A 144,179-nucleotide genomic window follows, 5' to 3' on the forward strand; every position below is an offset into this window, starting at 1 on the left:
TTATACATCATACTGGACAATCATCATTCTCATACAGAACAACCTCTAGATATTATTGGTGAATAATTGTAGTTAATGGGTTCTCATGTAATGATTCCCAATACCAATGGAACAACATATAATTTGAATCACTCAAGTAATGAATCTCAATTTAAGAACAGTATAATATAATTACATTCTACCATAAATACACATTAAGAATGCTTTGCCTTGTAGATTTCAGCACCCATGTATTCGATGGATTTTTGGGAATAAAGGGAAATTGGAAAGCCAATGATCTCCTACAGTTATGTATGGCCTTGTCTAGTACCTATGGCCTCTAGTAAGTAGAAATCCACCCAAAAATGCTTAAGAACACTCCAGGTAAGGAGAGAGAAATTCTTAATAGTCGTACATAAACCAAATTAGCAACTCCTTTAGGAAATGCAATAGCTCCAGAACCGTGGCAATTGATCTCTAACTCAACAAGAAAGTGGATTATGAGTAACTTAGAGCTGATGCGTTTCGTAGAGCATCAATCAATCAAGAGTTTTTGAATGATGCTAATAGAAATTCAATGGAGAGTTATTTATTTCAGCCATGAGCACAAAGACATGGAGCACATATAATATAACTAAGGAGTATGAATGATGATAACTCATACACCATAAGTTTATTATATCCTAGGAACATAAATTAGATGAGAGCCTAGCACATTGCCTTCATTGTCAAAAGAGAGATGTCCATGTGCAAATTAACCCTCAATCCACGTGAGACTATTGTAGCATAGTTGCTATGGGAAAATGAAGGAATTCATCATGGCAGTTAAACACGAACTTGAGCTAGTTTCAATGTTGTCCAATTAGGACTATTGCATCTTTTCACATGCAAAGATTGCAGGACATTTCAACATTACAAAGGGAACAATCCATGCATAGTCACTCTTTGTTTAGTTAAGTCAAAGCTCATGGAGAATGATATCCAGGCGTTTTAGCCTATATTTGACCTCTTTTGGCTAGCAACCAAGAAAGTGAAAAAGCTCGAAGTTTGTAATCCAACGGGAGAAGAAAAATTGAGGATAAAAAGAAGTCTACAACACTTGAAGAAACCGAAATCTATGACTAAGCTGAATCTCAATCTAAAGCTATCTATTTGTAGTAGGATCTAAATATCTGTGGTAAAGAGTCAAGAGTTTGCTGTAGTAGCCAAAGATCAGTAACAAAAGGCAAAGAGTCTGTAATTGGAAGTCATTGTATTATAATAAGGGACTAAACCTACAATAGGACAAAAATTCAGAAGCTGCTTCTGACTTTGACTAGGCAGAGACTCAACTATTGACCTTGATGTAAAGAGGAGGGCTGACTTGGAGTGACCCTTTGGTCTTGTGTTGGATACCTCATTTTGAATAAATTCAATAAGAGGAGGATTGTTGGGTTTTCCCCTATTGAGAGGTTTTGCCCTTCCTTGAAAGCCCAAATCTTTGTGTCTCGTACTTCTTTGTGTTCTTGGAAGAACAATTTGTGTAATTACTTGATGAAACAGAAATATTAACTAACAAAGAAAAGAATACTTATATAGGAGTTTACTTCCAACTATCAAGGAATACAACGAGGACATAAAATTTGTAAATCTTAAACTTGGCTAGGCCACTGCACCTCCAAAAACCTGACTCATTAAGCCATAAACTAGAAACCTTCTGTGGAACTCCAAAAACAAATGAATTAGAATGAATTATCAACCAAAATCAAGGGCCTTAACACTTTACATTTGACAATTTATTGCAATATGAATATTGAGGTCACAAATATTCATTTATATTGCACTGTTGTAAGAAAGGATGATCATATTTTATATATTTTGTCTAGTAAGGCCTACACTTTGTCATTGCCAGCTCTAACCAAGGTTTCATGTTCCCATTATAATGAACAACAGCTGCATTGTCAATCTCTCAATGGTCCACACTAGGATTATATCCTAAACCCAGCACATGCCAAGACTTGTGCAAAGGATGGGTCAAGTGAAAAAACATTCAATCCAGGGGGTAGTGTTCCAAGCTTCCACAACACTCTATCATCATTCTGACATACAATAAAATAAAAACTTAGAAATCGAACAAAGAAAAACCCATTAAGTTTTCTAGCCAATTACTTCAGATTTACTTCAAATACTTTAAAGTAAGCATCACAGGAATTAACATAAATAAACCACACTACACACTTACCGTGTTCTGTCGCCTGTGATATATTCCAGTTATATCTTGTTTCTCCCATTCTTTGAGATCAAATACATTCATCCCATATGCCCAACCACAAGCATTAGGATCAATGTGCCTGGCTATGTGCGGATTGGAAAAATTAAGGTATTTGTCAAACCAGTGAAAGCTTTCTCTTCAAGTTTCCACTGAACCATTAACCTTTCCATGAAGATCTACTGACCACAAGGGTGTCAAATCTTTCTGCACCACAATATCATCATCCAAGAAAAGGACCTTGTCCATTTTGGGATAAACTTGTGGAAGATAGAAACGAAGATGATTTAGCATGGATAAATATTTTGGATTTATATATTTCAAATTGGAGGAATGTACTGAGAGTGCAGTCGAGTGATCTGCTTTGAAATAATACTCTTTCATAGCTGCGAATTCAAGTTGGCGACGCACAGGGCAATAGGAGGAATTGAGCCATTTAAAATCATCTACATTTTCTACATGTATCGCAGCTTTCCCTGGGGGATTAAGTAAAAACCACATTTTCATGGCCCCAAAATTTAACTTGTCTATGATGAGATGAAATACATGTTTCTCAGATTCCTACAAACACATGAAAATCACCTACAATGAGATCCAAATATTAAATGTAAAATGCAGCAAAACTGTTGGACTTCCAAACTTTAGAGTAATTTAAATTAGTAACACTTCCCCTTAGCATTCATGACAGTTGAATTCACAACCAAAGATGCAACCAATACATTGTCAGAAAATAATGCATAGTGATAAAGAGTTGGATCCTCCAGCTTGTCCTTTTTAGGAAATTTCGCTTTTCAAGGGCAAGCAAGTAATAATCCATGGTCAATCACATGGACAGATAGTGCAGGCCCTTGGGAACAGTCTTTGCTGCCAGCTGACTTAAAAATGTACTTTTCTTTTTCAAGGTCCTTGCTGATCTGCAGACTGAAGCATCACTCACAACTTCTTTGTTACTATCCCACAGTCATAAAATTGTTCTCTAGCCTTGGATAGGACATGACCCATAGCCTTGATCTTCTCAGGTGCACTGAAACATTCATATCAATTATCGGCCATGAAAAAGAGAATGAAACGTAGAATGTTTGACACACAGACTACAACTTTAAAAGAAACAAAGGATATGAGCACCAAATGCAAATGGAAGCACTTACTACTCTTGATTTAGAAGCAGCCAATGCAAAAACTATTACCTTTGAGGTAGATCAGAATCTCCATTAGCCTGACCCAATGTACGTTGACATTCTTTAATACGAAGCATCAATTCATGGTATAAATCAAGATTATTCCTAGCCTAGGAACTGCTTGAATACACCCTAGCCATGATCAATTGGTCTCACATCAATCTAACAGTGGAGTCAAAATTCTCGTTCTCATTCTCTCGCCTCCAAATGTTGTATTTTCCCAGGAAAGCAGAATCTACCTCCTTGGAATGTTTGATTATTTCATTTTCAAGCTCAACTCATTTTTCTTCATCCTGTTGAATCAACTCTGTTGACCTTTTCTCCCTCCTCTTTTGTCTCAATTGTTGTAAGCATTAAACTACTATAAATTAAAGCATTCTATGCTAAAATATAAGAAATTTAAAATTTTTCTATTGGAGAAGTAACATTCAAAAAGGATTTTGGAAAATAATATAACAATTCCCTTTTCCATGAGAACAAAAAGTAGCGATCTAGTGCAGCAAATAATTTTACCCTCCGTGAAACTTTTGTTGGACTTTCTTCAAGCTGCAAATGGTCTGCATTACAACAACCATTGTCCTGGGAGTTTGACTAGACATTACCTTACAGTAGGTTACCAACATCATAGATTAGTTAACCAGGGAAAATCAAAACTTACCATCAAGAGCATTCTCTTTGAAGTCTCGATGTTCACTTTGTATGTCATCCTCTTGAAACCTCATAACAAGTTCTTCGTCATTGGAAGTTTTTCTCTGCACCTCGTCATTCATTTTAAACCCCTCAGGATTTTCCTTGCCTTCTTCATTGAAGATCACAACCTCTTGTTGCGAATTTAGCTTTTCTGAGCTATCTCCAAAAGTCGTTTGCCTCTGCTTGATGTACACTGTTAGAAATAGAGAAGCACCCCTGCCGATGTCAGTTTTCACTTCCTGTTTAATACGACCCTACTCAACTACATAGATCATCGTCACATAGGTTTCCTTACATGTTCAATAGAGAAAATAACCAAAATCTTCACCAATCGTACCTCAGAGTTAGTAATATCCCTTTGGTTTACTTCAGAGGGCTTTTCTCATACCCATGAGGAAGATGAGTCATTCCATCCAAAAATATTTAAGTTTACGGTTCCCGAGTCCTCTGTGATAGCTGTTATGACATCAATCACTTACCCAGTAAATAAAATTTATTTTCAATTCTGTGCTCAATAGGGGAGAAATGAAATTTAAGATATCCAAATGCAACAGGTTTCTTATACTTGCCTTCTTTGGGAAGAGAGACTCAATGCTCTTTGTTAAATTCTGCTTTCTCCATTCATCTACTTGTTCCTATGAACCCCACAGATAAACAGATAAGAGTGATTTTTAAAATATGATAGAGCTCCAGTATCCTCAATAACTCCTCTCTATTTCAATCCACTCAGGTCGATTAAATTTTAGTTTAGGGACATTATTTATTTTCTGGGATTAGACTAACGTAAGTGCAAGTGCATTGTCCAGATCCTGAAAAAGAACAAAATTGCCATAGAAAAATAGAATTGGTTTTCAAGACATGGAAAGAGAATACCATTCTAACAGATCCATCTCCTAAGAAGTTGTCCCCTGGTATTTTAAATGATAAAAAATGCATAAAAGGTCAGGTAGAAAGACTTTATGGAGAAGAATATCTATAAAAATACTGAAACGCTAAAAAGGGGGTTGCTTTGCTATCTTGCATATGCTAAGATCAATATTTCATAACACATCAATAATAAAATGGTGTGTATAATATATATCGTTTGTTTTGGACAATGTTCTCTGAACACTATGGGAACAGTGTGAAAATGATATGTATAGCAGAAAGTAGCTGGTGTACAAGATTGTAGTTGTGAATTGGGTCTAGGTTGGGTGGATCAGAGTTGGTTTTAGCTTGACTGATGAGAAGTGGATTTAGCTTTATGAATGGAAAGTGGGTCTGGCTTGGATAATGAGTGGATGGGAAGAATGATTGTTACCCTTCACACCCAAATTCAATTCCCATGAGTAAGATGTTAAACTGAACTCTTAACAAATATATTGTTATAATACCCATCCTTCTTATGCATAATCCAGCGCACACTTAGTACCATCCTACTCAAAATGAGGAGTGCCCAGTGAATTCACCGAGCAGTTTCCCAACGAATTTACCAGTCATACGCATTTCCCTTTGTTAAAAAATGGAAAGAGCGTTTTTATTTCTTGATATCAGGAGGAATGGTTTCATTATCTTTGGCAAAGGAAATTACCCTAGGGACAGTTGGTAAAACCTTTGCTCTGGCATGAGAGAGGTACAAACGTTGAATCTTTCTCCTGGTAGGTATTGTACCGTGTTAATGCAGAGATGGAGTTCACAGCTTCACATAGATCAAATGAAAGGAAACTTATAAAGAAAACTCACAAAATTTTTGGAAAAATGCTAGAGGTGCTAAACTTTTGACAATAAGTGAGGAAAGTAAATTTGATAACATCTACACCTTCAAATCCTGCGAAAAAGCTAAAAGGAAAATCAAATTCCAAAGTAGGTCCATGGGGTTTTGGTTCAATGGTTAAACGAGGGTGGTGAAGGCAAATCAAATTTTGAAGCAAGTCCATGGGGTCTTGGTTCAATGGTTAACTAGGAGTGATGGTAATTCCCCGCTAAGGCTCAAATCACATAAATACATTGTTCAATGGGTTTTCAATGAAAGGGATCTTTCTAAAGTAGTATAAGATGACTACACTTCATTGTAATGGAGATATTACTTGAATGTTGTAAGAAGCCTACACTTCATTGTAATATGAAAGGGCATGCTTGCCAATAAAGATAAATTAAATGCTGACCCACCTCAAAAAAAGAGACAGAAGCAACCTAATGAGGGAGGAGGGCAGGAAGAAGCTTAACAGCGAGGGAGTAGGGAAGGAAGAAGCTTGCCAGTTGCAGATGTAGATGCGGAGTGACGAAACCTAGATGCCAAAAAAACCAATGGCATCACCACAAAGATAACAAGGAAGCCCACCACAACTATTCGATGATGAAAACCTCGACCTCCCCATCCTCCATTTCTGCCATGCTGGTAGCCCTGCCACCCTCCATTCCACACACCTCCTCCTAAACAGATATCGAGCAATGCAACCCTTACTCAATCATAATCCTCTACATCAAACCCATATCATGGTTAGTAGAAATATATGATGTCAACAACAACCAAAAAAACCTTTAGATCTCATATATACTTTAGAGCATTTGATAGAAAAATTTACCAAAGGCATTACAAAATGGATAGATCAACTGATTTCATGCAGTTTTGAGAAAGAAAGGGACACTGACATGGTAAAAACCTAGATGAAAATGGGCATAGGGACTGGAAGTAGACAGATTTGAAGGTCTCTATCTCTGTTAGCCTTTTTGGTTAAAAAACCAAAACATATAATTAAGGAAACATGTCATTCTGATTCAGATGTCAACATAGATGTTATTATTAATGGGAATCCTCACCAGTCTGGCTGACTGTTCATACACTACGACATAGGAAGAGGAAGAACAAGTAGGCAGCATTGGATATATATGACGCCCCTCAACTTACTAATTTAACTGAGCAGGTACCGACTTGGCATGCCTTGCATTCAGGCATGTAAAGGTAAAGTGAATGCTCGGGGGGTAATTTGATGCAAAGCAAGGGTGAATTATGCCTCCCTGAATGCACATCATGAGACTGTGTTTAAGATTCGCAATTCTGAAGCTGCGAGAATACTAGAGTGTAAGCAAAAGATAGAAGCTAAACATATTGTGATCTAACATTTAAAATGGTGACTTGTTGATTGATTTCTCATTCAAAATGAAGAGAAAAAATTTGATGATTTGGGGGGAGAAATGATGAGTGTTCTATTGAGTAAAGGAAATACATCATTTTGAGGCCATGGATAGATCTTAATGGTCTGGGATGCCAGTGTTAGTAAAAACTTACCTAAATGCCTTATGACTGCCACGTGGATGAGTGTTACACTTACATTATTGATGCACTAACCATAGGGAGTTGGTATAATATTCATGGTTATGAGTGCTTACAAAATTGGGTTTTCATATACCTATGAAGTGAAAGGGAAGCAAGTACCCTTTCTTCAAGATATGAGTAAGGTTGTAAGATTTAAACCAGCCAACAGAGAAAATTTTTGTTAAAGAATACATTTTACACATCCTGTGTCCATTAGTATGAACCAGTTTATAAACATAGTGTTGGATTAATGTCATAGCATTTCTAGAAGTTGTTTTGATTCTCAGAAAACATGTTGAATGTTGTCGTTTGCTTCGAATTTCGCACAAGAAATAGTTGGTCCTTTAACAAGACTCGAGTGTGCCAACATCAACTGAAGAAGAGGTTATTAGCATTGCAAAGTAACCCTCTTCTCAGATCAGTATGTCAATTTTAAATTTAGCAGAAATTGGCAATAAAACATATGATGTTCTAGAATCTAAAAGACAGGAAACATAGGAATCTACAACTTCTTACCTCTATTGTTGTCATGTTTAGCTTGCCCCACCAGAATGGTATCAAAGTTAAGGTGAGGGCAAGGTATCAGAGCTAAGGTGAGGGCAAGCCCAAGCAAGGAAGAAAGAAATCAAAAGAAGTTTTCTGACAACACTGACCTCCTTCCTCTTCAAAGATCAGTCATCATGAAGCACTGAAACTCCTACTGCAAAATTCTAGGTTGCAGATCCCAGAAAGGAAATGAGATCAAAGCCTCATCAATCAAGCATCTCTAGGATAGAGCTCTCTGTCAAATTGCTGGTCAAATGATCTATATCTAAGGCCTTTTGTCATGACTACAGCCAGGAAGCTTTGTTTGCTTTAGGGTCAAATCTTCTACTATGAAATCACCCTTGAATTGAATTTGGTTTGGAGATAGTGTCTCACTCGGAATTCCTTCTCTGTTGAAAGTTTATATAAAATCATATATGAAGCTATAAAGTTCCTAGCATCTAAGCTCATATATATAATATTATTCTTGAGCTCATTAACATGCCTTCAACCTTGTATTAGGGCTTTGTCTGTCTCACAGAGAAGTATAAAATGCTACAAAAGGTGAAGTATCCTCAGCCCTTGGACATCAATCAAGAGGGTTTGAAAAATAGTTTTTGTGGTTTTCCATTGGGTAGATGCTTATTGAAGGTAAAGGATCAACCTTTTTGCCTCTCTGAGATTCTGATATCAAAGGAAAGGGGGTTCATGACAACTAAAGATCATTTCAAGGATCTTGAAATCTGAAGCACAATGTTCTTAAATCTCATTTAAATAGGTATGACTTTTATTGATGTCTAAGCCAAATGCACCTCAACATTTCTTTTCATATCAACTCATTGAGGCAATCAGGACACACACGTGGGTTTAGCCTAGAGCCATCACTTTTTATATGATTTTTACATCTTGGGTTTAAAAAACCTTTATATACTCTAATTAGTAATTTCTAGTACCCATGCTTGGTGCATGCTGCACATTATTTTTCATAGCTGCCAAATTTTCATTCCATCAGTTAAAGCTAGGATGAATTAGTCTTAGTCAAAGAAGTCTATTTTATTGATAGATTCAAACTGAATTTAATTTACTATGGTTTTTCCTTTCCTTTAATTTACTCAGGTTTCGATAACCATCAAATCTTCCAAAGACAGAAATTCGATAATAGAACTGGAGTCAGATAGAGACTTACTGCTGCGAGAAATGAATACAGTCAAAAGTTCTTTCCCAAGGCTTGGCGAGTCGACAGGGTCCATTTATCTTTTTTCCCACTTTCCCAGATTTATTAATGGCCTTTGCTACAACAGCCTTAGAGGGGTTTTTGTTGCTTGTGCTAGGGAAAATGTATGATTCCGAAGGGGATGTCCAACAACCGAAGCTTTTTCATCAGTTACTCAAGTCCAGAATTTCTAGAAAAGGTCTATAAACCTCTTTCACTGCCTTGGACGAGAAGGCGACAACCTATAGAGAGAGAGGGACATTTTTTGGGTGACAGTGGAAAGGAAAAGCCCTGTTTGAACCTTATGTGGGTTTGGGGTTCTATAACGAAATCAAGGAGCCGCACAAGTTCCAGTTAGGTGTCTCGTTCCCTACACAAAACCCCAAAAAGCCCCTGCGTCTATCAAACTAGAAGGGAAAAATAGGATACTCATAGTAAAACGTTGGTCTCCATTGTTGATACCTCCTCCAAAATTCAAAAATTCATGGTTTGAAAAAAATTGCTGAAACCTTCTCTAGAATTCAAAAATCCAGGGTATGAACAAAATTGCGTCACCCATTGTTCTTCTTCCATTCTTGAAAGCTCCTTGAGGGTGCTCCTTTAGGGTTTGAACAAAAATGGCATCACCCACCTCGAAATTTTATTTGGTGACTGGTAGACAGGAGACAAAATGTCTTAAATAAAGTTATTAAATTGCCATGGTATGTTTTTCCAAGCTCTTATGAAATATATATATATATAGATATATATATATATATATATATATATATATATATATATATATATATATATATATATATATATATATATTTATATTTATATCTTTTAATGCCTCTCAATGTCTTCCATGGGGAATTTTGATTATAATAAATTTAATAAATAAAATGAAATTTTAAGATGAATTCATGTAGTAGTGATTCAATGGAATGGAATCATTTTTAAATGCTTTGGAAACTTTTTTTCACGATGCTTTCAGATATATTTTTTTTCTAGACAGTTTCACCTTTTTCAAAGGGGGAAGAGGCGATAGTCTCTTGTAGTAGTGATTCAATAAAATGCAATCATTCTTAAATTTTTGGAAACCTTTTTCCATGATTTTTTTAGACATTTACCATTTTTCTAAAATGTTTCACCACTTTCAAAGGGGCAAGAGGCGACAGTCTCTTGTTGCTCTTTCACAAAAGGTGTCATGTCACTCCTTGTTAAAGGGACTAGAGTGAGACACTTCAAAATGTCAGATTCTGCGATGGTTTGAGTCCAGATTTTAAGCCAGTGAGGTGGAAGGGTCTCTAAGCTTGTTTAGGTGTACACTTAAAAATGAACATTTCACTGTCATTCTCATCTTCAAATAAAAGCTCATGGAAGAGCTCAGTCTTCTCTTCTTATCAATCTGATAAATAGTTTACATATGGAAGAGGGTATATCTTGGCTATAAACATGGGCTATAAAGTTTGGGGCGGCATGGGACAACAATAAAAATGTCTTTTGAAAAATGTAGATCCTCCCAATCTCCCCCCTAGGAATAGGCCTCAGTGAAAAATGGCTACATGAATATTCAAAGGAAATTTAGGATGAATATTGTGCTCGCAAGCTGAAGTTTCATGAACAAGAGATGGGAAAGGATATTGTTGGGATATTTAAGAATAATTTAAAGCAAGATATGTAAGCTCAGAATTCCCGAGGATAAAACCAAGATAAACATATGAGCTCTAACCCTCGTCCTGTGTCATCCAATGCTACTTCTTCACAAAAAGTCTATTATTGTTGTTGGTGGATAAAGAAAAAAAGGAGAGCGATGCTAATGATAGGGAAGGGAGAGTGAATATGAGATAGATGAGATCGACATTTTTCCTAGACAATGCCATTTCCCCTATCCCCCAAAGTCTGTCTTCTCTTCTTAATGAAAGACATATTACATTAAATATATAAATAATTATAAGCCATGCATTTTGATGCCCTTGTACATTCTTTTTTATTAATGAAAAATCTTTGACTTACAAAAAAAAAATAACACACTATATTCACACACAATGCAATAAGCAAGCCCCCATCGATGTTATGCACTAATTTAAATGGGTTTAATAGCCTTGGATGGCTCTAACAATCATAGTTGAATGTATATGATGTTAACTCATTTAACCAAAAAAACATGCCTTCGACAATGGTAACTATACTTACACTCCATTTACTACATTAAACAATCAATTTAGGCTTTAATAATTGTAACCAAACATACAAGTCATTGAACAAGCTAACCAACCTAACACAACTTTAATAGTGATAACCAAAATGTACATGTTACTAATCAATTGAAAATTGTGTCATGCCTCTAACATGTGCAATTGAACATAAATGTTGTTGATGGGGTTGACCTATCTAACATATCTCCTACAATTGTAGTCAAACATGGATGTTGATTCAGTTAATCTCCTAGATAATGTTAATCAAAAATACATATTAATATCCAACCTAACATGACACTAATAGTGACGATGGAATGTGCATGTCAATGACTAAGCTAATTGACCTTATATGTTATTCATTGAGATGATTAACACATAGCTGACTAAGCTGACCAATTTGACAAACCATTGGTTTTGTCATTGAACTAACATGCCTTTAATAGACACAACTAAATGTACATGATGTTACACCAGTAAACCATCATGACATGCCTTTAACAGTAGTAACACAGTGTGCAAGTTTTGGATTGGGAAAACCAAACTAATATACCTATGATAATCATAATTGACCATACATGTTTGTCGTGATCAACCCTTCAAGCTTTCCCTTTCTTCTATACAAAATTAAGCATTCCATGCAACTCACAAAGTAACTTTGATACATATACAAATTAATTTTGTATTTATATGTTCGATTTGTGTTAAAGTGTTTCCTCTTTAAAGGTCACGGGATTCAATCCAATGGAAATTAAGGTATGTACACATCCATAGATTAAATAGTTAAAGCATTGAATGGAGGGCATCCCTTGTCTCACAAACAAGGGGGTCTCATATGTTAACTTGGCAGCTACCTGCATTATAACTTAATATTAAATAATATTCTTATTTTTTCAAATAATATGAATGATTCTAATATTTAATATATTGTTAAGGAGATTACCCCTTGACTAATTAGTGAAGTATTTAATATTGGATGAGAGAGTTGTAAGGCTGAAATTTTGGCTACCACGGGTTAAGTTTGGTGTTTGTATTATGTCAATGCAAAATTAGATTTCACACCTCTCCAGGAATCAATCAAAATTATTTACACATACCAATCAAAGGCATTCAATAGATGGTTAAAGAAGTGGTTGGGAGGAGTTCACTGTCATATCCATCCAAGGGTTTCCAAACTAGAGAAACAAGGGCATGTGTTTGATTTATAGGCTAACGTTTGAAAGATTGCTATGAGGAGAGGTGTTGGTGGGAGTCCTATTTGTTTATTTCTTAAGGTTGGCTTGAAATAAGTGATTATAGATATATGATACATATAATATGAAAACCACTCACAACACAACAATATTGAACATTTGCATGAGACATAACTTAATTTATTTTCAATATATTTTTGCTTTAGAAAAGGCAAGATATGCTACCATGATGTAATACAATGATTCACCAATATTGGGCACCAAACAAATGACTTGGACCACAGATGTTATGTATGATGACAATCATCCACTATAAGCTATGATTATTAGCCACTCTGACACCCCTCATTTATGGTCACTCATTGAACATGATCATGAAATTTGAGATCATTGGACATAGTTAACATGCTTTGGTTAACACAATCTAGTATGGTGTGAGGGCCTTGCCTACAATGAAAGCTTTCTAACACCCTTTACAACAATGTTGCTTCAAAAAAGGCATTTGAAATTGATTCATAATTTTGCCTTTGTATATGAGAAAGAAACTAAATGTTACTTCTCCCTTATCCAAGATAATGCTCTTGATTACAAATTGAACAATGTATCATGACATTGCCTTTCTCTCTTTGTGTGAACTTGCTCAATTAGTATCTAGATACCTTGTGAGACAAAACTCAATGTATGTATTATATTTGGTATTGTGTCAATTATTCAATTTTTATGTCCCAATACTGTGTTAATGGCCTTCCAATGCATTGTTAGTCTTGAATTAAAATTTTGACATGGAAAATCCAAATTTTACAATTTTGACAATCAGAGGCACAATGTTGGGACAATGTGTATCCATCTTGGTGGACAAAGGGGCAAACAAATTTTTTATTGATGCACAGTTGGTGGAGTGTAGAGGCATTCATAGATTGATATATATCCTGAACAACGTGGGTGAGAGAGGATTCCCATGCTTCATTTGAGTTGTCTTCTTGATTGTTGGTTCGATATGTTGAGGATATGGTTGATGGTTTGATATTCAAGTCAAAATCATTCCTTGACCCTTTAGCCAAAGAGGTGTCTCCTAAAGTATCTCCAATAATATCCTATGAAGATTCATAACATTTAACCTCAAATTATGGCTCACCATGATCATCTAATAATTAATTGAAATAGCACTAAACCCCAATTTAGGGATTGGGTGAATCATATTGTGGGACTATGCTAGTGGGAACCTTAAATAAATGACATGAAAACCCCTTGATTTTCTACCTTGATGTCATTCATCTCCCAAAGTTCTTGTTGGATACACAAGTCCTAGAAAACATGAGAAGGAAGATGAGAGGGAGTTGACAAGGACATTAGGTTGACCTAGAACATCATAAAGTGCATCCACATGGATGAACATGGAATGGGAATTAAGGTCATAAAGTATACTAGAGTGTGAGACAAAAAGGGTGCATCAAAATATTTTTGGAGTGTCCCAAAGGGCAATATACAATTCTTATCTCCTCTAAAATACAATATACATTTATTGTGGTGATAGTAACCATAAGATTCTTAGAACTAGTGGTATAGTGTTTGGTCATGAATGAATATGTGGAAAAGAAATCTAAAGCTTTTGACTCACTAGCATAAAATAGTTCATGGGGCTGAATCAAAATTTCAAGGGACATGTCAAGGATCTCTGGTGAAATGGAGTTAGTAGCCAAAGGATACATTTCAAATAATTTAAGGAGAGTAGGGAATATCTCTATTAGGCCAACTCAAGAAACCATAAGCAAGAAAAGGGGGAAACTATCTAACAAATATGGTTAGAGTAGGCATCAAAATCCCCATCCTTGAACGAAATGGTGGTTTACATAGGGCTCATGAGAGAAGATAGGATGGAGGGTAGATTGGAATGGTCAGAAAATGAGAGAAGGGTTTTATCTACTAAAGGAATATGGGATGGAGGTTATGTCTAAGTTCAGGGAGGCCTTTAGCTTTTTTGACAAGGACAGAGGTGGATGTATCACAACAAAGGAGCTTGGGACAGTAATGCATCCTTTGGGTCGAACCCCCAACGTATATTGGTAGTGGTCCAAATGTTTTATATTCAATAATCTAGTGCCAAATACAATAAACCACAAAAGAGTATTTCTAATCTGCCTGTAAATGGAACATATTAAATACACCATTCCAAATTGAGTTTACTCTAGAGAATCAAAGAAATAGAGGATTCTGCTCATCCTTCGCCTCCATACAGAGTAAACAACAACCAAGCCCACTCTATCCTTTACGACACAAATTGTCCTATGCCAAGATGAAGCTGGAAAGATACATTTATTGATATTCTTAGGCAGAGCGAAAACATGAAGCCAATATACAGAGATGCTCTGAAGGACTGCTCGAACTAGAGTCAACTTGCCTCCTAGGGAGAGCCTCTTGTGTGCCCACGATAAAAGTATACAGTGGGTTTTCTCTATAATTCAGCTCCAATCCTTAATTCCATAACAATTAGGTTGGAGCATAAATCTAAGATATTTAAAATCTACATCCATTTCAGTGGAGATAACACCACAAATATGATAAATCTCTACTACCAATGCATCATCTGGGTAAGAATAAATCATATGAGATGTAATATTATTCATAAGGAGTCCAAAGACCAATCAAAAGAGGTCAATCTACCAAATAGTAACACATCATCGACAAAAATCAAAGGAGTAACTGTGACTTGTCTACCTACACACATGCAGCCAAAATTACATTTAATCCATCTACCTCCACACCTGCAACCAAAATTACCACCCTTTTAAATTTTGTGACTAATTCTTCGAAAATCCAATATTTTATCCTCGACGTCTTCTTCTTGCAAAAGTTTTCATAGATATTTTGAAGTAGGCATATTGTCTACTAAGGAATATTATGTAATTTGCCTCCACCATCCTTATAGAAATTATGGCGTAGAGTTGCAACTACTCATGAAGTTTTAATCAAAGTCATAAGACACAAGCCTACTCTACTACTCTCCAGAAGTTAATTCACAATTTAGAACAAAAATTTCATACATGAAATAAGAAATAACACATATGCACACAAAATATTTCCTAAGGAAAACAATATGCTAAAAACCGCAATGTATGTTTGCACTAATATGATCAATAGAAATGTATTGCAATATATTTTCTCAATTGAGCACAAGCTACAAGTGAATAACCTCTCTCTCTACTCACTGAGAAGCTCTAAGCCAGACTTAGTAAATTTCTACCTCTGCTTGAGCCCATATTTCCTTGCGCAATTCCTTCAGAAATTAGGCCCCAATTATTTAGGAATTTTTACAAAATGGATTGCGAAATTCCCAAGGTTGATCATCTAACTGTATGCAACACCTATACACTCAAGGCTAGTCTACAGTTGATGTTACACTGCCTTGGAATCTCCACCACAGCTAGGGAACTCGAAGCTATTTTGGGTTGATTGATTAGTTAACTGGATGATCACTGAGTTTGACTGAAGTCCCACTGCACAATTGGCCTTCCACTAGTTCCTCAGGGAGTTGGAACTAGTTTAACTGAAAATAACTTGAGATAACTGATTTTGATTGCTACAAATTAACAATCATACATGCTTAACTGAACTATAACTCCTCCAACCCAAATTTACTATGTAAACTAGGTGACACAAGCCATGTCACACAAGTTAACTGCATCCAAGCTGTCTGTTGATGTGGAAATTCAATTTTTCTCAATTTAATCAAGGAAAAATCAAATTGAGAATTATTGCTACATTTTCTAAGACTCCCTCTCTGCAAGAAAGGGATTATCAACTACCCCTATCCTGCACCTAAGGAATTCAAACTTTCCTCTTGACAAAGATTTTGTCAAAATGTCAACATCTTACTCCTCTATCAGAATGGAATGTAGCAATGTCATCTGCCTCTATACATAGACTTGTAAATGGTGATATTGGATATCTATATGCCTAGATTGTTCATGAAATATAAGATTCTCAGAGAGATTGATGCAACTTTGATTATCACGATTGGATCCATCATCTGACAAAATAGTCCAACAAGTATCTTTCTCATCCATATCGCCTCACATGTTTCTTGACTTGCAGCCATGTATTATGCTTCTGTCTAGCTGGGCACCACAGATATTTGCTTCCTGTCGTACCAAGAAACAACTATAAACACAACACTAAAAGTTACACTTGATGTACTATTTCATTGTAATGGACTTCGTGCCCAACCTGCATCTGTGAAGCCACACAACTTCACTCCCTCTTCTCGTCTATACCATAGCCCAAACTGGGTAGTGCCTGTGAGGTACCGTAAAACATGCTTAGTTGCCTTCCAAAATAGTTTAGTTGACATAACCATAGCATGTCTTAGCTCATTGACTGCACATCACATATCTGGTCATTTGTTCATAAGATACATGAGTGGACCCACTAGTTGTCGATAAATGGTAGCATCCACTTCACCTGAAATGGCATCCTCCTTCCTCTAGTTGTTCGTTAGAGTTCCATGGGTTTACAACTCTCCATGTGGAATCTCTGCAGTATCTCATTTTCATACTTGCCTTGAGAGACAAATAATTATGCATCGTCTTATCATACTCCCAACCCGATAAAGTAGTGCATGAGACCCATGTCCTTCATTTTAAATTCCCTTGCAAGGTCCTCGCAATATATGATCAACGTCTCATCACTAGTTAAAATAAAATTATCAACATATAAGACAATAATGAGAAATTTACCTTCTATCCATACGTGATGAGGTTTACATCTGGTTCACTTATGGTGAAGCCCAAACCGGTGAGATAACTATTGATCTTGGTGTACCAAGCATGACGTGCTTGCTTGAGATCATATAGTGCTCACTTGAGTTTGCACACATGAGACTCTTGATAAAATGTCTCAAAACCTTTTTGTTACTCTATGTACACCTCCTCCTTAATAACCCCATTCAGAAATGTTGTTTTTACACCCATTTAGTGGATATTCCACCCCATCTGTGTAGCGAGACGAAGAATTGATCTAATGGATGAGTACCTTACTACAAGAGAAAATGTCTCCTCATAGTCAATTCCCTCAACTTGAGAGTACCCCTTGGCCACAAATCTGGCCTTATAATTCCCTATTCTTTCGTTTGTTGCCTGCTTCACCTTGAAGATCCATCTCAAACCCACTATTGATTTATATGTTGTTCTTGGGATCTTTTCCCAAACACGGTTCTTTGCAATGGAGTCATATTCCTCCACCAATGCATCAACCCATACAAGTTTCTCTATTTCTTCCTCAAAATAGGATGGCTCAATCTCTATAAGCTCAGTCATAAAAGCCATGTTTCCAGTGTACCTCTCAGGTGACCTCCTTTGCTTACGCAAATTTGAAAGATATCCCACATTCTCCCTTGCATCCTGCACAAGTCTATCAACTTCCTTAGTTCTTTTTCTGCCTTCTCTGGAGGTTTTGCTTTAGTGAATGTCTCCACTCTTCGCTCCACAATTTGTGGTTTCTCTACAACTTCTTGAGGTTCCTCTTTTTGAGCTAAAATCTCATCTTTTTGTGGCATCTAAAGCTCCCTCTCAATAGAGCACCACATAGATTTATCCTCATCAAAATTTACATCCCTTCACATAACTATCATTACGAGTGATGGCAAGTACACATGTTAGTTGTGGGGAATTTTTGTGTAACCCACAAATACCACAAATTTTTTTGTTGACTAAAGCTTCTTCCTTGATTCATTGGAGACATGGCAGTAAACAGAGGCTCCAAAAATCTTGAAGTGCGACACATCCGGCTTTCTTCCCGAGAAAGCCTCCTCCGGTGTAATATCATGCCAAGAATCCGATGAGAACTTCATTTCTGCAAACAAATTGTTGTATTGCATGCCTCAACCCACAAATGTAGAGGTAGGCCTTGGTCATGCAACATCACCCTTGTTGCTCCCAAAATGCTATGGATACTTCTCTCAACCACCCCAGTCTGATGTGGTTTGTGGGGTGTTGTTAACTCTCGTCGAAAGCCTTCTTTTGCACATAAATATTTAAATTTATTCAACACATACTCACCTCCATTATCGCTCTAGAGAGCCTTCACCTTCTTGTTGGTTTCTTTCTCAAACAGTGCCTTGAATTCTATGAACTTGGAGAATGTCCCATCTTTCTTCCGCATGAAGAGATCCAGCACTTATGTGAGAAGTCATCAATAAAAAGGACAAAATATTTGTGTCGGGTAGTGGAGGCTATAAAGAAAGGTCCACAAACATCGAAGTGGATCCTTTCTTGGACTGCATGCGCTTTTTTGTCCCGATCATGAAATTCGGATTTTATGTACTTCGCCAAGGTACATCCTTTGCATACACCCTACTGCTCAAGTGCTCCTTTAGGGAGGCTAGTGGATATTTGTTGTATACTATTCGAGGTGCCCTGATGCAAATGGCCAAGGCTTATGTGCTAAAGTTCACCTACATCATGGCCCTTCACTTTCCCTTCCTTAGTTTTTAAAGCAACACAATCTTCCACATCTAACTTATATAGATTCTTCACACAAACCTCGATCTTGTTCACCTGTCTCATGGCTATGTGTCTCAAGAATGTTTTTCCTTTGTTGAATATCACATCATAACCACGGTCTTCCAAAACTGCAACAGAGATGAGATTTTTCTTTAGGCCTACAACAAACATGACATCCTTGAGCCTGAGAGGGGAGCCTGACTCCCTCTGAATGTTGACTGTACCAATACTGGTTATGTTGTACCTTCCGTCATCCCCTAGCTTAATGTACATATAGAGATCTTTCTCCTCCAAGTCACTGAAAAGTCTCTACACCCTATCATGTGGAACAATGCACCTGAGTCCTAGTACCACATGCTCCACATCACTATGTTGGACATGCATGCTCTATGAATCGAAGGCTTCACCCACTGCTCTTCCTAAGGTCTTCTCACTTGCCTCTTTCTGTGGGCACTTCATGGCATAGTGCTTGTATTTGTGAAAATGGAAAGATTTAATTTTTGACAAATCTTTCTTCTTTCTCCCTTGTTTGGATTCTGGTTTGGTTTGAGATTTCTTCCCCTTTTCCCTTCTTTCCCTTTCCAACCAATGCAAATTTTTCATCATCATTTCCCTTGGATGAGGTCCCATCTCTATTATTCTACCTTATTTCCTCTTGTACCCAATTGTACCATAAGTGTTCCCAATTCGATAGTTTCTCCCTCCCGTTCACTTAATCTTGATAGGTATGCCAACTCTTCGAAAGGCCCAGAAGGGATATTCTTACCAAGTCATCCTTTGAAAGAGTAACACCAACTCTTGCAAGCTCATCATGAACATGGGTGAACCTCCTCAGATATTTCAGGGTAAATTCATTCTTCTACATCTTGATATTTCAAAGTTTATCCTTAAGCACCAACTTTTTGTGGTCACTACTATTCTAGAGTAGATTTGTGAGTGCCTACCACATTCCATAAGGATTTTCTTTCCCATGGATATTGCTGGCAATGTGGTCTCATACTCCCTCCAATATTATTATCCACACCTTGGCTACAACTTTCTTCGACTAAGAAAGGTTTTGGGCATCAGATTCTATTGGTTTTGTAACATCTCTCTTGATGTATTCTAACAATCCATTGTCATCTAATACCTCCTCCATGCGATGCTTGTAGTCAATGAAATTAGAGTTGCCTTCTGGGGAATACTCTAGCCTTAGCCCGTTGAAGGTCATATTTTTAGTTCCTAAGAGCTCTTGCTACACTGAACTGCAAATTCGAACCTCCTGAGAAACTAATTTGAAATTCATGCTCTAATGTGAATCCTACTATGATACGATGTAGAAATTATGGTATAGATTTGCAACTCATCATGAAGTTTTTTGAAAATTATAAGACACAGACCTACTCTACTACTCTATGAAAGTTAATTCACAATTTAAAACAAAAAATTCAGACATACAATAAGAAATAAAATACATGCACACAATATTTTTCATGGGGAAAACAATCTTCTAATAACTCCAATGCCTTCTTGCATCAATCTTATGAATATAGATGTATTACAATTGATCTACTCAACTGTGCACAACTTGTAAGTGAATAACCTATCCCTCTGCTCACTAAGAAGCTCAAACCCAAACTTTGTCAATTCCTACCTCTGCTTGAGCCCCTATTTCCTTGTGCAATTCCTTGAGAAATTAGGCCCCTATTATTTACGTTTTTTCCAAAATGGATTAAACAATTCCTAATGTTGATCATGTGACTGCATGGAACACCTGTACGCTCAAGACTAGTCTACAACTAATATTAAACTACCTTGGAATCTACACCCTAGCTAGGGAACTCGAATTGTTTGCATGCACTAGAAATTTTGGGATGATTGATCACTTAACTAGATGATCATTGCATTTGATTGAAGTCTCACTACACAACTAGCCTTCCATTAGTTCCTGCAACAGTTAGACCTAGTTTAATCGAAAACAACTTGAGATAACTGACTTTGATTGCTACAAATTAGAAATCACAAATGCTTAACTGAACTCTAACTCCTCCAACTCGAATTGATTGAGTAAAATGGGTGACACAAACCATGTCATACAAACTAATTGCATCCAAGTTGTCTGCTGATGTGAAAATTCAAATTTTCTCAATTTAATCAAGGCAAAATCTGTAGAAACTTTTTCTGCAAATCATCTAGCTCTGATACCATGTAGAAATTTTGAATAATTTAACACATATTCACAGAGATTATTCTGATCATACAATTATAATCGGAACATGTATAATACATAATCTCCTCTACGTTGATCATCAATTTACAGAAGTAGAAACATTCACAGGCACACATAGAAGCATCCATCAAACTCATAAACATAGTATGTATCCCAGGGAAAGCATCTCGCTAAAAACCCCACACTATCTATATATTATATTGATTGAATCATGTAACATTACACAGCATAATACTTCTCACAAGTATCTCCACCTGATACACAAAATACAACTCAGATTTGATCTCCAAATCTCTTCCACTGCTTGCCTACCTCCACTGCTCAATACCTGCTCAAGAACTGATGAGAATGACTTCCCAAACTCATATTTCACCTGCAAAATAGTCACTCACACTTTCTTGGACGTGAGCACAAGCTATAATGTGGGCAAATACGTGAGCAAACTCATTGGCATACTCAATCCCTTTATTGTGCAAGATCTGGTGCACAACTATAGTCACAACTGATAGCAATCTGATTCTCTAACACCTGTCCCTGCTGAACTAAACATGCACTGACATGCAACTGAGTTAACTGATGTATTCATTAGTTGTATTATGAGTTAATAACTTGTGAGTTAATTAATAACTAATTCACCCAACTCATCTCTAGTCTATTGATCAGCTAGACTAAATACAACCAGTTTAACAAAGCTAAACTGAACACAACTCCATCAACTCCACCAAACTCAACTGATTGAGTTCTAACTGAAGTCATGCATGCAAATATTAGTCATCCCATAGGTAACCATGTATTTCCCCAAGGGATTTTCATGTACCACATCTGTAGCTCATCCTGAAGTGCTCCAAGAGAATAAGATTAAGTTTATAGTCCAAATATTATTATGAGACAATAATATTTGACTTTTCTATTTTTGACTTTGATCACTCACACTGTGATCACTCACACTTTCATCAAAAATAGAAGTCCATCTATTTTTTTCCCAACTTGATCAATCATCCATAAACAGCAACCTGCAATCCATAGACATGATCCATATGTATAAAAATAGACATATTCTAAAAATAGACTTGCGCCAAAAATAGCCTGCGGGCCCACTTAGTGAAGGCAACTCTTTTCACTAAGCTCCATCATCTTGTTGCACTCTCAACAAGCATTTCTTGTTGCACACTTTTCAACACTCCCTGTCAACAAGAAAGGCTTCCTCTCAAACCCGATCCTGTAACTCTGGAATGTTCTCCATGCAACACATCTGGCCGGTCCACTTCCTCTGTCATCAAAGTCTCTGACTGCTATTGCCTCTATCAACTGAAACTCTGCATCTCTGTGCTCTTCAGTATCTGACTGCTCTAGCCTCTGTCACTTTGATCTCTAACTGCATCCGTGCTGCTGCTAGTTCTATCTCCCATCATTGCATCCGCATTGCACCTCCCAACTGACCTCCCTGGTGGGATAGAAACACCTTCTAATGCTGAAGCTCTACCTACTGCTGACAAGTGCTCCATCTTTGACATCTGCGCTACTGCAACATCTCCATGCATCTCGCACCATTGCACACCTCTCTGTGCCACCTAGCACTGTGCAAAACACTTGTGCCTCTCGCATTGCTACAGCCTGCTAGCTATGCGTTGTCCTGGGATTCCCTGCACTGTCACTCTCTCTGCGGATCCATCCACATCTGTCTCTACCCAATCAGTCAGTTCCTACTACTACACATCTGGGGCTCCCGTAGCAAGGTCTCATCCAAGAGGTTGGGTACCTCAAGGATCCTGCCCCTCCTCCTTGGGATGATCAATCCACATCACCCCACCTCCTACCTGGAGGTATGGCTGCATGCGATCCCTCAACCCACCTGGCTCGAATTTTCCCCCTACTGGAGGTCTCTAGATGAGTAGATGTCTCTACTTGATCTCCTCTCAGCTTCCCTTGTTGTGGCTCCTCCAAAATCTCCTGAAGTTGCTGCACCAATCGTGGCTCCTCCACAATTGTCTGAGACTTCTTCTGGCTCTGCATGTTGAGAGGTAATATACGCTCCCTCTCAACCACCAAGTCTCCATCAATTTCCTCGTTGCTCAAGGCTTTGCATGCATCTTGAACCTCAAGAGCATACAGGTTCTTGACCTGTGAACCAATCTGCTTCACCTGTCTAGTGATGATGTGTCTAAGGAAAACCTTTCCCTTACTAAAGACAACATCATAGCCTCTGTCTTCCAACATTGCGATCGACACCAAGTTTCTCTTCAGTCCTGGTACATACTTGACATCAGTCAAGGTAAGGCGAGCTCCATGCTCCCTTTGAAAAATAATTGTGCCTACACCTGAGACACTATACTTCTCATCATTACCCATCCTGTTGAAAAGTGTGCAACAAGAAATTCTTGTTGATATTGCAACAAGATGATGGAGCTTAGTGAAAAGAGTCGCCTTCACTAAGTGGGCCCGCAGGCTATTTTTGGCGCAAGTCTATTTTTAGACTATGTCTATTTTTAGACATATGGATCATGTCTATGGATGATTGATCAAGTTGGGAAAAATAGATGGACTTCTATTTTTGATGAAAGTGTGAGTGATCACAGTGTGAGTGATTACAGTGTGAGTGATCACAGTGTGAGTGATCAAAGTCAAAAATAGAAAAGTCAAATATTATTATCTCACAATAATATTTGGACTATAAACTTAATCTTATTCTCTTGGAGCACTTCAGTTTGAGCTACGGAAGTGGCACATGCAGCTGTCAGAAGGAAATTCGTTTTTCTTATGAGTCAGTTGAGTTGTTGCATGCATGACTTCAGTTAGAACTCAAGTGAGTTGAGTTTAGTGGACTGGAGGTACAGTTGATGGAGTTGTGTTCAGTTTAGCTTTGTTAAACTGGTTGTATTTAGTCTAACTGATCAATAGACTAAAGATGAGTTGGGTGAATTAGTTATTAATTAATTCCCAAGTTATTAACTCATAATGCAACTATAGAATACATCAGTGAACTCAGTTGCATGTCAGTGCATGTTCAGTTCAACAGGGACAAGTGTTAGTGGATCAGATTGCTATCAGTTGTGACTATAGTTGTGCATGATGATTTGCACAATCAAAGGATTGAGTATGCCAATGAGTTTGCTCACGTATCTTCATGATATTATAGCTGTTGCTCACGTCCAACATAGTGTGGGTGACTATTTTGCAGTATAAAATCGAGTTTGGGAAGCTATTCTCATCAGTTCTCGAGCAGGTTTGAGCAGTGGAGGCAGGCAAGCAGCGGGAGAGATTTGGAGATCAAATCTGAGCTGTATTGTGTGTAACAGGTGGAGATACTTGTGAGAAGTATTATGCTTTGTATTGTTACATGATTCAATCAATATAATATACAGATAGTGTGGGGTTTTTAGCGAGATGCTTTCCCCGGGATACATACTGTGTTTATGAGTTTGATTGATGCTTCTATGTGTGCCTGTGGATGTTTTTGCTTTTGTAATTTGATGATCAACGTAGAGGAGATTATGTATTATACATGTTCCGCTTAAATTGTATGATCAGGATAATCTCTGTTGAATATGTGTCATATTATTCAAAATTTCTACATGGTATCAGAGCTAGATGATTTGTAGAAAAAAAATTCTACATGATATCGGAGCAGCTTGATTTGTAGAAGAGATTTTTACAGGATATCAAGCGAGGATTGATCATCAGATCTATTATTCAAGAAGTGTTTACATTTTATTTCTTCAGGCAGAGTCTGTAATCGGGCCAGGTAGCCTCTGGATTCATCCTTCTTTTGGAAGGTGAAATATCCGGTGAATGCCCATACAATCGATCTCTGTACAAGAAATAATTTGTTCTCACGAATTCTAGATCGGAAGCAGTTGAGTTTTTGTGCTGGTGGAATTCGAATTTAATTCCAAAGCAAGAGATAAAACTCAGAAACATTCAGTTCAAGAATGGAGATAGTATGCCCCAGTATCTCACGAGGTTCACTCAGTGTCGAGATGAGCTGGGAAGTGTGGGGGTTACTGTTGATGATGAGGATGGTGAGTCTAGGACTCCTTGACCTTCCTAAGAGTTGGCATAGCTACCAGGACTCGGTGAATGGAAGGGAGAAACTGCCAAATTGGGAACGACCATGGTCGGATTTGATGCAGGAGGAGATTAGACGGAGCACCAGAGACGGTTCTTCATCCATGCAGGATGAGGAGAACTGTGCCTTAGCGAGTAAGGTGAAGAAGGGGAAGGAGAAGGTTTCTCTTTTCGAATCTTGTTCTTCCAGTGATGGGAAGAAGGTTGACAAGGCGAAGGTGAGATGCTTTCATTGTCATGAGATTGGTTCATGGGTCAGGAACCTGTATGCTCTTGAGGTTCAAGATGCATGCGAAGCCTTGAGCAGCGAGGCAACTGATGGAGACTTGGTGGTTGAGAGGGAGCGTATATTACCTCTCAACATGCAGAGCCAGAAGAAGCCTCAGACGATTGTGGAGGAGCCACGATTGGTGCAGCAGCTTCAAGAGGTTGTGAAGGAGCCACAACAAGGGAAGCTGAAAGGAGATCGAGTAGAGACATCTACTCATCCAGAGACCTCCAGTAGGGGGAAACTTCAAGCCAGGTGGGCTGAGGGATCGCATGCAGCCATACCTCCAGGTAGGAGGTGGGGTGATGTGGATTGATTGTCCCAAGGAGGAGGGGCAAGATCCTTGAGGTACCCAACCTCTTGGATGAGACCTTGCTACGGGAGCCCCGATGTGTAGTAGCAGGAACTGACTGATTGGGTAGAGACAGATGCGGATGGAGCGGCAAAGAGAGCGACAGTGCAGGGAATCCCAGGACAGCGCATAGCTAGCAGGCTGTAGCAATGCGAGAGGCACAAGTGTTTTGCACAGTGTTAGGTGGCACAGAGAGGTGTGCAATGGTGCGAGATGCATGGAGATGTTGCAGTAGCGCAGATGTCAGAGAGGGAGCACTTGTCAGCATCAGGTAGAGCTTCAGCATCAGAGGATGTTTCTATCCCAACAAGGAGGTCAGTTGGGAGGTGCAGTGCGGATGCAATGCTGGGAGATAGAACCAGCAGCAGCACGGATGCAGTCAGAGATCAAAGTGACAGAGGCTAGAGCAGTCAGATACTGAAGAGCACAGAGATGCAGAGTTTCAGTTGACAGAGGCAATAGCAGTCAGAGACTTTGATGACAGAGCAAGTGGACCGGCCAAATGTGTTGCATGGAGAACATTCCAGAGTTACAGGATCGGGTTTGAGAGGAAGCCTTTCTTGTTGAGAGGGAGTGTTGAAAAGTGTGCAACAAGAAATTCTTGTTGAGATTGCAACAAGATGATGGAGCTTAGTGAAAAGAGTCGCCTTCACTAAGTGGGCCCGCAGGATATTTTTGGCGCAAGTCTATTTTTAGACTATGTCTATTTTTAGACATATGGATCATGTCTATGGATGATTGATCAAGTTGGGAAAAATAGATGGACTTCTATTTTTGATGAAAGTGTGAGTGATCACAGTGTGAGTGATTACAGTGTGAGTGATCACAGTGTGAGTGATCAAAGTCAAAAATAGAAAAGTCAAATATTATTATCTCACAATAATATTTGGACTATAAACTTAATCTTATTCTCTTGGAGCACTTCAGTTTGAGCTACGGAAGTGGCACATGCAGCTGTCAGAAGGAAATTCGTTTTTCTTATGAGTCAGTTGAGTTGTTGCATGCATGACTTCAGTTAGAACTCAAGTGAGTTGAGTTTAGTGGACTGGAGGTACAGTTGATGGAGTTGTGTTCAGTTTAGCTTTGTTAAACTGGTTGTATTTAGTCTAACTGATCAATAGACTAAAGATGAGTTGGGTGAATTAGTTATTAATTAATTCACAAGTTATTAAATCATAATGCAACTATAGAATACATCAGTGAACTCAGTTGCATGTCAGTGCATGTTCAGTTCAACAGGGACAAGTGTTAGAGGATCAGATTGCTATCAGTTGTGACTATAGTTGTGCATGATGATTTGCACAATCAAAGGATTGAGTATGCCAATGAGTTTGCTCACGTATCTTCATGATATTATAGCTGTTGCTCACGTCCAACATAGTGTGGGTGACTATTTTGCAGTATAAAATCGAGTTTGGGAAGCTATTCTCATCAGTTCTCAAGCAGGTTTGAGCAGTGGAGGCAGGCAAGCAGCGGGAGAGATTTGGAGATCAAATCTGAGCTGTATTGTGTGTAACAGGTGGAGATACTTGTGAGAAGTATTATGCTTTGTATTGTTACATGATTCAATCAATATAATATACAAATAGTGTGGGGTTTTTAGCGAGATGCTTTCCCCGGGATACATACTGTGTTTATGAGTTTGATTGATGCTTCTATGTGTGCCTGTGGATGTTTCTGCTTCTGTAATTTGATGATCAACGTAGAGGAGATTATGTATTATACATGTTCCGCTTAAATTGTATGATCAAGATAATCTCTGTTGAATATGTGTCATATTATTCAAAATTTCTACACATCCCTATGAGTGTCTGGAGATCTTTCTCCTCCAAAGTACTGAACAAACTTTTGTCACCGGTCATGTAGAAAGAAGCTCCACTGTCAAGAAACCAACCACTTCCCACCATGGATGAAACCATGCATGCGAAGAGTGTGAAGTCCAACTCAAACTGTGAAGCAAGTGAGGCTGCCTCACCTTCAGATCCTTCCCCGAATCCCTTCTTTGACTTCTTCTTTGGGTAATTAGTAGCATAATGACCCAACTCATGACAACGAAAGCATCTCACCTTTGCCTTGTCAACCTTATTCCCATCATTGGAAGAATTGGATTCGGAAAGAGAAACCTTCCCCTTCCCCTTCTTCGCCTTACTCGCTAAGGCACAATTCTCCTCATCCTGCATGGATGAAGAACCATCTCTGGTGCTCCATCTAATCTCCTCCTGCACAAGATCCGACCAAAGTCTCTCCCATCCTGGCAGTTTCTCCCTTCCATTCACCGAGTCCTGGTAGCTATGCCGACTCTTAGGAAGGTCAAGGAGTGCTAGACTCACCATCCTCATCCGACAGTCACCCCCACACTTCCCAGCTCATCCCGGCATTGGGTGAACTTCGTGAGATACTAGGGCATACTGTCTCCATTCTCACACTTAATTTTTATGAGTTTTATCTCTTGCTTTGGAATTAAATTCGAATTCCACCATCTCAAAACTCAACTGCTTCTGATCTAAAATTCGTGAGAACAAAGTATTTCTTGTACAGAGATCGACTGTATGGGCATTCACCGGATATCTCACCTTCCAAAAGAAGGATGAATCCAGAGGCTACCTCAACCGATTACAAACTTTGCCTGAAGAAATAAAATGTAAACACGATGATCAATCCTCGCTTGATATCCTGTAAAAATCTCTTCTACAAATCAAGCAGCTCTGGTACCATGTAGAAACTTTTTCTACAAATCATCTAGCTCTGATACCATGTAGAAATTTTGAATAATTTGACACATATTCACAGAGATTATCCTGATCATACAATTATAAGCGGAACATGTATAATACATAATCTCCTCTACGTTGATCATCAATTTACAGAAGTAGAAACATTCACAGGCACACATAGAAGCATCAATCAAACTCATAAACCCAGTATGTATCCCGGGGAAAGCATCTTGCTAAAAACCCCACACTATCTATATATTATATTGATTGAATCATGTAACATTACACAACATAATACTTCTCACAAGTATCTCCACCTGTTACACACAATACAGCTCAGATCTGATCTCCAAATCTCTTCCACTGCTTGCCTGCCTCCACTGCTCAATACCTGCTCAAGAACTGATGAGAATGACTTCCCAAACTCGTATTTCACCTGCAAAATAGTCACTCACACTTTTTTGGACGTGAGCACAAGCTATAATGTGGGAAAATACGTGAGCAAACTCATTGGCATACTCAATCCCTTTATTGTGCAAGATCTGGTGCACAACTATAGTCACAACTGATAGCAATCTGATTCTCTAACACCTGTCCCTGCTGAACTGAACATGCACTGACATGCAACTGAGTTAACTGATGTATTCATTAGTTGTATTATGAGTTAATAACTTGTGAATTAATTAATAACTAATTCACCCAACTCATCTCTAGTCTATTGATCAGTTAGACTAAATACAACCAGTTTAACAAAGCTAAACTGAACACAACTCCATCAACTCCACCAAACTCAACTCATTGAGTTCTAATTGAAGTCATGCATGCAAATATTAGTCATCCTATAGGTAACCACGTATTTCCCTCTGGGATTTGCATGTACCGCATCTGTAGCTCATCCTGAAGTGCTCCAAGAGAATAAGATTAAGTTTATAGTCCAAATATTATTATGAGACAATAATATTTGACTTTTCTATTTTTGACTTTGATCACTCACACTGTGATCACTCACACTTTCATCAAAAATAGAAGTCCATCTATTTTTTTCCCAACTTGATCAATCATCCATAAAAAGCAACCTGCAATCCATAGACATGATCCATATGTCTAAAAATAGACATAGTCTAAAAATAGACTTGCGCCAAAAATAGCCTGCGGGCCCACTTAGTGAAGGCGACTCTTTTCACTAAGCTCCATGATCTTGTTGCACTCTCAACAAGCATTTCTTGTTGCACACTTTTCAACAAAATCAAATTGAGAATTTCTTGCCACATTTTTCAACAATCCTTCAAGTGAATCTAATCCATGTTGCCAATCTAGCACAACAATTTGCTAATAAAAACAACCAATGTATATAAGTAGCGTTAAAAAAAAACAACAACAACAACAAAAAAACACATATTAAAACACAATCAATGGAGACCCTGAAAAGTACTCCAACTATGTTACCACCCATTAACATTCTTCGAAAGTGTCTCCATCACTCCTCTCATGACGCACACCTCTATTTTCAGCCTCCAACGCCCTAAATCCCATTAGTTGTTGTCAACCTCCATCACTCTACTTCCCGAAGAAACCACCAATAGCATAAAGACAAACCCCTAATCCTTTACCTTTTTTTACTAGCGCATCATATTGAAAATTTTAAGACAAAAGATTTATTTTGTCTTAAAAAATTGTCTTAAAATTCCCGTCCATGTAGTAGTCTAGAATGCAACGACATAGTTTAGGAAATTGGTTCACTAAATTATTTCCTAAGGTAAAAGAAGGTTTTAATATGTAAAAACCTATCCTTGTAATGGTGCATTTTGATCAACCTAGTAATACATGACTAGGTGATCATTTTTTGGGTGATAATAGATTGTTGCCCAACATAAGAGTTTGAGGAGCACATCGTATGATGGAAATATGTTGTAGCTTCACTTTCACAAAACACCGAAGGGAAGTCATAGGGAGAGAGAGAGATCACTAAAGTAATAGGAATGAGTGAAGTTGGAGGGGGTGAAACATACCTATGAGATAAAAGTTTCCTTTATTGATGAGTACAAGATCTCAATAAGGCGGGGGAGCTATACCCATACCTACGAGAGAACCGAGTACAAATGATAATGGTGTGCCTAAAAATCTAGGTCTGAGGTACATAGTACATGATACAAGATATGCTAGCATCAATGGGGCAAAAAATGATACAATGAGATAATGATCCCCATATACATAATTTCCTCAAATACAATAGCTAGGATTGATACAATTAAGTATGTTGATTTGAGGACATGAGACATAATTCCCCCACGTTGGTGTGGTGAAGGGGGGGGGGGGGGGGGGGAAGATCACAACCAAAGAAGCCCCGATGAATAGGAGAGGTATTTAAATATCTCAATGGACCATTTTAAGTAGAGGTTCATGTTGTGAGTTATGCAATTGGTAGAAACAAATCCATTCAAACAAAAGTAACTTATTTTGAGGCTAGATCATAATTTTCTGACATCTAGGTATGTTTCTTGATCGTACGATAATGAGTTGAATTTGAGCACGCGAGAAAAAACCAAGTTAAAGGGAAATAATGATTCACTTTGCTTGATTAGAGGCACCAATAAAGGAAGAAAGATGAAACCAAGGTACATCGTCCTCTAGACTACTCTCTTGGAATAAATGTGTTGATGTTAACAAAAGCAGGCCCACAAGAGTTTAGGCAATTATGAACCCTCAACAAAGGCACAAGGATCATAGTATTATGGATAATAACGGCTAACACCAGGGATGATAATTGGAAGATATGGGGACTCGTGGAGTTATGATTTACCTTGTTAGAGCATAACATGCAAGGTTGACCTCGTAGTGACTGACACAATTCCATAAGGGATGGTCAATTACTCAGACAGAGGATTTTGAAAGGCACATGAGGATAGATGGAGGTCAATTATAAGAAAAATGGGATGAATGCGACACATAGATGGGTAATTTATTGTAACAGGACTCAACAGGACTTTGAACAGACTCCATAGATATAGGGGTGACTCATCTCTAATTCTTTGAAGAAAGGTGACTATATGATGCTTCCACATGGGAAAGGCCCGCAACGCGCCATAGTAGAATGAGTAAATAGTGATTGCTCATGACAGAACTTGACTCATAATTCTAAAAGTTCAAAGGAAAAGTGGTACGAGAGTACATGTCACTCATATTAAAAGATTTGATTTAAGGTGCCAAAGTGAGACCTCATGGAAAAAATGGCTGGAGATGTTTCAAAATACGAGAAACATGGAGACCCATTGTAGAGATCGGTGAGAGAATTCCAACAGTGCTGACGGTTTTTCAAAACGAGCTACCATTTACTCCTAATGGCAAAAAAAAACTAGAATTTTTCCTATAAAAGGGATTCTTGCCTGCAATTCCAATTCATTTGTACATTGATTTGTTGGAGAATTTAGAGAAGAGTAAGAGGTACTAAATCTTGGTGAGCTCGTAGCAGAGTCGTTGGATTTCGAATCTATGACTTAGTAGGTGGCCTTACTTGTCTAGAAATTTCCTTAATGCCTCTTGGGAGGATGGTTTCTCATGAAGAATTAAGGAAAGAAGGTTGTCCATTTAATTTATGAAAAAGAGACATTACGTATGGAAAAGATGCAAGTGAAAAGATGTTTATTTTTGAAACAGACAATATCTCCTATCTCTCTCTCATCCCAATCCCAAAATCAATAAGGAATATTGTTTAGATTTAATGCCTCGAGCTACATTTTTAAGACAGTTAGGATTCCTAAGAAAATTACCCAAAAGGTAACACGATTCTTGTTATTGTTAGACCTATGCATTAGGGATTTCTCTAACATCCACTTTAACAAGCATCTTTCCATGTGCTCAATATTCTCAATAAAAATAACATACTTTGTGGTGTTGATGAGTAATTTCTATTAATTTTCTTCTTTTATGGATCTTTGGGAATTCCTAAACATAAACTTCTCAGACTAAATAAGAAGCGATCGATTTGTAATATTCTTTTTTTTGTGGATATGGTTAAAGTGGACGGAATCTACCCATGGTATTTACCATGGTAGTTGCCCATGCCATTGACACATGGTATTTGCCTTCGTTTTTTGAGTGAAAACAATAAAATAAAGTCTCTAGAGATTCAATGAAGAATATAAAAGGGGATAGGAGCCTAACAATGTAATCATCGAGAGTAATTTATCTATTTTTCTTTTGTTGAGAGCTTGTCAAGGCAAGTTCTAGTTGATCACAAGGACAAAAACCCCATGGGAGTAATTTCTCTGGTGGATCCATCGAGGATCTAAGATTGAGCTTCAACATCTTTAATTTATCTATTGATGGGAAGCCATACATTCCAAGGCACGAGCTTTAGTAGTGCTTCTCTAGGCATGTAATTTTGTTTATATTTATTTACATAAATAAGATGCTGCATTCTCAGATCTTTATTGCGTTCAATTTTTTTACTCCAATAATTTTATTAGAACACCTATAATGTACCAGAACTGATTATAGATTTTGATGATTGGGAAATTACAGTGGTATCAGAGCTATGCATCTTGCCAGCCTAAGGGTTTTATTGGAAAATTCTAAATTATTTGTAGGGTTACTTAGAGGTTTCATACAGGGAACTTTGGCGGAATTTATGCTCACCCTAGCCAACATTTCCATCTTCGATGGTATTTCGTATCATCCTAGTTGGTTCTGTTTTTCAGTTGATTGGAAGGAGAATTTTCTGCATTATTTTGAGAGCTATTATTTTATTGCAAACAAAAGATAAAACATTACTTTGCCAAATTTTTAGATTGGACCTGGGTGTGCTTTACCATATTTATCCATTCAAGTTTACGAGGCCATGATCAAACCCCTATCAGATTTGAGGGTCTCTTTTCAATTGTATTGCAAGGTTGTGAGATTTGTTGTAGGAAGTACTACCATCTTGACTATAATTTAATTACAGGTCTACAAAATTCCAACGGAAGAGTTCATCTCCTTCTAGTGGGTCAAACACCAAGGGTTCAAAGGCTAAATTCTGAGCACAAGTATCATATCGGATTATATATGTTTCATTTCAAGATCAATGGTATGAATATATTTTTGTAATCTATATTGGAAAGAGGCTAGATCATTTAAATCTAAGGAGGAGACCCTGCCTTTCGATGCAATTTTTAACTTACTCATAGATGTAAAGTGTCTCTTGAAATAATTGTGGATTGATTTCATTGGAGGTAAAAGAGGTCAAATTGTAAAGGTTGGAAGGTTGAGTTTCTAAACATGATCCCAAGGAAGACTATAAATTGTTTAATCAAGCTCATCCTAGGATTGAGGTTGACCCCATAGCCAAACTTGGAGATTGATCACTTGGAGGCCACATTTCTCTTCCATAGACTAAGGGTTTCAAGGGTCCTTGCTCCACGCATTTTCAAGAATTCTTTCTCTTGTACTGTTTTCTTCTCAAAGATGTACGAAAAGAACCCACTTAAGACTGTGGATGATAAACGATATCAATAATATAAATGGCTTCTAAAAATTGTAGATCTGCAAAAAATGATAGAAACAAAACCCGCCTAAGTCCTAATCTATGCAAAAGTCCTCGAATAATGAACAATAATAAAATATTATTAACCCCATTCTTGGAATAACCACTTGGAATATTTTATTGTATTTGGTTAGGCGGGAAAAAAATATTTAAACATTTATTTAGAAATAAGAAATAAATAAATGATTTATTTATCATTTCAACAAATTGGTTAAGGAATAACAAGAAAATAATGATTTATTTAATTATTCCAAAGGGAATTTTCAAATTTGATAAGGAATAATAATTAACTATTCATAGAGAAAAATAAGATAATTAATAATTTATCTGTTGATTTTTCATAATTGGGTCAAATATGACAAGGAAAAATAATCGAACAATGGTTTAATTAATTATTCCTAGAAGGAAATCAAATAAATAGTGATTTATTTAATTATTCTGCATGAGAATTATAAATTACTTAACAAAGGTGGTTTATTAAGTAATTTTTCACACTGAAAGAAATTTTACTATTGTAAAATTTTCTTTACATGGTGTAGTTTGATCCATCTAGTAAATTAGGCTAGATGATCAAGATTTTGGTGATAACATATTTCCCCCCAACGTACGAGTGTTCGGCGGAAAACATATGACCGAACTGTGTTGTAAAGACATAATCACTACACAACAAAGTGGAGTGACAGAGAGAGAGAGAGAGAGACCAATACAGCTGAAGCAGGAAGATAGGGAGAGAGGGGGCAAGACCAATGCAAGTCACCTTTTATGTTGTGGTACCAGACGTCAATGAGGCGGGGGAGGCATATATATACCCGCCGAGATAACTTAGTACAAAAATAATGGTGTGCTGAGAAACATCAAACTGTGCAATGAAGTACATGTTGAATGGTACATGACATGTTGGCATAACTAAGTCATAAAATAATACAATGTGTCCCATATATATAATGCACATGGAAAAATATGAGCTAGGATTGAATATAATATGAACTGATTACATGAGATATAATGGCCCTTCCCTCAAAAAATGGGTTGGAGGGAGGGTAGAACAATTGAAGAAGCCCTGTTGAACAAGGAAGGGATCTGCAAAACTAAATGGATCATCTGAAGGAGATGTGCATGCTATGAACACTGTGATTGGTAGGAACCAAACCCATTATATTTGTGGAACTGCATCTAAGGTTGTAGCATAATAGGAATGCATCCGAGCATGTGGGGGGATACATGAAGGGCCACCCCCTCATGAGGACTCAAACATCTCACGCACACCTAGGAACCACTGGTATAATTTGCTGCATCGCTAGACCATCGAGTGTATGGATCACGAACATAAAACAACCAAGCCAAAGGGCAATAATGAGTCCCTCTACTCGATCCAAAGTACTCAACAAGAATGGAAGTTGGAACCAAGATACACCGCCCTCTAGGTCATTCTTATGGAATAAATGAGCTGATGTCGATAGAATAAGGCCCACGATAGGTGAGGCAATGAGGATCCTCAACTAAGGTATGAGGGAAAGTAGTAATGTGACTGGTGGATTGACACTAGGTATAATGGAAAATGAGGGATTGAGGGACAAATAGAGGACTTCCCTTGTCAGAGCATAAAGTGCATGGTTGACCTGGTAGCAACTGACTCAACTCTAGATGGGATGCAGGCAGTATGACTGGAGGCAAAAATGGGTAAAATGGGATGAACGATATCAAAATATGGATGGAATACTGTGATATGATATAATGGGATACGAAACAAACTCCATGGATGCAAGGGCGATGCGATGACGCTGCGACACAGAATAGGCCCGGTGGGGACCATGAAAAATGAGTAAATAATGGTTACACATGATGAAAATTGACACGTGAGATGACAAGTTCCAAGGGAAGGTGGTGCCCAAATTATAAGTGTCGCATATGAAGAAATCTGATTTTGAGATGCGACGAAATGACCCTTCTTGGAAAAATGGCTTCTTAGTGAAGTTTCAAATCATCCAAAACTGAGAAAGACTCATTATAGTACTCGATGAGAGATTTCCAATGATGTTGATGGTTCATCAAGCTGAGCTAATGTCTGGTCAAATCAGGCGACAAAAAAATTGTGGATTTTTCTATGAAAGGACATTTTCCCTCTAGTTGGAATTCATTTTTTAAGTGAGTTGTGGTAAATTTGGAGAGGAGGAAAAGGCCCTAAATCTTGTGGAGATCATAGTGGACAAACCGGCCATCAAAATCAGGATCTATGACTTTTAGGTAGGTGGCCTTACTCATCTCTTCAATTTCAGTTATTTATTTCGTGATTTTTGGCTCTTGGCAGCTCCTTGGGAGACCCTTGCTCCTCTTCATGGTCTAATCACACTTTTTGTGCCTATAAGTGCAATTTGGATCATAGGAAACAGGTGAAAACCTGTGAGCTCACACTTTCTGGGCATAAAATTGTGATTTGGGGCTGAAAAGAGGGGTGGTTTGCTCGCTTGGTGGGGGTTGTTGGTTGTTTAATGTAGACTAGTGTTTTCTTCTCTCAACTAACAAGACATGCGGTGTTTTGCAGGCATGGCAGAGCTAAAAATCAACTGGTGTGAGTGAGACTTGGATACCCTCCGATCCGAGATTCAGATGGATCATAGGGTTCAAGGGGCATTGGATTGCTATGGGGTTATCAAGTTGGTAGAGAACCCATTGATGAGGGTAGGTGAGCCCTTGCTATTGAGAATTGTGAGCTATTAGGATCTAGACCATGAGGTATTTGTCATGCAGGTGCATAATATTGAGATCACATTACAGGATATTTATTTCTTCACCGGACTCCCTCCCCTCGGAGTGGTGTGGGATATACATCTGGTGTTTCCTTTTGGGAGGAACATTACAAAGTTTGTGGAGATGTGCATGTGAAGGGCACGACTATCCCAATTGGTAATTTAGACCAACTAGAGACATAGGTTGTTTCCATAGTTGTGCTACGGGTCTTCGGAAGCCATGCGTTCCACCACATCACTGGTGGGCAGATGATGCTGGTTGAGAGTGTTTTGGCTAGGACCTACTATGGGTGGGCAGAGTTGATACTGTCATTATTGAAACGATAGTTAAGTCTATGTAGGTGAGCCATGACTATGTTTCTGGTACAGTACTGTGCACATTCTTCTTTGAGAAGATACCCACCATCCTTCCTCATGTATAGATCCGATATGGGGGCCCACAGGAGCCCAGGATCCGCCACTAGGGGTATTCCAACCCGCGTTTTTTGCACATTGGGATCAGATGCCCCTTTAGATTGATGATTATCCTTATAGTGGGATGAACTATCAGGGAGATCCTGACTTGCCACTTTTGCTCAAGCAAGCATGGGGACAAAACTGTAATTGTTAAGTTACTATTTTTATGGTGCATTTCATATGTTTATCAAGTGTATATGGTACTAAGTGTAAAATATGTGGTATGCAGACATAGCACCAGTAAAACTCGCAAGAAATGCAGGACGAGGCGCAACACTTGTGGCTGCAGATTGGGGAACATCGTCATCTTGTCAGGGTCTGGAGGATAGTGTGCTACTCATTTATCTACACCATAGATGTGGGGTACTCTTGACCAGAGTTTCTGAGCGTGGATGGCATGAGCTAGACGATCGATACATATATGAGTGTAACGACCTTCCCTTAGAGTAGTGAGGTATCATGCGGCGCATGGTGATGGCTGGTCATGTAGTACATGATCTGCGTGCAGGTGAGGTAGAGCCTTTAGTGCGTGATCCTTCGGATAGTGACTAGATATGGGGACATTTGGGTCCCTTTGATTTTGATTTTTGTAACATGTTATGGGCATGTTGGATGTATTTAGAGCTATGGACTCTAAACACTTATATGATACATAATATGATTATGTATTTTAGGATTGATCAAGGATTTAGTGGTTACCCTTGCCCAAATTCCAATTAAAAGTGTAATACTTGACACGAGGCTTAACATTTTTCTCATATTGTGCCTTGATGCATTTCTTATGTGCTTTGTTAGCCAATGCGACATCACGACGGGTTTCATCTAGATGGATTAATTCCAAGAAACAAGCTTCTTCTTCATAAGTATCGGTCGCAGGTCAATTGCGAGCTTGAGTGATGAGATTTCACATTGAATTGGTAAGACTACTTCCAAACCATACAGCAACTAAAAAGGTGTAAATCCAGTCACATTTCTTACTGAGGTCCTATATGCCCATAAAGCAGAGTACAAGATTAAATCCCAATTCCGTTTATGGACTCCAATCATTCTTTGCAGCATGCATTTAAGGACTTTATTGATTGCCTCAACTTGTGTGTTAGCTTGCGAATAATATGGAGTAGAACTATCATGAGACAGTCCTAATTTGGTAGTTAACTCAGTCATCATGTGATTGTGAAAATGCAACCCATGATCTGTGACTATAGCTTGAGGTACACCGAATCTAGAAACCACGTGATTGAAAAAAAAAAGAGCAGCCGTTTCGCCACCATTGTTCAATGTAGGCATCACCTCAGCCCATTTAGTAAAATAGTCAATGACAACTATAATATACCCATGCCCCCCAGACGAGGTGGGGTTACATGTCATGAAATCAATGCCCCATTTTGCGAATGGGCCAACAGCAATGACTAGATGCAGTGGTGCAGGTGGTAATCTGGTTTTACGATCAAAATCTGACAAGCATGGCACTTTCTGACATCCCATCCTCTATGGATGAAACTAGATACATGGTCTTCTATCTTGTTCACATGACCAACCAATGTACGTGTCTAACCATCCCATCATGTCACTAATAGTGAACAATCCCATCCTCTATGGATATTAACATAGAGGATGGGATTGTTGTTTAGGACATCACCCATAGCCAATCCATGGTCAATCGCATGGATAGACAGTGCAGGCCCTTGGGAATAGTCTTTGCTGCAAGCTGACTTAAAAATGTACTTTGCTTTTTTAAGGTCATTACTTGCTCATCTGCAGACTGAAGCATGGCTTGCAAATTCTTTGTTACTGTCGCACAATCATAAAATTGTTCTCTAGCCTTGGATAGGACATCACCCATAGCCTTGATCTTCTCAGGTGCACTAAAACATTCGTATCAATTATCTGCCATGAAAAAGAGAATGAAAAGTAGAAAGATTGACACACAGACTGCAACTTTAAAAGAAACAAAGGATATGAACACCAAATGCAAATGGAAGCACTTACTACTCTTGATTTAGAACCAGCCAATGTCAAAACTATTACCTTTGAGGTAGATCAGAATCTGCATTAGCCTCACCCAATGTATGTTGACATTCTTTATAATGAAGCATCAATTCATGGTATAAATCAAGATTATTCCTAGCTTGGTAAATGCTTGAATGATCCAGGTGGATGTTGGTGGCCACCCACCAACCCATTTGGACCCCCACAACTGTCTCTTTCAGTCTTTTCAGTTTCCTAAATTGTAGCACAGTTTACTATTTTTAGCAGTTTTTCGGGTCCTGAACTTCCGAAGCCGTTTTGAGGCCCTAAACGACGTTTTTTTGGGATTCTGGGGCAACATGGGTTCATGGATCGATGTTGGCTCCCAAAGTGGTAGTAATCGGATAGATCTTTTTAACGAGCTATCGTACGTGTCAAACGGAGATCGTATGCCAAAGTTACGACCCCGGGAAATTGATGTACCAATTTACCCAAACGGGGCCCACAATTTGGCGTTTCATCTTCTAGGGTTAGGTTTCGGGATGTGAAGGGTTTTCCATTGTTTCTCAACAATAAATAGGCCTTCGAGCCTCATTGTAATATAGTTCGAAACAATTCAGAGGCATGTAGCCGACACATCTCTTCTCAGAGATAAGCTACCATCGCCCTAGCTGGGTTATTTCTATTTGTAAGCATATTTCAGTATTTTACAGTAATGAAATGAAGTATTATTTCCGTTGCATCTCTGTTTTTATGGTTATCGCATCTCTGTATTTATGGTTATCTCTATAATCTATTGCGTTCCTATTTAAATCCGGATCAGTGGTATCAGAGCGGTCTGCTTTTTCTCTGTTTTTCTTTGCATGTCCCCAACAAGGTCGGGATATAAGGAGTTAGGGCTTGAACTGGTTGAACCTTTGCAAGACCAGCCTCGCAAATCCTGATGGCCTCCCATGGCAGATGAGAAGAAAGACGAGGGGGCAGGAGATCCTATCAAAATCTTGCTCGAAGAAGCGCTCGAGCGGCAAAGGAACGCAATGATGGATAGCTTTGCGCAGATCCTTCAGCGGCTACCCAGAGGCGACGCATCGGCTTCCAACAGCGACTCTGGAAACGCCACACCATTCAAGGTACAAGTTAATTTTGAAATCCCCATCTTCGAGGGTCAAATAGACGCAGATGTCGTAGATAAATGGTTAAATCTGCTAGAGGGTTATTTTTCTGTTCATGAATTTTCAAGTCGGGAAAAGATTGTTTTTTCTCTTCTCAAAGCAGCCCCCCACGTCAAGGACTGGTGGGAAACCTACCGGGAGCAGAAGGATGAAAGTACAGGCTCACTATTTTCAGCCGCACCCACTTGGAATGACTTCCGGGATGCCATCAAGGAGCAGTACTACCCTGTCGGAAGCTATGAGGACAAATACATCAAATGGACCACACTGCGGCAGGGACGAGACCAAGATGTGCTGGAGTTCACAAACATTTTTCATACCCTTCACACACAGTTCGGTATCAAAGATTCTGAGCTGCATCTGGTACTCAAATACCGCGGCTGCCTACACAGATACATCCAGGAAGAGATGGGGTTCTTTAACATCCCCTCACTCGGCACAGCATACCGATACGCTGTCAAAATCGAGCAAAAGTTCAAATAGAAGAAGCGAGACTTTGGATCTACAAATCCGAAGCCCAAAGGACAAAGCCAAGGCAGGGTGACCCAAGACAACCCGTCAAAGCCGCAAGAAAAGAACAACACCATGAAGCCGAAGAAGGACACAGGGAAGTGGTGTGAGTTCCACAAGAGTCCCACTCATAACACAAGTGAGTGTCGGACCAAGCAGTCGCTGGTGGCTGAGTTGAAGGCTTCCGAATCAGATGCATGTTCCGACCCTGAGCCAGAACCCGACAAGGGAAATGGCAAAGGGAAGCAGATCATTGATGCGGATCCCAGCGCCACTGTTGCCACTGCCAAGATCCAAAAGAATGACCCTGCAGATCCAGAAGAGGGGGAGAGTCTTTTCCACTCACAGATGTGGGTGAAGGGTTCACCGCTGCGATTCATTATCGACAGTGGTAGCCAAAAGAACCTTGTTTCAGCAGAGGTCGTGAAGCGGTTGGGTCTACCGACTACACTACACCCACAGCCATACAGTATCGGGTGGCTTCATGAAGGACGAGATCTGAAAGTTCGCCAGCAGTGCCGCCTTCCATACAGCATCAAGCCCTTCACAGACGAGGTACTGTGTGATGTTACGCCTCTGGATGTTTGTGATGTATTATTAGTCCAGCCATACTTGTGGAGGCGACATGCTGTGTATGAGTCAAGACCTCGTGCTGTCATTATTTCTTTGAATAACTCATTATACAGGATACTGGAGGTAGCCCCACCTACCGCCACATCTTTGATTACTACCAAGAAAGGCAGCAAGCTCATATCACAGACCAGGAAATTCATCTGTCTGGTCCACTCCCAAAATAAGGGGAAGATTGTTGCTACATCCATGACCCCTGTAAAGGGTTCCTCCATGCAGCAACAGCAGCAAAGGGATACGGTCATGACAAAACACAGGAACAACTTCTCCTCACCCACATGGGTACCACACAAGTTTCGGGTGGGCAACAAAGTCTGGTTGCATCGACAGAAAGAACGCCTTACCAGAACCCATCAGAAGCTCAGATCATTCCGACATGGTCTTTACAGCAGTACCAAGGCTATGGGGAACAATGCTTTGGAGCACATCATTCCTCCATTCCTTCGCTTGCACCAAATGTTCAATGTGGACCATCGTCGACCATGCTTCCCACCATCACTGGACACATCAGAGATTGCAGGACAAGTTCAGCAGATGGAGGAACTCAACGAAATGGGGACCATTGCTTCCTAAGGGGGGAGGAATGATCCAGGTGGATGTTGGTGGCCACCCACCAACCCATTTGGACCCCCACAACTGTCTCTTTCAGTCTTTTCAGTTTCCTAAATTGTAGCACAGTTTACTATTTTTAGCAGTTTTTTGGGTCCTGAACTTCCGGAGCCGTTTTGAGGCCCTAAACGACGTTCTTTTCGGATTCTAGGGCAACATAGGTCCATGGGCCGATGTTGCCTCCCAAAGTGGTAGTAATCGGATAGATCTTTCTAACGAGCTATCGTACGCGTCAAACGGAGATCGTATGCCAAAGTTACGACCCCGGGAAATTGATGTACCAATTTACCCAAACGGGGCCCACAATTTGGCGTTTCATCTTCTCGGGTTAGGTTTCGGGATGTGAAGGGTTTTCCATTGTTTCTCAACAATAAATAGGCCTTCAAGCCTCATTGTAATACAGTTCGAAACAGTTCAGAGGCATGTAGCCGACACATCTCTTCTCAGAGATAAGCTACCATCGCCCTAGCTGGGTTATTTCTATTTGTAAGCATATTTTAGTATTTTACAGTAATGAAATGAAGTATTATTTCCGCTGCATCTCTGTTTTTATGGTTATCGCATCTCTGTATTTATGGTTATCTCTGTAATCTATTGCGTTCCTGTTTAAATCCGGATCATTGAATACACCCTATCCATGATCAGTTGGTCTCGCATCAATCTAACAGTGGAATCAAAATTATTGTTCTCATTCTCCCTCCTCCAAATGTTGTATTTTCCCAGGACAACAGAATCTACCTCCTTGGAAAGTTTAATTGCTGCGTTTTTGAAGTTCAACTCATTTTTCTTCATCCTGTTGGATCAACTCTGTTGACCTTTTCTCCCTCCTCTTTTTTCTCAATTGCTGTAAGCATTAAACTACTATAAATTAAAGCATACTATACTACAATCTAAGAAATATAATTTTTTTCTATTGGAGAAGTAACATTCAAAAAGGATTTTGGAAAATAATATAACAATTCCCTTTTCCATGAGAGCAAAAAGTAGCGATCTAGTGTAGCAAAGCATTTTACCCTCCGCAAAACATTTGTTGGAATTTCTTCAAGCTGCAAATGGTCTGCATTACAACAACCATTGTCCTAAGAGTTTGATTAGAGATTACCTAACCGCAGGCTACCAATAGCACAAATTAGTTAACCACGGAAAATCAAAACCTACCATCAAGAGCATTCTCTTTGACATCTCGATGTTCACTTCCTGTGTCATCCTCTTGAAACCTCGTAAGAAGTTCTTCGTCATTCAGTTTACCCCCCTCAGGATTTTCCTCACCTTCTTCATTGAAGATCACACCATCTTGTTGCGAATGTAACTTTTTTGAGTTGTCTCCAGAAGACGTTTGCCTTTGCTTGATGTACACCATTCGAAACAGAGAAGCACCCCTGCCAATGTTAGATTTCACTTCCTGCTTAATACAACCCTACTCAACTACATAGATCATCTTCACATAGGTTTCCTTACATGTTCAATAAAGAAAATAACCAAAATCTTCACCAATCATACCTCAGAGTTAGTAATATCCCTTTGGTTTACTTCAGAGGGCTTTTCTAATAACCATGAGGAAGATAAATCATTCCGTCCAACAATATTTAAGTTTAGAGTTCCCAAGTCCTCTATGTTAGCTGTTATGACATCAATCACCTGCCCAGTAAATAAAATTTATTTTCAATTCTCTGCTCAATAGGGGAGAAAGAAAATTTAAGATATCCAAATGCTGCAGGTTTCTTATGCTTGCCTCCTTTGGGAAGAGAGAGTCAATGCTCTCTGTTAAACTCTGATTTCTCTAGTCATCTGCCTATTCCTGTGAATCCCACAAATAAATAGATAAGATTGATTTTAAACATATGATAGAGCTCCATTATCCTCAATAATTCCTCTCTATTTCAATCCACTCAGGTCGATTAAATTTTAGTTTAGGGACATTGTTTATTTTCTGGGATTAACGTAAGTGCAAGTGCATTGCCCAAATCCTTAAAAAGAACAAAATCGCCATAGAAAAATAGAATTGGTTTTCAAGATGTGGAAAGAGAATACCATTCTAACAGATCCATCTCCTGAGAAGTTGTGCCTTGCTGTTTTAAATGACAAAAAATGCATAAAAGAACAGGTAGAAAGACTTGATGGACAAGAATATCTATAAAAATACTGAAACGCTAAAAAGGGGGTTGCTCTGCTATCATGCATATGCTAAGATCGAGTTTTCATTACACATCAATAATAAAATGGTGTGTATAATATCTATCGTTTGTTTTGGCCAATGTGCTCTGAACACTGTGGGAACAGTGTGAAAATGATATGTATAGCAAAAAGCAGCTGGTGAACAAGATTGTTGTTGTGAATTGGGTCTAGGTTGGGTGGATCAAAATTGGTTTTAGCTTGACTGATGAGAAGTGGATTTAGCTTTATGGATGGAAAGTGTGTCTAGCTTGGATAATGAGTGGACGGGAAGAATGATTGTTACCCTTCCCACCTAGATTCAATTCCCACAAGATTCAATTCCCATGAGTAAGATGTTGAATTGAATTCTTAACAAATATATTTTTATAATACCCATCCATCTTATGCAGAATCCAGTGCACTCTTAGTACCATCCTCCTCTGAATGAGCAGTGTCCAATGAATTCACCAAGCAGTTGCCCAGTGAATTTACCAGTCATATGCATTTCCCTTTGTTAAAAAATGGAAAGAGCATTGTTATTTCTTGCTATCGGGATGAATGGTTTCATTATCTTTGGCAAGGAAAATTACCCTAGATGTAGTTGGTAAAACCTTTGCTCTTGCATGAGAGAGGTACAAACTTTGAATCTTTCTCCTGGTAGGTATTGTACTGTGTTAATGTAGATATGGAGTTCACAGCTTCACACAGATTAAATGAAATGAAACCTATAAAGAAAACTCACAAAATGTCTGTAAAAATGCTAGAGGTGTTAAACTTTTGACAATAAGCGAGGAAATTAAGTTTGATAACATTTGCGCCTTCAGAGCTTGCGAAAAAGCTAAAAGGAAAATAAAATTCCAAAGTAGGTCCATGGGGCTTTTGTTCGATAGTTAAACAGGGGTGGTGAAGGCAAATCAAATTTTGAAGCAAGTCCATGGGGTCTTGGTTCAATGGTTAACCGGGGGTGGTGATAATTCCCCACCAAGGCTCAAATCACATAAATACATTGTTCAGTGGGTTCTCAATGAAAGGGATCTTTCTGAAATAGTATAAGACGACTACACTTCATTCTAATGGAGATATTTCTTGAATGTTGTAAGAAGTCTAGACTTCATTGTAATACTAAGAGATTAAGAAAGGGCATGCTTGCCAATAAAGATAAATTAAATGCTGACCCACCCCAAAAAAAGAGGCAGAAGCAACCTAACAAGTGAGGAGGGCAGGAATAAGCTTATCAGTGAGGGAGGAGGGTAGGAAGAAGCTTACCAGTGAGGGAGGAGGGAAGGAAGAAGCTTACCAGTTGTAAATGTAGATGCAGAGTGACAAAACCTAGCTTCCAGAAAAACCAACAGCATGACCACAAAGATAACAAGGAAGCCCACCATAGCTATGCGATGATGAAAACCACGACCTCCCCATCCTCCATTTCTACCACGCTGGTAGCCCTACCACCCTCCATTCCACACACCTCCTCTTTTCATAGGCATCTTTAGCTCTCAACCCTACCACCACTTTTCTCCTTCTCCTCCTCCTAAATAGATATCGACCAGTGAAACCCTTACTCAATCATAATCCTCTACATAAAACCCATATCATGGTTAGCATAAATATATCAAGTTAGCAACAACCAAAAAACCCCTTAGATATGATATATACTTCAGAGCATTTGATAGAAAAATATACCAAAGGCATTACGAAATGGATAGATCAACTGATTTCATGTAGTTTTGAGAAAGAAAGGGGCATTGACATGGTAAAAACCTAGATGAAAATGGGCATAGGGGTCGGAAGTAGATAGATCTAAGGGTCTCTATATCTGCTAGCCTTTTTTTTTAAAAACCAAAACATATAATTGAGGGAAACATGTCATTCTGATTCAGATGCCAACATAGATGTTATTATTAATGGGAATCCTCACCAGTCTACCTGACTATTCATACACTACGACATAGGCATAGAAAGAACAATCAGACGACGTTGGGTATATATGATGCCCCTCAACTTACTAATTTAACTGAGTAGGTACCGACTTGGCATACCTTGCACTGAGGCATTAAAAAGTAAAGGGAATGCTAGGGGGGTAATTTGGTACCAAGCAAGGGTGAATTATGCCTCCCTGAATGCACATCATGAGATGGTGTTTAAGATTTGCAATTCTGAAGCTGTGAGAAGACTAGAGTGTAAGCACAAGAGAGAAGCTAAACATATTGTGATCTAACATTTAAAATGGTGACTTGTTCATTGATTTCTCATTTAGAATGAAGAAAAAAAAATTGATGATTGGGGGAGAGAAATGACGAGTGTTCTATTGAGTAAAGGAAATACATCATTTTGAGGCCATGGATAGATCTTTATGGTCTGCGATGCCAATGTTAGTAAAACCTTACCTAAATGCCTTATGACTGCCACATGGATGAGTGTTACACTTACATTATTGATGCACTAACCATAGGGAGTTGGTATAATATTCATGGCTATGGGCACTTACAAAACTGGGTTTTCATATACCTATGAAGTGAAAGGGAAGCAAGTACCCTTTCTTCAAGATAGGAGTAAGGTTTTAAGCTTTAAACTAGATGACACAGAAAATCTTTGTTAAAGAATACATTTTACACATCACGTGTCCATTAGTACGAACCGGTTTATAAACATAGTTCTGGATTAATGTCATAGCACTTCTAGAAGTTGTTTTGATTCTCAGAAAACATGTTGTATGTTGTATTCTGCTTCGAATTTTGCACAAGAAACAGTTGGTCCTTTAACAAGACTCGAGTGTGCCAACATGGACTGAATATTAGCATTGCAAGCCCTTTTCTCAGATCAATATGTCAATTTTAAATTTAGCTGAAATTGGCAATAAAACATATGATGTTCTAGAAGCCAAAAGACAGACAACACATGAATCTACAACTTCTTACCTCTATTGTTGTCATGTTTAGCTTGCCCCGCCAGAATGGTATCAAAGCTAAGCTGAGGGCAAGGTATCAGAGCTAAGCTGAGGGCAAGCCCAAGCAAGGAAAAAAGAAATCACAAGAAGTTTTCTGACAATACTGACCTCCCTCCTCATCAAAGATCAGTCATTGTGAAGCACTGAAACTCCTCCTACAAAATTCTAGGTTGCAGATCCCAGAAAGGAAATGAGATCAAGGCCTCATCAATCAAGCATCTTTAGGATAGATCCCTCTGTCAAATTGTTGGTCAAATGATCTATATTTAAGGCCTTTTGTCATTACTACAGCCAGGAAGCTTTTGGTTGCTTTAGGGTAAAATCTTCTATTATGAAATCACCCTTGAATTGAATTTGGTTTGGAGATGGTGTCTCACTCGGAATTCCTTCTTTGTTGAAGGTTTATATAAAATCATATCTGAAGCTATAAAGTTCCTAACATCTAAGCTCATATATATAATATTATTCTTGAGCTCATTGACATGCCTTCGGCCTTATATTAGGGCTTTATCTGTCTCACAGAGAAGTATAAAAGGCTACAAAAGGTGAAGTTGCCTTGGCCCTTGGGACATCAATCAAGAGGGTTTGAAAAATAGTGTTCATGGTTTTCCATTGGGTAGATGCTTATTGAAGGTAAAGGATCAACCTTTGTGCATCTTTGAGATTCTGGTATCAAAGGAAAGGGGGTTCATGACAAATAAAGATCATTTCAAGGATTTTGAAATCTAAAACAAGATGTTCTAAAATCTCATTTAAATAGGTATGACTGTTATTGGTGTCTAAAGCCAAATGCATCTCAACATTTCTTCTCGTATCAACTCATTGAGGCAATCAAGACAAACACGTGGGTTTAGCCTAGAGCCATCATTTTTTATTTGATTTTTACATCTCGGGTTTAAAAAACCTTTATATACTCTATTTAGTAATTTCTAGTACCCATGATTGCTGCATTCTGCACAATAGTTTTCATAGCCGCCAAATTTGCATTCCATCAGTTAAAGCTAGGATAGAATTAGTGTTAGTCAAAGAAGTCTATTTTATTTGATGGATTCAAACTGAATTTAATTTACTATGGTTTTTCCTTTCCTTTAATTTACTCTGGTTTCAATAATCATCAAATCTTCCAAATACAAAAATTCGATAATAGAACTGGAGTCAGATAGAGACTTACCACTGCGAGAAATGGATATAGTCGAAAGTTCTTTCCTAAGGCTTAGCAGTTCGACGGGCTCCAGGAATTTTTTTTCCCTCTTCCCCAAATTTATCAACGACCTTTGCTGCAGCAGCCTCAGAGGGGTTTTTGCTACCTGTGCTAGGGAAAATGTATAATTCCGAACGGGATGTCCAACAACCGAAGCTTTCTCATCAGTTACTCGAGTCAAAAATTTCTGGAATAGGCCTATCAACCACTTTCACTACCTTGGAGGAGAAGGTGACAACCTGTAGAGAGAGAGAAGTGCTTTTTGGGTGATGGTGGAAACAAAAAGCCTTGTTTGAACCTTATGTGGGTCTGGGGTTCCATAGCGAAATCAAGGAGCCGCATAGGTTCCTGTTAGGTGTCCCGTTCCCTGCACAAAACCACAACAATCCCCTGCCTCTATCAAACTAGAAGTGAAAATTACGATACTCGTAGCAAAACATTGGTCTCCATTGCTAAAACTTCCTCTAGAATTCAAAAGTTCATGGTTTGAAAAAAATTGTTAAAACCTTCTCCAGAATTCAAAAATCCAGGGTATGAACAAAATTGCGTCGACCATTGTTCTTCTTCCATTCTTGAAATCTCCTCGAGGGTGCTCCTTGAGGGTTTGAACAAAAATGTCATTGCCCACCTCAAATTTTTATTTGGTGACTGGTACACGGGAGACAAAATGTCTTAAAAAAAGTTATTAAATTGCCATGGTATGTTTTAACAAGCTCTTATGAAAAAAATATATATATCTTCTAATCCCTCTCAATGTCTTCCATGGAGAATTTGATTATGATAAATTTAATAAATAAAATGAAATTTTAAGATGAAATTAAATAAATTTCCGAAATTTTTTTTCATGTAGTACTGATTCAATGGAATGGAATCATTTTTAAATGCTTTGGAAACTTTTTTTCACGATGTTTTCAGATATATTTTTTTCCTAGACTGTTTCACCTTTTTCAAAGGGGGAAGAGGCGATAGTCTCTTGTAGTAGTGATTCAATAAAATGGAATCATTCTTAAATTTTTTGAAACCTTTTTCCATTATTTTTTTATACATTTACCCTTTTTCTAAAAAGTTTCACCACTTTCAAAGGGGGAAGAGGTGACAGTCTCTTGTTGCTCTTTCAAAAATGTTGTCATGTCACTCCTTGTCAAAGAGACTTGGTTGAGGGGAAAGTACCCCTAGGTTCCTTTGGGTTAAGACTCTACCAGACTGAAAATTTCTTATTCAAAGAAACACACACACAGCCATTATCTTTACTGTAAGCAAATTATAATGTTGAGGGTACGTACCTAAGGTCCTACGTTCGAGAAGGCCTTTAGCGTCCAAACCATTCTTGGAGTTCCCTTCTTCTCCTTTGACCTGTAAAACAAAAAAATCAAAGAACACAGCAGTACATAGACAAATACTTATACATAAACCATCTTCATGCTATAAAGTTAGTTATAAAAATCTTTAAATAACTACTTGCATAAGAATTCAAAACAAGAATCTCATGAGCATAAAGAAAGATTGTTTCAGGAACCAAGACGTGTTTCTTTATATAAAGGCAAGTAAAGTACATATAACGGAAAGATTTCACCTGAAACACCTTCAGCAGGCTCCAAGCAAAGCTTCCTCCCGGATTCGTTCCAGCCTCAAGCCTCCAACAAGAGCTCCTTCCAAGTCATACTCAATGGTGATATAAAGGATGAATGATCACCAATACACATAGAAACAAGGGTTTCCTATGCAAAGTGGGGGAAGTGCAGAAAGCACCAAGGACTTCAGACCTGGTCTAAGGGGAAAATCTCAACATAATAATCTTGCTCTCTTTTCTCTCTCCCCCTTAGGCCTTCCCTTTGATGTCTTTTTATACCATCTCCAAAGTAGTTTTTTAGTTAGGAGTTGGTTTGGAACAGTTGGGCCACAGGAACTAACAGGTGATCAGCAGGTAAAACCCGCGATCTCCGCCCGAAAACAAGGAATTATTTATTTTTTTAAGTGTTTTAATACATACACGTGGGTTGGGTATACACAAACCCGAGTGTACACGCGTTTAACTTAGGGCAATGCCGCGTATAAGGGATAAAACATTGTTTTTTAAATTTTAGGACCAGGTCTGGAAGGAGGGGTTGCCCTAGGCCATGAGTGCAGCATCACAAACCATAAGAGTGAGATCTGGAGCTATAATAGATGCCCCCTAATATATGAGGTCAGAAGGGGAACATGATGGCCGAAATATATTATGTAAGTACATGGAAAGGAAGTCTGTCGAGAAACTGAGGAGGACTTCACCAGAATTCAGCCTCCCAAGCCACCAAAAGGAGATCAGAAAGAAACACTGTCTGAGGCAGGCATACCCATGCTCAGAAAAAGTAAAGCATGTCTGCATATCAAGTACAAGCGGATCCACTAAGTATACAAGTATAAATGACTGGAAGATACATAATGGATCATTTGATCATAATGAGAAAGTACATGCCTGAATATCACATATAAGACTATCAATGATGCTGAAAGATGCAAAGGATCACTGATATCAAAGATTGATCCCAAAAGGTACCAACTGAACATGATGGAATAGGATGGTACTACACTGCAAACTCAGGTGCCAGCATATAGAATGTCGCCATGACTGACTGCAACATATAAGGTGGGGTGGTATCAACTAGCAGCAACAGGAGCAACTGTCAAGTGAACCAATGAATGCTGATACAACCTGAGGTCTTAACCGACCATCGTGGTACATTTCTACACCATGGGAATAAATGATCTGAAGTCGACCATGTGAGAAATTGTTTGATTACTGATCATTGATGTATACCGTTAACAAACGCGAGACTACTCACCGATAATGATAATGAGCGTCAAGGTACCCAGTACAATCTAACAAGTGTGAATAGATGAGCTAAAGTCGAACACCTGTAAGAATCTATCGATCAGGAGACAATGATGGTTTCCCACTGTCGATAGCGAAGGATCTGCCACTAATGACTACAAACCCCAAGGTACTGCCAAATGGACTCTAGATCTTTGCCCCAGAGCAATAAGTCAGAGTTGATAGGGAAAGATCTGCTACAAGGAAGGTATTAAGTCATCCTCCATCAATCTAGCGCGAGTGTAACCCGTAGGCCAATAATGTGGAAGGAATCAGACGAAAAAGATGTAGTAACCCAACCAAAGTACGTTTCTGGTGTACACAAGATGTGGCTAGCGCATGGCAGAAACCCTCTGAACCAACCAATAATGAAAGTTGACACAGAGGCGAGGTATCCACCAATAGGGTCAAATGGAAACCAAGGTACTGCACGAATCCCAATGTGTGATAATGTATGTTGATGTCGAACACAAGGGAAACCACTCAGTCAAAGACCCATGATACTGATCGATGCTGAGCACAAGGTGACCTATCAATAATTAAAATAGGGCCAGGGTGCGGCTCTAGGCCTGTCCTCAGAGCAAGGTGTCGTCGTCGATAAGGACAAGACCCGCCAGCAAGAAGTCAATGGGGACCTTCTCAAACCGGCACGAGTAAAGGACCAATATAGCTGATGTGATGATAGACATGATAGTGACAACCAGGGATGGCCGACTGACAAATGAGTCAAGAGACACCACAGAGAGGCCGACTCAGGCTACCTTCCCTTGAACAAAAGCACGACTCAATGTGACTATGTGGCAGCATATGATGACTCTGTATAAGTTCTCCATGCAGGAGGCACGAATGAACCCTCCATATGATTGGAAGAGATAACCAATCGGGGGAGAACTGACTCAATAACAAGGTTATGGCATACCTAAGTCAAGCTAAATCCCACCCATGCGGAGGAGACTTTGTTTTGAGTGCTTTGTTCAAGGGCGACACGACTGACTCTAGCTGCCAACAATAAATGGAAATAATGTCCCTGTTCCCGCTCTTTTTGAAATATTTAATTTTTTTTGTCTTTTTCTGTTAAGCCGAAAAAAGAATAAAAGAATGCTATGGTACAGTGGAAAGAACGAGTGTCAGTGAAACAGATGATCTAGTTCCTGGGAAAGGAACGTTCCCATGCTCAATGCAGGGAGGTGAAAACTGGTCAGTGACACTCAGAGGTATGTTCCTTCCACGGATCAGGGTATGTCAAGCTGCAGAAGTCAAAGGTATGCAAGGTTGATTTTGCAGACGTCATGGTCAAAAGCTGGCTTAAACACGAGTCCAAGTGAAGCCGGCTCTAGGCCAAAAGGTGCAAACGGTCAACATGCAATGCAGAAGTACAACTCGACACACATAGGAGCCTCTAGGGTATAAGGCCAGAACGAAGCGAAGAAGCAAAGAGGAATGAGTCTTCGACGCATAAGTCATGGCGGGACTACAGAGGACTCCCGAGCCTACTCAAAATGAAGCAGCATGGGCAACAAATGTCAGTGAGGTGCTAACTATGATGCCCATGTAAAGGGATGGCTCTACCATCGTGTCATGATTTAAAAAATCGGCGAGTGAAAATGGCTTACGAACCATAACACGATGGGGTGGACCCTACGGTAGATGTATCGGTCACATGGAGGCTAGTATGCATAATGCAACGGAAAAATGGTGTCCCTAACCTATATGCCAGTGAAAACACGATACCTGCCATTACGGGTCAGCGGTCATGGAACCGTCTCGAACTGTCGAAAAATGTCCAAAATATCCTGAAAAGCAAACCAAACTCGGCATTCCAAGCTCCCAAGTTAAAAGTCACATGAGGCCAAACAAAATAAAATTTTGAAAAAATTTTGCATTTTCAAAACTTATAAAAGGAATTTTGGACTCACCATTTTCACCATTTGACTTGGAGAGCAAAAATCGTGGAGAAAAAGGAGCAAATTTCCCTGTGACCAATTCAACCATTCAAACTTGCCGAAATCTTCCAGGTAAGCCTTAAACATGTGTTGCAATTATTTGTGATAGTTTTTAGGAATTTTAGTTGATGTTTTACCGTTGGATTTTTGCAAAAAATTCCTTTGCGGCGTACACGCGGGTTGGCAATATTGAACTCGCGTATACGAAGGCCCTATACGCGACTGTGTATATAGGAACCCGCGTGTGCGCAACAAACTATTTTTATAAACAAAACTAACGGATGAAAATGATTTTTTCTTCCAGGATGACTATCACATGGCGTGAAAGAGAGCACTCAGCCGTGGATAATGAAGTCATGGGCAATGATGAAGCATTAGATGCCCTACGGGGATGCGGGTTTCTTAAATTCTTCAAATTGCCAAATATGAAATCAAACACGCGTCTGCTCGAGAGGCTCATTGATTATTGGGATGTCGATGAGGAAGCATTTGTGATTGATCAGATGCCACTCAGGATAGAAGTGGAAGACATATACCTTATCACGGGCCTTTCCCGAAGGGGAGAGGTAGTACATTCCCGGGGCAGGACACGGAATAGCCTCAGTGTAGATGACTATGTATAGATTTACTGCCCGGGTCATCGGAAGGTCGGGAGCCAGATCTCTATCCCACATGTGGCGAGTTTGTCACTCAGGATAATCTTGTTCACCATAGCTCGAGTGAACGGATCATCCTCACTACATCAGGTGTCACAGGTAACCATGAGCGTGGCAGTGGACTGTCTCACTACTGTGTTTGACTGGTGTACTCCTCTTCTGGCCAACATGAAGGAACAACTCACTTCTATCAGGGGGGGACATACCAAGAACTTTGGGTTTGGAACCATCGCGTGCACTTTCTTCTTCAAGAAGGTTCTTGCACTCCGCCCCAGGGTAGCAGTTGCCATCAGTACCCCACGTGATCCACGCATGGGCCGGTGGGCTGACCTGATGAAACGTCTGGGGGGTGGGGAAGTCCCAAGGAATGCATTTGACGATGACATCTTTACCTGGTGGGAGCAGCAGATCATCGTCGTGGATGACTACCCCTATGCTGGGCTGGATTTCTAAGGAGATCCTGATCTAGTGTTACCACCAGATGCAGCATGGGGTGAGATTGGTAAGAATTTTTTATTATTTTATGATTTTTTGGATTTTTCAAATATAATGATGAATTTTGAATTTTTTTTTTTTTTTTTTTGATGAGATTCAAATGACTAATATGATGATCATGTTCCAGACATTGGGCCTGTACGACCAGATGGATTCCCGCGGCATGGACGATGTGGCCAAGGAGCCGAAGAGGCGGCTGCCAATACGGAACGGACCCTAAACAACGTCCAGGGACACTTCGTGAGACTGAGCTGCCGATTACCGATGGTCGAGATAGAGGATCTTCCTCCGGATATGCAGCGTCATGTGGTTGGCATGCCACGTGACTGGGTTCGCGTCTTTCGGTGCATGGCCAATGCTATAGTGACATACTTAGATGCTCATCCTGAGCCGAGGCATTAGATATGCCTGACATGATTATGGGCATTTGAGTCCCAATTTTGTATATTTTTGGACACACATATGTACACTCGAGGCGCTTTATGACATATATATATATATATATATATATATATATATATATATATATATATATATATATATATATCTATATATATATATATATATATATATATATACAGTTTGACTTTTTGATGTATGATTTTATGATGATGAATGATTGATATGCCAGTGTAATGCTTGATTATAGATAGAATCAGCTAACCAATTTTGAGATCTTGGAATATGAAAATAATTAATGTAAATAAATGATCTTTGCAACAACCTCACCCTTAAATATTGGCGATATAATAATGGATCCCTAACCCGATAAATGTTATTTAATTGAGACACTGTCAATTGAGAATCAAGATATAATACCAACGAGTCGATCCCATAAGAGATTGCCTCGGATAATAAATTGATAACAGCTGTATACTCAGCCATATTGTTTGAAGCAGGACCGATACACACGCCTCTCGATACCATCAATTGACCAGTTGGATAATAAAGTACCCAAGCTGCGGAAGCAAGATTTCGAGTGTGTCGACTAGCACCATCGTCGAACCCAAAATAGACCAAATCATCCATCAGCACCTGCCACAGCAGACCAAAAAGCACTGATATCAGAAAATGCTCGACGATATATGTATAAATATATACATAAAGTACAAAGAATTCATTGCCCAGCCTGAGCTAAGCAAAGAACTTCTTTTAGGTAGAGCCCATCAGGGGGCTCCGCCAACTGACTCCTAGGGATGTTTATAGGTACGATGATCGAACCAATCAATATGCTCTCTTTGGCAAATAAATGTGTTGGAGCCAAAGGGACCGTACAAACATCACTAGTCGAACTGGAGGACCGAGATTCGACTTCATGCACAGGGGAATGAAAGTGTAACTGATGATGTAAATCCTCCAACGGTCGATCTACAGCCGTCATTTCTTCGAATATCGCTTCCTCCGATGGAAAAACAATATCCGAGAAATCTGATGCAGAGGTGGAATCAAGGGTCCGAAAATGAGCCACATCACCATCTATCTCCTTCCTAGAGGAAGAAGTAGAATGGTTATCTGCAGAGTTATCTATAGATTCACATCTAAGCTCTACTGCAGATATAAGAGATTCTATTCCACCCACCTCGTCGTCACCTGATGTGGTCATAGATGAAGCTAAGATTCCAGGATTTGAAGAATAAGGAGTCTGGACAAACTCTCTCCGTAAAGGATCCCTGGAGGATGAAATTGTATCTATACCAGTTGTAGGAGGGGGAAGGTTAAACATACCCATCAATGAGGAATACATCCCTACTCCTAAATTCTCAGTCGGCGGACGAGGGTTAACCACTAAAGGAATAGTAGAGTCAGAGTGCTTGAGGATCAACTGGACAATAGTCCAATTGGTCAACCTTAATGATTTTCCCCTCATGAGGAAAGAAAATGACACGAAACAGAGTCGAAACCACGACATCCATCTCATATACCCAGTTCCTTCCTAATAGGAGATTATAGTCTAGGTTAGCGTCTATGACCTCTACTTCAATATTAATGACCTTTCCTCCAACACATACAGGAAAAGCCGGGATAATCCCGTATGGCCTATGAGAATGACCATCAAATGCTGTCAGTAGGGTGGGTGAAGGAACAACCGACGGTGATCCAATGGCCTTCCAGCATGACATAGACATGACACACGTGGAAGCTCCCTCATCTACAACCATCCAAAAAATATTCATTTTCTGGTAGGTAGACTTTATCTGGAAAGCCATATGATGAGGAACTCTCTTTTTGACATTATTCATATCAAAAGTGAGAGCTAAGGAATTACTTGGATCTACTGCCCCCATTGCCGATAGCAAGGCACTTCGTTGAGCAGGACATGACTGGAGAACCTCTAACGCGGACATAGCACATGGACTTTGGACCAGATCCTCAACAATGGAGTAATTCTGGGCTGCCCTAATATTAGGGTTGATAGTCGCGTGTTTTGCGGAACCTTTCAGTACCCGAGGTATAGTCTCGACAGAAGGTCGATCAATATGAAGCGGATTGTTAGTTTCGAGAACTGATTTACCCTTGGAATTTTCACCTTCACCATAATCGCGTGACCGTGTGGTCACATTAGCGTGAGCACCCATCATGAACACATTTGATGGCTTGTCCCCTTCCTGGTTGCCCCCTGCGGAGCTACCAGGATTTAAACTCGCGCCAGCAAGAAGTTGCTGCCCTTGGGGAAACGGGTTAGTTAACACAGCTTGCGAACTAGAAGTCCCTTGCTGTCCTAACAAGCGCTGAGCGTCTTCAATCCTAGGGCAGAGATGAGTTAGATGGTCTCCACTGCATAATTTGCAAGGAAACTTACCTTTCTTTCTCGACTCACCTTTACCACCACCAGCGTTGTTACCGGATTTATTTGCATCGGGCTTCCCATCCGAGTTCTTCTTCTTACCATGTCCTTTCTTTTTCCCATTGGAACTTTGATTTCCTTTGGGGTTATCAGATTGGACGACATTAATTGAAGAAGTTTGGGAAGCGGGAGGATTAGACAATGTGACTTGGTTGTTAGAAGCAGTTTGCAAAGACAACTGCTGCAATTGATTCAACAAGTTCACTGTAGTTGTGTCTACTAACCCAACGATACCATCCGCGTGCGGACCTGGCTTCGGCTTAGCTAAATCAACCTTAGATCCAGGAGCATCTAGCAAGTACTTTTGTAGGATCCCAGACTGAGAGTAGATCAATTCTAATTGCTGGGCCCTAAAAATGGCTTGCTCCTCAGAATAGACCCCAGACATGGAGACATCCTTGGAGATCTCGTGTTGTAAAGACTTCAAAAACCACTCGAGACGGTATTCCGGAGGAATTTCAGCTTTAATGAGCCTCTTTCTCCGTCTCCATTCCTGAATGTGATCGTAAATGTGAGTAGCCTTATCCTGACGAAAGGTGGCCAGAAGTTCAGTTTCGGCGTCATAGTGGACAGGCAACTGAAAGTGATTTAAGAAGATGTTGGCCAAGTCAGCGAACGATGTGAAGCTGCCCCCTCGCAACTCTATATACCACTTGGCTGCATTACCAGTCAAGGTGCAATGAAAGAGTCTCAACCTAATCGAATCATCGATGAGGGAGTTGGATGAGCACCACAGATGGAATGTGGTTACATGGTCACCTGGGTCCTCACCACTCTTCCCTTCGAATTTTGGAATGTCCGAATGGAGTTTGGTTGGGACCGAAGGCCAGGCCGGATTATACCTGATTGGGTCATTTGTTAACTTAGTGAGATCTGGCAAGTTTAACGTTGCTAGAAACGGAAGCCTAGGAGGACCTAGGGGATTCCACCCAGACTGGGCAGAACTCACAAAGCTCTGAAAAGATTGTCCTGGAATTTGGGAGGCACCAGGCTACCCAAAGTGACCAGTAGAACCGGTTGAACCAAAAGGCAAGCCTTGTGGTCCAGCAAAATTCGGAGTTTGACCAACTCCTACCGTATAACCTCCATAACCCGCAAAGTTTCCTCCTAAAGAATGGTAAGGAGTTGATAACCCCTGATATGGGTTCCAAGCCAAAGCAAGGGGAGGAATATTTTGAAACATGCTAACCGTGGAGTACGGCCTATTCCCTTGTTGGCCGCTAAACGAATTCCCAGTTCCCACGCTACTAACCCCAGGGTTATTCCAACCTTGGAGAGGATTGTTGCTTTGTCCTATAGAAGAAAAAGGCATGGATCCTACCGTCGGGTTGGAATGTGGTATATGACCACTTCCGAAAGGAAAACCCTAGAATGAAGCCGATCCGCCCATTATGGACGTAGCGGCACTAAATGGAACCGATGGAATACCCTGTGGTTGGGTGCCAAAAGGGAAGAGTCCAGTACCAAAATCATTGGTTTGGGAATTTCCACTCGTGGACGCAATGGAGGTAGACCCAACTAAAGATGTGCTAGCAAAAGATCTGAACAAGGAAGCAGAGGGGATGGAAATGGTTCCTCCCCCTTGCACCGATGTAGGGGTTTGCATAGTCGCAGCACTCGTAGAAGCCATGCTTCCAGTAGTGGTCATGAATGGTAAGCGCGTAGCGTAACCTGGACTTGATGGTCTATGAGACGGAGGCCCAACGTATTGCAATACGTCTGGATGACTAGATGATAGGGGAGAATTCGGAGCCCCTAACGACTCTGAGAATTCTTCTACCTCTATGTTATTCTTCGTTTGAAAGCGAACTCGAGAAAGGACTGGAGTGTCCCTCTCTTGCTCAGAAGTGCCAGGCCTTGCTTGGACGCTAGTGTCCCCGAGAGGAGGATCAATCCCCGATGCGTCAACCGGCGTGGGACGGACCCCACCGGTAATATTGCCTTTGTGCCTTCTAGGAGAAGGCTCTAAACTTGGTGTCAAGAGACCACGAAGTCTTCGAGACCGTCTTGGAGATTGGTCAGCCACTTTGAATTTTTTTTTATGATCTAACTAAAGACTCAAAAAATTGAAATCTAGGCCAACTAGGAGCACAGAGCACACACTATAAAGTCCCTAAAGATACAGCCAGTAAAACAACTTCCAAGTATTTCCACTCCGGGTGATTAGGACCGGACACCAAAATACGAGAAAGTGAAATAAGGGGCCTTCCGAAGATAGTCTGGGATGATGAGGGCCCAGTCCTATCGGCGAAGGTATCAGAGGAAGTTACGCTGACCTCCTAACAACAGCCTGCGCCGGTGCAGGCCCCCAAGCTTCGCAAGGGTGCCCTCCAGTAGTACTGTCGAGAGTGATACAACATCGACCCTAGGTGCCACTGGATTCCCCTCCGCAGCCACCTGTGTAGATCCCTAGGAGAGGAAACTATGGGTACCAACTCGTCTCAGAAGCCAGGTGGAACAGTCGTGAGGTAAGTTCGGACAAGTAGGAGAGGGGGTATCTCTCTTCCCTGTCTTCACAGACCCTCGTGCTTAACTCCCAGATCCAGAGCTTTCCTGGTCTTCCTAACGCTATTGGATTTTCTCTCGTTATTCAGACTCTTATGTTTGACGTTTTATGTGGCCTTGGAGAGTTAACTCTCCACTCGCCTAATCCAAGGCCCTAAAATCCTAAACTTGTTGGTGTAACTAACTAAAACAAAAAGTTCTAGTGGATTTTAATTAGCGCTTGATTTTATTAGGCTGTTCTTTAAGTCACAAGGTAATGGAGATGAAACTTGTGGTGTTTTTATGGACGCAAAAGAAATTAATAAAACTTAGCTACATGCACATGCACTTTTTGTTTTCGATGAAGAGCAATTTCTATGAGGTTCAGAGGTACTTCTAATGTAAACAAATTTTCCTTTTCTTTTCAGACTCCACACTCACAAAAACTAACAAAACTATATATGCCTAAAAAGAGATGCAAATCTATCCGGATGCAAGAACTATATGTGGATGCAAGATTTAAAGACTACTCTAAAAACCAAGAAGGAAAGTTGCTGCCTTATCAAATTTGTCTTGCCACTAAAATGCTTAGATAGAAGATGATGTGTTACTAATCATTTCGTCCAAACAATAAAAACAAGTTCTAAGATAAACACAAAGCACTTTCACTTCGCAAAAAAAATGGAAATCAAATGAAAAGCAAGTTTAAGAAAGCGAAACTCAAAACTTTCAAAAGATTTTCTTTCAATCAAGCCAAAAAGTCTTTTTCAAAGAATGCTCTCAAAAATACTGACACCAATGATTGATGAATAGGCAAACAAAAACTTTTGCGAATTGACACCTTTCAAATGATGAAAACCCAACAAAAATAAATGCGTTTGAAATCGCTCTTGACAATCAAAAGCAGTAATGAAAGTCCAAAAGATAAAAAGACAAGTTTCAAGAAAATGGTAACAAGCAACTTTCCCGAAACGAAGGAGCAAATTGTCACAAAAATGGTTTCGTTAAGCAAACAAAAGGGTCACCGAAACAAAATGAACACAAAGATTGAATCCAATCTTCCTACTCTGCCAAAACATAGCAGTCATGATTCTTAACCAGAAATCTTGTGTGTCAAAAAACAATGACGCTTGCAATCAACGAAAACAAGACTAATACTCCTTATAACTAGAGAGAGTTCAGAACAAGATGCCCCCTGTTAAACAGAGGACTGTTACTGGAAAATGACTGCTTCAAACTGACCCAAACAACCAGACAAACATTCAGCAAAAAGAAAATTTACAAATCTTGAAAATTATATAATATACGCGCCTGCAGTGATGTGCAGAATGCGTGTACACGCGACTGTAACTAAGGAAACCTGCGTATACGCGGGTTCACTTAGTTCAACTTGCGTATATACGCTTCTGTAATCCAGAAAAACAACATATCTGAAGATTTTCAAGAAAAATAAAAAATACAGACTGCAAAAACTGGAAAAGCTTAGAGTTTAAGAACAGATCAGACAGTCAGAGCCAGCAAACAGAGGGGCTGAGCCTTGATTGGCTTGAAGACTATCCAAACTAGGAACAACAAAAGTGTTGATCCCCAGCGGAGTCGCCAATTCTGGTTGAGGGGAAAGTACCCCTAGGGTCCTTTGGGTTAAGACTCTACCAGACTGAAAATTGCTTATTCAAGGAAACACATGCACATCCATTATCTTTACTGTAAGCAAATTCTAATGTTGAGGGTACGTACCTAAGGTCCTACGTTCGAGAAGGCCTTTAGGGTCCAAACCCTTCTTGGAGTTCCCTTCTTCTCCTTTGACCTGTAAAACAAACAAATCAAATAACACAACAGTACATAGACAAATATTTATACATAAACCATCTTCATGCTATAAAGTTAGTTATAAAAATCTTTAAGTACCTACTTGCATAAGAATTTAAAACAAGAATCTCATGAGCATAAAGAAAGATTGTTTCGGGAACCAAGACGTGTTTCTTTATATAAAGGCAAGTAAAGTACATATAACGGAAAGATTTCACCTGAAACACCTTCAGCAGGCTCCAAGCAAAGCTTCCTCCCGGAGTTGTTCCAGCCTCAAGCCTCCAACAAGAGCTCCTTCCAAGTCTTACTCAATGGTGATATAAAGGATGAATGATCACCAATACACATGGAAACAAGGGTTTCCTATGCAAAGTGGGGGAAGTGCAGAAGGCACCAAGGACTTCAGGCCTGGTCTAAGGGGAAAATCTCAGCATAATAATCTTGCTCTCTTTTCTCTCTCCCCCTTAGGCCTTCCCTTTGATGTCTTTTTATACCATCTCCAAAGTAGGTTTTTAGTTAGGAGTTGGTTGGGAACAGTTGGGCCACGGGCACTAATAGGTGATCAGCAGGTAAAACCCGCGATCTCTGCCCGAAAACAAGGAATTATTTATTTTTTTAAGTGTTTTAATACATACACGCGGGTTGGGTATACACAGACCCACATGTACACGCGTTTAACTCAGGGCAATGTCGCGTATAAGGGATAAAACACTGTTTTTTAAATTTTAAGACCAGGTCTGGAAGGAGGGGTTGCCCTAGGCCATAAGTGCAGCATCACAAACCATAAGAGTGAGATCTGGAGCTATAACAGATGCCCCCTAATATATGAGGTCAGAAGGGGAACATGATGGCTGAAATATATTATGTAAGTACATGGAAAGGAAGTCTGTCGAGAAACCGAGGACGACTTCACCAGAATTCAGCCTGCCAAGCCACCAAAAGGAGATCAGAAAGAAACACTGTCTGAGGCGGGCATACCCATGCTCAGAAAAAGTAAAGCATGTCCGCATATCAAGTACAAGCGGATCCACTAAGTATACAAGTATAAATGACAGGAAGATACATAATGGATCATCTGATCATAATGAGCAAGTACATGTCTGAATATCACATATAAGACTGTCAATGATGCTGAAAGATGAAAAGGATCACTGCTATCAAAGACTGATCCCAAAAGGTACCAACTGAACATGATGGAATAGGATGGTAATACACTGCAAACTCAGGTGCCAGCATATAGAATGTCGCCATGACTGACTGCAACATATAAGGTGGAGTGGTATCAACTAGCAGCAACAGGAGCAACTGTCAAGTGAACCAATGAATGCTAATACAACCTGAGGTCTTCACCGACCGCCGTGGTACATTTCTACACCATGGGAGTAAATGATATGAAGTCGACCATGTGAGAAATCGTTTGATTACTGGTTATTGATGTATACCGTTAACAAATGTGAGACTACTCACCGATAATGATAATGAGCGTCAAGGTACCCAGTACAATCTAACAACTGTGAATAGATGAGCTGAAGTCGAACACCTGTAAGAATCTATCGATCAGGAGACAATTATGGTTTCCCACTGTCGAACTGGCACGAGTAAAGGACCAATATAGCTGATGTGATGATAGACATGATACTGAAAAATAGGGATGGCCGACTGAAAAATGAGTCAAGAGACACCGCAGAGAGGCCGACTCAGGCTAACTTCCCTTGAACAAAAGCACGACTCAATGTGACTATGTGGCAGCATATGATGACTCTGTATAAGTTCGCCATGTAGGAGGCACGAACGAACCCTCCATATGATTGGAAGAGATAACCAATCGGGGGAGAACTGACTCAATAACAAGGTTATGGCATACCTAAGTCAAACTAAATCCCACCCATGCGGAGGAGACTTTGTTTTGAGTGCCTTGTTCAAGGGCGACACGACTGACTCTAGCTGCCAACAATAAATGGAAATAATGTCCCTGTTCCCGCTGTTTTTGAAATATTTAATTTTTTTTGTCTTTTTCTGTTAAGCCGGAAAAAGAATAAAAGAATGCTATGGTACAATGGAAAGAACGAGTGTCAGTGAAATAGATGATCTAGTTCCTGGGAAAGGAACGTTCCTATGCTCAATGCAGGGAGGTGAAAACTGGTCAGTGATACTCAGAGGTATGTTCCTTCCACGGATCAGTGTATGTCAAGCTGCAGAAGTCAAAGGTATGCAAGGTTGATTTTGCAGACGTCATGGTCAAAAGTTGGCTTAAACACGAGTCCAAGTGAAGCCAGCTCTAGGCCAAAAGGTGCAAACGGTCAACATGCAATGCAGAAGTACAACTCGACACACATAGGAGCCTCTAGGGTATAAGGCCAGAACGAAGTGAAGAAGCAAAGAGGAATGAGTCTTCAACGCATAAGTCATGGCGGGACTACAGAGGACTCCCGAGCCTACTCAAAACGAAGCAGCATGGGCAACAAATGTCAGTGAGGTGCTAACTACGATGCCCATGTAAAGGATGGCTCTACCATCGTGTCATGATTTAAAGAATTAGCGAGTGAAAATGGCTTACGAACCATAACACGATGGGGTGGACCCTACGACAGATGTATCGGTCACATGGAGGCTAATATGCATAATGCAACGGAAAAATGGTGTCCCTAACCTATATGCCAGTGAAAACACGATACCTGCCATGACGGGTCAGCGGTCATGGAACCGTCTCGAACTGTCGAAAAATGTCCAAAATGTCCTGAAAAACAAACCAAACTTGGCATTCCAAGCTCCCAAGTTAAAAGTCACATGAGGCCAAACAAAATAAAATTTTGAAAAAATTTTGCATTTTCAAAACTTATAAAAGGCATTTTGGACTCACCATTTTCACCATTTGACTTGGAGAGCAGAAATCATGGAGCAAAAGGAGAAAACTTCCCTGTGACCAATTCAACCATTCAAACTTGCCGAAAACTTCCAGGTAAGCCTTAAACTTGTCTTGCAATTAATTGTGATAGTTTTTAGGAATTTTAGTTGATGTTTTACCGTTGGATTTTTGCAAAAAATTCCTTTGCGGCGTACACGCGGGTTGGCAATATTGAACTCGCGTATACGACGGACCTATACGCGACTGTGTATATAGGAACCCGCGTGTGCGCAACAAACTATTTTTATAAACAAAACTAACGGATGAAAATGATTTTTTCTTCCAGGATGACTATCACATGGCGTGAAAGAGAGCACTCAGCCGTGGATAATGAAGTCATGGGCAATGATGAAGCATTAGATGCCCTAGGGGATGCAGGTTGCTTAAATTCTTCAAATTGCCAAATATGAAAGCAAACAAGCGTCTGCTCGAGAGGCTCATTGATTATTGGGATGTCGATGAGGAAGCATTTGTGATTGATCAGATGCCACTCAGGATAGAAGTGGAAGACATATATTTTATCACGGGCCTTTCCCGAAGGGGAGAGGTAGTACATTGCCGGGGCAAGACACGGAATAGCCTCAGTGTAGATGACTATGTACAGATTTACTGCCCGGGTCATCAGAAGGTCGGGAGCCAGATCTCTATCCCACATGTGGTGAGTTTGTCACTCAGTATAATCTTGTTCACCATAGCTCGAGTGAACGGATCATCCTCACTACATCAGGCGTCGCGGGTAACCATGAGCGTGGCAGTGGACTGTCTCACTACTGTGTTTGACTGGTGTACTCCTCTTCTGGCCAACATGAAGGAACAACTCACTTCTATCAGGAGGGGACATACCAAGAACTTTGGGTTTGGAACCATCCTGTGCACTTTCTTCTTCGAGAAGGTTCCCGCACTCCGCCCCAGGGTAGCAGTTGTCATCAGTACCCCACGTGATCCACGCATGGGCCTGTGGGCTGACCTGATGAAACGTCTTGGGGGTGGGGAAGTCCCAAGGAATTCATTTGACGATGACTCCTTTACCTGGTGGGAGCAGCAGATCATCGCCGTGGATGACTACCCCTATGCTGGGCTGGATTTCTAAGGAGATCCTAATCTAGTGTTACCACCGGATGCAGCATGGGGCGAGATTGGTAGGAATTTTTTATTATTTTATGCTTTTTTGGATTTTTCAAATATAATGATGAATTTTGAAAAATATATATATTTTTTTTGATGAGATTCAAATGACTAATATGATGATCATGTTCCAGACATTGGGACTGTACGACCAGATGGATTCCCGCGGCATGGACGGTGTGGCCAAGGAGCCGAAGAGGCGGCTGCCGATACAGAACGGACCCTAAACAACGTCCAGCGACACTTGGTGAGACTGAGCTGCCGAGTACCGATGGCCGAGATAGAGGATCTTCCTCCGGATATGCAGCGTCATGTGGTTGGAATGCCACGTGACTGGGTTCACGTCTTTCGGCGCGTGGCCAATGCTATAGTGACATACTTAGACGCTCATCCTGAGCCGAGGCATTAGATATGCCTGACATGATTATGAGCATTTGAGTCCCAATTTTGTATATTTTTGGACACACATATGTACACTCGAGGCGCTTTATGACATATATATATATATATATATATATATATATATATATATATATATATATATATATATATATATATATATATATATATATATACAGTTTGACTTTTTGATGTATGATTTTATGATGATGAATGATTGATATGCCAGTCTAATGCTTGATTAGCGATAGAATCAGCTAACCAATTTTGAGATCTTGGAATGTGCAAATAATTAATGTAAATAAATGATCTTTGCAACAACCTCACCGTTAAATATTGGCGATATAATAATGGATCCCTAACCCGATAAATGTTATTTAATTGAGACACTATCAATTGAGAATCAAGATATACTACCAACGAGTCGATCCCATAAGAGATTGCCTTGGATAATAAATTGATAACAGATGTATACTCGGCCATATTGTTTGAAGCAGGACCAATACACACACCTCTCGATACCATCAATTGACCAGTTGGATAATAAAGTACCCAAGCTGCGGAAGCAAGATTCCGAGTTTTTCGACTAGCACCATCGGCGAACCCCAAAATAGACCAAATCATCCATCAGCACCTGCCTGAACAGACCAAAAAGCACTGATATCAGAAAACGCTCGACGATATATGTATAAATATATACATAAAGTACAAAGAAGTCATTGCCCAACCTGAGCTAAGCAAAGTACTTCTTTTAGGTATAGCCCATCAGGGGGCTCCGCCAACTGACTCCTAGGGATGTTTATAGTTACGATGATCGAACCAATCAATATACTCTCTTTGGCAAATAAATGTGTTGGAGCCAAAGGGACAGTACAAACATCACTAGTCGAACTGGAGGACCGAGATTCGACTTCATGCACAGGGGAATGAAAGTGTAACCGATGATGTAAATCCTCCAACGGTCGATCTACAGCCGTCATTGCTTCGAATATCGCTTCGTCCGATGGAAAAACAATATCCAAGCAATCTGATGCAGAGGTGGAATCAAGGGTCCGAAAATGAGCCACATCACCATCTATCTCCTTCCTAGAGGAAGAAGTAGAATGGTTATCTACAGAGTTATCTATAGATTCACATCTAAGCTCTACTGCAGATATAAGAGATTCTATTCCACCCACCTCTTCGTCACCTGATGTGGTCACAGATGAAGCTAAGGTTCCAGGATTCGAAGAATAAGGAGTTTGGAAAAATTCTCTCCGTAAAGGATCCCTGGAGGATGAAATTGTATCTATACCAGCTGTAGGAGGGGGATGATTAAACGTACCCATCAATGAGGAATACATCCCTACTCCTAAATTCTCAATTGGCGGACGGGGGTTACCCACTAAAGGAATAGTAGAGTCAGAGTTTGCTTGAGGATCAACTGGACAATAGTCCAATTGGTCAACCTTAACGATTTTCCCCTCATGAGGAAAGCAAATGACACGAAACATAGTCGAAACCACGACATCCATCTCGTATACCCAGTTCCTTCCTAATAGGAGATTATAGTCTAGGTTAGCGTCTATGACCTCTAATTCAATATTAACGACCTTTCCTCCAACACATATAGGAAAAGCCGGGATAATCCCGTATGGCCTATGAGAATGACCATCAAATGTTGTCAATAGGGTGGGTGAAGGAACAACCGAAGGTGATCCAATGGCCTTCCAGCATGACATAGACATGACACACGTGGAAGCTCCCTCATCTACAACCGTTCGAAAAATATTCGTTTTCTGGTAGGTAGACTTTATCTGGAAAGCCATATGATGAGGAAGTCTCTTTTTGACATTATTCATATCAAAAGTGAGAGCTAAGGAATTATTTGGATCTACTGCCCCCATTGCCGATAGCAAGGCACTTCGTTGAGCAGGACATGACTGGAGAACCTCTAACGTGGACATAGCACATGGACTCTGGGCCAGATCCTCAACAATGGAGTAATTTTGGGCTGCCCTAATATTAGGGTTGATAGTCGCGCGTTTTGCGGAACCTTTCGGTACCCGATGTATAGTCTCGACAGAAGGTCACTCAATATGAATCGGGTTGTTAGTTTCAGGAACTGATTTACCCTTGGAAGCTTCACCTTCACCATAATCGCGTGACCGTGTGGTCAAATTGCGTGAGCACCCATCATGAACACATTTGATGACTTGTCCCCTTCCTGGTTGCCCCCTGTGGAGGTACCAAGATTTAAACTCGCGCCAGCAAGAAGTTGCTGCCCTTGGGGAAACGGGTTAGTTAACACAGCTTGCGAACTAGAAGTCCCTTGCTGTCCTAACAAGCGCTGAGCGTCTTCAATCCTAGGGCAGAGATGAGTTAGATGGTCTCCACTGCATAATTTGCAAGGAAACTTAACTTTCTTTCTCGACTCACCTTTACCACCACCAGCGTTGTTACCGGATTTATTTGCATCGGGCTTCCCATCCATGTTCTTCTTCTTACCACATCCTTTCTTTTTCCTATTGGAACTTTGATTTCCTTTGGGGTTATCGGATTGGACGGCATTAATTGAAGAAGTTTGGGAAGCGAGAGGATTAGACAATGTGACTTGGTTGTTAGAAGCAGTTTGCAAAGACAACTGCTGCAATTGATTCAACAAGTTCACTGTAGTTGTGTCTACTGACCCAACGATACCATCCACGTGCGGACCTGGCTTCGGCTTAGCTAAATCAACCTTAGATCCAGGAGCATCTGGCACGTACTTTTGTAGGATCCCAGACTGAAAGTAGATCAATTCTAATTGCTGGGCCCTAAAAATGGCTTGCTCCTCAGAATAGACCCCAGACATGGAGACATCCTTGGAGATCTCGGGTTGTAAAGACTTCAAAAACCACTCGAGACGGTATTCCGGAGGAATTTCGGCTTTAATGAGCCTCTTTCTCCGTCTCCATTCTTGAATGTGATCGGAAATGTGAGTAGCCTTATCCTGACGAAAGGTGGCAAGAAGTTCAGTTCCGGCGTCATAGCGGACAGGCAACTGAAAGTGATTTAAGAAAATGTTGGCCAAGTCAGCGAATGATGTGAAGCTGTCCCCTGGAAACTCTATATACCACTTGGCCGCATTACCAGTCAAGGTGCGCTGAAAGAGTCTCAACCTAATCGAATCATCGATGAGGGAGTTGGATGAGCACCACAGATGGAATGTGGTTACGTGGTCGCCTGGGTCCTCACCACTCTTCCCTTCGAATTTTGGAATGTCCGAAGGGAGTTTGCTTGGGACCGGAGGCCAGGCGGGATTATAACTGATTGCGTAATTTGTTAACTTAGTGAGATCTGGCAATTTTAACGTTGCCAGAAACGGAAGCCTAGGAGGACCTAGGGGATTCCACCCAGACTGGGCAGAACTCCCAAAGCTCTGAAAATATTGTCCTGGAATTTGGGAGGCACCAGGCTACCCGAAGTGACCAGTAGAACCGGTTGAACCAAAAAGCAAGCCTTGTGGTCCAGCAAAATTCGGAGTTTGACCAACTCCTGCCGTATAACCTCCATAACCCGCAAAGTTTCCTCCTAAAGAATGGTAAGGAGTTGATAACCCCTGATATGGGTTCCAAGCCGAAGCAAGGGGAGTAATACTTTGAAACATGCTAACCGTGGAGTGCGGCCTATTCCCTTGTTGGTCGGTAAACGAATTCCCAGTTCCCGCGCTACTAACCCCGGGATTATTCCAACCTTGGAAAGGATTGCTGTTTGTCCTATAGAAGAAAAAGGCATGGATCCTACCATCGGGTTGGAATGTGGTATATGACCACTTTCGGAACGAAAACCCTAGAATGAAGCCGATCCGCCCATTATGGACGTAGCGGCACTAAACGGAACCGATGGAATACCCTGTGATTGGGTGCCAAAAGGGAAGAGTCCAGTACCAAAAGCATTGGTTTGGGCATTTCCACTCGTGGACGGAATGGAGGTAGACCCAACTAAAGATGTGCTAGCAAAAGATCCGAACAAGGAAGCGGAGGGGATGGAAATGGTTCCTCCCCCTTGCACCGATGTAGGGGTTTGCATAGTCGTAGCACTCGTAGAAGCCATGCTTCCAGTAGTGGTCATGAATGGTAAGCGCGTAGCGTAACCTGGACTTGATGGTCTATGAGACGGAGGCCCAACGTATTGCAATACGTCTGGATGACTAGATGGTAGGGGAGAATTCAGAGCCCCTAACGACTAAGAGAATTCTTCTACCTCTACGTTATTCTCCGTTTGAAAGCGAACTCGAGAAAGGACTGGAGTGTCCCTCTCTTGCTCAGAAGTGCCAGGCCTTGCTTGGCCGCTAATGTCCCCGAGAGGAGGATCAATCCCTGATGTGTCAACCGGCGTGGGACAGACCCCACCGGTAGTATTGCCTCTGTGCCTTCTAGGAGAAGGCTCTAAACTTGGTGGCAAGAGACCACGAAGTCTTTGAGACCGTCTTGGAGATCGGTCAGCCACTTTGAATTTTTTGTTATGATCTAACTAAAGACTCAAAAAATTGAAAGCTAGGCCAACTAGGAGCACAGAGCACACACTATAAAGTCCCTAAAGATACAGCCAGTCAAACAACTTCCAAGTATTTCCGCTCCGGGTGATTAGGACCGGACACCAAAATACGAGAAAGTGAAATAAGGGGCCTTCCGAAGATAGTCTTGGATGATGAGGGCCCAGTCCTATCAGCAAAGGTATCAGAGGAAGTTACACTGACCTCCTAACAACAGCCTGCGCCGGTGCAAGCCCCCAAGCTTCGCAACGGTGCCCTCCAGTAGTACTGTCGCGAGTGATACAACGTCGACCTCAGGTGCCACGGGATTCCCCTCTGCAGCCACCTGTGTAGATCCCTAGGAGAGGCAACTATGGGTACCAACTCGTCGCAGAAGCCAGGCGGAACAGTCGTGAGGTAAGTTCGGACAAGTAGGAGAGGGGGTATCTCTCTTCCCTGTCTTCACAGACCCTCGTGCTTAACTCCCAGATCCGGAGCTTTCCTGGTCTTCCTAACGCTATTGGATTTTCTCTCGTTATTCAGACTCTTATGTTTGATGTTTTATGTGGCCTTGGAGAGTTAACTCTCCACTCGCCTAATCCAGGGCCCTAAAATCCTAAACGTTTTGGTGTAAATGACTAAAACAAAAAGTTCTAGTGGATTTTAATTAGCGCTTGATTTTATTAGGCTGTTCTTTAAGTCACAAGGTAATGGAGATGAAACTTGTGGTGTTTTTATGGACGCAAAAGAAATTAATAAAACTTAGCTACATGCACATGCACTTTTTGTTTTCAATGAAGAGCAATTTCTATGAGGTTCAGAGGTACTTCTAATGTAAACAAATTTTCCTTTTCTTTTCAGACTCCACACTCACAAAAACTAACAAAACTATATATGCCTAAAAAGAGATGCAAATCTATCCTGATGCAAGAACTATATGTGGATGCAAGATTTAAAGACTACTCTAAAAATCAAGAAGGAAAGTTGTTGCCTTATCAAATTTGTCTTGCCACTAAAATGCTTAGATAGAAGATGATGTGTTACCAATCATTTCGTCCAAACAATAAAAGCAAGTTCTAAGATAAACACAAAGCACTTTCACTTCGCAAAAAAAATGGAAATCAAATGAAAAGCAAGTTTAAGAATGCGAAACTCAAAACTTTCAAAAGATTTTCTTTCAATGAAGCCAAAAAGTCGTTTTCAAAGAATGCTCTCAAAATACTGACACCAATGATTGATGAATAGGCAACCAAACACTTTTGTGAATTGACACCTTTCAATGATGAAAACCCAACAAAAATAAATGCGTTTGAAATCGCTCTTGACAATCAAAAGCAGTAATGAAAGTCCAAAAGATCAAAAGAAATGTTTCAAGAAAATGGTAACAAACAACTTTCCCGAAACGAAGGAGCAAATTGTCACAAAAATGGTTTCGTTAAGCAAACAAAAGGGTCACCGAAACAAAATGAACACAAAGATTGAATCCAATCTTCCTACTCTGCCAAAACAGAGCAGTCAAGATTCTTAACCAGAAATCTTGTGTGTCAAAAAACAATGACGCTTGCAATCAAAGAAAACAAGACTAATACTCCTTATAACTAGAGAGAGTTCAGAACAAGATGCCCCCTATTAAACAGAGGACTGTTACTGGAAAATGACTGCTTCAAACTGACCCAAACCACCAGACAAACATTCAGCAAAAAGAAAATTTACAAATCTTGAAAATTATATAATATACGCGCCTGCAGTGATGTGCAGAATGCATGTACACGCGACTGTAACTGAGGAAAACTGCATATACGCGGGTTCACTTAGTTCAACTTGCGTATATACGCTTCTGTAATCCAAAAAAACAACGTATCTGAAGATTTTCAAGAAAAATAAAAAATAAAGACTGAAAAAACTGGAAAAGCTTAGAGTTTAAGAACAGATCAGATAGTCAGAGCCAGCAAACAGAGGGGTTGAGCCTTGATTGGCTTGAAGACTACCCAAACTAGGAACAACAAAAGTGTTGATCCCTAGCGGAGTCTCCAATTCTGGTTGAGGGGAAAGTACCCCTAGGGTCCTTTGGGTTAAGACTCTACCAGACTGAAAATTGCTTATTCGAAATAACACACACACAGCTATTATCTTTACTATAAGCAAATTCTAATGTTGAGGGTACGTACCTAAGGTCCAACGCTCGAGAAGGCCTTTAGGGTCCAAACCCTTCTTGGAGTTCCCTTCTTCTCCTTTGACCTGTAAAACAAACAAATCAAAGAACACAACAGTACATAGACAAATACTTATACATAAACCATCTTCATGCTATAAAGTTAGTTATAAAAATCTTTAAATAACTACTTGCATAAGAATTCAAAACAAGAATCTCATGAGCATAAAGAAAGATTGTTTCGGGAACCAAGACGTGTTTCTTTATATAAAGGCAAGTAAAGTACATATAACGGAAAGATTTCACCTAAAACACCTTCAGCAGGCTCCAAGCAAAGCTTCCTCCTGGATTCGTTCCAGCCTCAAGCCTCCAACAAGAGCTCCTTCCAAGTCTTACTCAATGGTGATATAAAGGATGAATGATCACCAATACACATGGAAACAAGGGTTTCCTATGCAAAGTGGGGGAAGTGCAGAAAGCACCAAGGACTTCAGACCTGGTCTAAGGGGAAAATCTCAGCATAATAATCTTGCTCTCTTTTCTCTCTCCCCCTTAGGCCTTCCCTTTGATGTCTATTTATACCATCTCCAAAGTAGTTTTTTAGTTAGGAGTTGGTTGGGAACAGTTGGGCCACGGGAACTAACAGGTGATCAGCAGGTAAAACCTGCGATCTCCACTCGAAAACAAGGAATTATTTATTTTTTTAAGTGTTTTAATACATACACGCGGGTTGGGTATACACAGACCCGCGTGTACACGCGTTTAACTCAAGGCAATGTCGCGTATAAGGGATAAAACACTGTTTTTTAAATTTTAGGACCAGGTCTGGAAGGAGGGGTTGCCCTAGGCCATGAGTGCAGCATCACAAACCATAAGAGTGAGATCTGGAGCTATAACAAGACTAGAGTGACACGCTTCAAAATGTCACATTCTTCTATGGTTTGAGTCCAAATTTTAAGCCAGTGAAGTGGAAGGGTCTCTAAGCCTGTTTAGGTGTATAGTTAAAAATGAACATTTCACTGTCATTCTCATCTTCAAATAAAAGCTCATGGGAGAGCTCAATCTTCTCTTTTTATCAATCTGATAGATAGTTTACATATGGAAGAGGGTATATCTTGGCTACAAACATGGGCTATGAAGGTTGGGGCAACATGGGATAACGATAAAAAGGTCTATTGAATCTCCCAATCTCCCCCAGAAATAGGCCTCAGTGCAAAATGGCTCGCAAGCTGAAGTTTCATGAAGAAGAGATTGGAAAGGATATTGTTGGGACTTTTAAGAAGAATTTAAAGCAACATACGTAAGCTCAGAAACCCGAAGGAGAAACCCAAGATGAAAATATGAGCTCTAACCCTCGTCCTGAGTCATCCAATGCTACTTCTTAACAAAAAGTCTATTATTGGTGTTGGTGGATAAAGAGAAAGGAGAGGGATGCTAATGATAGGGAAGGGAGAGTGAAGATGAGATAGATGAGATCGATATTTCCCTGAGACAAAGCCATCTCCCCTATCCTCCAAAGTTTGTTTCCTCTTCTTAATGAAAGGAATATTACATTAAATATATAAATAATTATAAGCCATGCATTTTGATGCCCTTGTACATTCTTTTTGATTAATGAAAAATCTTCGACTTACAAAAAAAAATAACACACTATACTCACACACAATGCAATAAGCAAGCCCCCATCGATGTTATGCACTACTTTAAATGGGTTTAATAGCCTTGGATGGCTCTAACAATCATAGTTGAATGTATATGATGTTAACTAATTTAACCAACAAAACATGCCTTCGACAATGGTAACTAGACTTACACTCCATTTACTGCATTAAACAATCAAGTGAGGCTTTAATAATTGTAACCAAACATACAAGTCATTGATCAAGTTAACCAACCTAACACAACTTTAATAGTGATAACCAAAATGTACATGTTACTAATCAATTTACCATTGTGTCATTCCTCTAACATGTGTAATTGAACATAAATGTTGTTGATGGGGTTGACCTATCTAAGATATCTCCCACAATTGTAGTCAAACATGCATGTTGATTCAGTTAATCTCCTAGATAATGTTAATCAAAAATACATGCTAATATCCAACCTAAGATGTCACTAATAGTGACAATGGAATGTTCATGTCAATGACTAAGCTAATTGACCCTATATGTTGTTCATTGAGATGATTAACACATAGCTCACTAAGCTGACCAAGTTGACAAACCATTGGTTTTGTCATTGAACTAACATGCCTTTAATAGACAAAACTAAATGTACATGATGTTACACCAGTAAACCATCATGACAGGGCTTTAATAGTAGTAACAAAACGTGCAAGTTCTGGATTGGGAAAACCAAACTAATATACCTATGATAATCATAATTGACCATACATGTTTGTTGTGATCAACCCTTCAAGTTTTCCCTTGCTTCTATACAAAATTAAGCATTCCATGCAACTCTCAAAGTAACTTTGATACATATACAAATTAAGTTTGTATTTACATGTTCGAGACATGTTCGATTTGTGTTAAAGCGTTTCCTATTTAAAGGTGACAGGATTTGATCCAATGGAAATTAAGGTATGTACACGTCCATAGATTAAATAGTTAAAGTATTGAATGGAGGGCATCGCTTGTCTCACAAACAAGGGAGTCTCATATTTCAACTTGGCAGCTACCTGCATTATAACTTAATATTAAATAATATTCTTATTTTTTCAATTAATATGAATTCTTTTAATATTTAATATATTGTTAAGGAGATTACCCTTTGACTAATTAGTGAAGTATTTAATATTGGATGAGAGAGTTGTAAGGCTGAAATTTTGGCTACCATGGGTTAAGTTTGGTGTTTGTATTATGTCAATGCAAAATTAGATTTCACACCTCTCCAGGAATCAATCAAAATCATTTACACATACCAATCAAAGGCATTCAATAGATGGTTAAAGAAGTGGTTGGGAGAAGTTCACTGTCATATCCATTCAAGGGTTTCCAAACTAGAGAAACAAGGGCATGTGGTTGATTTATGGGCTAACGTTTGAAAGATTGCTACGAGGAGAGGAGTTGGTGGGAGTCCTTCTTATGAAAAGGCCCTGCACCTCTTCCTTTATTTCTTAAGGTAGGCTTGAAATAAGTGATTATAGATATATGATACATATAATATGCAAACCACTCACAACACAACAATATTGAACATTTTCATGAGACATAACTTAATTTATTTTCAATATATTTTTCCTTTAAGAAAGGCAAGATATGCTACCATGATGTAATACAATGATTCACCAAAATTGGGCACCAAACAAATGACTTGGACCACAGATGCTATGTACGATGACAATCATCCGCTATAAGCTCTGATTATTAGCCACTCTGACACCCGTCATTTATGGTCACTCATTGAACATGCTCATGAAATTTGAGATCACTGGACATGGTTAACACGCTTTGGTTAACACAATCTAGTATGGTGTGAGAGTCTTGCCTACAATGCAAGCTTTCTAACACCCTCTACAACAACATTGCTTCACAAAAGGCATTTGACATTGATTCATAATTTTTCCTTTGTATATTAGAAAGAAACTAAATGCTACTTCTCCCTTATCCAAGATAATGCTTTTGATTACAAATTGAAAAATGTATGATGACATTGCCTTTCTCTCTTTGTGTGAACTTGCTCAATTAGCATCTAGATGCCTTGTGAGACAAAACTCAATGTATGTATTGTATTTGGTATTGTGTCAATTATTCAATTTTTATGTCCTAATATTGTGTTAATGGCCTTCCAATGCATGGTCAGTCTTGAAATAAAATTTTGACATGGAAAATCCCAATTTTACAATTTTGGCAATCAGAGGCACAATGTTGGGACAATGTGTATCCATCTTGGTGGAGAATGGGGAAAACAAAATTTTTATTGATGCACAATTGGTAGAGTGTAGAGGCATTCATATATTGATATATATCCTGAACAACGTGGGAGAGAGAGGATTCCCATGCTTCATCGCAGTTGTCTTGTTGATTGTTGGTTTGATATTGAAGTCAAAATCCTTCCTTGACCCTTTAGCTAAAGAGGTGTCTCCTAAAGTATCTCCAATAATATCCTATGAAGAGTCATAGCATTTAACCTGGAATTATGGCCCACCATGATCATCTAATAATTAATTGAAATAGCACTAAACCCCAACTTAGGGATTGCGTGAATCATATGGTGGGACTATGATAGTGGGAACTCTAAATAAAGGACTTGAGAGCCCCTTGATTTTCTACCTTGATGTCATTCATCTCCAAAATTTCTTGTTGGCTACACAAGTCCTAGAAAAGATGACAAGGAAGATGAGAGGGAGTTGACAAGGACATTAGGTTGTCCTAGAACATCATAAAGTGCATCCACATGGATGAACATGGAAGGGGAATTAAGGTCATAAAGTAGACTAGAGTGTCAGAGAAATAGGGTGCATCAAAATATTTTTGGAGTGTCCCAAAGGGAAATATACAATTCTTATCTCCTCTAAAATACAATAGACATTTATTGTGGTGATAGTAACCATAAGATTCTTAGAACTAGTGGTATAGTGTTTGGTCATGAATGAATATGTGGAAAATAAATCTAAAGATTTCGACTCACTGGAATAAGATAGTTCATGGGGCCGAATCAAAATTTCAAAGGACATGTCAAGGATCTCTGGTAAAATGGGGTTAGTATCCAAAGGATACCTTTGAAATAATTTAAGGAGAGTAGGGAATATTTAGAGGAGGCCAACTCAAGAAACCATAAGCAAGAAAAGGGGGAAAGTATCTAACAAATATGGTTAGAGTAGGCCACAAAATCCCCATCCTTTAATGAAATGGTGGTTTACATAGGGCTCATGAGAGAATATGGGATGGAGGGTAGATTGGCATGGTCAAAAAGTGAGAGAAGGGTTTTATATACTAAAGGAATATGGGATGGAGGTTATGTCTAAGTTCAGGGAGGCTTTTAGCTTTTCTGACAAGGATGGAGGTGGATGTATCACAACAAAGGAGCTTGGGACAGTAATGCATTTTTTGGGTCGAACCCCTAATGTATATTGGAAGTGGTCCAAATGTTTTATATTCAATAATCTAGTGCCAAATACAATAAACCACAAAAGAGTAGTTCTAATCTGCCTGTAACTGTAACATATTAAATACACCATTCCAAATTGATTTTACTAAGGAGAATCAAAGAAATAGATGATTTTGGTCATCCATCGCCTCCATACAGAGTAAAAAACAACCAGACCCACTCTATCCTTTACGACACAAATTGTCCCATGCCAAGATGAAGCCAAAAAGATACATTTACTGATATCCTTAGGGAGAGAGAAAATATGAAGCCAATATACAGAGATGCTCTAAAGGACTGCTCGAACTAGAGTTAAGTTGCTTCCTAGGGAGAGCCTCTTGTGTGCCCATGATAAAAGTATAAAGTGGATTTTCTCTATAATTCACCTCCAATCCTTAATTCGATAACAATTAGGTTGGAGCATAAATCTAAGATATTTAAAATCTGCATCCAATGCGGTGGAGATAACACCAAAAATATGATAAATCTCTAGTACCAATGCATCATCTGGGTAAGAATAAATCATATGAGATTTAATATTATTCATAAGCAGTCCAAATACCGATCAAAAGAGGTCAATCTACCAAATAGTAACACATCATCGACAAAAATGAAAGGAGTAACTGTGACTTGTCTACCTACACACATGCAGCCAAAATTACATTTAATCCATTTACCTCCACACCTGCAACCAAAATTACCGCCCTTGTGAATTTTGTGACTAATTCTTCCAAAATCCAATCTTTTATCCTCAACGTCCTCTTCTTGCAAACGTTGTGATAGTGTTATAGACATATTTGGGCACATCAACCCAAAACTCACATGTCAATGATATTGGGGTTCATCAACCACTAAAATAGTTGTTTTATGCCCCAAAGGAACTTAGTCATCTCAATGCCTCATTACGCAAAAAATTCCATCTCCAAAATCATCCAGAAACTGCCTAAAATGAATCATTGCTGAAAGCCCTGTGTTAGGGTGCTATGCATCTCAGGTGCTGCACTGTCAAAGCGAGATGCATCATAGTTTGGCCCTCTAAAAGGTGAAATGGGTGAGGTAGGACAAAATTCTGGGAGAGTTTGAGAGTTGGTTGCTCATGGAAACTTCTAGAAACTTCTCTTGTTCCACTTGCCCCTCTGAGTTCACCCAAGGATGACTAAGAGAACTAGGAAACCATCTCCAATTCCCCTCTTTCATGTAATCAATTCCTAAATATAGAAAGGCATTCATCATCCCCATTGATGACACAAACCCCTGCACTCATCTATAAAAGGATCTCTCATCCAAGAGATCAGGAGGCTGAATTATTCTGAGTTGTAAGGAAGTGTTGCTAGTTTCAGTATTGAGGTGAGAGCATTGTGTTATTGTTGGTGTGTTCTTGCTGGTTCATGAGGTGAAGAAGCCTTGAAGCTTGGAGGATAGTGCTGGATTAGGCTTCTTATGGGTTGTAATTCTCCTTGTTATTAATAAAGTTCTTCAATATTTTTCTCAATTGTTTGTGTTAACTATAAATGCATTCATTTGTTCATTATATTTATGATTCTATGATGTTTATGCTGTGATGGATCACTATGCTTTGACAGGTATTTGTTTCTGTAGCTATATAGGTACTCTCCAAGCATGTTATGTATGGGCAGGAGTTACAAGATCAGCCAAAGGAGAGGGAGATCAAGCAAGGAATCAAGCGAAAGTTATAGGTTGGTCTTTCATAATATTTCCCTTATCTATCAGTCATAGGAAAGACATTGAATTGATTTCACTGTTGTTTCTAGGTTAGCTACCAAACCTAGAGGGCTAGCATTTCCTAGAAATACTAGTTTTCCCAGAAACAAATTGGCAACTCCGCTGGGGAATTGATGATTGTTTTTTTTTTTTCTTTCTCTATGTTGAATTATATGAACTATAGACAGATTCTGAAGCTACCTAGGAAGCTTTCGAACTGCTTTTGTTATGTAATTGCATAGAAGATAAATGCTAGTTCAGTCAATCTCTGGTTTAGTTTATGTATTGAGCATTTGACCTACAAAAGAATCAAGATGCCACTTTCGTAGCTCAATAGCCTCTTAGGACATTCCATTACACTCTACTTGTGATTGTTCATTAAAACCAAGCTTAATCCATTGAAAACTGCTGCAAATTTGAGCAAAAGACACTTTCAGAATTGCTCCCTGTGACCATCGCACTATCCTGAACTGTAACCTGATATGCATCTCAGTTATGAAATGGGCAAGATGCTATGCATTGCACTGTCTATCACTAAAAATTGCGATGGATGACTAAAACCCAATTTTCCCATCTAGGAGTTGAGGTTTTTGACTAGTTTTCATTCTTGTTTGGTTGCTTGTTGAATATGAACAATGTCTCATCACTGAAGCCAACTTAAATCACTTAGATCAGCCTCTATTTAGATTAATATTGGTGAATGTTTTTTTGTATTTTTTTGTCGAAAAGTAGTGTTAATCAATTTGTCATTTCGATAGAAAAAGTGTCGTAAAATCTTCAATTTTCATCGAAAAAGTGAATTGTCACAAAATCCTACTTCATAGCTAATCGATTAAACTATTTTAGTGCATTTGATTCGATTTGATTCCATTCAAAGTGTTGAAAAGATATTTCTTCAAACTTGAAAGTGTCATTTTGAGTCTTCCTTTCTCCCTTTGATGAAAAATTGTCGAAAATTGTCATATTTTGTGAAATATTTTGAGTCATTGCTACATTTAGTTTTCCTTCTTGAATCATTCACATTAAGGAGGGCTAAAAAAAAATACATGCATTTGCATTTTTAGAATTTTTGGTTTGTGTGCAAAAAGTATATTTTAGGGAAATTGCATTAGTGTGTGCTCTTTGGTGTTTGCTCAAAAATGCTCCTAGGTTCTATCCCTTCTAGTTAGGATTTTCATTGTTCAAATAAACCAAAAGATTGCTTATCATTGTAGATGCATCTTTAGGAATTTCAGATCACATTTTCACGATGAACCATCAAAGGAAATTTTTTAAGAAAGATCAACTTAAAATGAACCTCAATGAACTTAACAATGCTTTGGAATCTAATGCAACAGATTTGGAGGTCTAGGCTAGAGACGTGTTTCAGAGTCGTTAAACCTACCGGCTATCATTTTAATTAAAGGTTGGGTGATTTCTCCTCTTTCATATGACAAGTGCTAGTACAAAATTTTGCTCACAGTACCATCGCTTATATAGTGTGAGACCCCAATAGGCTTAAATCCTTTATTCATAGGAAATTGAGTCCGCCGCATTATCGATTGTAATGCACTGAACACAGCATTCAGGAAGATTGATTGCCGTACATAAAGTCCTTGGTAATTTCTCTTTAATTTATCACCAAGATGTATATTGCAGTTTTGCGATTAGTCTGGTAAGCCTTCTTGTCTAGATTCTCCAGAGTAGTCACTTTCGTTCCCTTTTTACTCTCTAAAAGAAAAGGTCCATCTGAGCACTTGTCCTTTTAGGCTCATTAAAAATTGAAGGTGACTAGAGTCATCTTTAGCTTTTTGTCAACTATTTAAAATTAAAAAAGCAAAGTTGTGTCCAAGTGTTGTTAAAATAAATTGACTATGAACAACATCACTTCCCCTTAGTTGATTTTTACGTTCATCAAGTAATCCGCAATCATGGAAGAAAGTCAATCCAAACCCTGTCGTTCACGGAGATTAGTGAGTCAACCGTCTTTGCCTGTAGAAGCGAAACCAATTCGGACAAAGTGGTCTCATTTAACTGTGTCTAATTCATATGGGTTATTTGGAACATTAGTTTCAACATCTGCAGAGACTCCAATTACTCCGATTATTTCTAACACATCCACCTCTAAAAAGGAAGTTTTGACATTACCTGAGGACACTAGTACTGATCCTAGTGTAACCATAACCAAAGTTGTCCAACAACAAATTGATCATCAATTTGAAATTGTTCAACCAAGAGATACTTCTGAACCTGAAACAACTCCCTCTATAGTTGGTCTGGAACCCATTCTAGTTCAAACCGATGTTACATTTGAACCAGGAGTTGTTCAAGAACCTCCCTTTCAGACGGTAGTTCATTTACCTAAAAATATGGACTTTGAATTTCAGTATCCAGAAGTTGTTACCCCTCCAACATCTGTCACTATAGAAACTACACCTTCTTCTGCAACAGAAATCATTTACAAACCTGACGGTCAACCTCTTCCACCTGGTTTGATTTCTATAGAGGATATAGTAGAGGATTCCACATCTACCACCCTGTTTCATTTTGGAACTGGGATTAACCTCTACCCTGCTACTCCTAATTTTGCTTCTTTTAATCCTGCTTCATCGTGAGTTCGCGTCGAATCGTTGGGACAACTTTGGGACAAGTTAACCATGTCTGAACCTTCAACATCCAAGACTGTATCTTTTGATGCAGCTGCAGCATAATATTTTGCTGCTACCGCTTTGATGTTTTCTGTTACACCTGATTCATACTTATGTGGAGAATCATCTGTTCCATTTGGGTATTAAACATTATCTGGAACCCACTCCGAGGTCGCTTCAACACCATGGTCAACTCCCATTTACTCACCCAGATTTCAATATGGTTTTTCTCACATGGAAACCCAACAATTTGATCCTGTATATCAATATCAAATTCAGAAATCTAGTCATCAAAGACCGATGTATCCGTTAGACATTGGATTGCCGCCATATGGAGAATAGTACGCATACTCACAGTTTTCTCCCTTCTCCGGGGGGAAACCATATGAGATTTTCCCGTAGTATTCAGGTCAAACTGGAGTTAGAGTTAGTCGATGGCAACGCGTACTGCCAGTACAACTGAGAATTGTGTATCCTACACAACTAATGAAACCTATGAACAATATTCCCACCACACCTATTGTTACAATTGTAACACAGTCACAAGCATAACCTATGTATCTCAATCAGTACAAATTGTCCCCTCTTCCTCGCAACCTCAAGTTTCAAGGAAAGGGGCTCAAGTTTCCGAGGTTGTTGTACAACAACCGCTTGTTGCTAGTGCTGAACAACTAACTCAACTTAGTGTACCTTTATTAGGAGTGACCCAGGCATACACTGGTATAATTGATCCACAACTTAGTCAGTCTGTCAATACTGTGCAACAACAAATGGTTCGAAAACCGTGGTTGTTGCAATATCAACAACTTCAATTCCAACAAACCCAACCCCAGCCTGGACTTGGTTCGCAAGCTCAAACTAGTTTTGGACAATATCAAACATACCAAGGATCTGGACAACAACGTTTTGTAGGTTATGGACAACCATATTTCCAAACCAGTTATTAACAACCACCCTATACTGGTTATGTCCAACGACCTTATCAAGGTTACCAGACACAGATGCCCTACGCCGGTATGCAAAGACCTATTGCTCAAGTGATTCCATCTTATCCTGGGTATGCTCCACCCAACCTGAATCAACAATTCCATTTGTAGCATTAACAGTTTCCATTTGTAGCAACTCTAGAATTACTAGATTTGAACTAGCTCACTAATGATCCAATTACTTATGCCCCTTGGTGGCCGGCGATTCCACATAAATTACCATCTGACATTCCAAAGTTCAATCGAAATCCAGGGGAAGACTCATCGAATCACCTAATGACTTTTCATTTATGGTGTTCATCTAACACCCTGAATGATGATTCGATTAGACTTCATCTTTTCCAGAGAACGCTTACTGGTCTAGCTGGAAAATGCTATATAGAATTACGTAGAGCTTCTTTTGATAACTTCAACATTCTAGCCACTACCTTTCTAACCCACCTTAAATTACCTATCAGGTACAAAACTGGAACAGAACTTCTGACCAACTTTGAACAGACTACCTCCACTCACATATCAGATCATATTCATGGGTGGAGGCGTCATTGTCGAATGGTTAAGACGTATATTCCTGATCAACTTTTAGCTAAGTGGTTTATAAAGTCCTTATTGCCATCTATCTCTGAGGATGTGGCGAAAGGAGGAGTTGTCACAGAAGAGCAAGTCATTGCTCGTGCCCAATATTTGGATCTCATTTATACACAATCAGGCACACTCTATGACAAAATTCCTAATGCACCTAGACCAGCCTTCATCGTTCCACCACCTCCAAAATCGATTAGGGACTCTCATGCCGGTGACAGCGTGATCGGTTCCTCGAGCACACAAATGGCAAGAGGTCCATCTCGTCAAACTCTTACTATTTCAAGTCAAAATGCAAATCCATCTAAGAACACTCTTGCCTTTGAGATTAATGTTGTGTCATATGACAAAGGAAAAAATCTAAAGCAACCAGGAGGCAAGAAAAAGGGAAAAAATAATAAGAAGAAACGGGACAATTCCACTCTTGAAAAACCATCTGAAACCCCCACTGCAGCTAGGAAACCTCGTTATTCGTGTTTAATATGCAATGATGAGAATTTTACAAGAGATTGTCCACATCGCTCTGAGGTCTTTAAACTTTTAAAGGCTTTGAATACCTCAGTAGTGCCGACAGATCTGTTTACGAACCCAAAAACACATTTGGTTTCCACTGATAATGCTTCCACATCCCAAGTGCTTATGCTATCCATCACAAATAAGCAAAATGATGTTTTGGTATTGACAAGGAATAAAGATTACAGGAATCCATCGTCGTCGAATAACCAGGCTACTGATTAACCTAGTACTTGAACCACAACTTCACCAGAATGTGTTCCACCAATTATTCCTGAATTAACAATTAAGCCACCCAAGGGAGTTGTACACAAATCAACATTTAATCCTCGTGCTCAAGCAGCCCAAAATTATAATATAGCGGAAGATCTGGCTCAATCGCCTTCTACTATGTCGACACTTGAGGTATTGCAAAATTGTCCCTCCCAAAAGCAGTCTTTGTTATCAGCAATAGGTGGAATCGATCCTCCAGATTCCAATCTTCTGGTCTTTAATCATACAGGATATATGCCACAGTTACTAGCACAACTATATTTTCTTATACAGGTGAAAGATCTCAATAAAAATGCCCATCGAACCATCATTGATGAGGGGGCATCTACCTATATCATGTCAATGAGTTCTGGAAAACTCTTGGTTCACCACCCTTTTCGCGATCACCAACAACACTAAAATCTTTTGATGGAAGAACGTACACTCCATATGGGATTTTTAAGTAGCTTGCAAGTTGAACTAGGGAACAAAACAATAGATATTGAAGTTGAAGTTTTTGATGGACTCATTGATTACAATATTCTACTGGGAAGGCCTTGGGTTTATGCTATGGCTGTAGTTGTCTCCACATACTTTTGAACAATTGCATTTCCCTTCAAAGGTGGAACCAGAGTCATCGATCAGTTAGAATTTTTTGCTAATAGTTCACAAGCTACAAGAAGCATTCCATTAATGCATGGAAATTCACAATCACTTCAGAATGTTGGAGTAGGTCTCCTAAAAGATCCTTCCTTGATGGGTACCTTTACCCTCCCATCACCATCTGGTTTCGCAGAAGTGGCCACAGTGGAAACCTGCAACATGATCTCTTCTACATCATCTCAATATAAGAAGAGTTCTAACTATTTTGAGAGTGATAATCATGGCGAGGCAATGTCACCAAGCCCCATCAAATCTTTGTAGCAATCAATATCTTGGACTTGTGCGGCAAACCCTAAACCGCACTCAACACTTGTATGGGTAGATAGATCTTTAGAATATGGTACCTCTTTGGATCCTTTTTCACGTATACATTTTACGGACGAAGGAATCATCCAATCAATGATGATAGGAGAGACGTCATGGGAAGATTATCATCATCATTCCCACCTTTGAGATAACAATGAGGGTTATTCAAAAGAACTTCACCACCCTTCAATTGTTGATTTTTTATCGAATTCTGTAAATATAATTGATTCTGAGAGAAATTTGTCTAACATAGAAGAAACAATCTCCATAAACATTTCGACCAAGCCTAATGTTGCAGAAAATATTCATGTCGGTAAATCTTGTTCTTCACCGGAACTAGATAATTACTGTGCTCTTTCTCATGAATTCAGAGATGTCTTTGCATGGCCTTATGAAGAAATGCCAGCCATTGACTCAAGAATTGTTGAACATGAGATCAAAATGTATCCTGATGTCAAACTAGTACAACAATGGCTTCGACCTATTCATCTAAACAAAGCCGTTTCCATTAAAGCAAAAGGTGAAAAAATTTTGCATGATGGCTTCATTTTCCCTATACCTCTCACTGATTAGGTATCAAGTATTGTTCCAGTGATGAAAAAACAAGGGATGATTAGAGTGTGCATCGATTATAGGGATGTAAACCAAGCATGTCCGAAGCAAAACTATCCTACACCCTTTATCGACAAGATTATTGATGAATGTGTCAGATGTGAAATCTTTTCATTCATGGATGGATTTTCTGGCTACAATCAAATCAATATCCGCCCACAAGACCAATTAAAAACTGCATTTATATGTCCATGGTGCACATTCGCGTATCATAAATTACCTTTCGATTTGAAGAATGCGGGGGCTACATTCCAAAGAGAAATGAATTATGCTTTCCATGACATCACACACATAGGTAAACCATATCTTGACGATCTGCCAGCTCATTTGTGAAAATGGACTAATCATCTTCAACATTTGAGAGCAATATTTTTACGTTATCGACAAAATAAGACTCAATCCACACAAATGTGTGTTTTGTGTTGGCTCTAGTCGATTGCTTGGATTTATAGTTTCTAAAGACAGAATTCGACTCGATCCAATAAAGGTTCAGGCAATTCTTGACATGCCTCCACCTTCAAATTTGTTACAGATCCAGAGACTTCAAGGGAAGGCAAACTTTCTGAGGAGGTTCATTCCAAATTATGCTGAGCTAGCTAAAGGTTATACATGTCTTTTGAAGAAAGGGGTACCCTTCCATTGGGATTAGGTTGCACAAGCTTCCTTTGATGCTCTCAAAGATTCCCTGATAAAAGCATCATTAATGTATGCCCCAAACTATCAAAAAGACTTTTACTTGTATCTCGCCACTACAGATACAACCATCGGTATGGTTTTAGTGCAAGAAGATAATGGAATTGAACATCCTATATATTATTTAAGTCGTAATCTTAATGATACAGAAAGTAAATATTCATACGTTGAAAAGTTATCTTTAGCAGCCGTTCAAGCTGTGCAGAGATTTTGACAATATATTCTCGTTCGCAAAACTACCATCATGTCAGATTGCAACCCCATGACATACATTTTGTCCCATCAATTGTTGGGGGGGAAATATTCTAAATGGATAGTCATCTTGCAGGAGTTTGATTTGGAATTCATCAAATCCAAATCAAAGAAATCTCTCGTCTTTGCAGAGCTACTTTGTGACCTTCCCTCGTCCTCCAATGATTTAACATCAGAAGCATCAATATTGGATGAGTCTCTGTTTATAATTTCGTCAAGTGATCCATGGTATGGAGATATACTAATCTATCTCCAGACCCAGGCATTTAGGCCAAACACCTCTTGCTTTAAAGAGCGACGTATTCGATACCAAGCCAAAGATTATCTGATCGTTGGTGATACACTTTATCGTCATAGTGTCGATATGAATTTATGAAGGTGCCTTACACATGAGGAGGCTAAAAAGGCTTTGAATGAATGCCATTCAAGTGCTTGTGGGGGGAATTTATCTAGTTATGCAACTGCACAAAAAATCCTACGAGCTGGTTACTTCTGGCCATCTATATTCAAAGATTTCATACTTGCTGTCAGAAAGTGCCATGCTTGTCAGATTTTTTATCGTAAAACTAGATTACCACCTGCACCACTACATCTAGTCATTACTGTTGGCCCATTCTCAAAATGGGGCATTGATTTCATGACATGTAACCCCACCTTGGCCGGGGGGCATGGGTATATTATAGTTGTTGTTGACTATTTTACTAAATGGGCCAAGGCAATGCCTACATTGAACAACAGTGGCGAAATGGTTGCTCTCTTTTTTTCAATCATGTGGTTTCTAGCTTCGGTGTACCACAAGATATAGTCACAAATCATGGGTTGCATTTTCGCAATCACATGATGATTGAGTTAACTACCAAATTAGGACTATCTCATAATAGTTCTACTCCATATTATCTGCAAGCTAACGTACAAGTTGAGGAAATCAACAAAGTCCTTAAACGCATGCTGCAAAGAATGATTGGAGTCCATAAACGGAATTGGGATTTAATCATATACTCATCTTTATGGGCATATCGGACATTGGTAAGAAATGTGACCGGATTTACACCTTTTAAGTTGGTGTATGGTTTGGAAGCAGTCTTACCAATTCAATGTGAAATCTCATCCCTCAAGCTCACGATTGACCTGCTACCGATACTTATGAAGAAGAAGGTCTTTTCTTGGAATTAATCGATATGGACAAAACCTATCTTGATGCTGCATTGGCTAACAATGCACATAAGAAATGCATCAAGCCACAATATGACAAAAATGTTAAGCCCCGTGTCTTCTCAGAAGGTGACCTTGTCTTGTGTTACGATTAGGATTCTAACAAGTTAGGAGCAGGGAAGTTTGAACCATCATGGATGGGCCCTTATATTGTTAAATGTGTGTTGACAAAAGGAGCCTACGAGTTAGTCGATTATGATGGGATTCCTCTGTCACAACCCCGAAATGGGTTGTATCTCAAATGTTACTATACTTGATTAAGTGTAGTAAAAATCACTGTACATATGCTTTCATTACATTTTTGTGTGTTTTATTTTAGAGTTTTTCAATTTGGTTAGGTAATCCCCTTGGCCTTTGTTTCAGATGTCAAAATTTTCAGAACCATTTGTTGGGTATGCCATCAGAGCTAGTCATAGTACGCAGAACCTATCCTTTGTGGCTTGGGCCATCTTCGCTCCAGGCAGCGAGTTAGTGAGTTTCAGGGGGATATGTATTGGTCAATCAACAAACAACATCACTGAGTATAGTGCATTGATTGAACTCCTCTCTGATGCTATTTCACATATCATACACCGAATCATTGTCAGGCTAGATTCACAAGTTGTCATTCTACAACTTATTGGTGTTTATTCCATCCGAAACCTAGCTATTCATCGCATGTTCCTAAGAGTTAGAATTTTGGAAAGACATTTTTATTTCATTAAATATCAACATATTTCCAAAAATTTAAACACATTGACCGATTCATTAGCAAACTATGTGTTAAATAGACATTTGCAGCATATGTAAAGAAAGCATTTCACATCATCATTTGCATAGCATTTCATCACTTAACCCAAAATAAAACTCCAAATTTCAAATAGATAGTTGTTTATAAGTTTTCACAAATATTTTGTGTCTAAGACAAAATTGGTCATCTGACCCTAGAAACTCAAAATGAATGCAGAAAAATATCCTAGACTAGTGATGTTGATGATAACAGGTCACTGCCTATGCTATCATGCGCAGGAGCCTTGTTTAACGACTCGGTACACTAGTAGTATGGCACTGTAGCCTCATGGGTAACTCGTCAGTCTGGACATCCGAAATGATAAGGGTTAGGCCCTCTACATGATCCTGCAACTGGGTCGAGGTCTCTACTATGTCCAAATCTCGAAGGACTACCCTCCCGATAACTCCCTCCACTAGAACATCTGCTTCCCGTGGGTGTGCCACAGGTCGAAATGGTCTGATATATAGACACACACATGAGTTTATTTAGTCTTGGTAACAATCCAAAACACAAAAACCAATAGAAAACCCAAAAAAAGAAAAGATGTGGTCAAATCATTTTATCAACAGCGCTCCACTACTCCTCGACTGGTAATGCCAAATCTAGATCGCCTCGGAAGTCCATCTGCACATATGGATATTCTGCAAAAGCCATATCTTGATAATCGAACCACCAAAAGAAGGTATATGAAAATGAGATCTGCGACTAGCCAACATGTCTAGCCATAAGGTCTACCCATTGCTGCATCCATGGTTCTCTTGGTCCAGGCACTCCCAGAGAAATGTTCTGTGGTTGCATGAGCGGGATTCTTTCCAAAGCGAAGGAAATCAAAATGGATCCATAACAAAAATTCTTGGTCTTTCCACCCTTCACTTTAGTTAGTTGGTATTTTATGAGTGGAAGAACTGCCTCACACCAGTTGAATACCTTCAGTTCCAGGCATTCCAAGGCATACCACATATAGGATCTGTTTGCCAAATGTAAAGCGCACTGCCAGCCAATCTAGCAAGGGTAAAGAGAATAGTTGTTAAAGGCCGACCAATAACATCTGGGATATTAATCTTTCCATCTCTACTGGGTTGGGATCCTTCCCGACAAAACTGACGAATATAATCTCTCACTGACTTTTCTCCCTCGGCGATTCGTGATAATGAAAGAGGGGCACCCCGCCTCAATAAATCCATCAGAAAATAAATATCCTTGATGGTGATAGGAATAACTTTACCCCTAATTTGAAACATCTGGTCAATAGGATCCCAAGCATGAACAAGATACTGTAGCAAATCCATTTGTTGCCTCATGTTGGACAAGCGGAAAAACTTTAGCAAACCACAGTTCTTTAAGGCATTTACTTTACCCTGGTCATTCAATGCAATCATATCCTACTCTTCGTGTTCTTGTTCCCACCATGTAACAACCTTTTTTATCCAATGAATATCTGAAACACAAACATTAGATAAGCTAGGATCCAACTTGGGCAAAAATCAGTTCAAGATTTGATGAAAAACAACTGTGCAAACTTGGCTCTCTGCGCCCATCACACTTAGCACTTGAAGACAATGAGATGCATATCAGGTTTTTTGTTAACAGCCCAGTATGCATCTCACTTTTTGATAGGGACAAGGTGCGATGGTAGGAAAATGAGATTTTGAACCCTAGAGGCCCAGAAAGCTGAGAAAAGTTGCCGAAACCTGAAAAAGAATGGAATAGAATTGAAGAGAATAAGGATAGCTCCTACCTGGTCCTAACGGCATGGGAAATGATCCACAGAATCTCACAATCAACTGGTGAAAATTGGGGGAAAACCCACTTCAGAGCTCCAAAAAACCAATATTAGAAATGAAATGGTGAAAATGAAATGTTAAAACTAGTTTTCATGTTTACTTTTTCATGTACGTCAAGTAAATGTTGGTTTTTATTCATTTTTCATCCATAAATATGTATTTTTAATCAGTTTGATGGAGTTTTGAGCAAGATGATCAGCTAACAACAGAATCTAATGTGCCGATGGTGAATTGAGCATATTTGACCACCAAGTAAACTTTTCATTTTCTTTTCGAGCTTTGATTTAAAAAATGAAAAGAAAACTATAGAGTCCTCTTTAAACTCTTTTCAAACTCTTAAACATGAAAAGATAGTCGAGTTCTTGTCTCTTCCGTCTCGTTAAATTATTAGAAATGACATCCCTCTTGTATTATTTTACCCTTTTTCAGACCTGAGGGATTATTCTACGAAAAAGAACTTACGGAGTTTTCTTTTCATCTCTTTTCAAACTCTGTAAACATAAAAAGGACCGAGTTATCCTTGTCATTAAACTCGTTAAAATAATAATGACAAACTTGTACATCTAGACAAGACCAAGTTTCACCATTGCTAGACTCATTAAAACATGAACTCTAGGAGTAGCTTGGTGGCCCTAATTCGATTGCTACATAAGCAGCGAGAGGGCCATTGCAAAGGGGGTCAGAGCATTTGGAAGGATAGCCCATAGAGTTGTTGTGAACTGTCATATTCTTGAAGAAGCTAGCTGAAAGAGGGAGAGAGAGAGAGGAAGAAGTGGTAAGGAAGGCTGATACAATGGATGGTTGTAATCACTCTTCCATTCTGAATATAGAACTGCAATTGTGTTCCCTACTTCAAAGTGTTGGTGATATTGTTCATTTATTTGTTCATTCTAATGCTTGTCGAGATGAGTAGTTAAGTTATACCCTAATACATGTTTGTTATGGATTCTTACATTAGTTTTCAAGAGTGTATGCTATGATTGGTTTGCCTTGTCCTTTATGTAGGAATTATCTTGGAGCCAGCCTTGAAGGAGTTGTTCTTGCCACATAGAGATCCCCAAGCAAATCTAGAAGGAACCGAAGGTGATCTTCTTTCAATACCTTGTCAATTTATGTTTTATAGATGAACATGTGTGTAAGTTGGTAGCTTTTGCAGATAATCTTATAGTCTGCCAAAGGTCCAGGGAAGACATTTGAGGGTAGTTTTCATCCCATGCATTTTACCCCATAGCAGAATTGGCAACTCCACTGGGGACTATACATCTAGTTCCCGGTCAACCTAAACTCCTCTTAGTTCTTCTCTTTCTTCTAAGAGTTTCCTACTTCTTCAAATCCTTTTCTGATCCACCATCTATCTTGTTACATCCTACTAGTTTGTATTCTCCTCAGAAACTGATACTAAAGGCCCTTTGTTTGAGCTATTTCCCTCACTAACGCAGGTTTCCAATCTACATGGAGCTTTATAAAGCTCTTTGCCTATGTACATGGAGCATTAGTGGCCCAACCAACTCTCTGTTTACAAAGAAACAGAGTGTTAGTCTCCCATTTCCATGTTTTCTAGAAGATTCTATGGACCAAAAGGGGGGGAACTTGTCTCAAGGTCTAAAGTAAAATCTGCAACAGTATCATGTTAACAAATTTGGTGTCTTGAAAATTTATTTTTAAGAAAATGTTTTAGTTTTTTGTCTTAAAATACATTTTTTTTGAAAGAAAGACTGATAAAATGTATTGATCCTTCTGTCGAAATAGTTGTAAGATGCTTCATTTTGGTTTTCAGTAGTTGTTAGGGAATATTGAGAGAATAATCCTTTGGTTATGCAAGTGTTGAATGGCTTTAGATGCACTGACGAATCCATGAATATGTGAAAAGATGAATGTGTAGAATAAGACTTGTTTGCATAAGAAATTGAATTTTTTTTCAGAGCATTGTTCTGCATGGTTTATTGAGTCGAGAGTCTCACCATATTCATACATCAACACCCCTACTGAAGACAAATAATCAAGTACACTGAAATTTACATTAAAATCAAGCAGTTACTCTTTCTGAGCAAACCAACATTAGCTAGATTAGGACCTTGGGATAAGCATGTGAGTGAACTGCCCGAGGTTGAAAATAAAAACTAGTGTCGTTAATGAGTGAGAAATCCTTCTGCACTCATATTACTAGGACCACTCTGCTAACAACGAAGCGAAATACGAGACAACATCGAACTGTAATTGAACGTAGCCCGCCTTCTCTTACAACTCCTTTGGGTATTCTGTGTATTGGGATCCCTTCGGGGATTTCGGAACTGAGTCGGGGACTCAGGTATCCTTCCCACACAGCGTGTTGTCTACAATTATGTCCCCCATGGTAATGTCTGTGATTTGAGGTATCTCTAGTGGCAAAAACTTCTAGGTACTTACACAAGGTGACTGGGATGGGCTATCCTGGTACCTAAAACACACGGATCTACTTTGTCTTTAGTTTTTGGGAGGGTGCTCGTCTTCACGAGAGTAGTTGATCCCTCAATCTAAGGTTTGGGCGAAGCTCAAAAGTAACCATAAATGTACATTTGGTCATTCTTCTCTGTTATTCATTGAGAGACTAGGTTTCATCTCCAGTAATCGGTGCTTATCAACCGAGGTAATTTCCCTCTGTTTGCTGATTGATATATTTAGTGTATTTTTTCTTTTTAGGTACCTGAGTGCTATCATTTTTTCACGACTTTAAAGTATCAAATTAGAATCTATTTGATAAAACTTAACAGTCACTGTGGCTACATCTGACCCTCATCGTCACTCTAGAAAATTGATAGGACTTCCCCAACTCATTATGGAGGATCCGCCGAGTTCCACTGACTCAGATTCCTCATCTTCAAGGAACCAGTCTCCTAAATTGCACACGGGATCTGTGTGGACAACTGAAGATTCCAGTTTTCTGGAGTATTTTTTCACAGAAGGATTTCTTCGTCACTTTAACACTCCACTTACAAATCCGTTGGATCCTATCGTTGCTCCCGTGGTACCTGTACTTCCTTCTTCAGTAGGTGGAACTTTCCCATCTATCTAGTTGACGCCTCAAGGGTTGTGGAATTATAGAGACACTGTTGGTCCTCTAACACTTCCCCAGTTGATGGTCATCACAACACCGGTAATGTGCAATCCCACTACCGCATTTGTCCCAGGTACAACAACTCACATAACACCCTCTATAAGTGGAACCCAGCAGATGTCAGGTTCCACTCCTATTGTGCAAAAAAGCATACCTTCGACTAGTGCCACATATAATGCTCCATATGGCGGCACTATGCTCACGGTTCCAGTTTACCAACAACAAGGTCAGCCGCCAATGTACTATTCCAACTCCCTGATTCAAATATCTGCGGTGGTTCCCAATATGCACATGCCAGTGGGGAATGTTACAGTTCCCCCTCCATTCTCAGGCATGCATGGACAGTCGCTGATTGACATGAGTGTTCCCTCGGCCAATCAAAGCCATATGGTTAGTTTTGTGTCCATGGGGGCACCCTACTCACAAACTCAGATGAGTCAAGGGGGCACCACTTATACTGGGGGAAATTTCATACCCCAGTATCAAAAACCTCATGGAAATCCACTCTAGAACACTGTACCGTAAAGAAACTACTACACCATGCAACCCATGTACACTATGGGGAATCAAACGATGGGTGAAGCACAAAGCTCCTCAGGTCATCCATCATCACTAAGGTCTGAGTCGGGGGCACCCAACAATCTACCTTTTTTGGCTACGTTGGATATTCCCAACTTATACAAATTGGCAAACGAACCATCTACCACAACTTACAATGGCCGCTGATCCCGCATAAAGTACTGAAAACAAGGGGAGGATCCGGGTAGACATGTCACCACCTACCATCTCTGGTGTGTTTCTAACTCTATGGTGGATGATAGTGTCCGGTTACGTATTTTTCCCTGCACCCTCACTGGAAATGCCGCAAAATGGTATATTGAGTTACCATGTGCATCAGTGAATACCTTTGATGCTTTAGCAATGAAGTTCCTAAAGCACTTTCAGTTACCTATCCGCTATGAGACAGGGACAAAGCTCCTTACTTCATTTCATGAGGACACCGCCACCCACATCTCCAATCATATCCATGAATGGAGATGTAGGTGGAGGTTGGTCAAAGCTACCATCCCTGATTTTCTCTTAACGGACTGGTTCTGTAAGTCCTTACTCCCACAAATCACTAGAGATGTCGCTCTAGGTGGTGCGGTCATAGAAGACCAATCCATACGTCGTGCCCAACACTTAGATTTGATTTATTCACAGTCTGGCACTCTCTACGACATAATCCCTTATACTCTCGGTAACCCCAACCCTCCCACCACTCAATGCCCTGGAGCGCACGCCAACGGGATTATCGGCGCAACCTCTGGGGTCGTTGTAAAACAACTCAGTAGTTACATTGCCAAGCTGGCAGTGGACCCCTCTACCAAAGCAACTGCTCTTCCTACCACTGTGATAAACTCTGTGTAGTCTACATAGAAATCCGGTGGAAAGAACAAGAAGAATAAGAACAATACCACTCCTTATGAAGAGTATTCATCTAAGCAGCCCAACCCAAAACAAAAGGTCACTGTGCCTACTAATGAGGAAAGGGATAAAGGCACAAAATATTCATGCAAACTCTGTCTCGAAGATCACGTAACCTGGCGTTGTTCGCATCTTCAAGAACACACAGATTACCTTACTGAAAGAGATTCTGGTAAGGCACCTTCTGTCCTTAGAAATCCTTTTCCTACCCAGCAGCAACAAAATCTCATTGCCAACCAACCACAACCCACATCAGGGGGCAGTGACAGTTCACAACATCCTTCAGCTGGTGAAGGAAGTTCTATCGTTTACACATTTGAAACGGTAGAACTAGCCACAAGAGCCAAATCTTATGGAGCTCCTGTTGCTCTGGCAACAGAACCATCCTTAGGTCAAAACCCATCGTCGCCCAACGATCTGCATATCGAACGGCCAGTTGAGGACTTTGTAATTCAAACCCCCAAGGGGGCACTTTGACGCACAATGCACAATACATCTGCACGTGCCGCCCAACACTACAACATCGTAGAGGATTTGTGCAAGCACCGTCGGCTATGTCACCGCTCAAAGTATTACAAACATGCCCTAGCCAATTGAAAGCTTTGCTTTTGGCTATCAGGGGTATTGACGCTACGGATTCCATGCTTTCTATTTTTGACATGGACAAGTGTAAACCTCCCCTTTCCCACCAGCTTGTATTTCAGGTGCATATCACTTCGAAAGGTAAAGGTATACACCAAACTGTCATCAATGAAGGTGCTTCAACCTACATCATGTCGGCTTCATGTTGGCTCACCCTGGGTTTCCCAACCCTATCCCCACCGCTGAACTCCCTTAAAGCTTTCGGCATCCACACCTTTGTCCCAAAAGGATATCTAGCCAGTTTTCCCATCACTTTGGCTGGGAAAACAGTAACGGTGAACGTAGAAGTCGTGGATGAGAAACTCGTCTATAATTTGTTGCTGGGTTGCAGTTGGACATATGCCATGACGACTGTCGTATCCACTATCCTTCATATCATCGTATTTCCTTTGGATGGAAAGGTCATTACAGTGGATTAGTTGTCTTTCTGCACCCCCGATTATTCACCATTACCAAGTGGCTCCGTACCCCTAGTAGGAGGTGTAACTGACAGTCTTGTTAGTATAGGTACTAGTCTATTGAAGGCTTCCTCCCTGATGGGTTGTTTTCCTCTTCAGCCACCATAGGTTCCACAATCAGTCAACATGGTTTCATCCATTCCTCATCCACTAATTGATCCCTAGATCCTAATGGCGCCTTAAGACCTTGACACATTCGAAAACTAGATGCCACTGTCACCAGCTGAATCGGCCTACCAAGGCATTCAATCCGCATCCTCATCTTTGGTCATGTTGGCTATCACCGAAGGTACCACTGCCCTTCCCATAACCACTCCTCCTTAAGATCCACTCAATCAACTCATACCTATGGACTAAACCGTTTGAAAGATCATGAGTTTTAGAGAGCAACATTGGGAGGATTAGCATCTTTGGGCTCCGACATCTGATTCGAACATGATGCCTCTCCAAGTCCTGTCCTCTAACATAAATGAAATCATTTCCCCACCCTATACAAGCATCCAAACTCTTGGGGTGGAAGAAAATATGGATGACACTTCCAGATCATTGCCCATATATATTTCAGTCACGACAGGCATTGTGGAAGACACCCAGATGCGAGCAGATTGCATTCCCGAGGAAATTGCAAGCTCCACCTGCCTACATGAGGAATTCCATGATGAATTTGTTTGGTCTCATGAGGAAATTCCCAAATTTAATTCGTTGTTTGTCGCGTATGAGATCAAACTTTACGATGAGCAAAACGAAATGGGTGGCCAATCCCTTCCCTTGAAATAGTCGTTGAACCCATGCTTGGCCCTACTGCTGAAGAAGAACGCATACTATACCTTAAACAGCTGGATAAAACTCGTCGAGATGTCGATTTGGCACTCGCAGCTCACAAGGAGCGGTTACAAACCTAATTTGCAAAAGAGGTTAGATTTTGTTCTCTCCAAGAGGGCGATTTGATATCGCTCTATCATCCAAAAGATAACCTCTTGGAGGCATGCACGCTTCGACCCTTTTGGCTAGGTCCCTATGTCATAATGAAAGTCCTCCCCATGGGGGCATATGAACTGTAGGACTGGGAAAAAATTCCACTCAAGGAGCCCACATATGGGCTCTATCTAAAAAAGTATTGTGCCTAGTATCGCACTATGCATATGCTATGTAATTCTATGCAATAGAGCACTTTTGGAGAAATTTTATTGCTCTTTAAAAAATATAAACATCTCCAAGTTTTTTGTAGTAGGGCTTGTTAAACATATATACTGCAATCAATCGAGCACTTTTAGGGATATTTTATCGCTCTTTAAAAAATAAAAACATCCCCGAGTTTTCATCATTGCACTCATTAAATATATGCAACAATGGTCAGAGCACTTTTTGTGATATTTTATTGCTCTTTAAAAAATAATAAACATCTCTGATTTTTTCATCATTACACTCTTTAAATATATGCAATAATGCTCTGAGCACCTCTTTTTCAATATTTTTCTAGCTCATAAACTGAAAAAGACCAAAGGAGCATTCTTTTTAGGCACTTTTTTCTAGCTCTTTAAACTGAAAAAATCCCGAGTTATGTCTTGCTACTTGTTAAACTTGCTGAAGATGACCCGAGCATTCTTTTAGGTACTTTTTCTTGCTCGTTAAAACTGAAAAATCCCGAGCTTTGTTACTGAGCTCGTTAAAAATTCATGACAAAACACAAGTTTAGTCCATCGCCTCGTACTCATAACAAAATGAGGTCGACATCTATTGAAAATAGGTTTCTCTTTATCCGGGTTCAATAGATTAAAATACGAAAAAGTAACCGATCCGGGTATACTATTAACCTTTTGTCGCACCCGGTTAACAACTATGACAAAGGGACCACCATGGAGTCTCTCTTTACGATCTTTTCAGACACTTTAAAGATGAAAATACCACCGAGTTGTCTAGTCTGGACTCTTTAAAAACACAGACAAGATATAGAGTCATTCTTTTTACGATACTTTTCAGACTCTTAAAACATGAAAAAATCGAGGAGTTTGCCTATATGGACTCATTAAAACAATAAGATAGGGCAAAGAGTCGTTCTTTTTGCAATCATTTTCAGACTCCTTAAACATGAAAAGATAGATGATTTTACCCGTATGGACTCATTAAAAAATCAGACGGGGAAAGTGGACAACACAACTGTATTCCATATTTGAAAGCGTGGTTTAGCAGCAATCATTCCCTTGAACATGGCACTCCCTCAGATAAACCTTCATTTTGATAGCCTCTCAATATGAACCCTACCAACCTATGATTTTTTAGCCTATATACGCTGATGGAATTGCATCTCTGTATCTTAAATACTCTGTAGTGTTCATGAGTCTAGTGTTGTCTGGTTAAAACCATTGTCGTGCCTTGTATTGTTCAAGGGTCCCCATTTGTTTCCTCAATCAACTGATCCTACATATCCTTTCATCATGCCCTCCCTTGTTTAGACCCAAAATCTCAAAATATTCCTCAAAAAACAAAATCATTCTTGTCTGGTTTCATGTCGACTGATGTAGGACACATCATTGCCTACCTTTCGACAGGTTTCTTCCTATCGACTTCAACACTCTATCACATTTAGTGCCTTGGTGCTTGTGGACATTAATGGCAGGTTACCTTGTGTTTGATCACGGGTTTTCATTATTGGCACCTGGTTAAGCGATTCTACGAGTGTTTGATGACAAAGAAATTTTTCACACTCACTAGTTTGCGTTTGATGAGCCCCAAAAATGCACAATTATTTGGGCTCATTCAACCTCCTAATTTGGATTAGTCCACCATTCTCATTTGTTTATTGCATGTTTTTGATTATTTTTGTGTTAATAGAGTGAATTTGGTTAATCATTATGCCAACAAGTCTAATGGGTGCTTTGTGTAGCCTTTTTGGTCAACTTGGAGACAAATTTGAAGGTCTTAATGAGCACTTGGCAGCGAAATTCGTGGGAGAACAAGATAGAGGATTTGTAGGAAGGTGTCCCCCTCATTTATGGGCCCTTACCTCGAATTCTCCACCATCAGCTCGGAGTTCAAGGGCCACCGAATCAATCAGCTCAAGGGCAGCCAAGCAAGTCAAGTTGGACTGCTGTTAACTACAAGTCTTGGGCAGCCAAGTCCCTAACTTTTAGGAGGACTGTTGGGTCCTCAAATTGTATAAATAAGAAGGCTTGGGGCCTCATTTTGGTTAGCTAGTGGGTAGTCATTTTGTGTAGCTAGTTACTCAATTTGGGGATAGCTAGCTAGTCAATTTGGTTAGTCATGTTGTAGCTCGGTTTTTGCTCCTTGTAAGCCAGTTTTGGCATGTCATTAGATTCATGATTATTCAATAAAGACAGGCAACTTTTGATCCACTTCTGAGTTTTTAAGAGAGCAATAGACCTCCTCTGTTTTGTAATGTTAAATTTTTTTTGTTTCAACACTTTAGTTCATTGCTTTACCATGCAATTCAAAATTACAGGTTTGCTGAGTTAGTTTTATGAGATTGAATGAGTTTAGCTTATGGTTGAATTTCTTTCGGTTGTTTAGTTAGATTAGTAGGTTGATAATACATTGGAGCTCCAAGGAAAAAGGTTGAGGAAGTCTCCACTGCCATCTCTGTTTGGAGATTGGAGTGCAGCCTATAACAACCACAAAAATACGTAGTCCTTCACTTTATACATTCTGCAACATAGTCTCGTTTATGATAGATCTTTCCATGCAATTCACTCTTGCACCATACACCTTCATCATAGCTTCATGCACATTCCTCTACATGCTTTATACGGCTGTTCATTGGTTCACCGTCCAACTCTTTCGTTACCACGTAGCTTCATCCTTTTGTCCTTTTGTTGATCCCATCCTTCTATCCACCAACCACTTCGTGCACTCATTCTCTGTCATATTTCTCTTCCCCTGAGTCATCACAAGTCTCATCTCCACCTTATCTATCCACCCAAACCATTCCATCCCTTCACCATCACCCAAAACTTCCACTTACAGCACATCCTGTAGAAATCCGTGAGTTTCCTGTAGAATCCCCTGCAGACATCCTGTAGGAGGCCACTCACTCGGTTGCTGAGCCTCTGAACGTGAGGAACCTCTATGGACAGATGCTGAGGATCCTTGTGGACCTCTCCTAGCCTCCCCAACCTTTCCCAAGCTTTCCTTCCTCCTTGCACCTCCTCTGCACAACCAAACCCTAATAAGCACAAAATCACAATCATTCCATCCACTTAAAGAAAAAAATACAAAAACATGTCTTTTATGATGCAAGTAGCTTAGATCCATGCATTTTCACTTATTAGAGGTAATAGGAGCATTGGTAGAAGTTACATTCACATTCTTTGCATTATAGAGGTTAGACTAGTCCAATTAGGGTTTCCTAGGTTTACACGCTTTGATTTGCTTTCAGTTCATTTTTTTTGTCAAGTAAATTAGATTTCCTTTGAGAATAGCTTTCGTCCATCATTTAACAAGCTTCTTCTGAGAGCCTATAGAAGTTGGCTTGAGCCCTAGCGGACTTGTGCCAGCTGACCAAGTGACAGCTACGACAAGAGCTAGTACTTGTGCATATAGCATCGTCGCTTCCAAGTTTGTACGAACTACCGGGTTGATAAAATTAAGAGACAGGAAGCCCCAGGAGTTGTTTCATTATTGCTACAATACTGGAGCCCACCATCTTTTTGGCGCCGTTGGCGGGGAAGCGGCAGAGTATTGGTGATTGATGCTATTCTTCTATTTTCCTTTGCAACCTTCTGCTAAGTAGTTTATTTCATTTCCCTTATGCAATTTCATTTATGCAAAAGTAGATTAGCATTTCTTGCTTTCATAGATTAGCCTTTCCTGCTTTCATAGATTAGCATTTCCTGCTTTCATAGATTAGCATTTTAATTCTGCAATTTCATTTCTGCAAGCGTAGATTAGCCTTTAAATTTCGCAAGCGTAGCCTAGCATTTCATTCCTGCAATTTCATTTGAGCAAAATAGATTAGTCCTTTCCTGCTTTCATTTCAATTCCGCATTTTCATTTCAGCAAGATAGTTAGTTGCAGTTCAATCTATTTTAGTTTTGCAAGTAGAAGTAGAAAAAAAACAAAAAAAATCAACCAAAAAGATTTCATTTCATGCTTTGTAGGAGCAGAGATAAGTTAGAAAAATGATTGCACAACCCCCCCACTGCTTCACACAGCCAACGTTCTTCTTCGATGGCTATGATGAAAGAACCCCTGGGTGGACATCAAGACATATCTGAAGAACCTCTAGGGGAGAGGAAGAAAGAAACATTCCTCTGAAGCAAATGGCTACAAGCAGAAATGATTGGAGCAGTCCCTTGTCCAAAGATGAATTTGAAAATCAGATCGAAGGTTTCAAGAGTGATATGAGGCAGTTTCTTGCCATGCAACTGGATACCTTGCGGATCCAAAAGAAGCAAGAAGAAGCCAAGAGGGCTTTGGCCATTTTTTGTCCTAGGTGCACTAGAAAGCATCCTTGGAACGAATGTCCAATGCACTCTCTAGAAGTGTGTTTCATCTGTGAAGAATACCATCCTACAGATCAGTGCCCTTCCTTGCCCAGAATCAAAGCTACATATCAAAGAGCCAAGGAAGCCACTGAATCACTCTGTTATATGAACCAAAGGAGGCCACATGGACCCGTCCCCTACCAACAGGAACTACAAGGGACACCCGAGACCTATTATGACCCTTACCAAGCCACCTTCATGCCTTCTTGGGGTCCCCCTGCTCATCCTTCCTGGTCTACACCTCCTCCTTGGTCATATCCTCCTTGTTCCTTCACATATCCATATTATGCCCAACCAGTTGCTCATTCATTTCACTCTTATTCTCGGCCACAGCCTCAGTGGAATGCACCTTATCAGGAGTGGAGGCCCCAGTACAACTCTCATCCCACTCATTTTCCTCCACCACCTGCTCATCCACAACCATCGCCTCCTCCTCCACCAAGGCAATCCCAAATGCCTACCCAACCACAATGCTATCCATCTCCATCTCAATTTCACACCTCCACTCAGCTACCCGTACCTCCATTTCCAAAACCATGCAATGGAGCAGCTCAACTCAATTGCAAATCGGAGGCACAACATGTGCAAAGGATTCCTCGTGAGCTCAATGATGTTCACCAAAGCTCAGGAAGAGTGTTGCAAAGGAGGGAATCTATTGAAAACATTGAAGGACCCAAAGAAAAAGAAGATTCCAAAGAGGAGATCAAAGAACCATGGGCTGCACTTAATGAAGAGAAGACATCAGAATTAGAGATAAAGAAAGATCCCTCATGGTTACCATCAAATCTTCCATGTATTCAAGAGAAAGATCAGCAAAAAGAGGAAGATCAGAAAGTCATGTTAGAAGGTGACATGAAGAATGATCCAAATCAGCAAGAGAACCAAGGATATCAAAGCTATATTGAGATATGGTTTTAGAAGGTCACTAAGTTGCAGCAGCACTCTCCTCCTTAGCTATGTTTTGTACTCCCAAAGTTAGATCATTTCGTCTCTGAATGTTGGATAGTTGTCCAAGCATGCATTTCGAGCCTTCACATCATTTTTTCTCTAATCTCGATGTGCACATGGCTCCATTGGAAGTATTCTTATACTTGAAAATGATTTTGTTTTTCAAGTAGGGTAGGGTAGAAAAAATGAAAAAAAAGGAAAAATAAAGAAATGAAAAAATGAAAATAAGAGAAAAATAAAAATCTAAGGTGAAAACCCCCTCGGAGGCGCCTTAGATTGGCTCATTGATTGCAAACCTCCATGAGGCGGTCAATGGGTTGGAAAGAAAAGAAAATAAAAGAGAAAAAGATCTTTGGATGAAAACCTCCCTTGGAGGCGCCCAAGGTAGGCAATTAGGGTGAAAACCTCCATGAGGCGCCCTAGTTGTTTTTCAAAAAAAAAGAGAAAAAAGAAAAAGAAAAATAAAGCTAATCATCAGTGAATAATTTTATGTTGCAGCAATGACATTTCAGGTTGCAAGAAGGATGTTTCATGGCAGGAGGAGCACTCAAATCAAGGTCAAAGGAGTTTTTGTGCCTTCTACAGGAAGTTTCGTATCTTCTACAGGAAGCTTACAAAAAAGCCAAATTGATCTCCGAAGAGGACCTGAAGGCTTGGAATATGTCCACGAGGCATACGCTCATCCATGTTTCCACTCCTCACCCCTTTTCCATCATTTTTTCATGTCATTATGCTTCTTTCCTCAAAACTGTGTTTTCTACAGGAAGCTCTGTATTTCTACAGGAAACATCCTGTAGAACCTTTGGACGAGCCAAATTAAATCTCAAAAGTGAATCTAATGGTGGGAATCTGTTGATTAGACCTACAAGCACTTGTGTGTCCATCCCTTGCCTTTCTCCATCATTCGTCCACCTCATTGTGCTTCTCATTGTGCTTCTACAGGAACTTCCTGTAGAAATTGAGGGAAACTAGCCATGGATTTGAAAAAGTGGTTTGGCGAACATGGTAGCTTCCTCAAGGGTTCAGAAGTCCTCCTGCAATTTTCCAACTCCTCCTCCATCATCTCCATTCCTGCATCACAGCCAAAATTCATTTTGTCATCCCATGCAAGCACATGCAAAGTAATTTGAAGCAAAAACACATAGAGCAGAATTTGTTTTTGCCATAACGTGAGAACCATGCATCCATTTGACAAACCATTTTATGGGGGATTGTACAAGGCCGATGGCAACATGCTTGAGCAGTTTCATGCAATTCCGATGCACGGTTTCGAAGAAATCAGCCTCCATAACCATCAGCCATTTTTGCATTTTCTCCATATCCGTGCATCCGTTTTAAAACCTGTTTCATGGGGAGATGCACATGTGTGATAGTAGCCTACCCTAGCAGTTTCAGCCGATTCCGATGCACAGTTTCCGAGAAATTGAGCTCTGAAATCTTCAGCCATTTCCAATTTTTCTCGAAATTCGTGCAATCATTGATCACGAATTTGCTATGGGAGATGCATCATGATGGTAGGAACATGCCCACCGAGTTTCAGCCCAATCCGGTTTGCCATTTTGGAGAAATGGTAAAAAGAAGTTCTGGTTTTGTGACCATGCAGCAGCAGCAGCAGCTTGAACAGGCAGAATTGAACATGGAAACGATGGCATGCAGCTCAGATCCGGCCAGAGGACACCTTCACAAGGAGAAAACAATCAAGGATTAGCGGCCAAGCCACATGCAATCAGAAAAACCAATGCATGCAGCAATGTCAGGCCATAGCAGCTCACGGCAACCATTCAAACTTCGAGGTATGTGACTAATCTCATTCTTCTATTGCATAAAATTAATTTGAAAACTGCATGAATGAATGAAATGGTGAGATTAAGCCACGAATGGAATAAGTTTAACCCGACACGCAGTTCTCTAGCGCTCAAGGAAAAATCACGCAACATACGTGTATGGTCGTTCATGGAAAATTTGAAAAACATAGTTAGTGGTAGATTGGTTGAACTTCAGTGCACAGGGCATCAATTAATTAACAAATAGAAGAGTTCATGATAGCACAGTAGTTCATATGCACCAGCACACGTTTTTCCACCTCACCTCACCACAAATCACGCAGTGAATAAAGGAACGCTCGGCTGAAGACTCACGTTAATTGTTGTTCATGTACACTTGCTAACTGTTGTTCATTTACACTTGCAAATGTTAAACTCACGTCCTTCATCAAGTTTTTGGGCTTGTTAACAATTCTCCCGCATGCAAAGATCATTCAAAGGCCGAATCACGCTCTACAGGCGTTTCTACAGGATGTCGTCTACAGGAAAGGCAGAGAACAGCTCTGCAGAAGGAAAACGCTGAAAGATTCAGTTGGCTTTGTGCAAACACCTTCTTGATAAGTATGACAACATTATTAGCATGGCATTTAGCAATGATAAAACTTTCCAAAATGCTTTGAATTCATCATTGGGATTCTTTATTAATTTGACTACAATGTCACCAGAATATATTTCTTTGTTTGTTGATGATAACCGTCGGAAGGATCCAATGAAATCAGCAAAGAGCCTACTTTGGCCGTGCAAGTTCTCACAACAGGTTCATGGCCAACACAGCTAGGTGCATGTTGTAACCTGCCCACAGAAATCTGGGCTGTGTGTGAACTTAATGTTTCCACTTATCAGATGTGTATTCTAATGCTGTTTGAACAGGCAACAAATATCCTAGCTGCAGATCTGAAAATGTGCTTGCAATCTCTTGCCTGTGTAAAGGGAAAATGTACTGCATAAAGAACCTATGGGCAGGGATATAGGTGAACAAGATACATTCCAGTTCAATGACAGTTTCGCCAGCAAGTTTTACAAGGTGAAAATAGGAATAGTGGCTGCAAGAAAGAAGAAAAGAACCACTCATACAAGGCCTGTTCATTCGCACAAATACCACATTAGAACAGTATTAATGAATGAATCGATGTAGAATGTCAAGCCCCACTTGCATACAGCCTTATCCATTCTTTTGATGTTTCCACAGCCTCAATTTCATTTGTCTTCCAGTGTTTTGCAATATTTTCAGAAAGAGGGTCATCTGGATGTGGTGCACTTAACAGTGCTTGCATACTCAGTAAAATTGTTCGAATTTGCAATGCTGGACTCCACTTGATGGAGATCAAAGAGATGCAGTTGCAGGATCTGTCCTATGATCAAGGAGCTCAACATACAGTTTATATTGGCTTGCATACCTCAGTGTGAACTGCAAATTGATATCTCTCAATGGGTATTTGAATTCCACGGTTGCAATCACAATTTAGACACACATGGAGATCTAACCTTCAGGTAGACTTCATAGATATGATAAAGAAGCAACAGTGAGGGTCTCAATGATGATGTAACAAACACAAAAAGACCACCACAGAAGGAACATGCAGAGGAATGAGGGAAAGAGGACAAGCTGCTGAAGCCAAAGCTGTGGGTTAAGTAAAAACACAAATGCCAAGGGAGAAGCGGTTGCAAGCACAAGCAGAGAAGACTGAAAAAGGCCAAACAAGTAGGGACACACCCAAGGCAACCACAAAAAAGGTCAATGAGAAGGCATCTTCAGTCAAGCAGGCAAAAACATTGAAGACTGTTTCTACAGGAAGACAGAAAATCCACTACAGGACTGTTTCTACAGGAAGCCAGTGAACAGTTTCTACAGGAAAGTTTGAAAAGAGGGAAGCCAAAGGAGAAATCGGCCGAGATGCTAGCCAAGGAAGCCACCAGGGCCATCAAAGACGAGGAGAGAGATTGGTTGCTCAGAGGATGAGCAACACTTTCAGTAGGGGGGTGATGATGAGCCCCAAAAATGCACAATTATTTGGGCTCATTCAACCTCCTAATTTGGCTTAGTCCACCATTCTCATTTGTTTATTGCATGTTTTTGATTATTTTTGTGTTAATAGAGTGAATTTGGTTAGTCATTATGCCAACAAGTCTAATGGGTGCTTTGTGTAGCCTTTTTGGTCAACTTGGAGACACATTTGAAGGTCTTAATGAGCACTTGGAAGCCAAATTCGTGGGAGAACAAGCTAGAGGATTTGTAGGAAGGTGTCCCCCTCATTTATGGGCCCTTACCTCGAATTCTCCACCATCAGCTCGGAGTTCAAGGGCCACCGAATCAATCAGCTCAAGAGCAACCAAGCAAGTCAAGTTGGACTGCTGTTAACTACAAGTCTTGGGCAGCCAAGTCCCTAACTTTTAGGAGGACTGTTGGGTCCTCAAATTGTATAAATAAGAAGGCTTGGGGCCTCATTTTCGTTAGCTAGTGGGTAGTCATTTTGTGTAGCTAGTTAGTCAATTTGGGGATAGCTAGTTAGTCAATTTGGTTAGTCATGTTGTAGCTCGGTTTTTGGTCCTTGTAAGCCAGTTTTGGCATGTCATTAGATTCATGATTATTCAATAAAGACAGGCAACTTTTGATCCACTTCTGAGTTTTTAAGAGAGCAATAGACCTCCTCTGTTTTGTAATGTTAAATTCTTTTTGTTTCAGCACTTTAGTTCATTGCTTTACCATGCAATTCAAAATTACAGGTTTGCTGAGTTAGTTTTATGAGATTGAATGAGTTTAGCTTATGGTTGAATTGCTTTCGGTTGTTTAGTTAGATTAGCAGGTTGATAATACATTGGAGCTCCAAGGAAAAAGGTTGAGGAAGTCTCCACTGCCATCTCTGTTTGGAGATTGGAGTGCAGCCTATACCAACCACAAAAGTACGTAGTCCTTCACTTTATACATGCTGCAACATAGTCTCGTTTATGATAGATCTTTCCATGCACTTCACTCTTGCACCATACACCTTCATCATAGCTTCATGCACATTCCTCTACACGCTTTATAATCCTTTTCATTGGTTCACCTTCCAACTCTTTCGTTACCATGTAGCTTCATCCTTTTGTCCTTTTGTTGATCCCATCCTTCTATCCACCAACCACTTCGTGCACTCATTTTCTGTCCTATTTCTCTGCCCTTGAGTCATCACAAGTCTCATCTCCTCCTTACCTATCCACCCAAACCATTCCATCCCTTCACCATCACCCAAAACTTCCACTTACAGCACATCCTGTAGAAATCCGTGAGTTTCCTGTAGAATCCCCTGCAGACATCCTGTAGGAGGCCACTCACTCGGTTGCTGAGCCTCTGAACGTGAGGAACCTCTATGGACAGATGCTGAGGATCCTTGGGGACCTCTCCTAGCCTCCCCAACCTTTCCCAAGCTTTCCTTCCTCCTTGCACCTCCTCTGCACAACCAAACCCTAATAAGCGCAAAATCACAATCATTCCATCCACTTAAAGAAAAAAATACAAAAACATGTCTTTTATGATGCAAGTAGCTTAGATCCATGCATTTTCACTTATTAGAGGTAATAGGAGCATTGGTAGAAGTTTCATTCACATTCTTTGCATTATAGAGGTTAGACTAGTCAAATTAGGGTTTCCTAGGTTTACATGCTTTGATTTGCTTTTAGTTCATTTTTTTTGTCAAGTAAATTAGATTTCCTTTGAGAATAGCTTTCGTCCATCATTTAACAAGCTTCTTCTGAGAGCCTATAGAAGTTGGCTTGAGCCCTAGCGGACTTGTGCCAGCTGACCAAGTGACAGCTGCGACAAGAGCTAGTACTTGTGCATATAGCACCGTCGCTTCCAAGTTTGTACGAACTACCGGGTTGATAAAATTAAGAGACAGGAAGCCCCAGGAGTTGTAGCATTATTGCTACAATATTGGAGCCCACCAGCGTTGTGCATCTTGGAGACCATCACCATTATCAATGGCCTTCCTCACATCCGTTAATGGTCTCCATTATTGATTGGTAATCAGATGATTTCGTGCATGTTTGACGTCAACAAATCTTATCACATGTACCGATATATGTTGTCCGATGAAGCGGGAATCAAGACCTTGGGTAGAGGCTTGCATCATTCAGCCTTGTTTCCTCTCCCAAGTTGCAGATATTGTTCTTTGGAGACAACTATTTCAGGATGATGTATTATGACACTGGATGCGCCTTGTTCCATATCGGCAGCCAGCCTTGTTATATCTCAGATGAGAAAATTACTTTGACATAGCTACTGAGCATGGGAATGCCCAACTTAGGACACAATTTTAGCAGTTTATATATATGTATCTGTGTTGTATTAGGTTTTCCTTGCCGCCCAAAACTTCTTTCTCTCTCTACAAAGATTTTGACAGCAAATTACAGTGTTTTTCATAAAGTATTTCAACCATCGTCTCTAACTATGATCTCATACTTTAGGGCGCACTTGTTATAGGAGAAATTGACCTCCTCATCAACTCATAGGTGAAAGACAAGATGACTGAAGAAAATACCACAATTGCAGGCCAGGAATCCACACTAACGCTCTCTATACACTGTCAACCTACTTTATAAAGCTTGTTACCAAGCATAAAGGAGCGTTAGTCACCCTGCTAACTCATGTTGTTAGACTAGGGGGAGCGTCAGTGAACCTAAGGGAAGTTCTAAAGCTCAAGCCAATGAATCTTCTCATAAATATCTAGATATTAAATCCCTAAATTTGCTCAAGAAAATAAAGGAAACTCCAAAAATCAAGATATTTGGAGAAATTCCATTTTGAGAATGAAGGCAAATGGGAAAAAGCTTGTGAACAGGGCAGGTTCATGGCTTTTTCCCTAATGAACTCTAGGAGGAGCTTGGTAGCCCTAATTCAATTGCTACATAAGCATCGAGAGGGCCATTGCAAAGGGGGTCAGAGCATTTGGAAGGATAGCCCATAGAGCTCTTGTGAACTGTCATATTCTTGAAGAAGCTAGCTAAAAGAGGGAGAGAGAGAGGAAGAAGGGGTAAGGAAGGTTGATACAACAGATGGTTGTAATCACTCTTCCATTTTGAATATAGAACTACAGTTGTGTTCCCTACTCCAAAGTGTCGGTGATATTGTTCATTTATTTGTTCATTCTAATGCTTGTCAAGATGAGTAGTTAGGTTATAAACTAATACATGTTTGTTATGGATTCTTACATTAGTTTTCAAGAGTGTATGCTATGATTCATTTGCCTTGTCCTCTGTGCAGGAATTGTCTTGGAGTTGGCCTTGAAAGAGTTATTCTTGCCGCATAGATATCCCCAAGCAAAACTAGAAGGAACCGAAGGTGTTCTTTCCATACCTTGTCAATTTATGTTTGACAGATGAACATGTGTGTAACTTGGTAGCTTTTGCAAATAATATTATAGTTTGTCGAAGGTCCCAGGAAGACCTTTGAGGGTAGTTTTTATCCTGTTCATTTTACCCCATAGCACCTGCGACTAGTCGCTTCTTGTCGACATCAACTCATTATCCAAGAAGTTGACTTATAAACACCATTTCAGTGCTTTGAAGCTTGCATATATCAATGACAAGTTTCTCTCTTCCGGCGATAGGTTGACATCAATGGCCTTCGATCGAAAGATTTTTTGTGTGGTGTTCGACATCGAATCATCTATTCACACCACCTGAAATGTACTGTAGTACCTTGAGGATCATCATCATTATCGGTGATGCCTTTTGCATCTATTAACAACTTGCATCATTGGCTAGTAATTAGACAATATCTCTCCATGTTCGACCTCAGAACATCTTTTCACATAGTTTGACTTGTACATTGAGTGAAGATTGAACGAGTTTGAAGACCTTGGATCTAGTTTCATCCTTCTAGGCTGCGATATATTCAGGAGCACAAAAACGTCAAATGTACAAAGGCCTTACACAGATGGTCATCCTAATCATGGATTATAAGTCTATATCTCCAGATGATTGTCTGATCTATGTGCATGTAATGAGAGTTTACAAGTTAAGCATGGGAATGCCTCCCTCAGCTAATTCATGAGAAAATCATATTATCATTATGTATTGTATTGTATTGTAATCGATGCAAATCACCTTCCAGTTCAAAACTTATGATCCTCGTGATAAAGCATTTCACCCGACATGAACATTTACGACCTCATGCTTTAGGGGGCAATAGTTATAGACATATTTGGGCACATCAACCCCAAACTCACATGTCGATGATATTAGGGTTCAACAACCCCTAAAATAGTTGCTTTATGCCCTAAAGGAACTTAGTCATCTGAATGCCTCATTCCCCAAAAAGTTCCATCTCAAAAAACATCCAGAAAGTGCCTAAAATGAATCATTGTTGAAAGCCTTGTGTTAGGGTTCTATGCATCTCTGGTGCTGCACTGTCAAAGTGAGATGCATCACAGTTTGGCCCTACAGAAGGTGTGATGGGTGAGATAGGAAAAAATTTCAAGAGAGTATGAGAGTTGGTTGCTCATGGAAACTTCTAGAAACTTCTCCTGTTCCACCTGCCCCTCTGAGTTCGCCCAAGGATGACTAAGGGAACTAGGAAACCATATCCAATTCCCCTCTTTCATGGAACCAATTTCTAAATATAGAAATTCATTCATCATCCCCATTGATGACTCAAACCCCTGCACTCATGTATAAAATGATCTCCCATCCAAGAGATCAGGAGGCTGAATTATTCTGAGTTGGAAGGAAGTGCTGCTAGTTTCAGTATTGAGGTGAGAGCATTGTGTTATTGTTGGTGTGTTCTTGCTAGTTCATGAGGTGAAGAAGGCTTGAAGCTGGGAGGATGGCGCTAGATCAGACTTCTTATGGGTTGTAATTCTCCTTGTTATCAATAAAGTTCTTCAAGATTTTTCCCAATTGTTTGTGTTAAATGTAAATGCATTCATTTGTTCATTATATTTCTGATTTTATGATGTTTATGTTGTGATGAATCATTATGCTTTGACAGGTCTTTGCTTTTGTAGATGTACATTTACTCTCTAGGCATGTTAGGTATGGCGAGGAGTTACGAGATCGGCCAAAGGGGAGGGAGATCAAGCGAGGAATCAAGCGAAAGTTACAGGTTGGTCGTTCATAATCTTTCCCTTACCTATCAGTCATAGGAAAGATATTGAATTCCTTTGACTATTGTTTCTAGGTTAGCTACCAAACCTAGAGGGCTAGCATTTCTTAGAAATACTAGTTTTCCCAGAAACACAGATATTTTGAAGTAGGCATATTGTCTACTAACGAATATTCTGTAATTTGCCTCCACCACCCTTGTAGAAATTATGGTGTAGAGTTGCAACTACTCATGAAGTTTTAATCAAAATCATAAGACACAAGCCTACTCTACTGCTCTTCGGAAGTTAATTCATAATTTAGAACCAAAATTTCATACATGCAATAAGGAATAACACACATGCACACAATTTTTTTCCTAAGGAAAACAATATGCTAAAAACCCCAATGTCTGTTTGCATTAATATGATCAATAGAAATGTATTGCAATTTATTTTCTCAGCTAAGCACAACCTACAAGTGAATAACCTGTCTCTCTCCTCACTAAGAAGCTCTAAGCTAGACTTAGTAAATTTCTACCTCTGCATGAGCCCATATTTCCTTGCGCAATTTCTTGAGAAATGAGGCCCCTATTATTCATGAATTTTTACAAAATGGATTGTGAAATTCCCAAGGTTGATCATTTGACTATATGCAACACTTGTACACTCAAGGCTAGTCTACAGTTTATGTTACACTGCCTTGGAATCTCCACCACATCTGGAGAACTTGAATTCTCCATGTATTATCTGTTTTGGGTTGATTGATTAGTTAACTGGATTATCCTTGAGTTTGACTGAAGTCCCACTGCATAATTGGCATTCCACTTGTTCCTCAAGCAGTTGGAACTAGTTTAACTAAAAATAACTTGAGATAACTGACTTCGATTTCTACAAATTAACAATCATACATGCTTAACTGAAGTCTAACTCCTCCAACTCGAATTTACTGTGTAAAATAGGTGACACAAGCCATGTCACACAAGCTAACTGCATCCAAGCTGTCTATTGATGTGGAAATTCAATTTTTCTCAATTTAATCAAGGAAAAATCAAATTGAGAATTTCTTGGTACATTTTTTAAGAATCCCTCTTTGCAAGAAAGGGATTATCAACCACCCCTATCCTGCACCTAAGGAATTCAAACTTCCCTCTTGACAAAGCTTTTGTCAAAATGTCAACATCTTACTCCTCTATCAGAATGGAGTGTAGCAACATCATCTGCCTCTAGACACAGTCTCGTAAATGGTGATATGGATATCTATATGCTTGGATTTATCATGAAATGTAGTATTCTTAGAGATATTTATGCAACTTTGATTATCACAATTGTATCCATCATCTGACCAAATAGTCCATCAAGTATCTTTCTCATCCATATCGCCTCACATGTTTCTTTACTTGCAGCCATGTATTATGCTTCTGTCTAGCTGAGCACCACAGATCTTTGCTTCCTATCGTACCAAGAAACAACTACAAAACCAACACTAAAAATTACACTTGATGTACTCTTTCATTCTAATGCACTTCATGCCCAACCTGCATCTGTGAAGCCACACAACTTCACTCCCTCTGCTCGTCTATACCATAGTCCAAACTGGGTAGTGCTTGTGAGGTACCGTAAAACATGCTCCGTTGCCTTCCAAAATAGTTTGGTTGACCTAACCATAGCCTGTCTTAGCTCGTTGACTGCACATCACATATCTGGTCATGTGTTCATAAGATACATGAGTGGACCCACTAGCTGTTGATAAATGGTAGCACCCACTTCACCTGAAGTGGCATCGTCCTTCCTCTAGTTGTTCACTAGAGATGTTTCGATGGGTTTACAACTCTCCATGCAGAATCTCTGCAGTATCTCAATTTCATACTTGCCTTGAGAGACAAATAATTACCCATCACCTTGTCATACTTCCAACCCAAGAAAGTAGTGCATGAGACCCATGTCCTTCATTTAAAATTCCCTTGCAAGGTCCTCCTTGCAAGATATGATCAACGTCTCATCACTAGTTAAAATAAAATTATCAACATATAAGACAATAATAAGAAATTTACCTTCCATCCATACATGATGAGGTTTACATTTTGTTCACTTATGGTGAAGCCCAAACTGGTGAGATAACTATTGATCTTGGTGTACCAAGCACGAGGTGCTTGCTTGAGATCATATAGTGCTCACTTGAGTCTGCACACATGAGACTCTAGATCAAATGTCTCAAAACCTTTTTGTTACTCTGTGTACACCTCCTCCTTAATAACCCCATTCAAAAATGTTGTTTTTACACCCATCTGGGGGATATTCCACCCCATCTATGTAGTGAGACCAAGAATTGATCTAATGGATGAGTACCTTACTGCAAGAGAAAATTTCTCCTCATAGTCAATTCCCTCAACTTGAGAGTACCCCTTGGCCACAAATCTAGGCTTATACTTCCCTATTCTTCCGTTTGTTGCCTGCTTCACCTTGAATATCCATCTCAAACCCATTATTGATTTATATGTTGTTATTCGGATCTTTTCCCAAACATGGTTCTTTGTAATGGATTCATATTCCTCCACCATTGCATCAACCCATACAGGTTTCTCTATTTATTCCTCAAAATACGATGGCTCATTCTCTATAATTTGAGTCATAAGAGCCATTTTGCCAGTGTACCTCTCAGGTGACCTCCTTTGCTTACACAAATTTGAAGGATATCCCACATTCTCCCTCGCATCCTGCACATGTCTATCAACTTCCTTAGTTCTTTTTCTGCCTTCTCTAGAGGTTTTGCTTTAGTGAATGTCTCCACTCTCTGCTCCACAATTTATGGTTTCTCTACAACTTCCTGAGGTTCCTCTTTTTGAGCTGAAATCACATATTTTAGTGGCATCTAAAGCTCCCTCTCAAGATAGCACCACATAGATTTCTCCTCATCAAAATTTACATCCCTTCACACAACTATCATTATGAGTGATGGCAAGTACAAATGTTAGTTGTGGGGAGTTTTTGTGTAACCCACAAATACCCCGAATTTTTTTGTTGACTAAAGCTTATTCCTTGATTCTTTGGAGACATGGCAGTAAACAGAGGCTCCAAAAATCTTGAAATGAGACACATCCAACTTTCTTCCTAAGAAAGCCTCCTCCAGTGTAATATCATGTGAAGAATCCACTGAGAACTTCAGTTCTGCAAAAAAACTAGTTGTATTGCATGCCTCAACCCATAAATGTAGAGGTAGGCCTTGTTAATGCAACATCACCATTGTAGCACCCAAAATGCTATGGATATTTCTCTCAACCACCCTAGTCTGATGTGGGTTGTGGGGTGTTGTCAACTCTCATTGAATGCCTTCTTTCACACATAAATTTTTAAATTCATTCAACACATACTCACCTCCATTATTGCTCCAGAGAGCCTTCACCTTCTTGTTGGTTTCTTTCTCAAACAATGCCTTGAATTCTATGAACTTGGAGAATTTCCCATCTTTCTTCCATGTGAAGAGATCTAATACTTATGTGAGAAGCCATCAATAAAAGGGACAAAATATTTGTGTTGGGCAGTGGAGGCTATAAAGAAAGGTCCACACACATCAAAGTGGATCCTTTCTTGGACTGCATGCACTTTGTTGTCTCGATCATGAAATGTGGATTTTATGTACTTCCCCAAGGTACATCGTTTGCATACATCCTACTACTCAAGTGCTTCTTTAGGGTGGCTAGTGGATATTTTTTGTATAATATTCGAGGTGCCATGATGCAAATGGCCAAGGCTTATGTGCTAAAGTTCGCCTATATCATGGCCCTGCACTTTCTCTTCCTTAGTTTTTAATGCAACAAAATCTTCCACACCTAACTTATATAGATTCTTCACACAAACCTCGATCTTCTTCACCTGTCTCATGGCTTTGTGTCTCAGGAATGTTTTTCCTTTGTTGAAGATCGCATGATAACCACTGTCTTCCAAAACTGCAACAGAGACGAGATTTTTCTTTAGGCCTAGAACAAACATGACATCCTTGAGCCTGAGAGGGGAGCCCGACTCCCTCTGAAAGTTGACTGTATGAATACTAGTCATGTTGTACCTTCCGTCGTCCCCTAGCTTGATGTGCATATGGAGATCATTCTCCTCCAAGTCACTGAAGAGTCTCTACACCCTGTCATGTGGAACAATGCACTTGAGTCCTAGTACGACACACTCCCCATCACTATGTTGGAAATGCATGCGATAAGGGTAAAGTCAAGGTCGAACTATGAATCCAATGCTTCACCCGCTGCTCCCCTAAGGTCTTCTCACTTGCCTCTTTATATGGGCACTTTGTGGCATAGTGCTCGTATTCGTGACAATGGAAGCATTTAATTTTTGACAAATCTTTCTTCTTTCTCCCTTGGTTGGATTCTGGTTTGGTTTGATATTTCTTCCCCTTTTCCCTTCTTTCCCTTTCCAACCAATGAAATTTTTTCTTCATCCTTGCCCTTGGATGAGGTCCCATCTGTAGTATTCTGCCTTATTTCCTCTTGTACCAAATCGTACCATAAGTGTTCCCAATTTGGTAGTTTCTTCCTCCTGTTCACTTAATCTTGATAGCTATGCCAACTCTTGGGAAGGCCCAGAAGGGATATTCTTACCAAGTCATCCTTTGAAAGAGTAACACCAACTCCTGCAAGCTCATCATGAACTTGTGCGAGCCTCCTTAGATATTGCAGGGTAAAGTCATTCTTCTACATCTTGATATTCTAAAGTTTATCCGTGAGCACCGACTTTTTGTGGTCACTACTATTCTAGAATAGATTTGTGAGTGCTTACCACATTCCATCAAGATTTTCTTTCCCATGGAGATTACTGACAATGTGGTCTCATACTCACTCCAATATTATTATCCACAACTTGGCTACAACTTTCTTCCACTAAGCAAGGTTTCAGGCATCAGATTCTACTGGTTTTGTAACATCTCTCTTGATGTATTCTAGCAGTATATTGTCATCGAATACCTCCTCCATGCGATCATTCTAGCCAATGAAATTAGAGTTGCCTTCCAAGGAATACGCTAGCCTCAGCCTATTGAAGGTCATATTTTCAGTTCTTAAGAGATCTTGATACACTGAACTACAAATTTGAACCTCCTGTTGTACCTCTGAGATAGTAGTAGGTCAAGCTACCAATGTCAAATCATCTAAAATAATTGTTTTGGGGTTTTTTGGTCTTAGCTTTGGAAGACCAATGAAAGAAGGGAGATGTAGAATTAATGAAATTAATCCTTTGGGGTATATTAATACTTCAGAAAATGGCTGCTATAAAGTATTACACAGTGATATAGATCAATATAATGGTGAGTAGAAGACAAGAAAAATTATGATTATCACAGTTTCCAGACTCTAAAACAGAATAATCATAAGTTGGAAAATCTTTTGAACTACGTCCAAATATTCAAGGCAGTATACTTAAGCTTACACAAGATGTTGATGATTTATTGACTAGAGGGGATTAGCTAAACAAACAGTTGCATTAATCCATTCTCTTAATAGATGATCACTTCAAGATCTTATAGGAATCAATTGAAACTGTAATTGTTCCTACTTAGATATCTCTGTAAGTCATAAGCATATGAAGAAATAACACAATGATTGAAAACTGGAAAAACTTACAAGATAACAAAAACTATGGAAGAACATATTCAGAATCCTTTGCTTTGTATTAAGGTTCTAGAAAGACTGATTACATAAAATGTACAACAAAAGCTTCCTTCAAAAGTGGCTTCCAAGTTCAAAATAGTGTAAACAGTCAAAGACTTTTACATGCAGTGAGCTATGAATCTTGAACTCTAAACCCTCTAGAAAAGAGTTATTTATACAATAATAAACTGAAGAAATATCCTAAAACTGATTAAGATTTATTCTAGGAAAGGAAAAGATCTTCATGCAAGAAGATAGGGGCAACTGTTTGAATTGCTTCTTGCTATCCCCTTTATTCAGGCTGTGTTGGCTTTGTTTGTCTGATATTTTTCCCTTTTGGCTACTTTGTTGTTAGTGTCCTCTACGGTGGCATATTTCTTCATTTTAATCTTTCATCTGACTTCTTTAAACTATGTAGCTCTCTTTTGGCCTCGCTGAGTGACCTTTACTGCTCTCCTTTTAACACTTACTATGCATTCAGGTTTTTACTATGTTTTTCAACAGTAAACCACTCACATTTGTCTTCCAACTATTTAGCAGGCTATTTGTTTATAAGCCTGAAACAACAATCTTCCCTTCAAAACAAAGAACTTATTAAGAAAAACAGAGGTGACAAAGGAGGTATTCAATGGATTTTTTCATCTTTCAAAGGACATCGGAAGGAGTCCGTGGCATATCAGAGGTGAAAATAGGATTTAATGGCCACAAAATAATTTTTGGGGCTATGCTATATAAAACAGGCAAACAGAGCAAAATGGTGTTAAAATGCGTTTAATGGAAGAAAAAGTCTTTTTTTACATTATCGGGAAAAGGTGAACAGTGCGAGAGAGGGAGTACAAAGGGATTAAATATGGCAGGAATGGTTTAATCATGGTCAAAATGTGATTAGAAACTTAAATGAAGGCTTTGGGTCATTTCCGCGTTTAAATCGAAAGAATGATTTCACACAGCAAATCATCGCAAAACACAATATGCAGACTTGAAATTTTATTAATTCTGGCGGATAATGGCATCAGGTCAGGGTCTTATATTGCATATCATAATTAGAGTTAGGTGGGAAGCAGGCCTATCACAAAGGCATGCGATAATGCTGGATGCGATATGGCGGTGAACTGCAATATATATATGGTCGGGTCTATCAGATGTCAGAAGTCATAGTGGCGGGAGGTATATGTGATGAACGAGACTGTGATAGAGGGACAAATGCGATGTGGCATTATATTATGATATATATCAGTGTCGGGTCTATATCCCATTGCGATCAGAGATCACAATGGGCAAAGCTTTATGGTATAGCAGGAGGCTCCGATGAGGCGGATGCGATATGTTATGAAATATGACATATAACTGGTCACGTCCAAACTTCCCTTCGTATATCGCAATCGGGGTTCGCAATGCGAGGGGGTTAATTTATATAAAGGACTTTCAACCCGTCGATATTGCGATGCGATATTTATATAAATACATAGTTTTTTAATAAAACTATAGTATATGGATGTTTAAAGGGTTTCGGATCTCGCCGATGCGATATTTTTCAAATACTTAGTTTTACAACAAAACTAAGGGTTTCAAATATTTTAAATAAAGGAGCTATATTATATGGCAAAGGGAAAATATCAAGGATTTAATGCTATATGTTAGTGTTAATATGAGATATAGCGGAAATGAGGAATAACACTACTTAAAATTCCTTTTTGGTTTATTACTTAGGGAAAGCATCTCTCTATTGGTTTTTAGGGTAAAAGGGGATTTAAATGGTCAAAAGGGTTTTTACATAGTAAAAAGGGATTTTTATGGTAAAAAAGGGATTTTGTATGGGATCTTTACTTTTCTTAGCTAGAAAGGATTTTTACCTTAGGAAAAGGGATTTTTAATGGAAAATGAATGAATATGGTTATATGAAGGTAGGAAGGGGAAATTAGTGAATATAGGAATGATTGGGGATGAATGGGAAGTTAATTAATTGATCAAGTAGACCTTCTGCCTTGTATAATTGCCTCATGAGTGTAGAAACATGATAAATGCGCATTCTGTCCAATCAAACATTAAACTTCTGCAACTTTTCTCTACTTACCCTTTGCCTACCCTATCATTTTTTCTTCACTTAACAGGTGCATTTAAGCTAGAAAATGCTTATCCTTTCTTCTTATTTAACAAAAACAAAATATCTAAATCTACCCTTATAACCTCCAAGGGCTCAGATTGAGCTGATGAGCACCTTATTATTCTCTACCTAACTACTGATCTGCCAATATTAAACAGTTTGGACAGATCTTTATTCTCTAACTATAACATCAAATTTAAAGCATGAAGCAGTCAAGATTAAACAGTTTGACTGTCATGAGTTGTGGGATTTAAAACAAGCTACACACAACCATTATTTGTAGAAACAAAGTAGTGGCATTTAGAGTTGCTCACTTTCAGAACCTATTTGTTTTCTTTCTACCTAACATTTTCATTTTGCCTTGATTTTTTTACAGCAGCTAACCTAACATTTTCTTTGATATGGACATCATCATCAATATTTTTTTTTTTTAATTAACATTTTATTCACTATTGTTATGTCCATATCCTAACTTAACATATTTTGAAATATTCTATCTAATCAAAACCAAAAAATGCTACAACATTGGCTCCATTTGGGGACTGCTTTCTCCTATAGAATGTAGAGAACATGTAGATCTATGTGCCTTGTGCTCGGGCTATGAAGTCCTTGCTATAAGAAAATCACACTGACATCTTGGAAAGGAAAAGAAAATTGGAGTATTTATAATGAAAACTTTTTCAACTTCTTAGTACTAAATGTAATGTTTGAGAAACCTTCCATTTGCAGGATAAGTGGAATATTTCCCCTCAAGATTTTTCTGCACAAAAGTGTGTTACCCTTTACTTCAGCAATTTCTAAAGGTCTAAACCAAAGATTGTCAAATTTGCCATGCTTTCCTTTCTCTTCTCTCGTGGCATCCCATCTTAGAACTAGATCACCTTCCTTAAAGTCCCTGTCCCTAGCTCTTCTATCTAACAATACCTTCATCTTATTATGATATTTTTGCAATTTATATTGAACTTCATCTCTGTTTTCATTAAGCTAAAAAATCCGATTGATTCTTCTTGAAAAATCATCAGGTTCATCTATTGCATCTTGTGGAAATTTTAAAACAGGGAAAGCCAAATTGGTAGGGGAAATTGCATCTTTCTAATAGATTAACTGAAATGGAGATTTTCTTATTGACCTCTTTGGAGTAATCATGTTTTCCCATACTGCATAAATCAAATGTGAATCCCAGCTCTTCTTATGATTAGCTAGTGTCTTTTTTATTACCTTTACCAAACTCTTGTTTGATGATTCTACAAGGCCATTGCCCTGAGGGTAATATGGAGTTGAATGATGTAACAAAATCTGATATTTCTGCCAAAATTCAATCATTCTAACACTAGAAAAAGTTGTTGCATTATCAGTTACTATTTGAGTTGGGCAACCAAATCTAGTCAAGATATTCTCCTCAATAAACTTAATTACTATTGCATTAGTAGCATTTGTGTTTGGAATTGATTCCACCCATTTAGTAAAGTAATCTGTTGCAGTGAGGATCCATCTATGCTGATTACTTGAAGTGGGGCAAATCTCTCCATTAAAATCTAATCCCCATTGAGAAAAAGGTGCTGAAACTATTGATGGAACAAGTGGAAGAGCTACTAATTTATGTTTTCCGACAAACATTTGGCAAGGAACACAACCTCTTACCTTTGCCCCTACTTGTAAAAAAAATGTGGGCCAATAAAATCCTCCCCTTAGAATCTTGTATGATGTTGCTCTCCAAGCATAATGTCCTCCACAAAATCCTATATGAAACTGGTCAATGATGCCTTCAGTTTCTGATTCTGTTAAACATAATAACAAAATGTTAAGTGGATCTTTCCAGTATAAATTTGTATTAATAATGCAATACTTGACTAATTTTAACTTGAGGGTTTTACACTGGGTTTTGGAGAATGATTCTGGACACTCAAAATTGATCAAGAAATTTACAATATCTTGAAACTAGTTTGACAACAAGAATTTTTCACCAATGTGTATAGGACTGATTTGCTCTGAAGGTGAAGGTTCTTATGGATTCTTCCCTTGTATTTCTAAAACAGAATTGATTCCAAGTACTTTTCAGTTAGATTCAGCTAGAAGCTTAGCTAATCCTTGATCTTTTACTAGTTTGCTAGTCTTGATAGTTAGGTCAAACTCCAGAAATTGAGTGATCCATTTACCTCTTTTCCAATCAGTATCTGGTTGGGTTAAAACAATTTTGACAACACTATTTGGGACATAAGCAGTAATAGGTGAGTGTAATACATACATTATGAAAGATTTCAGGGCTTGAATAAGGGCATAGGCTTGCTTCTCAATGATGTCATACTTAAGCTCAGCATATCTCATAACCTTGCTGAAAAAGGCTATGGGTTGGTCATGGGAATCTTCGTTCTTTTGTAAACGAATAGCTCAAGGGTTGTTACAGAGGAAAAAGAGAAAATACTAAATGGCTTAGTATAATCAAGGCTGGCTAAAGTGGGAGCTTCACAGATAGCTCTTTTTATTTGCTCAAATGCATGCCTAAAAGAGGGAGTCCATTTCACTTCATGATCCTTTCGGAGCATGTTTGTTATATCCTTCACTATCTCGGCATAATTTGGAATAAATCACCTTAGAAAGTTAATCTTGCCCAGAAAAGCTTGAGAATATCCTTTCTGTTTCTAGGCAAGGTCAATGTTTCTATGCTAGATACTCGTTTGGGATCAATTACTACTCCTTCCTTTGAAATTATACGGCCTAGTAGTTTTCCTCCTTTAACAACAAACAAGGACTTCTTTGGGTTCAGTGATATTCCAAATCTTCTACACCTGTCAAAAACCTTCATCAAGTGCTTTAAATGTTTTTGATCAAATTTAGAAAAAATAGTTATGTCATCAAGATAAATAACCACAAATTTATTTACCTGACCCATGAAAGTGATGTCCATTGCTCTCTGAAATGTTGCTCCAGTATTGGTTAAGCCAAATGGCATCCTTGCATACATGAATGTACCCTAGGGTGTAGTAAATGATGTTTTATCTCTGTCTGTTGTATCAACATTTACCTAATTATAGCCTAAAAAACCATCAAGAATATAAATTATTTGTGCTTCTGAAACCATTTGCAATAACTGATCTGTTTTGGACAAGGGATAATTATCTTTTAGTGATGCTTTATTCAGATTTCTAAAATCCATGCAGAGTCTTATTTCTCCATTTTTATTTCTAATAGGAACTAGATTTGCAACCCAATTAGAATATCTAAGAGGGAGGATGATCTCTGCATCTAACATTTTCTTAATTTCTCTTTCTATAATTGGTAGAAGATCTAGATTTATTCTTCTAATCTTCTACTAATACGGTTTTGCTTCTAGTTTCAGAGGAATCTTGTGCTGTATTAAAGATGTGTCATAGGTTTTTAAATCAGTGTAAGTCTAGGCAAAAACGTCCTTATAATTTTGCGGTAATTTAAAATATTGAGCTTTGATTTTTGGGTCTAGAGATGTGCATAAGTTGATGTTTTTAATATCTTCATCAGTTCCAATGTTAATCTCTTCTATGTCATCTTCTGAAGATATAGACTGCAGGTTTTGGAAAACATCATTCTGATCGAATAATTTTTCTAAAGGAATGAGTCCCTTTGGAATAAAATTATTTGATAATTGAATAATGTCATGATTAGCAATCTGGGCTTTAAAATATGAAGTATCATTTCCTTCTGCATTTTCATTTATTTCAGGTGTATCTTCATCAATTTGCAGAAATGAGAAATCATCTACTACCTGCAGAAATGATTTCAACTGTTCATCATTTTCAAATACTTGCCAATATTTCAGATTATCATGGAGAGATGGCATGTATTTGACTTGAATATGATAAAGTACATCAATATGATCAGGGATTTTAAAAGCGCTGATAGAGACAACTAAGGCATATGCGTGACTGTTATGATCTCTGGGAACATGAGTCAAATTAAAAGCATAGAACAGGCTTTCAACTGAATCCCATACCTCATTTTGGTAGGACGAAAGTCTAGGGTGCTTGATTTGGCAAACATTCTTTACTTGCTTAACAATAAGTTCAGAATCAGTAAAAACACTTAAGTTCTGAACTTTTTGGCTTTTGGCTAGCTGCAACCCTAAAAGGAAAGCTTCGTATTCAACAACATTATTGGTAACTTCAATATCTAATTTACATGATTGTGTTATATTTTCCTTTTCAGGTGAAATTAAAACTACTACAGCTCCTGCCCCATCTTTCTTGCAAGAGCCATCAAAGAACAGTTTCCAAATATTAGTTTGGTTTGGTTCAGGACTTTCAATTACTTCTTGAATCTTAACCTAAGTTTTATGTTGGCTTCAAGTGAGCTGAAAAAAACCAAAGTCTTGATCTATTGCATAAATTGGATGGTTCCTTGGCTAGCCAGTCTTGCAAACAGTATGTGAAAATATTACCTCTCTATATATTCTTAACTGCTCTCCTCCATAAATAGGAATAGTATCATATGAGATGTTCATCTGTAGAGCTCCCCCTAGTTTGGCACACCATGACCTAGAAAGGAGCATTCCAAACTTGGGAGCAATATCTATAACAACAATTTCAAGTACTACACTTTTGACTGGAATTTGGGCAAGATTAACCACTAAATCCTTGATAAATCCTAAACAGGGTACCCTTTTGGAATCAAAGGTGTACAGGTCATGGTAGGATTTAGTGATATCGAGTTTCAAATGGTCCATGATCAATTTTGGCATAAGTTTGTGTAATGATCTTGAATCAAGCATACAATTATATAACATGGAATCATTTGTTTTAAGAGTTACACAGAAAGGAGGTACTATCTCATCTATCATGTATGAACTAGGTGTTGTAGGGAAAAGTATCCGACTCGGATGACCCTATCCCACTCTAAGGGTGACAGTTCCTTAGCAACAACTGTAAAACAAACTACTTAAGGTTTACTTCTTTATGAAAGCAAAAGAGAATGGAGAAAGCACTAACCGTTGCCTTGCGCTTAATGTCGAATCCAAACTCTTCTCTTTGGCCGCTTGCTCCTAGCTCTTTGTCCTTCTGCTCGCCCAGCTACAATGAGATCCTGCAAAATAACAAAGAAGGAAACTACAAGAGGCATGCAATCATAACTGGTTCATGGATTAGTGTAAACCAAACATGCAATCATCACAATATATTATTGAAACAAGAGCACATAGAAGAACCTCAATAGCTTTTATTAATGTAGAAGAAAAGGTTCTGAGAGTATTACAACCATTGAAGGCCCCAACCCAGCAACACCTCCCAGCAGAAATAATTGCTCTTCTTCACCTCTCTCAAACAATCACCCAATAGCTCAATAGAGAAACCAACAGCATATCATTACTTTGCACAAAATTCCAGCCTCCTAAGCTCATAGGAGAGAGCTCAATATATAGATGAATTGAGAAAGGATGAGTTAGCTTGCAACTGATGTGTAGCTGCCTTGTGTCCTCTCTCTCTTCAGTTAATCTTTATTTGATCTTCAGTTCTTGAGTCCACTTGGTGAACCTTGCTTCCACTTGGAGAAACAAAGCCTCTGACTCATCACAAGGCGAAATACCTGATCCAAGTGTCATTTTTGGAAGATTCCAAAGCAATGAATCACTGTGCCACTTGTCCTTTCTCGCTCAGCGCAGGTGGCCTTTGTCCCACTTGCTTTGCAACGCAGGTACACCATGGAGCAACTGAGTTTCAGCGCAGAACCCTAGTGGAGCACCTGCTTTGATTTCAGGATTGCTTGTTTTTGAGTGTTTTCAGGTGGAGAACTGATCTGAGAGCTGTTGGTTTGCTGACCTTGTTCCTCTAGGGGTAGGAACATCATGTTTAGGGAACTTTGGATCCCTTGGATTATTGACAATTCATGCTTGTTGCTGTAAGGCACAAAATTGTCTATAACACTAGGGCCAAAGACTATTGCTGGTTTTTCATCTTGGAGACATATGACATCACCTTCTCCATCAACCGAGGTATTTTGAATCCATTTAGTGACTTGGATTTTGTAACCAGGGTTTTTAGAAAGTTCTGACAATGGAATTGGGATCTTAACCCTTTCTAATTCTTTCTCAACATTAAATGCAGTCAAAATGTTTTTACCAGCTTGGGAAGTATCAATTGACTGATCTAATGGTTGAATAAGAGTTGTTTGAGCTTCAACAGTTTTGGTACGTGGTTTAATCACTGGAGCTTTATTCGAAGGTCTCCCAGGACCAGGCCTAGGCCTAAAATCATATCTTTTGTTTAATTCTGCAATTAAAAATTCAGAAAAAGCATGATATTTAGATACCTGTGTAGCCTCCTAATCCTCTTGAACCTAATTCTATTGTGAGGGAGGAATGATAGCTGTTTGATTGGATGAAGAATCCATACTATTAATATCTTCAGTAATTTTCATAGTATTATCATCAGGTTGTTGGTCATCTATTGATAGAGGAGTAAGAACCTGTTGATCATTGGTAGGTCTTTGAAGAATTTGTAGTGGTTGGTTTTTTCTATGCTGACGTTGATTTTGGTTTTGAGGTCTAGAAACTGTTTTTTGTATGGTCCTAGGTTGGTTCTCAATATTTGCAATCCTATTTGATAGGTTTCTAGGAAGAGATGTTATTTCATCTATTTTTGAGTCTTCTGATTTAGTCTTAGAGGAACTAGAGGCTTCTTGAACAGATTTAAGTTTTCTTTCGGCCTTTTCTTCCTTGAGCTTTAAAGAAGTGGAGGCTGCCCTATTTGCTTCTACTTCTATAGCGTTTGTTTGCATATCTTCAAGAGTTCTTGAAGTTCTTTCTCGTAGCATAACAACAAAGTCATCATAAAAAGCTTTCGAGAATCTAGACTTAGCTGCTGCTCCAGGAGGCTTACAATCAGTGGGCATTTTGTGATAGAGTTTGTTGAATCTTTTGATAAAATCTCCAACTGGTTCACCGAAGTTCCTTTTAAGCTCTTCAAATTCTGTGAGGAAGTAAAGAGGATCCTTTTTGACACCCCATTTATTTTTGATTATGGTAGTAAGCTCTTCCCAATTACTAATTGAAGCTACTGGCAACTGTCTAAACGAAATCCTCACATTTGCTTCAAGTGACTGAACAAACATTATCATATAAACATTTTCTTGCTCAGTATTCATATTGTCTGCAAAATCTATGAAAGCTTGAAGATGGTCCTCAGCTGAGGGACCGGTTTCTCCATTGTACTTGGGAATTTGTTTTAAGTATCCAGGTGGGAATGCATCAAGGTTATTAGGTAAGACTAAAACAACATAACTAGCCTGTACAATTCGTCAGAAATCCATGACAACAGGTGGTGTATGAGGTGCTTGAGGAATATGAGGTGTTTGAGGTATATGAGGTTGTCCAGGTGGAGTATGAGGTGTTTGTGTGGATGTAGAGGATGAAGAAGAAGTAGAGGAAGAAGATGGTGTTTTAGGAGTTGGTGAACTAGTTGGAGGTGAAGGAGGAGATTTCCTAAAAGACTTCAAAGGAATCTTGAGAACTAGCTTTGGGATCTTTAAAGGAATACCTTCTTTTTATTCAAAGAGAGGATTGGTATATATAGAAAAGGTCTCTTTAGGTTGTTCAGAAGAAGAAGTTTCAGGTCGATCAAAAATGGAAGGAAATGGATAGGAAGTAGGAGATATGAAATCTGTGGGTTTATATTCTTGTAAATTGACACCCAAATCAGATTCAGTTTTAGGTTATCCTGGTGGTAATGTGGGTCTGGGATGAGATTCTAATGAATAAATAAGATAGGTTGACTTGAAATCAACTCCTTTATTTATAAGTTCAGCAACAGTGGGAGATAAATGGGAGTAATCAGTATCAAATGGGATATTACTATAGGGGTCAAATGATTCTAATTCTTAAAATTGTAAGATTGAAGAAGAAGATGAAGACGGTTGGTGTCCCCTATTAGATTTGGATTTTCTCAGAATATTTTCAGGATCTGACAAAGGAGTAACTATGTCACCTTCTAAACGAGATCGGGTATGTTTATAAGGTGCTAGCTAGGGAGTTTGGAGTCGACTACGTGAATGATTTTAACCTTTCTAAATCCTTTAATAACCTTTAAAGGAAAAGAGTAAAAGAATATCATTCTCCCAAGGGAAACATAAATGAAATTCGAATCCCCGATAGTAGTGCCAGTATGATGTTGTACCTCTGAAATAGTAGCAGGTCAAGTTTCCAATGCGAGATCATCTAAAATAATTGTTTTGGGGGTTTTTGTTTTTAGTTTTGGAAGACCAATGAAAGAAGACAGATGTAGAATTAATGAAATTAATCGTTTGGGGTATATTAATAATTCAGAAAGGGCTGTTATAAAGCATTATACAGTGATATAGATCAAAATACTGGTAAGTAGAAGAGAACAAAAAATATGATTTTCACAGCTTCTAGACTGTAAAACAGAACAATCATAAGTTGGAAAACCTTCTGAACTACATTCAAAATATTCAAGGCAGTATACTCAAGCTTGCACAAGATGTTGATGATTTATTGATTAGAGGGGATTAGCTACACAAACAATTGCATTAATCCATTCTCTTAATAGATGATCACTTCAGGAGCTTACAGGAATCAATTGAAACTCTAATTGTTCCTACCTAGATATATCTGTAAGTCATAACCATATGAAGAAATAACACAATGATTGAAAACTGGAAAAAATTACAGGGTAACACAAACTGTGCAAGACCATATTCAAAATCCTTTGCTTTGTATTAAGGTTCCAGAAAGACCAATTACATCAAATGTACAGCAAAATCTTCCTTCAAAGGTGGCTTCCAAGTTCAAAGTAGTATAAACGGTCAAAGACTTTTACAAGTAGTGAGATATGAATCTTGAACTCTGAACCCTTTTCAACTGTAGAAAAGTGTTATTTATAAAATAATAAAGTTAAGAAATATCCTAAAACTGATTAAGATTTATTCGAGGAAAGGAAAAGATCTTCATGCAAGAAGATAGGGGCAACTGTTTGAACTGCTTCTTGCTATCCCCTTTATTCAAGGTGTGCTGCCTTTGTTTGTCAAATAATTTTCCCTTTTGGCTGCTTTGTTGTTTGTATCCTCTATGTTGGTAGATTACTTCATTTTAATCTTTCATCTGACTTATTTAAACTATGTAACTCTCTATTGACCTGGCTGAGTGACCTTTACTACTCTCCTTTTAACACTTACTATGCATTTAGGCTTTTACTGTTTTTTTCAACAATAAACCGCTCACTTTTGCCTTCCAACTATTTAGCAAGCTATTTGTTTATAACCCTAAAATAACAGTCTTCCTTGCAAAACACAGAACTTATTAAGAAAAGCAGAGGTGACAAAGGAGGTTTTCAATGGATTTTTTGAGCTTTCAAAGGATATCGGAAGGAGTCCGGGGCATATCAGAGGTGAAAACATGATTTAATGGCTGCAGAGGCATTTTTGGGGCTGCGCTATATAAAACAGGCAAACAGAGCAAAATGGCATTAAAATGCATTTAATGGAAAGAACAGTCTTATTTTACATTATCGGGCAAAGGTGAACAGTGTGAGAGAGGGAGTACAGAGGGATTAAATATGGCGGGGATGGTTTAATAATGGTCAAAATGTGATTAGCAACCTAAATGAAGGCTTTGGGTCATTTCCGCATTTAAATCGAAAAAACGATTTAACATAGAAAATCATTGCAAAACACAATATGCAGACCTGAAATTTTATTAATTCCGGCAGATAATGGCATCGGGTCCAGGTCTTATCTCGCATATTGCAAGCAAAATTGGGTGGGGAGCAGGCCTGTCGTAAAGGCATGTGATAAGGCCAGATGCGATATGGTGGTGAATTGCAATATATATATGGTAGGGTTCATGCTCCTATTGAATGTCAGAAATTGCAATGGCGGGAGGTATATGCAATATACAGGACTATGATAGAGGGATGCATGCGATGTGGCATTATATTATGATATATATCAGTGTTGGGTTCACATCCCATCACGATCAAAGATTGCAATGGGAAAAGGTTTATCGTATAGTGGGAGGCTGCGATGAGGTGGATGGGATATGTTATGAAATATGACATATAACTGGTCAGGTCCAGACTTCCCTTCGTATATCGCAATCAGAGTTCGCAATGTGGGGAGGTTAATTTATATAAGGACTTTCAAATTGCCGATATTGCGATGTGATATTTATATAAAATACATAGTTTTTTAATAAAACTATAGTATATGAATGTTTAAAGGGTTGCGGATCCCGCCGATGCGATATTTGTGAAATACTTCGTTTTATAACAAAACTAAGGGTTTCAAATATTTTAAATAAAGGAGCTATATTATACAGGAAAGGGAAAATACTAAGGATTTAATATTATATGTTAGTGTTAATATGAGATATAGCGAAAATGAGGAATAACACTAAGTAAAATGCCTTTTTGGTTTATTTTCCTTTAATATATGCATTAATAATTAGGGAAAGCATCTCTTTATGGGTTTTTAGGGTAAAAGGGGATTTAAATGGTAAAAAGGGTTTTTACATAGTAAAAAGGGGTTTTGATGGTAAAAAAGGGATTTTGTATGGGATCTTTACTTTTCTTAGGTGGAAAGGATTTTTAGCTTAGGAAAAGGGATTTTTAATGGAAAATGAATGAATATGGATATATCAAGATAGGAAGGGGAAATTAGTGAATATAGGGATGAATGGGGATGAATGGGAAGTTAATTAATTGATCAAGTAGACCTTCATTTTCCTTGGATAATTGCCTCATGAGCATAGAAACATGATAAATGTGCATTCTGTCCGATCAACCATTAAACTTATGCAACTTTTCTCTCCTTACCCTTTGCCTCTCCTATCATTTTTTCTTCACTTAACGAGTGCATTAAAGCTACCAAACCCTTATCCATTCTTGTTTTTAAAAAAAAACAAACTATCTAAATCTACCCTTATAACCTCCAAGGGCTCAGATTAAACTGATGAGCACCTTATTATTCTCTACCTAACTTCTGATCTACCAAGATTAAATAGTTTGGACAGATATTTATTCTCTAACTATAACATCAACTTTAAAGCATGAGGTAGTCAAGATTAAATAGTTTGACTGTCATGAGTTGTGGTATTTAAAACAGGCTGCACACAACCATTATTTGCAGAAACAAAGTAGTGGCATTTATACTTTCTCACTTTCAGAGTTCATTTGATTTCTTTCTACCTAACATTTTCATTTTGCCTTGATTTTTCTATGGCAGCTAACCTAACATTTTCTTTGATATGGACATCATCATCAATATTTTTTTTTTAAATTAACATTTTATTCACTATTGTTATGTCCATATCCTAACTTAACATTTTTTGAAATATTCGATCTAATCAAAACGAAAAATGCTACAACATTGCCTCCATCTGGGGATTGCTTTCTCCCGTAGAATGAAGAGAACGTGCAGATCCATGTGCATTCTACTCGGGCTGTGGAGTCCTTGTTGTAAGAAAATCACACTGACATCTTGGAAAGGAAAAGAAAACCAAAGTATTTACAATGAAAACTATTTCAACTTCTTAGTACTGAATGTAATGTTTTAGAAACCTTCCATTTACAGGATAAGTGGAATATTTCCCCTCAATATTCTGCAGCACAAAAGTGTTGTTACCCTTTACTTCAGCAATTGCTAAAGGTCCAAACCATAGATTGTCAAATTTGCCATGCTTTCCTTTCTCTTCTCTTCTGGAATCCCATCTTAGAACTAGATCATGTTCCTTAAAGTCCCTTTCCCTGGCTCTTCTATCAAATAATACCTTCATCATATTACGACATTTTTGCAATTTATATTGAACTTCATCTCTATTTTCATTAAGCTCAAAAATTTGATTGATTCTTCTTGAAAAATCATCAGGTTCATATGTTGCATCTTGCAGAAATTTTAAAACAGGGAAAGCCAAATTGGTAGGGAAAATTGCATCTTTCCCATAGACTAACTGAAATGGAGATTTTCCTATTGACCTATTTGGAGTAATCCTCTTTGCCCATACTGCATAAATCAAATGTGAATCCCATCTCTTCTTTTGATCAGCTAGTGTCTTTTTGATTACCTTTACTAGACTCTTGTTTGAGGATTCTGCAAGGCCATTACCCTGAGGGTAATATGGAGTTGAATGATGTAACAAAATCTGATATTTTTGGCAAAAGTCAATCATTCTAACACTAGAAAAGTTGCTGCATTATCAATTACAATTTGAGTTGGGTAACCAAATCTAGACAAGATATTCTCCTCAATAAACTTAATTACTACTGCATTAGTAGCATTTCTGATTGGAATTGCTTCCACCCATTTAGTAAAATAATCTGTTGTAGTGAGGATCCATCTATGCTTATTACTTGAAGTGGGGTGAATCTCTCCATTAAATTCTAATCCCCATTGAGAAAAAGGTGCTGAAACTATTGATGGAACAAGTGGAAGAGCTGCTAATTTCTATTTTCCAATAAGCATTTGGCAAGGAACACAACCTCTTACCTTTGCTCCTACTTGTAAAAAAAATGTGGGCCAATAAAATCCTCTCCTTAGAATCTTGTATGCTGTTGCTCTCCAAGCATAATGTCCTCCACAAAATCCTATATGAAACTGATCAATGATGCCTTCAATTTCCTATTCTATTAAACATAATAACAAAATGTTAAGTGGATCTTTCCAGCATAAATTTGCATTAGTAATGCAGTACTTGACTGATTTTAACTTGAGGCTTTTACATTGGGTTTTGGAGAATGACGTTGGACACTCAAAATTGATCAAGAAATTTAGAATATCTTGATACTAGTTTGACAACAAGAATTTTTCATCAATGTGTATAGGACTGATCTGCTCTGAAGGTGAAGGTTATTTTGAATTCTCCCCTTCTGCAACGATAGAAGGTTCTTGTGTATTCTTCCCTTGAGACTGAAAGGAACGTTCTTGTGGATTTTTGCCTTGTATTTCTAAAACAAAGATGATTACAAGTACTTTGCAGTTGGATTTAGCTAGCAACTTAGCTAATCCTTGACCTTTTACTAGTTTGGTAGTCTTGATAGTTAGATCAAACTCCAGAATTTGAGTGATCCATCTACCTCTTTTCCCATCAATGTCTAGTTGGGTTATAACAATTTTGACAACACTATTTAGGACATAAGCAGTGATAGGTGAGTGTAAGACATACATTCCAAAAGATTTCAGGGCTTGAATAAGGGCATAGACTTGCTTCTCAATGATGTCATACTCCAGCTCAACATCTCTCATAACCTTGCTAAAAGGGCTATGGTTTGGTCATGGAAATCTTCTTTTTTTGTAAAAGAACAACAACAAGAGTTGTTTCAGAGGAAAAAGAGAAAATACTAAATGGCTTAGTATGATCAAGGTTGGCTAAAGTGGGAGCTTCAGAGATAGCTATTTTTATTTGCTCAAATGCATGCCTAAAAGAGGGAGTCCATTTGACTTCATGATCCTTTCGGAGCATGTCTATTATTTCTTTCACTATCTCTGCATAATTTGGAATAAATCACCTTAGAAAATTAATCTTGCCCAGAAAAGCTTGAATCTCCTTTCTGTTTCTATTTAAGGTCAATGTTTCTATGCCAAATACTCGTTTGGGATCAATTACTACTCCTTCCTTTGAAATTATATGGCCTAGCAGTTTTCCTTATTTAACAGCAAACAAGGACTTCTTTGGGTTCAGTGATATTCCAAATCTTCTACACCTGTCAAAAACCTTCATCAAGTGCTTTAAATGATTCTAATCAGATTTAGAAAAAACAGTTATGTCATAAAGATAAATAACCACAAATTTATTTACCTGACCCATGAAATTAATGTCCATTTCTCTCTGAAACGTTGCTCCAGTATTGGTTAAGCCAAATGGCATCTTTGCGTACATGAATGTACCCCAGGGTGTACTAAAGGATGTCTTCTCTCTGTTTGATGTATCAACATTTACCTAATTATAGCCTAAAAAACCATCAAGAATAGAAAGTATTTGTGCTTCTGAAATCATTTGCAATAACTGATCCATTTTGGGCAAGGGATAATTATCTTTTAATGATGCTTTATTCAAATTTCTAAAATTACGCAGAGTCTTATTTCTCCATTTTTCTTTCTAACAGGAACTAGATTTGCAACCCAATTAGAATATCTAAGAAGGAGGATGATCTGTGCAGCAAACATTTTCTTAATTTCTCTTTCTACAATTGTTAGAAGATCTGGGTTTATTCTTCTAACCTTCTGCTGATATGGTTTTGGTTCTAGTTTTAGAGGAATCCTGTGATGTATTAAACATGTGTCATAGGTTTTTAAATCAACGTAAGTCCAGGAAAAAATGTCCTTATAATTTTGCAGTAATTTAAAATACTGAGCTTTGACTTCTGGGTCTAGATATCCTCATAATTTGATGTTTTTAATATCTTCATCATTTCTAATGTTAATCTATTCTAGTCATCTTCTGAAGAAATACACTGCGGGTTTTGGAAAACATCATTCTGATCGAATAATTTTTCTAAAGGAATGAGTCCCTTTGGAATAAAATTATTTGATAATTGAATAATGTCATGATTAGCAATCTGGGCTTTGAAATCTAAAGTATCATTTCCTTCTGCTTTTTCATTTATTTCAGCTGTATCTTCATCAATTTGTAGAAATGAGAAATCATCTACTACCTGCAGAAATGATTTCAGTTGTTCATCATCTTCAAATGTTTGCCAATGTTTCAGGTTATCAAGGATAGATGGTCTATATTTGATTTGAATATGATAAAGCACATCAGTATGATTAGGGATTTTAAAATCACTGATAGAGACAGCTAAGGCATCTGTGTGAATGTTCTAATTTATGGGAATATGAGTGAAGTTAAAAGCATCGAATAGGTTTTCAATTGAATCCCATACCTCATTTCGGTAGGACCGAAGTCTAGGGTGCTTGGTATGGAAAACATTCTTTACTTGCTTAACAATAAGTTCAGAATCGAAAAAAACACTTAAGTTCTGAACTTTTAGGCTTTTGGCTAGGTACAATCCTAAAAGGAAAGCTTCGTATTCAGCAACATTATTGGTAACTTCAAAATGTAATTTACATGATTGTGTTATATTTTCCTTTTCAGGTGAAATTAAAACTACTCCAACTCCTGCCCCATCTTTGGTGCAAAAGCCATCAAAGAACGGTTTCCAAATATTAGTTTGGTTTGGTTCAAGACTTTCAATTACTTCTTCAATCTTAACCTGAGTTTTATGTTGGCTTGAAGTGAGCTGAAAACAACCAAAGTCTTGATTTATTACATAATTGGATGGTTCCTTGGCTGGTCAGTCTTACAAATAGTATGTGCAAATCTTACCTCTCTATACAATCTTAACTATTCTCCTCCATAAATAGGAATAGTAGCATATGACATGCCCATCTGTAGAGTTCCCCCTAATTTGGCACAACATAACCTAGAAAGGAGCATTCCAAACTTGGGATGGATATATATAACAACAATGTCAAGTACTACACTTTGACTGGAATTTGGGCAAGGGTAACGACTAAATCTTTGATCAATCCTAAACAGGGCGCCCTTTTGGAATCAAAGGTGTAAAGGTCATGGTAGGATTTAGTGATATCAAGTTTCAAATGGTCCATGATCGATTTTGGCATAAGGTTATGTAATGCTCCTGAGTCAAGCATACAATTATATAACATGGAATCATTTGTTTTAAGAGTTACATAGAAGGGAGGTTCTATCTCATCTATCATGTCTGAACTAGGGCCAAAGACTACTGCTGGTTTTTCATCTTGGAGGCTTATGACATCACCTTCTGCATCAACCGAGGTATTTTGAATCCATTTAGTGACTTGGAATTTGTAACCAGGGTTTTTAGAAATTTCTCACAATGGAATTGGGATCTTAACACTTTCTAATTCTTTTTCAACATTAAATGTAGTCAAAATGTTTTTACCAGCTTGGGAAGTATCAATTGACTGATCTAATGGCTGAATAAGAGTTGTTTGAGCTTCAGAAGTTTAGGTACGTGGTTCAATCACTAGAGCTTCCTTTGGAGGTCTCCCAGGACCAGGCCTAGGCCTAAGATCATATCTTTTGTTTAATTCCGCAATTAAAAATTTAGAAAAAGACTGATATTTAGATACCCATGCAGCTTCCAGATCCTATTGAACCTGATTCTGTTATGAGAGAGGAATGATGGCTATTTGATTGGAATAAGAATCCATACTATTAATATCTTCAATAATTGTCATAGTATTAATATTAAGTTGTTGGTCATCTATTAATAGAGGAGTAGGAACATGTTGATCGTTGGTAGGTCTCTGAAGAATTTGTAGTGGTTGGTTTCTTTTATACTGACTTTGATTTTGGTTTTGAGGTCTAGCACCTCTTTGTTGTATGGTCCTAGGTTGGGTCTCAATATTTGAAATCCTATTTGATAGGTTTCTAAGAAGAGATTTTATTTCATCTATTTTTTAGTCTTCTGATTTAGTCTTAGAGGAACTAGAGGCTTCTTGAATAGATCTAATTTTTGTTTGCACCTTTTCTTCCTTAAGATTTAAAGAAGTGGAGGCTACCCTATTTGCTTCTACTTCTATAGCGTTTGTTTGCATATCTTCAAAATTTCTTCAAGTTCTTTCTCGTAGCATAACAACAAAGTCATCATCGAAGGCTTTCGAGAATCTAGACTTAGATGTTGCTCCAGGAGGCTTACAATGAGTAGGCATTTTGTGATAGAGTTTGTTGAATCTTTTGATAAAATCTGCAACTAGTTCACCGAAGTTCCTTTTAAGCTCTTCAAATTCTGTGAGGAAGTAAAGAGGATCCTTTTTGACACGCCATTGATTTTTGAATATGGTAGTAAGCTCTTCCAAATTCCTAATTAATGTTGCTGGCAACTGCCTAAACCAAATCCTCACATTTCCTTCAAGTGATTGTACAAACAATCTCATATAAACATTTTCTTGCACAATATTCATATTGTTTGCAAAATCTAGGAAAGCTTGAAGATGGTTCTCAAATGAGGAACCAGTTTCTCCATTGTACTTGGGAAGGTATTTTAAGTATCCAGGTGGGAATGCATCAAGGTTATTAGGTAAGACGAAGGCAACATATCTAGCTTGTACAATTGGTCGGAAAGCCATGATAGTAGTTGGTGTATGAGGTGCTTGAGGAATATGAGGTCTTTGAGGTATACGAGGTTGTCCAGGTGGAGTATCAGGTGTTTGTGTGGATGAAGAATAAGTAGAGGAAGAAGATGGTGTTTTAGGAGTTGGTGAACTAGTTGGAGGTGAAGGAAGAGATGAAGGAGGAGATTTCATGAAAGACTTCAAAGAAGTCTTGAGAGCTAGCTTTGGGACCTGTAAAGGAATACCTTCTTTTGATTCAAAGAGAGGATTGGTATATACAGAAAATGTCTCTTTAGGTTGTTTAGAAGAAGAAGCTTTGGGTCGGTCAAAAATGGGAGGGAATGGATAGGTTGTTGGGTCCCTATACTACTAGTGATTACCCCATTACTATTGTAGTTATACCCCTTATTAATATTGTTGTGCCCCTATTGCCCCCATATTGTTATTACTGTGCCCCATAGAATCCCTCTATTATTATTTTTGTGGCTTTATATTATTATTGTTAGGTCGGCTGGATTATATTGTGACTCCTTAGACTCCTATATATAGAAAGGAGGCTTTGTCATTTGAATCATCCAAGAATTGTTCATTTATGTAATGTAAAAGAGGTTGCTCCCTCGAAGAGGCTGAATTCTAAGGCGTTGATCTATCTTTTCTATCTTTTCTTGAGCTGGTTTCATAACATTTGGTATCAGAGCTTTGGATTCTAGGGTTTCGCTGCTCCAAACAGGTCATCGTGGCATTTTCGCTATAACTTTTTTTCTATCACGTTTCAGAAGTCACAAAAAAAAACCCATTTGAGAAGAAATTGCGCTGAACCTTGGGTCCAAATTTCAGATCTTTTCACGCGATATTTGCGGAGATATGCTCTCAGGAAGTTGGTCTTTTTGCAGACTCCTGAATTACATTCAAAACAGGTGACCTGGGGAAAATCGTCATAACTTTCTCTCTGGGGATCGGATTGAAATTTCGTAAGAAGGAATAGAAAGAGGACGGACTGTAGATTCTTGTATGCATGTTTCAGATCCAAAGGTCAAAATAGTGACTCGTGGCATGTCGTACAAGTTCGCTCTACTGAACTAGTCTATAAGCAAGTCACTGTGGGAGATTTCACATAACTCTTCATTGGAGAATCCAATTTGGGTCCGACTTGTGGCATTGGAAAGAGGACACAGAGGGATACTATAGCTCAGAAATTTGGAACTAGATGATTGGAAAGTACAGAGATACATCAGAGGCAATATTGAGCTCCTACAAAGTGAAAAAAGGTGTGTAGATTTTCTTAAATTTTTGCTTCAGCTTGGTTTGAAAATTTATTTTGAAGGATTTCAAAGGGCATAGTAGAGCATTATTATCGGTAACTAATGCCCCAAGGAAAGAAAATTGAAACACCTAGTAAGGAACCTGGAAGCTCTAGCATGACTCATGAAGAAGAGGAAGAAATGCAACATGATATATCAAAATTACAAGACCAAGTGCAACAACTGTCCCTTGCACAAAAAGGAACAAAATATAAGATGGATGGTTTAAAGAAAGATGTGGAAGCTAAGATGGATGGTTTAAAGAAAGGTGTAGAAGCTAAGATGGACTATTTAAAGAAAGGCATAGAAGCTAAGATGGATGGCATGGAAGCTAAGGTGAATGGCATGGACGCTAAAAGTGATGGCATGGATGATAAGATGGAAGAATTGAAGATAAATATGAATAAGTTGCTACAAGAAATGGTCACTGAGGGTGAAAGGGTACTAAAGGAAACTCATGATGAGAACAAAAGAAATTTTAATCATGATTCCATAGACTCTAATGTTGGATCGAAGACTCACCATGTTCCAAAAATCGATATGAGGAAGTTTGATGGCAAGGATCCCGCCACATGGATATTACAGATGGAGCAATTATTCGATCTCAATAATGTGCAAAACACACAAAAGGTATGTATGACAACTTTATATTTGGAACCAAATCAGTTTGTATGGTATCAATGGCTTTGCTCTCGTAAACAATTTATCACTTGGGCAATTTTTACGGAAGAATTGATAGCACATTATGAGGATACAAAAAGCAACACTTTTTTTAGCCAATTGATAAGTCTCAAACAAAAGGGTTCAATAATGGAGCACATTGAGGAGTTCCAAAAATTGAAAATAAGGGTAAAAGATATTCCAGAGGAGCATAGGATTGATGTGTTCATAGGGTCTTTAAAGGATAATATCCAACATGATGTTCGCCTTTGGGAACCAGATTGATTAGAGAAGGCATTCAGGTTAGCAAGAAAAATGGAAAGCAAAATTATGGCAACCAGGAAGCATACCACTCACAACTACAAAGATGGAAGTGTTGTTTCCCCTAGTCTTCCACAACCTATAAGGTTGACACCACAACAATTGGAAGGAAAAAGAGAAAAATGGCTTTGTTACAGTTGTGATAGCAAGTACACTAAAGGTCATAAGTGCTGAGAAGAAATTATTCTACATAGATTGTGAAGAGGAAGAAGAAAAGGAGCAAGAAAGGTCAAAAGAAGAGGATATACTCCAGGAACAAAGTCTAGATGAAGAACAAATAAATCCGACCATATCTTGTAATGCATTAGCAGGAATTACCACTCCTCAAACCATCAAGATACAAGGACAAATCAAGAAGAAAAAGGTAATAGTATTGATTGATTCAGGAAGCACCCACAATTTTATTCATTGTAAGGTAGCAAAAGAATTGAATTGCTTCCTATATCCAGCACCAGAGTGTCAAGTGATGATTGCAAATGGAGGAACAATAAATTGCTCTGGAAAGTGCCATAATATCAAGCTATCCATGGGAGAATATGTATTGACTAGCCCAATTCTTTCCATTCCAATGGGAGGTGTTGATGTTGTACTAGGAGTCCAATGGCTACAATCCTTGAGTACAATAGCTTTTAATTTTCAAGAACTTTTCATCAAATTTTCTACGGAAGGAAAGGAAGTTGAATTAAGGGGTATTACAGGGAAATCAGGAAAGATAATCAGCTCTAATGGTATGACAAAGCTTCTAAAAAAGGAGCAAAGAGGTGTAATTGCACAATTATGTTCACTAGATGTTTCCACATTGGAATCATCTATTTCTCCAGATCTCCAAAACGTCTTGGACAATCATTCCAAGGTATTTGAGACTCCCAAAGGTCTCCCACCTATGCGTGATCATGATCATGCTATTCCTCCGATTCCAGGAAGTGTTCCTCCAAACATCAGGCCATACAGATATCCCTATGTCCAAAAGAGTGAAATTGAACGTATGGTTGCAGAAATTCTAGGGGCTGGTATAATTCAACCGAGTCAAAGTTCTTTCTCTGCTCCAGTAGTATTGGTGAACAAGAAGGATGGATCATGGCGCATGTGTCTGGATTATAGGGAGCTCAACAAGCTCACTATTAAAGATAAGTTCCCCATTCCTGTCATTGATGAATTAATGGATGAATTGCATGGATCAATTTACTTCACCAAGTTGGATCTTCGTTCAGGATATCATCAAATCAGAATGAAGACTGAAGACATTCCGAAAACAACATTTAGAACTCATGAGGATCATTATGAATTTTTGGTCATGCCTTTTGGCCTTACCAATGCACCTTCAACATTTCAAGGTTTGATGAATTCAATTTTCAAACCATTCCTTAGAAAATTTGTGTTAGTATTTTTTGATGATATATTAATCTACAACAAGTCTTGGAAGGATCATGTTGAACATGTTGACAGGGTGTTACAACTATTGGAGGAGAAACAATTATATGCAAAAAGATCCAAATGTTTCTTTGGAGTCCAGGAGGTGGAATATCTGGGTCATATTGTATCTCATGAAGGAGTTAAGGTAGACCCTAGCAAAATTAAAGCCATTAAGGAATGGAAAATCCCCACATCCATAAAACATCTGCGAGGATTTCTCGGGTTGACAGGGTATTATCGCAAGTTTGTTAAGAATTATGGGAGAATAGCTGCACCTCTAACAACATTATTGAAGAAAGATGCATTTTCATGGACTCCGGAAGCAACAAAGGCCTTTGAACATCTTAAAGAGGCAATGTGCCAAGCACCGGTCTTAGCTACACCAGACTTCACAAAAACCTTTATTGTGGAATGCGATGCTTCAGGAAATGGAATTGGTGTTGTTCTAATGCAAGATGAAAGACCCATTACTTTTGAAAGTCATCCAATCAAGAGAAAGTTTTTAAGCAAAGCTATTTATGAGAAGGAAATGTTGGCAATACTCCATGCACTTAAGAAATGGCGACCCTACCTAATGGGAAGACACTTCAAGGTAAAAACGGATCATGATAGCCTTAAATACTTTTTAAAACAAATATTATCCTATGAAGAGCAACAAAAGTGGGTCACAAAGATGTTGGGTTATGACTTTGAAATCATCTACAAAAAAGGGAAGCAAAATGTGGTGGCAGATGCACTCTCAAGAAAGGATGAGGATGTGGAAGCATTGTTGTGCGCCATTTCTATTATCCAACCAGATTGGATAAACGAAGCAAGGGAGGAATGGAAGAATGACGAAGAAGTGTGGGCACTTATTCGAAAGTTACAACAAAATTCCAGTACGTCTGATACATTTAGCTGGAAAAATGATTCATTATGGTACAAAGATCGCTTATACCTCTGTAAGAATTCCCAGCTAAAACAAAAGATTCTTATGGAATTGCACACTTCTCCCTTAGGAGGGCACTCAAGATTGTTAAAAACTTACCACAGGGTTAAGAGGGAATTTTTTTGGGATGGCCTTAAATCAGATATTCAAAAGTTTGTGGCGGAATGTTTGGTTTGCCAAAAAAATAAGGCTGAAACAATTAAGACACCGGGTCTATTACAACCTTTATCAACATGCAGATCAACATCGCAGTGAAAGAAGTTTTGATGTAGGTGATTGGGTATTCCTACAGCTACAACCATATAAGCAAATGTCCCTCAAGCAAGCTAAGAAGGATAATAAATTATCACCAAAGTATTATGGTCCGTACAAGGTGTTGCAAAAGATTGGTACTATGGCATACAACTTGGAGCTTCCTGCAGCTTCTCGATTGCACCGAATTTTCCATGTTTCAAGTTTAAACAAGGTTATAGGCGACAAGCTCCCAGTTCAAACAATATTGCCAGAACTTGACGAGGAAGGAAAAATTATATTGGAACCAGAAGCAGTCACAGAAACAAGAACTCGACAGCTATGAAATCGATCAATTTCAGAGTATCTTATCAAGTGGAAGAACTTATCCTTTGAAGATTCCACATGGGAGGATGATAATTTTATGCAGAAGTATCCAGAACTACTCAAGCGTTGAGGACAACACTTTTTTTGAAGGAGAGGGGCATGTTGGGTCCCTATAATACTAGTGATTACCCCATTACTATTGTAGTTATACCCCTTATTAATATTGTTGTGCCCCTATTGCCCCCATATTGTTATTACTGTGCCCCATAGAATCCCTCTATTGTTATTTTTGTGGCTTTATATTATTATTGTTAGGTCGGCTGGATTATATTGTGACTCCTTAGACTCCTATATATAGAAAGGAGGTTTTGTCATTTGAATCATCCAAGAATTATTCATTTATGTAATGTAAAGGAGGTTTCCCCCTAGAAGAGGCTGAATTCTAAGGCGTTGATCTATCTTTTCTACATTTTCTTGAGCTGGTTTCATAACATAGGTAGTAGCAGATATGAAATCTGTGGGTTTATATTCTAGAAAATTGACACCCAAATCAGATTTTCAGTTTTAGGTGATCCTAATGGTAATGTGGGTCTGGCATGAGATTCTAATGAATGAACAAGGTAGGCTAACTTGAAATCAACTCCTTTATTTCGAAGTTCAGCAACCCTGGGAGATAAATGGGAATAATCAGGATCAAATGGGATATTACTATAGGGGTCAAATGATTGTAATTCTTCAAACTGTAAGATTGAAGAAGAAGAAAAAGATGGTTGATGTCCCCTTTTAGATCTAGCTTTTCTTAGAATCTTTTCAGGATCTGACAAAGGACTAACTATGTCACCTTCTGAATGAGATCTAGTATGTTTATAAGGTTCCAGTGTGGGAGTGTGGGGTCGCCTAGGTGAATGATTTTAACCTTTTTAAAACCTCTAATCACCTTTAAAGGAAAAGAGTGAAAGAATATCATTGTTCCAAGGGAAACTTAAATGAAATTCGAATCCCCTACAGTAGCGCTAGCCTAATGTTGTACCTTTGAGATAGTAGTAGGTCAAGCTACCAATGCTAGAGCATATAAAATAATTGTTTTGGGGGTTTTTGGTTTTAGTTTTGGAAGACAATTGAAAGAAGATAGATGTAGAATTAATGAAATTTATCATTCGGGGTATATTAATAATTCAGCAAAGGGCTGCTATAAAGCATTAGACAGTGATATAGACAAAAATAGTGGTGAGTAGAAGACAACAAAAAATATGATTGTCACAGTTTCCAAACTATGAAACAGAACAATCATAAGTTGGAAATAGTTCTAAACTATGTTCAAAAGATTCAAGGCAGTATACTTAAGCTTACACAATATGCTGATGATTTATTGATTAGAGGGGCTTAGTTACACAAATAGTTGCATTAATCCATTCTCTTAATAGATGATCACTTCAGGAGCTTATAGGAATCAATTGAAACTGTAATTTTTCCTACCTAGATAGCTATGTAAGTCATAAGCATATGAGGAAATAACACAATGATTGAAAACTGGAAAAACTTACAAGATAACACAAACTATGCAAAACCATATTCAGAATCCTTTGCTTTGTATTAAGGTTCCAGAAAGACCGATTACATCAAATGTACAGCAAAAGCTTCCTTCAAAGGTGGCTTCCAGGTTCAAAGTAGTATAAACAGTCAAAGACTTTTACAAGTAGTGAGCTATGAATCTTGAACTCTGAACCCTTTTCAACTCTAGAAAAGAGTTATTTATACAATAATAAACTTAAGAAATATCCTAAAATTGATTAAGATTTATTCTAGGAAAGGAAAAGATCTTCATGCAAGAAGATAGGGGCAGCTGTTTGAATTGCTTCTTGTTGTCCCCTTTATTCAGGCTGTGCTGGCTTTGTTTGTCTAATATTCTGCCCATTTGGCTGCTCTCTTGTTTGTATCCTCTACGCTGGCATATTTCTTCATTTTAATCTTTAATCTAACTTCTTTAAACTCTGTAACTCTCTTTTGACCTGAATGAGTGACCTTTACTGCTCTCCTTTTAACACTTACTATGCATTCAACTTTTACTGTGTTTGTCAATAGTAGACCACTCACATTTGTCTTCCAACTATTTAGCAGGCTATTTGTTTATAAGCCTGAAACAACAGTCTTCCCTAGAAAACACGGAACTTATTAAGAAAAACAGAGGTGACAAAGGAGGTCTTCAATGGATTTTTTGAGCTTTCAAAGGATATCGGAAGGAGTCCGGGGCATATCGGAGGTGAAAACATGATTTAATGGCCGCAGAAGCATTTTTGGGAGTATGCTATATAAAACAGGCAAACGGAGCAAAATGGCGTTAAAATGCGTTTAATGGAAAAAATAGTCTTCTTTTACATTATTGGGCAAAGGTGAACAGTGCGAGAGAGGGAGTACGGAGGGACTAAATATGGCAG

General features: G+C 39.0%; 1 pseudogene; it reads right to left on the reverse strand.

The window, feature by feature from the left end:
* Positions 1-1,777: 1,777 nt before the first annotated feature.
* On the reverse strand, positions 1,778-81,028 carry LOC149212973 (polygalacturonate 4-alpha-galacturonosyltransferase-like; annotated as a pseudogene).
* Between the last annotated feature and the right edge of the window lie 63,151 nt (positions 81,029-144,179).

This window comes from Pinus tabuliformis, chromosome 1_1, assembly GCF_031772625.1.
Source record: "Pinus tabuliformis cultivar Carrire ecotype Pingquan chromosome 1_1, CPIR1, whole genome shotgun sequence".
In the NCBI taxonomy this organism is placed as follows: domain Eukaryota; kingdom Viridiplantae; phylum Streptophyta; class Pinopsida; order Pinales; family Pinaceae; genus Pinus; species Pinus tabuliformis.